This window comes from Biomphalaria glabrata, chromosome 7 (genome assembly GCF_947242115.1).
Source record: "Biomphalaria glabrata chromosome 7, xgBioGlab47.1, whole genome shotgun sequence".
Taxonomy (NCBI): Eukaryota; Metazoa; Mollusca; class Gastropoda; family Planorbidae; genus Biomphalaria; species Biomphalaria glabrata.
The window spans coordinates 22,257,016-22,380,200 of NC_074717.1; the positions used below are offsets into that span (position 1 = coordinate 22,257,016).

Sequence of the window (123,185 nt, forward strand, 5' to 3'; positions counted from 1 at the left end):
AAGTTCACCACCATAGTTTGCTTAAAAAATTTAAATATTTCGGCATTAATTGTCCTATTCATCAGTGGATTTAAGATTTTCTGATAGGGAGAGAACAAACTGTAATAATAAATGGCTCTAAATCAACACAGATAACAGTAAACTCAGGTGTACCTCAAGAAACAGTCTTGGGTCCACTACTATTTTTAATTTACATAAATGATTTACCAAATTGCATTAGTTCAGGAACAAAAGTCAGATTATTTGCAGACGATTGCATAATAGAACAATAAAAACAACACAAGACACAGATATTTTACAAAGAGAATTAAATGAATTACAGAAATGGGAATCAAATTGGAGCATGTCTTTCCACCCAGAAAAATGTCAGTTGTTAAGAGTAACAAAAAAACTAAAACAAATTAATGTCACTTATCTTATTCATGGCAAACCAGTAACACAGACTAAAAAAGGCAAAATACCTAGGTGTTATAATAAATGAAAAACTGTCATGGAATCCACATATTGATGAAACTAAAAAAAAAAAATCCAACAAAGCATTAGGGTTTATTAAAAGAAATTTCTATAAATCAAATAAGAACATAAAACTAAAATGTTATTTAACCTTGGTTAGGCCAATAATAGAATATGCATCCTCCGTATGGGACCCCTCAACTCAAGAAAACATTAAGAAACTGGAACAAACACAAAATAGAGCAGTGAAATTCATAACAAACGAATATTCACATTTGACTAGTGTAACACCATTAGCAAAATCACTAAATTTAGAAAGCCTTCAGGACAGAAGACTCAAAAGTATAGTAGCAACTATACATAAAACACTGAACCATAATCTTCAAATACAAAATTTAATAAAAATACTCTGAAAGACACAAAGATAAAGGCACTTTCCTCGTCCCATATGCTAGGACAAATTTGTACAAATACTCCTTCTTCCCTAGTGCTATTAGAGCATGGAATGGGTTATGCCTGAGCTAGCCAGGAAAACCAGTGACTTGGCAGAATGTAAGTCATTGGTTAATATGCATGACTAAATGTATGACGCGTAGGACGTAATCATCTTCTTTTTTGAAGTAACGTCTGTATTATATAAGATCAGATATATATATATGAGAGAGAGAGGTGGGATAGAAGGAATGCTTAAAATGCTATTTGAAAGTGATTTAGACAACATTTAATCACGATATTTCAAGATGGTGGTGATCTTTAAAGGAAAAAAAAAGCTACAACAAATTGGATGTAATCTCCCGTACACTCGCTGACACAGCAACACTGATGTTCAATGGTCGACAGATAAATGAAAAGCATACATGGGACGCTGTCTTTTTAAAATTGATAGAAAAACCCACGCACTCAAACTGTCACAACTGTTGATCTTCAAGTACTGTCTATTCATAGATATAAACGTATGTCTATGTGTGTGTTGTACTATTGTACCGGAAGAGCGTTTAATATCGTAGAACTCTGCTCTTGATGAATGAGTTGCTCGACTCGTCCCACTTCAAACTCACTTCAACGTTTTCATAACGAAGAGATGTGCGTGGAGAAGAGAGATACACAATGATAGTCAGTCAAGTAAGCATGGGCGGAGCCAGGATTTTTTTCGGGGGGATGGATTGGGGGGGGGGAGGGATTTTGTTCTCTCCCCCCCCCACACATACAAAATAGATATGCGTATGTACATAATTAATCTTTATTACATTCTGAACCTTCATTCTTTCGGAAGACGTTTATTGTACCCTAGAATAGGTTCTCCCTAGAGATAGTGGAAAAATTGTATACTCATCGCCATTGCTAGCAAAGGGGTCTGGGGGAGCGCTGTGAGCTTAACTTAAAGTTAATGTCTGTAGACTGTAACGATATCATTTTAAATCAAATTCCGCTCTGAGAAAGTGTCGTCCGTTCCTTTGTCTCAAAAAGTTCTTCATTTTAATTTCAAAAATCATTTTTCACATGAGACGCCATAGATAAGCAGATGGTAAGAAACGGTTTGTTAAGTGATTTAGAGATATTTTTCAAGGTCCTAATGGCATATGAATCATACAATGTCAACTTTTATTTTCTTCAAGAATAACTTTTGTTGCCTTTAGATCCTTTCTTAGCCATGGTATTTCTGTTCGAATGTCGTCTTTTGAAAACCATATAGGCCTACGCCAATATTTTGAAACTGACATCTACAATACTTTGTTGGTTGTTGAATTAAAGAATTTTACGGTTGGATTACTTGATATTTATCTGCTACATTAATGATTGCTTCAAGTAGGAGTTGAAGCTCAGAGTAAAAAACCATCAATGCACATAAGAATGAACCTCTTTTTCTCTTCTTCTCTGCTTTTTTTTTTTTTTTTTTTTTAAGAGCCTTTAAAACCCTAACACTTTGCGCTAAAATGTTATGCCTTTGTTAAATAAAAGGTTTAATTAGTCACCATATTGTCTATAGTTTAAAGATAGGCCTCAACTCTTGTGTATCTTCTGCCTTCTTGTACATCTCCCCCCCCCCCCCACCCCCCAAATAAATAAAGTAAAGATAGGTAAAATAAAAGATCTTAAACTGCGCCTCTAGCGGCAATAATTTCAGAACGAAAAAAGTATTACATTTGTATCAAAAAATGCTAGGCAAAAAGTTAATTTCTGAAGAAGACTGTTGATTAAGATCTAGGTTCTCAGTCAGCAATAAGCAAACAACTATCATTAGTGTCATGGCGGAAACAATACTTTATTATATTGAACGCGTGCACCTTTGCGCACCATATCAACAACATCCCCTTTTCTTTTAAAAATAATAAATTAAATAAATTAAAACATTTCGGGGAGTATCATAAAAAAAAGACAAAACCACAACAACATAAACAACAAAACATAACATAGGCCTACATATATACGCTTCAATGAATATGAAAAATATCACATTTAAAAATCTTTTGCCATAACGAACAAAACATTTTGCAATATAGTTAAATAATCTCTAACAAATTATATAATCTCTAAGAAATAAAATAATTTCTAACTAATTAATTAATCTCTAACAAATTAGCTTTTTTTTTCAATGCAATAATTTGATGCAATTTCAACTGAACTTTTGTTTGGCAGTAACAATTTTGTTTGTTTAATAGCAAAAAGGTTGAGGGAACAGTTCAACTATAGGTCAGTATATATCAATGATAAATCTATTAAAAGTTCATAGACCTCAGCGAAACTAGGTTTCAAATCCAAAGAACAATCAGATAAAGTTCGGACATCCGTTCCAACCAATTACAGATTGTGACTACTTGTGAGTTCTGCTAGAGGCGTATGCGTAGGTTTTTCTTTTTTTACGAATGCTCATCATCGCCTCACAGTTGCATTGTCCTATTCCATATAATCTATAATGTGTAATCATTCTTGTAAGTCTGTCTTGGCCCACGCCAAGCACTTGTCCTTCCTTCCCTAGGGGAAACAAGTTCAGCTTCGATACTTTCTACAAGTTCATCGCCCACTGCAGACTGAATGTACTTAGTTCAAAATGAAAAGGATGGTAGATTAGATCTTATGACTGTTGTAGCGTCCCCTCCTACGCAATGAAAAACATAAAAAAAATGTTGGACCAAAACACACTATTTAGATACTGTTTTTACACAAAGCAATCTTCCCACTCTTCTCGTCAGTGTTTCACTTTTGAAGGCGTTTAACATAATGGGAAGTTGGCACCTCTATACACACACACACACCAGCACGCACGCACGCGCACACACACACACAAACACACAAACACAAACACAAACACACAAACACACACACACACACACACACACTGGCCCAGAGGAGAGACGACGTCTGTTCAGGACACAGCTCATTGACACAAGTGTTCATTTTAATCTGAAATTAGCCTCTGGGCTCTGCCATTTTTCACTTTGAAACCAGAGCTTCGGTTCGCGATACATTTGTTGCGATGTAACCTTCTTAGGCCCATTCCACGAAAGTTATTGTACGGGAGATCCCACGCCGGCATCTACTTAGTCCCACTAATTATTACAGTAAGTAGCTATCCCTTCAAAATAACGGATCACTTGATAAATATAATAAGGTTTGTCTTCGAGTCCGAATATTAGTGAAGGAATGCAGTATTTCCCGTGGCTGCGAAGCCCCAGCTGTGACCTACATATTTTACCACGGCCAGGGCAAGCACAACCATTGTCCGCAGGTGGTCGATTTAGAATTTCTTTTCGCCGTCTGCGTTTGGGAAGGATGAATATCACAATCAGTGGCGTAGCAAGGTACCCGAGGGGCCGGTTTCAAGAATATGATAATGGGCTCCTACCCCTCTTATGACAAATTTTGTTTGTGAAAAAAAAAATTAATGGATAAGTTCGTATGTGTCGGTACATTAACTAAAAAACATTCTAATGAATTTCACGAACACAGGTGACAGAATCATTAAAGACCATGATTAAGCACTGTTTAGCAAAGTGAACATAATGCACAAGTGGAGGCACCATCCTAACCTTTGCCTCGCTAGGAATTTAAAGGAAGATTGTGATTGTTTATTTCTTGAAATATTAGAATTTAAAGAAAGATTGTGATTGTTTATTTCTTGAAATATTAGAATTTAAAGAAAGATTGTGATTGTTTATTTCTTGAAATATTAGTTCAGCCGATTCTGCAGACTTCTGGTAGCCTACTCACAAATATAAAAACCTACAAATGACTCTCTGATTGCGATTTCTTTGGGTATTTTGTCAACGGAGCTCACAAAGCAATTTTAGAAACTAATGCTAATTGAATCAACTTTGAATACTTCTTGAGTGCTGTCAAGTATAATAGAGAAACATGGCGTAGATTGGATCTCCTTTAGTATTTTGCTATAGAACAATGAAAACAACACAAGAAACTGAAATTTTTACAAAGAGAATTAGATGAATTACAGAAATGGGAATCAAATTGGAGCAAGTCTTTCCGCCCATAAAAATGTCAGTTATCAAGAGTAACAAAAAAAAACTAAAAAAAATTAATTTCACTTATCTTATTCATGGCAAAACCAGTAACAATGCAAAATACCTAGGTGTTATAATAAATGAAAAACTGTCATGGGATCCCCATATTGATGAAACTATAAAAAAATCAAACAAAGCTTTAGGGTTTATTAAAAGAAATTTCTATAAATAAAATAAGAACATAAAACTAAAATGTTATTTAACCTTGGTTAGGCCAATAATAGAATATGCATCCTCTGTTTGGGACCCCTCAACTCAAGTAAACATTAAGAAACTGGAACAGACACAATGAGATTCAAAACTAACGAATATTTACACCTATAGAAAAATCACTAAATTTAGAAAGCCTTCAGGACAGAAGACTCAAAAGTAAAGTAGCAATTATACATAAAACACTGAACCATAATCTTCAAATACAAAAACAAAATCTAATAAAATACTCAGAAAGATAAAGGCATATTCCTCGTTCCATATGATGATATGCTATGTCAAAATTGTACAAATACTCCTTCTTCCTAGTGCTATTAGAGCATGGAATGGGTTGCCTGAGCCAGCCAGGAAAACCAGTGACTTGGCAGAATTTAAGTCATTGGTTAATATGCATGACTAGTAGCATGAGGCGTAGGACGTAATCATCTTCTTTTTTGAAGTAACGTCGGTATTATATAAGATAAGATAAGAAAACAGCATAGCCCAAAAGGTCTGTTATCTCGTTTTGAATCTGTGGGTCAAGGTAAATGTTCGCTATAATCTTAGTGATGACCATTTAATTAGCCTAAACTAGATCTATAATTTTAGCGATGACCATTTAATGAGCCTAAACTAGATCTATAATTTCAGCGATGACCATTGAATGAGCCTAAACTAGATCTATAATCTTAGAGATGACCATTTAATGAGCCTAAACTAGTTCTATAATTTTAGCGATGACCATTTAATGAGCCTAAACTAGATCTATAATTTTAGCGATGACCATTGAATGAGACTAAACTAGATCTATAATCTTAGCGATGACCATTTATTGAGCCTAAACTAGATCTATAATTTTAGCGATGACCATTTAATGAGCCTAAACTAGATCTATAATTTTAGCGATGACCATTGAATGAGCCTAAACTAGATCTATAATTTTAGCGATGACCTTTGAATGAGCCTAAACTAGATTTATAATTTTAGCGATGACCATTTAATGAAAGGTTGTTGCATGCTTAAGTTAAAACAAAAATTCATTATGCGATGACTTACTTTCAGTCACTAATTATCAACTTCTTCAATGTGCTCTGTGTTTACACCGTTCACCGTTCTCAGTCTTTCATGTTGTCTGTATGTTTGGCAAGTTGTTGATGAAGTGAAGTCATTAGTTGGCTTTTTTGTTTCTTTTTTGATTCGGTTGGAAAACAAACAACATTGATTCTGTCTTAGGGTATAAACACGAGACCATCCGAACGACAGTCCAGCGCACATAAATTACGACCAGGCAGCCATTCAAGTGAAAGACACTAAATTAAACATCTTGAAAAAATTGTATAAACCTCCTCCCCAATTCGTTCCCGGTGTAATTTAAGTAGTTCAAAAATTCCCCATCCCTATGAAACAGAATAGGATGTTACTTTGGCCATGGAGGCTACGCCACTGGTCAAGTAGTAGGCCTACATTATTGTTTAGTCTAAATTTATGGTAATAGAAAAATTAAATTTAAAAAGCAGAAAAATAAAATGATGCTATCAACGGTTTTATTAAAATAGAGGGAAAAAAACAAATGAATAATGGGTCCCACATGTCACCACCAACGATTCTTCACCACCATTACAATAAACCTGATGAAAGCCTAGCAGTTCCTTACATGACAACCGTCCATGCCGCTGAAAACATGGATTAATGTTTTGAATATATAAAGTTTGAATTGACTTTTAGGATATTTTTAGGAAACTTGATATAGTTTTAAAACTCTTTTAAGAAACAGAATAGTTAAACATGGGAACAGAGTCTATGTAATTACGCATAAATTTTAAATAATTATTGAAAGAATATGCTTTGGTAAATTTAGAATTCATAAAAGAAAATTAAGTATAAGAGTAACAATTGAGATGAGTTCTGAAACCAAATATTTTTTTCCTAGTCGCCCTATCCCAAACTTTACTCAATCTGAAATGTTTCTATTGCATAAATAACTTTGGGACTATAACTCACATTTTTATACTTGAATCCTAAAATTAAAAAAAAAAAAAGATTAGAATCTGATTGGTCTACCTGATTTCTTCTTCGTCTTCCATATTTTTTGTTTGTTTGCTCATAGCTTTGTATTCTAGTTCTTTAACAAAACGAAGTTACAAACTGGCGTATTGAACAAAATAAATAACTTATATATGATTTTTTTTTAAATAGGCTATATTATTTTTCAATGAATTTTTTTTTTTTTTTTTTTGCGGCGACCCTCAAAGCCTTAATCTAAATCTGTGGAGTATCTTTTTTTTTATTTTTTTCAAGGAACACATCTGTTTTATTTGCCTTTGGGCGCTCAGTAAACACAACTCTGCTCGAGTCGGGTGTCGAACCTCGAAGCCTCTCGACCACGCATCCCAATTTCATGCTTTTAGCTTTCTGAATACGCTCTGGCCCTATCACTTGTCAGGACCATTTGGGAAAAGGGGAGGGGGAGAGGAGATAGAATGGAGTATCTGTGCCACGTGATCGCTTTTTTTTAAAGGCATTTTATAAACAACCGTTGTACGACTTGACTTGTGTCTCATTGATTTGGTCAGGGGAGAACTAGAGCGTGTACAAACGTTGTACCAGACAGACCGACAGTGTAAGTTAATATTTGCTTTGTAATATTAGTAATAATACATATTTGTGCGTCCTCCAATATCAGAATGTTTAAGTAGCATCAAGTTTAAGCATTCTAAATTCATTTGTTATAGAGAGAGGGCGGGGGGGGGGGGGAAATTGTAGAAGACAAAAAAAAAAAAAAAAGATTAATGGGAGAATTGGGGAGAGGGTGTGTCATATTATACTGGACTTAAAGTTCCTTTGTGGTGTCCTAATTTATGGGTTCAACTAACTAGTTTTAGTCAGGTAAGGTGAAGGTGAAATTAGCTGCAACTAAAACAACAAGTCTGAATTGGGTCACTTGGTCATAAAGTTTGAAAGCCTCGGGATAGATTTAGATATAAATACTAAAGGACAAAGTATATTGATGATTTTAACCTTTAAATAAGGTCAACACTGAAATGTCAGGCAAACGTTTGTGACACAATGCCTAGTGCCTACTATAGTACACGTGTGCGACGCAGGGGAAAAAATCGATTCTGTTCTGAATTAGGTCACCACACTCACTTGCACACGAAACTAAACTGGCAAGACACACAGAACGAGGACGACAGACCATGTATCTGTTGAGTGGTCAGAAACACGATTAAATGTCTCACGCAGAATGCTTGGTTGAGTGAAAGATGTCACCATAGGTCAGCTTGGTTGAGTAAAAGATGTCACCAGAGGAGTGTGAAATTTTTTTCTCTCCTTCCCTCCCCCTCCCCCTCCCCCCCCCCCCCTTGTTTATGTCTAATCAATTTTATAGACCTATCAAATATTAAATTGTCTGTGGAAGTGTATTCCTGCGGTCCTAGGGGTGGCGAGTGGGGCAACTGCCCCAGTCCTAGCGCCTAAGGGGGGCCTCGCGATAAAGAGAATCTTTTGTTATCGTCAGCACATGGTAGGTCAGCTCATCCATCTTAGTACAGACGCCTGCACGACTCAACACATATTCATTCATTTTTTAAGCATCGCTATACAATAAGTTTTTTTTAATTTTATTTTACCACCACTCAAATATGTAATTAAGACTACAATGCAAATTTAACGAATGTTTTAGTCCTTGACAAAAAATGGCTGCCTTCGCTCCCCCCCCCCTTTTTTATATTCTTGTTACTACATTGTCCAGACCCCTCCCCCCTCAAGGTGCGCTCATAATAACACTGACCTATTTTCACCCACGGCGCTTTGTGAGTGCTTAATTTTTAAAATATCAACTTTACTTAGAAGTACCGTAGGCGAAGTATCAAATCCATTCGGATTAGCCTACACTGATCGGTCGGTGTCTTTATTTTATTTTTTTTTTACACTTGCAGACAGCTATAAACGTCTGCTTAGTCAATATAGTAACTATTATTTTAAAAAAATAATAAAAGGGAGGCATGAATTAATCATTTTTCCGAAAAGAAACTGAGGTAGGCCTACTTTTAAAAGAAGTGTTTATTCTTATGCAACTGCTGAAGAAAAATCAGAAATCCTTATACGTAATCTATATAAATAAAAAGCCCATAAAAGTTTCGGTTCATTATTTATATTTCTGACGTAAACCTACAAAAAAAATGTATTTTTAGAACTGTTCGCCACCGCCACCCTTTCCACGGCGAGATCATTTATCTTCTTTTCCCCTAACCCTTGTGTAGCACGCGGCTTTGTTGATGTTCTCAATCGGGGTTAACTTGGTCAGCCCCGCCTACTTGCCTTCTGATTGGTCCAGTGCACGAACAAAAAAAAAAAAAACCTGACCGAAATAAGTTGCAGCTGACGGGCGCTAGAATAGCAAATGTGTTTCTCTTTGTTGACTGGTCTAGTTCTTGAGTTGCTTCTGTTCGTAGTGGACTAATTTTTGCTTGAACTACTCTTAGAGCTTATTTTAAGTGGATTAATTTTGGCAGAGCACGAGATGCAAAATGTTGTGTTACATTTCTCAACCGAATCGACAGTGGGTTGAAATATATATAGACCCAAAACAATCCGCTAAGGTTGTCTTGGACAAGGTAAGCAAACCAAGCAAAGTCGGCAAAGACTTGGCCAGGCCAGAGGGTTAACTCAAATCTGTGTTTGTTTACGAAAAATGGAACTTGATGGAACACGCTTTGTTATCTGTCAAAAACTTTTCCCCATAGAATAGATCTAGACTCTCTATATTCCATGCATTTTAACGTATATTTATAATTTAGTGCAGTCATTTAACCCATGTAGTAATTTAGATATAGTGTCTAGTTACATTAACTATTAACTGTTTGTATATATTATAATATATTATATATAGTCTAGATTAGTTTTTATATATAATCTAGATTATTTATAGTTTTAGTGAAATCTTGACTATTACCGGGTATAAACTATAATATAGATTCTATACTATCTAAATTCTAAGTATCTATTGAGTATAGAGATCTAATCTAGAAATTCAAATTGAAGTGTCCTATATTTAAATTTATGTTCTTACTTAAACTGCTTAATAATATTGCACTATAATTATTTAATCTACATTTCGTATTGAAAATATTAGTCAATAGCTGAATGGGCCATTTCAATAAGTTGCACTGCTTATGACGTCATGTATCAGCTGGAAAAGTAATGGCTTAGGAAGGTTCAAAGTCCAACTTGGCAAGCGCATGTACTGCAGTTGTTAGCTTCTCAGTACCGCTTTGTTGATTTTTTGGTTTGATTTCAGATCTAGAGTCTAGTAATAGTCTACACTAGTCTACTATTTAGATCTATAGATCTCTCTTTAGACTTTACATTCTTTATTTATCTAGAATTTTATATTTTATCTAGTTTCTTGATTGATATCTATTATTCTATACTAGAATAGATCTAGTTACTACTACACTGTCTACACTATAGATTTTATAGTATAGATCTAGTTAAATCTAGCTAGTTACTTCAATCTAGTATTAATAGTCTATAAGTTATACTATAAGACTATACTATATCTAGATCATATTAATATATTTCTGAGTGAAAAGATCTACTCTAGTCTAGATTTATCATTTAGATCTCTAGATTAGTAGTAGATACTAGTTTTTTTTTTTTTTTGCACTAGCCTATTAGTTATTAGATCAAGGTTAAGTAAATCTTCATAACTGATTTCTGCAGTTAGACAGCTATAGGCTTAGCTAGCTTTGTAATAACTATACAGGTTATCTAGGGTAGGGTCTAGAACTATATAGTGGAAGGGGTGGGGTAGATGTAAAGTTCCCCAGACCTTGTGTTCGTGGTCTATAGTCTATAGGGCCAATGATGTAAAGGTCATATGTTTCTGTGGCCTATCGTTAACGAGGGGTGTCATATCGTGACCAGCGCAATGACCAACCACCTTTACTTTCCTCAACTAATGTCATCTACCTATTAGAGCTGGGTGGACTCAGAGGTGCCCTAAAGATCCTGAAATAAATAATTCCAGTCTTCACTAGGATTTAAACTAAGGCCCCTGGGACAGATATAGGCCCATGGGATCTATTATCATCCTATTAAAAAAATATGTATAAACTATAAAGTAAATGTGCCTACTTTATGTTATTATTGGCTATAGATCTAAACAGTATTATAAATATTAAAATAGTATTTAGATCTATATCATACCAAAAAGTTAATAGGCCTAATATTTTTAAACACAACTTTTTTTTTTTTTTTGCACATCACAGTGTATTATAGAAATCCTTAAGTTTTCTAGCTATGCTCCAAGGAACTTTTCCATTGGTTGATATAGCACTTTACTTTGACAGGTTCTAAACCAGTTAAACATCTTGGAAAGTGATTATTTTGGATTGCAATACACTGGTCTGAAAAATGAAGCACTATGGTTGAATCTTCGCAACAGAGTCTGTGATCACGAAATCCTGAAAGCTTCAAATGTCTACCGCTTCAACCTGAGAGTAAAGTTTCTGGTGCCCCCAGAACTTATTCAACAGGAATGTACAAAGTATGTACATAATATAAATGTTATTTGTTTAGATTCAGTCAATTTTACTTTAGTAATTGAAGATGTTTCTTGAATGCAGACAGTTTTAGTGGTTGACTAATCTGGGGAAGGAGATGTCATTCTTTGTAAACAAACTCCATACTTAACATATTCTGTATAAAGTTGTTATTATATCCTTGAAAGGAAGCTATGTTTATATTAACTTGGCTCTATGAAGACTTTTTATTTATTTTGAAAAGTATCCTATGAATATGGCTAAAAAATGTAGTGTTATTATTTAGTTATTGACAGACATTGGCGTATTATTTAATATCAGAAAAGACAACTCAGCTAGTTTTGCACTTGCGCCCCTTTGATAGTTTGCCAAGGGGTTTATTCCTCTAAGCCAAACATCCCACTTGTCCCTAAAAAAAACAAAGTAAGTTACTATTCCAAGCCTTTCAGTTGTTGTAACATTTGTATGGACAATAATTACTGTGGTCCAGTGAAAATCCTGAAAATTCTTACCATGTGAAATTATGATTAAAAAGATAAGATAATTGTTAATATTTTTCTTCTTTTTTTTAATTTTTTAACTCAGGGAGCTGTTCTACACGCAGGTAAAAGATGAAATGTCAAAAGGGCTCATCACCCTGACAGAGCCTGAATGTGATAAAGAGACTTTAGCTAAAATTGTGGCCTGTATATCTCAGGCAGATTTTGGAGACCAGACATGCAATGAATATCAAAGTACAATTTATCATAATGTAAGTACATTTAGTCGAATCACTACTTACTATATATATTGTAACAAATTATGAGTTCTCCTTTCAAACCTTGTGATCTATTGGGTTGATGATGTAAAGGTCATCTGTTTCTTTGGCCAATGGTCAGCACAACACCACCTCCTTTACTTCCCCAACTAATGTCAGGTACCAATTAGAGTTGGGTGGACTCAAGGGCATCTTAAAAATCTTGAAATTCAAAATCCCTGTCTTCAGAGATTCAAATCTAGGACCACCTCTTCCCCCCCCCCCCCTCCCAATCGGGGAGCCAAGCGCTTTACCTATTAGCCACCACTCCCCCTTAACAAATTATACAACAAATTATTTCATAACATTTATTGAAAAGTAAGCTAGAAATATGCAGGGTATTGTGGAATTTATTAATTTATATCAACAATATTCTTTTTCTAGGTTGTCAAAGAGATCTGTCCACACTATGGCGAGCTAGACAAAGATATCCTTGACAAAATTTTCTTAGAACACTCTAAGCTTCACGGTTCTCCTCGAGCAAGTGCCAAATACTGGATGCTGCGTTACGCATCAGCTCTTCCAGGATATGGGGTGGAACTTCATAGAGCAGTAACTAACTCTGGAGAAGACGTGCTCTTCAAGGTTGGGCCCGAAGGAATCATTGTGCAAGACTGTGCGACAAATGCTGTCAAAAAGTAAGATCCTATAAATTAATGATCTGTACTATGCATTAAAAATGATTGTCATTAGTTATAGTACCTCGGAAACCCTTAGAAGATATAGCAGTAGAAAAATTAAGGGATTAGCTGCTTAGCTGTTTAGTTATCGTATTAAGTTTAGATCATTGTGGATGCAGGGCTGTACTTGGCACATAGCGAATAATAAATAAACTTTTAGTTATGTTTGCAACATGTCATCCTCAATATACATTGGCAACACTAACAGGTGAAGTTTGTCCCATGAACTTTAACTGAATTTAATTTGTATTGTTATTATTATTTTATTTTATTTTGGCTAGTAGGTTCCCTTACCCACAGATTCGTCTAGCCACCCACAATGAGAAAACAGTTCACATTGAACTGATGAATGATGCTGGTGAAACAGAAAAGGAAGAAAGCTATAAGCTGATCAGTCGGCGGGCAGCTGTAGCACTCTACAGATGCATTACAGAAATGCATTCTTTTTTCCGCTGTGCAACTGTTTGTGATGATGTGCAGTCTCAGTATTCCAGAGATTTTAAAGGAACAGTCGTCTCAATATTTAATGAAAACTCTGACTTAGGTAGAATGTTTTGTTTTTGTTTTTTTTTGCTTATATTTTCTTTAGTTTAATTTTATTGCTTAGAGAAAATTAAAAATTTAAATGAAAACATGGAATAAGTAATGTTGTGATATTAACATTTATACCCATGCATAACTAATTGTTTTTATTTTCTTCTTTGACCAGGAAAAAGATATGTATTTGACATTGAGCGGACTAGTAAACAGGCATATGATTTTGTAAAAAGAAAGTTATTTCATTCTCAATCTAGTCCTGCCAGTAGCCCAATTCATTGCTCAATGACATTAGATTGTGATAACCGATTGGAGAGATCTGAAAATTTGAGTGACCATGAGGGCCAAGATAATGATGTTAAGGTGAGTTTGATATTGCCTGAACACAAGATAAGTTTAAACCAAAATCATTATTTTCTGAAAGAATTTATTGCAGCTGCAGTCATCATAAAGAACTTTTCACAGTCATGTTAAAGACAAAAATATGTGAAATAATTAAAAACTTAGAAAAAAAAAGAGTGAATCAAAGGAATTAAGGAATGTATTATGAGTGCCTTTAGACAGAACATTTTATTGTTCTGAGTTATGTAGAATAATATGTTAGCTTACCTTATCTTCAAGTTTTTTTTTTCTTTTTAATTCTCTTACTTGGTCGACATGATCTCCTTGCTGTTAATGCATTTTTAAAATTCAAATTAGTTTCATATTTTTTATTCCTTTGTATTTGCTTCTTTTCAGATTCTAAAACGCAAGTTGGAGTCTGTGAAAGACTCACTTTTGTGTTGCATTTGTATGGACAATATGGTTTGTATGGTTCTATGCCCTTGTGGTCACATGACCTGTGATTCCTGCTCAGAATGTATAGAAAAGTGTCCACAGTGCAGATCTGATGTGGAACGCTTCCAGAAAGTCTTTCAGAATTTTGGATTGGATTTGAGGAAAGAAGGAATAACAAATTGTGTTTGAGTTTAATTCTATGGATACAAAGGATTTTCCACCCTCATTCTGAGAATGTTATGTGACATATCACTTTCATCTGTGTTGAAAATGTGCAGTGCTCTCATCCTACAACACAAACATAGATGTTGTTTGTTCATTAAACTGTATACATTGCCATTCAATGCAAATGAATGCTCGACCAATACACTGCCAATCATAATGTTCAGGCTGTGGCTATAAGGACCACCATTTACGTTTTAAACCCAAACCCAAAAGATTTTACTTCAACTGAAGCTGAGTGTCTAATAACTGACAGGCACTAATGTATGTGAAACTGCTTGCTAATTTTTTTTTCTTCTATCATTTGGTTTTTCTCTATTGGGTTTGTTATCATTCAGCGAGAAATTAAAACCATTATGAATAATCTTTGACATTATAAATAAACCATCAAGTCTTTCATATACTGATCTGTCTGTTTAGAATGCTCCTTATCTGAAGAGGTTATTTAGATTGTGTTTTTGTTTTAAAAATACAACTTTTTAATAAGATACTTAAATTATTTTTTTTTTAACCTAAATCTTAAGGAGTTAAGTTTTTCTAGGTTTTTATTATTTGATAATTTTTTCTGAAAATAAAAGGCCTTTCTCTGTGATATTTTTTGTCCGGGTAGTACAAAAGTAATGGTTTCTTTCTGGACAACTCATTAGCCCATTAAGAATTTATTTGAAATGATCTTTCATGTAGATGTTTAGATAAACTTTTCATGTTGAGTTCAATGTGTACAGATGATTGTTAAATAAGAAAAAAAAACCTTGCTGCTAGACTTATCTCAGGGTGAATATTGTGTTGGTGAATCCAAGCTTGTTCATATTGTTGAGTTTAGGGTTAAACACAAATAATATCATTATTTCACTGTATTTGTTAATAAAACACATTGTTATTCATATCTGATGCTGGCATCAATACTATCATGCAGACATTTACCTAAATATTTGGTTTACTTGAATTCATTAAGATTTGTTTGATTTGAAACTTATTTTTTTTTAAAGATGACATTGATTTTTTAATTTTTAATTAGTAAAAAAAAAATGTTGACTTATGAATGGCTGAATTGTTGAATGAACATGTACAAATATTCCATGGGGAAAAAAATGTACTTCTATTACTTATTGTTAAGATGTGACTTATGAACAAAGCACTTTTACCTTACCACTCTTTTTTTTACAGCATTGGATCTTCAAATCTTGCTAATAATTGTTGGTGAGAGCCAGAAGCACTGGCCTTTTTGTTTGTGATAACATATCTGCTAGTGCATTGGCAATCTAATAATGAATCTTGGATATCATTAAATGCATTGATTATTTTTCTAGAGCATGTGTACATGATATGTAATATTGTTTACCTTGGGCTTTCAAATGTTACATTTAAAAGATGGATCATTGACTTCTAAAAACACAATTTATATTAAGGATTTTTTAAATAATTTTTTTTAATAGACTTTTTTTTAGAAGAAAATGAATGTTTGTCTTGTAGGAAATAGTTTTAGTTTTTTCTTTCAACTCTTCTTGAACAAAATTGCCTCTAGGTACCTTCTGAAAACACAATTTTAACGAGGAATTGCTGTGTGTGTGATTTCTTTCTTTCCTAAGCTTTATATTCCTTTTTTTTAATTAGAATTGTTTATATGATAGATTTCTTAGAATGGTGGTCTGTGGTTTTAGAACTCTGTATTTTCTTGATAATATTTGTTTCCTTATTGATGTTTTTTTCAAATAGAAGATAATTTTTATCTGGACATAGAAACACACTTTTGTTGTTATATATATTTCATATCATTTTTACAATAAACATTTGTGTTTCATTTCCCCTTTTTCTTCTATTTGTGTTTTTTCTGTGTTAATTTTTTTTCTTTCCTTAAAGCATGTTTTAAAACACATCATTAGTTGAACACATTGTATAGGTTTTAGAGTTTCTTTATTACTTCATGCATTCATTAATTGCTTTTATCTGGTACATGAAGGTTTTTTTTTTTTAAGTTTTGTTTTAGATTTAGATCTAAAAATTCCCCTGATGAATAATTTTTTTTAAATGCTTAAAGTTTTGACAAATAGGAAGTGAAACTAAAGACTTGAGTCTGATGATTTCCCTATTAGTCCTACAACTCTTGTCTGCCAGACTGACTTTGACCTAAAGCAACTTTTGGTGTCCCTGGTGTAAGGTGTTTGATGATGTCACAGCTACTGAACATGTATAATAATTGTTTGACATAGAAAAAGTTATTTTACTCCTATTTAACTGTATCAGAAGATAACATTTTTATACCCTAATTCACTTTTATTTTTAAACTGAATGAACTGTTTCTAGTGTAATATATCGTTTTTAAACTTCCAAACTTTTTTTTTTAAAGAATAATACAAACTTTTCATGTTAAAACACTGCACTTTAAGAAATTTCAACTTTAAAATTCAAACTGTCTGAATCAAAAACAAAAAGTAGACTTTCTTAACAATAACAGAATCTAGTACATTAATTGTCTTCCTTGGTGGCTTAGATTATTTCTTACTGAATGACTTGAAAGTGGAATAATAAAAGTGTCACCTACATTTCATTGTACCAGGTCACTAACGTACATAAATTTCAGTGTGTCAGGTTTCACTTCTTGGCTCAGGGTGACAGGTACGGTACTGAAACATTTTATCAGCACTTGACTACTGTAGCTCTACTTGACAGAAAGTTATTTCCTCCCTATATATTCTATTATAAACCTACTATATAGTTTGTATATGTTTAACATGCTTCTTATGTATATAATTATAAATGTAAATGCAGCCTTTGAAAAATGTAATATTGCCACTGGACATAGCATTGTTTTACTATTGGATTTATTGTTTGATGAGTGAATTTGTGTTTGTGTTCTTCTGTGTTTGCTTGTAGTTATAGTCACTACTCTGTTTGGGGAGGGGGTGTAGTCACTACTCTGTTTGGGGAGGGGGGGGCATAGTCACTACTCTGTTTGGGGAGGAGGGGGGCGTAGTCACTACCTTGGGGATAAGGATCCAAAATAGGAAAAGGAACATCAAGTTGATATGACTTGCCTATGCAATAAGTTGATCTGGTTGTTTATAGTGTTCTTGTTGGGTCAAGGTCAGAAAAAGTAATCAGGAATGTTCACAAAGATATCCAGAAACTGGGGTAATAGTTTTATCTTGTTTCAAAGATCACAAAAGATTATAGGGGTAGTTGGACAGTGTTTCTCAATAGTGTATTCTCTTAGATACCCATTGAAAATATTGTAGAACCTTTCCTCCTCATGTTCTAATCACAAAGCATTTTTACAATGTACCCTATTTAATTGTTGCACATCATGAAACTATTCATTTTGTGGAACCTCCGTTCCCCCCACCAGGACATCCTCTAAGTTGTATAGAGATTGAGAACCCCCGAACTAAGGGCTTCAGTACTGCTGCTTGTTTGATCTGTCCTTATCTGTGTCTTACCGACCTTTGACCCGAGTGTTCATGTTAACTCAAAATACCTGCCTTTTGTTTCTCATTAATACTACAAGATCTCTTTTGGTAAAAAGATCCAGAAAGAGGGTGGGCTACTTTTTATTACAGAGACTTGGAAGTGTGTGTGTGTGCAGCATATACAAACTAACACAGATCTGTATATGCAGTGGATGTAAGCCTGTATAGTTGTCTTCTGTGTTAAAGTGAACCATTGGGTCACTTTGATCAGTTTACTTAAACAATATAAATACTAGCAGATGTTTTTATTTCCCAAACCTTGCACCCACCCCCCACTTTTTACTTGAAACCTCCATCATCAGCACACGCCTTCTGTGGCCTTGAACTTTGAACCTTCTGAGGCTAACTTTTTGGGGTCCAAGCCAAAAGAAAAAAAAAGTGTCTCGACTTACAACTGTTCAGGCTACACCAGATCAAGGTCATGACAGACTTAGGCATTCTGTCGTGTGTTGTTGTTTCCCCTCTTGCTGGCCTCTGTGGGGAACATCTTGAAAACGTCTTATGGTGACATTAGAGCTAGATCTATAGTGAGATTTCTTTGTGAGTCATTCTCTGCCCTTCCTCCTTCATTTGTCCTAATTGAGAAACGTTTTAAGCGTATGGTGCAGTCTTCTTACGCGTTAACGTAGAACTTAGGGCCCTGGTATTGAAAGCATTGACTGTTTAGAGCAAGTCTAAAAGCAACATAAACTTTTGATTAGATTTGAAATCCTTCAAGTTCATTTGTATTTTATTTTAATGTGTACTGTACATTATTTTCTTGCCCTCGTCAGTTTTTGTCCAAATAGATGGCTAGCAGTGGCCAGCTTGTAATCGAACTTATAATTTTCATGGGCATTTTGTTTTCCCAACCTTGTGTCAAGGGGCCGTCTCGTGCTGTTCAGTTTCAGAAGAACACGAACTAGTCGTAATGTCAAACTATTTTCTTTGTTTTCTTGTGAAGTGAAAAACAAATGCGTAGGTTCTCGTGCTTCGGGTCCAAAGTCCGTCTGACATTATTATTAGCGGTATTGTCACAGTGGCACCTTATTCACTGACCCGTGGTAAAATATCGACACTGTGTTCTCTCCCTTGCCTGTGTGCGCGGGCAATACCGCAACCTGGACCTTTTTCCAACTAGATACTTCACACATGCTTGACTTGTAGTTATTTAGGAGACAGAACTAGGGGAGGTGTTCAGCTTGAAGACTTGTGTAATCCATGAATTGTGTTGACACTACTTTGCAGGGGACGTAACGTTTGGTTGTGTGGAATGGGAAGCTCAGTCTAGAATTGTGTCAATAAGACTGTAATGGAAATCTAGACTCAAGATCCATCGTTTTGGCATGGTGTTTCTCTTTCTGTTGAAGTATGTCCAAACTTAGTGATAAATGGCAATTCTATGTTTTATCAAGAGGCATTGTTTTCAAACTGATACATTGTGAATCATATAGAAAACTACAAAACAAAAGTCTTTGATTTACTTTATTGTGTCTAGTATTTGTATTTGTGGAACTTGTTTTCCGTTTGCTTTATTTGTTATGTACTTTTTTCAGACTAGCTTCTGAGCCATGGGGAAAAAAAGACAACATAAAAACCTTTAACATAATTGCCACTACAACTCATTCATCTACTACTCATTCATGTTAAACCAGTTAGACAGACTATAAAAACGTAAAATACTTATTAAGTGTATGCCTAATCATGGAACTATACTAATGGCCTAATCATGGAACTATACTAATGGCCTAATCATTTATTGATTAAATAATACAGAAATAAACCAAAAACATTGTGGAACTTTTTTACAAATCAAATAAAATGAGATACTCTTCAAACCTGAATCATGCCTGAATTTAGTAGTTCCATGGTTAGACCTATATAAGAATGTGTCCTCTGAGATCACTCAACTTGATAAAACAAAGAAACTACAACAGACTCAAAATAGAGCAGTTGAGGTCTATAAGAAACGAATATTCACATCCAAGTTACACCATTAGTAGAATACAATTACAAAAGCAACCAAATAAAATACTTATGACTCAAAGAGAAAGACACATTTCAATTACAATTCTTCTCTTAAAAAATGCGGTGGCTGACGGGTAAATTTAAGCGCTTGGCTTCCGAACCGAAAACCTATGGTCATACATTAAGTCTAAGAAAATGGAAACAACAGGCGTAGCGCCATTAAAAGATGAACATAACATAATACATAATGATAATGAAACTAAAGCAAACATTCTAAACAAATACTTTGCATCAGCATTCTCAGCCCCAGGAGACAAAGACATATTACTGAATTTGAACCAAGTAGACAACATAGAAGATATAGTAGTACAAGAAAATGGAATTAAAAAACTATTAGCCAACACCAAACCAAATAAAGCTTCTGGACCTGATGGTATTCCAGCTAGATTACTCAAAGAACTAAGTAATGAGCTAGCCCCAGTGTTCAAAATACTCTTTCAGGCTTCACTTAACCAGGGCAGAGTACCAAAGGACTGGAAAGAAGCTAATGTCACCCCCCTATTTAAAAAAGGAGAAAAATCTGACCCAGGAAACTACAGACCAGTATCACTTACCAGCATTACATGTAAAATCCTAGAACACATAATATGTAGCAACATCATAAACCACTTAGACAAACATAATGTCCTCACACCATACCAACATGGCTTTAGGAAATATAGATCATGTGAAACACAACTAATAGGACTAATTGATGATTTTTCAAAAGGTTTAGATAATAGTGAACAAATAGATGCTATCTTACTAGATTTTTCTAAGACTTTTGACAAAGTTCACCACCATAGTTTGCTTAAAAAATTAAAATATTTCGGCATTAATGGTCCACTGCATCAGTGGATTAAAGACTTTCTGATAGGGAGAGAACAAACTGTAATAATAAATGGCTCTAAATCAACACCGATAACAGTAAACTCAGACACAAAGATAAAGGCACATTCCTCGTCCCATATGCTAGGACAAATTTGTACAAGTGCTCCTTCTTCCCTAGTGCTATTAGAGTATGGAATGGGTTGCCTGAGCTAGCCAGGAAAACCAGTGACTTGGCAGAATTTAAGTCATTGGTTAATATGCATGACTAAATGCATGACGCGTAGGACGTAATCATCTTCTTTTTTGAAGTAACGTCTGTATTATATAAGATAAGATAAGATAAGAGGAGGGGGGGGGGGTGCCGGGTTCAAATCCTTTCGTGATCTTTAGGGCGCCTCTGAGTCCACCCAGCTTTAATGGTTACCTAACATAAGTTGGGAAAAAGTAAAGGTCGTTGTGTTGTCCACATGACACCCTCGTTTACCGTGGGCCATTGATGCAGATGACCTTTACATCACCTACCCCATAGATCATAGGGTCTGAAAAGGGAACTTTACTTACTTATAAAATACAGACGTTGCTTCACCTTCTATATTAGCTTGCAAATTCTTCAAGGGTTCAAAAAGTTGAACACTTGGTGGGATCTGGGCACTTTGACATTTCGAAAACGGCTCTAACTATTTCGTAGAGATTTCAGAATACCCGCTAAAAGCGTGTTCAAAATAGCCAAATTAATTTTTTTTGAAAATTTATAGCGTCGAACCAGAACTTACACTATATGGCCTATTAAGTTAGTTTTTTTCCCTCAAATATATAAATAAACTGTCAAATTTCTAAGAAAATCAGAGCCGTTTTTGAAATCCGTATCTACCCTAAACCCATGAAGAATTTGTAAGCTAATTATTGTAAAAAGACGAAAGCTTAAAACCTATGGCCACATTACAAGATCTACGAGGCTCGCAAAGACCTTCCTTCAGGGAACAGTGCCAGGGGAAGGAGAAGAGGCAGACAGAAAAAGCGATGGGAGGACAACATTAAAGAATGGACGGGCCTGGCATTGGTAGATATTCTAAACAAGGTTAAAAAAAAAAAAAAAAGAGGAATGGAGAAAGACGGTCGACAAGTCTTGCCTGGTGCCCCAACGATCCAACAGACTAAGGGATAGGTAAAGGTAAAAAAAAAAAAAAAAGACTAATTAGAAGAAGAGGAAAAAAAAAACAACCACCATTTTTGGCACGATTTTAACTTTTTACCATCTCAGAGAAGATACAAGTGTTAGACACCTTATTTATATAGGTTAGTTATTTAGCGACGCACCATAGATGACGCATATTGAACGGGACTAGTGACGTTTGGGATATGTTGGGTTAGAGACCGGAAAATCAGTTAGCAATAGAATACTCCAGGGTAACGACGTGTTTAGTGACAGAGACTTCTACTGTGGCCTTTTATCAGAATAAATCCATGTGAAATTGTTCATCAGAGTCGACTACATCTCTTCACTCGTTAAAAACAGATGTGCCAGTTCTTGTTTGTATTGTTGTTCAACTACACGTAATACACCCGAACAATTACACCCAAACGATTGCAGAGTAATTGGTTGACTTCAAGACAGCCTGAACTAGCAACATCACACAAGGCACCGAGTTACAAGAAAAAAAAAAGTAAACTAAGAACTCTTTTGTTCCCTGATCACAAAATAGAGCAGTGAGATATTCATAACAAACGAATATTCACATTTGACCAGAGTAACACCTTCAGTAAAATCCCTAAATTTAGAAAGCCTTCAGGATAGAAGACTTAAAAGTAAAGTAGCAATCATACATAAAACACTGAACCATAATCTTCAAAAACAAAATCTAATGAAATACTCAGAAAGACACAAAGATAAAGGCACATTTGTCATTCCATATGCTAGGACAAATTTGTACAAGTGCTCCTTCTTCCCTAGTGCTATTAGCTCATGGAATGGGTTGCCTGAGCTAGCCAGGAAATCCAGTGACTTGGCAGAATTTAAGTCATTGGTTAACATGCATGACTAGATGCATGACATGTAGAACGTAATCATCTTTTTTTGAAATAACGTCTGTATTTTATAAGATAAGATAATTATGCAATATAAAGGCATTCTCTAATGTGATGTTTGAATGAAACTGTAGTGTGAACGTACATTCACTTGGCGAGCGTTACATTTTGTTAGTATTCTTTTTAGTATTAATTATTGTGTCTATTTGTAATAGTTGTTTTGTTTTTTGAAACAATAACAACACATTTTTAGCACAACCAGAGGATCACACCTACTCTGTAGGAGATATACGCTATGGCGCATGCTTATTGCAAGCCTTTGACGAATAAATAGAACAAGTCTACATGTGTTAAAAACAGGTGTAAGAGTGTTTGTTTATCGCCCCACGTTGACACAAAATTGTGTGATGACGTAAGGGTATTTCCCTTGAAAAATAACAAGGAAATGGGGAAACTACTTTTTTTTTTCCTCTTATATACTCGTTAGTAGTTTGAAGATGGCGTCACCTAAGGTTAAGTGTTAAATCAGTATCTCTAGTCGAAAACCTCGTCAGTCCTTCAAGCATACATATTTACCTCCCTTCTTTCCAATTATATATAGACATGTCTTATTGTTAAACTAGTTTGTCAAAGAGCTTTTGAAATACACTTGACCAGTGATGCCCAACCTAATTTGACCTGCGGGCCAATTTTAATTTCCGACACTCGTGTCGCGGGCCACATGAACGAAAAAGTACAAAAATGAAATTTACCTGAAACTATTTGTAATAGAAGCCTGTGAATCTAGTACTTAATTAATGGGATATTTGAAGTTAATCTTTAAATAAGCTTCAGAGAAAGGCTTCATTTCTCTACTTAAAATGTGAGCAATATTGTATCTAGTTTCACCACTGACTCATTTTCTTGTCTCTTTTTGGTGAATATTCCAATCTCTAGGCGTAGTTGAACGAATCAAGAATACCGTCATATTTTTATTTTAATAATAATAATATAATAATAATAATAATCTTTATTATCCGTAAGGAAATTTGTCTTACATTTTGTGCATTACACCAAACAAAAAACATTATAACTATAAGAAACCAAAGTGTACATTCACACCAGACTCACTCATAATTTACATGTGACAAAGTTTATACCAGATTGTTCTTATTTAATGATTTGATTGCCAGGGGAACAAAAGAGTGTTTGTGTCTGTTTGTCTTTGCTATCGGTGTCTTGTATCTCTTTTGTGATGGTAAAATCACAAAATCCTGACACAAAGGGTGATTCTTTATTTCGAGGATCTTGTTAGCTTTTTTATAGATGTTTGTCTCAAACAACTGCCCAAATGGGGTTTGTTTTTTGCCATTGATTTTGCCAGCAGCATTTAGGATTCTATTAAGTTTATTTTTATTTTTAATGCTCAGATTGCCATACCAGGCAGTGATATTGAAACTTAAAATATTCCAGATGTGAGCGTGATAAAACATAGCCAAGGCCTTTTCGCTAACATTAAACGAGGACAGTTTTCTTAGTAGTCGTAATCTTTGCTGCCCTTTTTTGCTGATATAATCAGTATTTGCAGTAAAATTTAGTTTATTGTCTAGGATAGTACCAAGGTATTTAAAGGTTTGCACAATTTCAATAGTCTCTCCAGCTACAGAAACAATATCATTTTCCTTCTTGTCCCTACGAAAATCGATTATCATTTCTTTGTTTTTTTTACATTTAATAATAAAAAATTATCTTTCTAATTCTTTGAAATACTCATTTACGTCTGAGTTCTCTGAGAGCAGGGCAAGAAGAGCCGCATCATCAGCGAATTTTATGAACCACAATGGCGATGTCACAGCCCCCTGGGGCGCCCCTGTGTTAACTATGCGTTCATTAGATATAACATTGTTTACCCTTACCCTCTGAGCTCTCTGGGTCAAAAATTCATTAGCCCATAGTATTATGTATGGACTAATCTGCAACGCTTTCATCTTTTCAATGAGTAAATGAAGTTGTATAGTGTTAAAAGCTGATGAGAAATCCATAAAGAGCAATCTTACATAAGTGTTCGGTAAGTCCAGATGTTTATATATTGTTTGTATTTAAAACAGCCACATTTTCTTTTCAAATCAAATATGTTGGTTTATTATCACTTCTGGTAGATTCCACATTCAGGGTCCCATTTTATAAATGCACAAATGTTAAAGGTCATGGTACCAATCCATTAGAGAAAGATTGAAGCCCTAACGAAGGTAAATATACATTTTTCAACCTTTTTTTTCTTTTTGTAGGGTGATTTTCTACAATTTGTGCCGACATATCGGCGGGCCGGATGGAACCACCTCGCGGGCCGGATGTGGCCCGCGGGTCGTATTTTGGGCATCACTGCACTTGACTATATACGAATGAAGTTTAGTAGTTAAGATAAGAGATAAGATAAGATAATTTTTATTGATCCAATCTAATGGAAATTCAGTTTGACTACAGTTGACAAGCTCAGCGAAACTACTGTACAAAAACAATATTGATTAAAATTTCGAATAACATTCACACACGAAACACATACACATTCACAACCAGCGCTTTATGAATTTGACTTCTATGTACTTCTCGATGACTACAGCTGATCTTATAACACTCTGACCGAAAGTGGGATAAAGGAGTTTTTAAATCTTTCAGTTTTAGTCCTAATGGAAAGGAGACGACCACTTCTTTCAGATCTTATGTAACAGTGGTTTAATGGGTGCAGGTTGTCTTTAAGAATCGTGTGTGTTTTGGAAATGCCTCTTTCTTGGCATCTTGAAGAGATGGTAGCTGAACTTGAGTGATATACGATGCTTTTTTATTAGTCTATTTAGTCTAGTCTTTGTGACAGTGAAGTATTACCATACCAGGAGGTGATGGAAAAGTTGTTCCCCTTCCCTTCCCTTCCATTGTTTTGTTTCAATATATATATATATTTCTATAGTTTCATTCAAGAGCTAGATGACATCATGACAGTGGCGTACCTAGGGGGTGTGCGGGCCGCACAGCCAAGGGGAAGGGTGATACCTAGGTGGGAAAAGTTGCAATTCGGTAAAAGCACACAACCTTCAAAAATATGCGTGACTCTAGCTATATAACTCAAAATGTTTATGCACTTTTAATATATGGATCTAGTTGACTATACTTGAGTCTATTCTGTTCTATATTTTTATTTGTTATAACTGACCAGAAAGTTAGTGCTGAACAATGGGGACGCGATGGCGGTCTTTCTTTTTGAGTCGAAAAATGGGCTTTATTTGCATTGCAGTTATTGCGTATTTGAATATTGAACAAGTAAAAGCGATATTATTACCAAAGCTAAATTGTATCTTCGAATAAGAATATTTCTTACATTATTAGCCACAAGATCGATTAAATAGTTTCTTTTGTAGAGACGTTTCAATACGTCTTCACCAACGCGATTTTAAAGTATGATATCCTCTTAGGTCTGAACGGACTAATATCTCCCAACAAAGTACCATCTTACTATGGACGTCTTTTGAAGAGAACAGAAAGCTACAAGACGTCTTGGTCATTCAACACGACAGTGAACTTACGATGGTTAAAAACTGAATGCTCTCTAATGTTGATCACATTGCAGTATCCGCCATACAGGGCCGGCCTTAGGCTACTGCAACATATGCAGCCGCAGTGGGCCCCGCACTTTCATAACCCCGCTCTAACTCTAGGTTTAAATATTAAATTCAAGTATAATAACTTAAACAGGATTCCCGCGGCATATTGATTTTTCACGAGCTCTTCGAAATCTCAAGAAATTATTAAAATCTTCTGAAAATTCATAACAATCCTGAAAAATAGACAATTGTTAGGGCCAACCCTGCAGCCATTCCAGCCCTTCTTAATTTAATTTTAGTTGACCCGCAATCTTCTTTCTAAGCCAGGAGAATGTGTTTCTGAAGCTCAGAAAATAATGAAAAAAAAAATTGGCGCCCGAACCCTGCTATTGGAACGCCGCAAGCTCACCCTGACACCCCCCCCACACACACATACGTGACTAAGGGCGGGAGGATCATATTTTTGGTCTCGGTGGCTTAATGTGACGCCATTTTTGTAAAGTCTAAAAAAAAAAGTAAGTCTAATAAAGAAAAATTTGATTTTTGATCCATGTAATAACTAGTGATGAAATGACATGCCAATACAAGTAACATTGGCATAGATAAGACATGATTCAATTAAAAAAAAGAGTTACCAATTAGACAATTAATTGCTGGTAATTAATTATTTTGTTTAATACCGATAAGGTAAATCAACCTTTCGATATTTACAGTGACGGCTAAATATGTATGGTTTCGTCCCCTTCGATAATTAACCACGTTATTTCTGTCACACAAATTCTCGGATGAAGTAGAAACTTTAAACAAATGATTTATTGTAACTATAATAAAATCAAGATCAATTAAAAAAAAAACAATTAGTTATATTGGTTTGATATCGAATATGGGAAATAACTTCTACATTATTGAGATATATACTTATGAGTGCAGTGTGGTGCGGTGTTCTTTTCTTTTAAAACAACTCGGCTCGTTCAATTTAAAAAAACAACAACATTTTTTAAATATAATTGCTTGTTTATGATATACTTCGTGTGGTTTGGTACTTTCCTAGTTTATGCTATACTTCGGGTGGTTTGGTACTTTCCTAGTTTATGCTATACTTCGGGTGGTTTGGTACTTTCCTAGTTTATGCTATACTTCGGGTGGTTTGGTACTTTCCTAGTTTATGAAATACTTCGTGTGGTTTGGTCCTTTCCTAGTTTATGCTATACTTCGGGTGGTTTGGTACTTTCCTAGTTTATGAAATACTACGTGTGGTTTGGTACTTTCCTAGTTTATGCTATACTTCGGGTGGTTTGGTACTTTCCTAGTTTATGCTATACTTCGGGTGGTTTGGTACTTTCCTAGTTTATGCTATACTTCGGGTGGTTTGGTACTTTCCTAGTTTATGCTATACTTCGGGTGATTTGGTACTTTCCTAGTTTATGCTATACTTCGGGTGGTTTGGTACTTTCCTAGTTTATGCTATACTTCGGGTGGTTTGGTACTTTCCTAGTTTATGCTATACTTCGTGTGGTTTGGTACTTTCCTAGTTTATGCTATACTTCGGGTGGTTTGGTACTTTCCTAGTTTATGAAATACTTCGTGTGGTTTGGTACTTTCCTAGTTTATGCTATACTTCGGGTGGTTTGGTACTTTCCTAGTTTATGAAATACTTCGGGTGGTTTGGTACTTTCCTAGTTTATGCTATACTTCGGGTGGTTTGGTACTTTCCTAGTTTATGAAATACTTCGTGTGGTTTGGTACTTTCCTAGTTTATGCTATACTTCGGGTGGTTTGGTACTTTCCTAGTTTATGCTATACTTCGGGTGGTTTGTTTCCTAGTTTATGCTATACTTCGGGTGGTTTGGTACTTTCCTAGTTTATGAAATACTTCGTGTGGTTTGGTCCTTTCCTAGTTTATGCTATACTTCGGGTGGTTTGGTACTTTCCTAGTTTATGAAATACTACGTGTGGTTTGGTACTTTCCTAGTTTATGCTATACTTCGGGTGGTTTGGTACTTTCCTAGTTTATGCTATACTTCGGGTGGTTTGGTACTTTCCTAGTTTATGCTATACTTCGGGTGGTTTGGTACTTTCCTAGTTTATGCTATACTTCGGGTGATTTGGTACTTTCCTAGTTTATGCTATACTTCGGGTGGTTTGGTACTTTCCTAGTTTATGCTATACTTCGGGTGGTTTGGTACTTTCCTAGTTTATGCTATACTTCGTGTGGTTTGGTACTTTCCTAGTTTATGCTATACTTCGGGTGGTTTGGTACTTTCCTAGTTTATGAAATACTTCGTGTGGTTTGGTACTTTCCTAGTTTATGCTATACTTCGGGTGGTTTGGTACTTTCCTAGTTTATGAAATACTTCGTGTGGTTTGGTACTTTCCTAGTTTATGCTATACTTCGGGTGGTTTGGTACTTTCCTAGTTTATGCTATACTTCGGGTGGTTTGGTACTTTCCTAGTTTATGAAATACTTCGTGTGGTTTGGTACTTTCCTAGTTTATGCTATACTTCGGGTGGTTTGGTACTTTCCTAGTTTATGCTATACTTCGGGTGGTTTGTTTCCTAGTTTATGCTATACTTCGGGTGGTTTGTTTCCTAGTTTATGCTATACTTCGGGTGGTTTGTTTCCTAGTTTATGCTATACTTCGGGTGGTTTGTTTCCTAGTTTATGCTATACTTCGGGTGGTTTGTTTCCTAGTTTATGAAATACTTCGGGTGGTTTGGTACTTTCCTAGTTTATGAAATACTTCGGGTGGTTTGGTACTTTCCTAGTTTATGTTATACTTCGGGTGGTTTGGTACTTTTCTAATTTATGAAATACTTCGGGTGGTTTGGTACTTTCCTAGTTTATGCTATACTTCGGGTGGTTTGTTTCCTAGTTTATGCTATACTTCGGGTGGTTTGTTTCCTAGTTTTTGCTATACTTCGGGTGGTTTGTTTCCTAGTTTTTGCTATACTTCGGGTGGTTTGTTTCCTAGTTTTTGCTATACTTCGGGTGGTTTGTTTCCTAGTTTTTGCTATACTTCGGGTGGTTTGGTACTTTCCTAGTTTATGCTATACTTCGGGTGGTTTGGTACTTTCCTAGTTTATGCTATACTTCGGGTGGTTTGGTACTTTCCTAGTTTATGCTATACTTCGGGTGGTTTGGTACTTTCCTAGTTTATGCTATACTTCGGGTGGTTTGGTACTTTCCTAGTTTATGCTATACTTCGGGTGGTTTGGTACTTTCCTAGTTTATGCTATACTTCGGGTGGTTTGTTTCCTAGTTTATGCTATACTTCGGGTGGTTTGTTTCCTAGTTTAGGTTTAAACGCTCGTTTTTTTTTTGTTGTTTTCTTTTCATAGGTTGCCAGATTAGCTCTTGGTATCGAACCCAAGAACCCATCGGTTCGGAAGCCAAGCGCTTCACCATCCAGCCACCACTACATATTGCCCCCCCCCCCACACACACACCATCACCTTGGCGCCTTTTTATATTAATCGCTTCCTTGAATTAATTTGTCTGCATTGCAACTCTCCAGTGTTGTGTATTTGGCCGCCCTATATCCTAGTTTTCATTGCCTCAGTTAATTGTTGTACAACGTGTAAATAGGTCACCTACATTCCAACCAACAAGTAGAGAGATTCTCGACTCTTTAGCAACTTGCTTAGTGAGTTTGATTGACTCTACGGAATAGTACAGGATCTAAAAGGTTTGATTGACTCTACGGAATAGTACAGGATCTAAAAGGTTTGATTGACTCTACGGAATAGTACAGGATCTAAAAGGTTTGATTGACTCTACGGAATAGTACAGGATCTAAAAGGTTTGATTGACTCTACGGAATAGTACAGGATCTAAAAGGTTTGATTGACTCTACGGAATAGTACAGGATCTAAAAGGTTTGATTGACTCTACGGAATAGTACAGGATCTAAAAGGTTTGATTGACTCTACGGAATAGTACAGGATCTAAAAGGTTTGATTGACTCTACGGAATAGTACAGGATCTAAAAGGTTTGATTGACTCTACGGAATAGTACAGGATCTTAAAGGTTTGATTGACTCTACGGAATAGTACAGGATCTAAAAGGTTTGATTGACTCTACGGAATAGTACAGGATCTAAAAGGTGAACTCTTTGCAAAAGACGTGATGAATATTTGCAGCAGAATGGAATCGGATCGTTATCTCAGCAACTGCACAATACTGGGGGTTCAACTTGAAACAGGACACAACATAGACTGTGGGGCAGTTGAACTTTGAGCTTTCAATTGACCTACTATTGGTGACCCAAATTTAAATAACACGACTCTCTCTCTCTCTCTCTCTCTCTCTCTCTCTCTCTCGGCATATTTCCTATCCTTTTTCTTTATCTATATTTTTCTTTTTTTTAAAAATTTCGATAACGCTTGCAACGGAAACAGTGCGGTGTGAATGAAGGTAAAGATAAGGTTAGGGAAGAAAGTGGGTCATCGCAATATAATAATAATAAAAATAATGCCGAGGATCTGTCTTAACATCTGAGATGAACTCCAATTGAAAGCAAAGCCTTAACATCAGACTATTCTACAAAGAGCACAGTTCATTGGACTAGAGTGAATTTTGTTTTCTTCTCACGATTATTAATATTAATATCATCTTCAATGAAGTCCGTAGGGAATTGGAGTCGAAAGGGCCTCTATCGAAATTAATCATCGGAAAGGATTTCTTCCGACAGACAGGTGTGGTCTGAGGTTTCTTACCCCCCCCCCCCCCAGGTCTATTAGATGGATCCTCCACACCATCGACCATAATAATGTTGCTCCTGTCGAATATTTACATAGCGCACAGCCAACGGAAAACGCCAACACTCTCCATATATGTGGCCGAGGACTGAGCTCGCAAAGATGTACCCCATATTCGGATACTGTAACCGTGTGTTATAGCAACAACCAGTTCAGACAACATAGTAAGCATTTTGCTGTTTTTTTTTTAAATGTGGAAGCTGCTTTAAAAACAACAATCCTACTCGCTGCACTCTGTTTCTAGATCCTCTTACTACGTAGTGGCGACTTTGTTGTTTTTATTCATCCGAGAATGTTTCATTCTGTTTACATGACATGACCCAGTTCTGGAAGAAGAGAACTAGGTCAGAGGCAGCAGGTGCCAAGCCAGCCGCAAGTCCGTAAACAACGATACCGCCTGCCACTAAAGTGTAAGATTCTCTCCCCTGCATACTTTTTTTTTTTTGCAATTTCTGTTAGATTTGTGTGTGTGTGTGTGGGGGGCTATATAAAGAAAGTGTGTGTGCGTGTATCTTCATGCACTTTGTACCGTTGGTAACGTGCACACGGGCGCTCAACGAGGCTTTTGATTTTTATCACGTACACACTTAAAACTTTTAAACACATACATAAGAAACACACACATAAGAAACACACACATACTTAACCAAAAAGTGGCCGTAAAGTAACACACACACTGACATTGCCGGTTAATTTAAGTCTTCCCCTAGGTAAACACGCACAATCCACATAGAGAGTTATAAACTCCCAGATCAATATTATCACTGAGATTACCACAGATAATAACCGATTTAGACTGAGAAAACTGCAGCTAGATGTAGTTCTAGCGACCAGTGGCGTCACTAGGGGGTGCGGGAGGTGCTGGCCGCACCGGGTGACACCCACCAAGGGGTAACATCCAAATCGGAAAAATGTCCTTTTCCAAAAAAAATGACTTCCTCGAATGTCTCTCCCAGTTTATTATCAAAGTGTCCCATACCTTCGTTATTTAATTTATTTATCTTTATTTATCTTCCTATTATGAGAAAAATAACATGTTGTAGACACTAGGAGAAAGAGTTTCTGAAGCTCAGAAATGTAGAAAAACGCTGGGCGCTCGTCGCTTCGCCCGGGACAACTCTGAGTGAGCTTAGGGCGCTCCCCCAAACATCTTATCTGATCAGTAGAGTGGCGAACGTAACATTTTTTATTGTAAAATGTTTAGAAACACATAGACATAAGTCCCTCGCGCGCCATCCGCTGTAAGCTCTCTCCACAGACTTTCACAGCCACTTCCCAGCTGGTGCCCATGAAATTTAAAACTTCCAAAAAGATGTGACGCTATGTTAGACTGGGCTCTCCTCTTCTCGGCTTCAATGTAAGGTTGACTTTGGTAAACGTGTTTCGTCTTGTCTAATGCTATGTCTCACAAATCTCAATCGACCTTCAGTTACTTCTTCCTTTAGACAGCGAATGTCTATGCGGGAAAATATTTCTCTATTGGTAACATCATCTTGGTATGTTATTCGTAGGATCCTTCTCAGCCATCACTGCTCAGCCTCTTTTCAACCTTTCACGTCTCGTAGCGTAAGTTGTCTTTGGGACAATGATTGTATTGAGTAGATGGATTTTTAGCTCTAGGCTAATTGATTTGTTTGTTCAGATAGGCCGTACTTTTTGAAAGACAGCTCCTATGATATGCATCTCCATTGCATGAGACAACGCTGCCTAAATAGGTGAACTTTTCTATTTGTTCAAGATCTGTAGGACCAATGGTGATGGGGGTACTGGGTAACCTGCACCCAATATGCGTAACTTTGAAGGCGTCTTTATCCATTATATCGCGTATACATTTAATTGTATTTCAAAGTAATGCTATGTCGTCTGCAAAATCCAACTCGGTTTGGTTTACACCATAGGAACCTGAATGCAGCCTGTTTAATGTATTTCTTTGATATCGTCGATGGTTGCAAGAAAGAGAAATGTAGATAAAATACACCTTAATCTCATATCTGTCTCGATGTTGAAGAATTTCACCGTCTGTTGTGAACAGCTTGATTAGCATTGGACATGTCGCTGAATCTGGACAAATTGTTTCTTGATGTCTTATTCTCTTACTATTTTCTAGAGTGATCGCGATGGACGCCAACAAACTTTTTTTTTTTAAATCTACAAAACTGCTTCACATCCTTTGTTGGCAGTCCAGGCTCGACGACGTCTCGCAGGATATTAAACTGTTCAGTGCTTGATTTGACTTTTCGGAAGCATCTGAGAAACACCAGTAGGCCTATAATTTAAAACCTTTTCCGTAAGGAGCTCTTAAAAAATCTTTAATACAATGTCCAACTCAAGGTGTCTCAATTCAATAATTGTACATTTTTAATTGACGTAATAACTTTGGATCAAATGATCAAAGAACGAGTTTTTTAAAAATAAAATCTAAAACCGTTTTCGTGTGTAACCAATCAATGAATTAGCTTACAGTTTTAGTGTTCAACATAAAGAAACAAAATAATCAAGAGTTATTTGTTTCTTTAGGGGGAGATTATTTTTCCGGGGTGGGGGTGGGGGGGGGGCTGATATCCCGCCGCCAAGCACTATTTCTGATATTGAAAACCAACAAAATGCATATTCTGAGGTATCTACACTGCATTTTCCTGCTATTAAAAAGTTCTATTTCAAAAACCTAATGTGCTATTCTTACTGACTTAGACCCTCCCTCATCGTTCGGCGCATTTGCCATCAAGCCGTTTTCATAAATTGTAGACTCCCCGCCAACACTAGCAAAGGGGTCTGGGGGAGCGCTAGGAGCTCCCCCAGCGCGGGGCGAAGCCCCGCCGCCAAGCACTATTTCTGATATTGAAAACCAACAAAATGCATATTCTGAGGTATCTACACTGCATTTTCCTGCTATTAAAAAGTTTTATTTCAAAAACCAAATGTGCTATTCTTACTGACTTAGACCCTCCCACGACGTTCAGAACATTTGACGTCAAGCTGTTTCCATAAAAATCTGTCACTAGTAATGTCTGAAGCCTCTTCCCACCTACCATGAAAACCTCCATGAATGAGTGGCATCAAGTTGTACTCGGATATCATCGCAACTCTTCTTATGCGTAATTCATTATGTCGGAGAACATTTCCCGCAAACCTTATGCGTCGTTCTCTCACAATCTTACTAAGGGGTCGACTCCCAGCACTAGCGGATCCGGAACTTTGGAGTGGGGGGGGGCGATTTTTTTCCAAACCCTAACGCCCAGTAAACCCTAACCTTATGCATAAACGTGTGTACAGAACAAACACACACATACACACACACACATATATATATATGAGAATTTTAAAAAGCAGCATTTCTCAACCTTCGGAGAAAAAGTGGGGCAACGCTATGAGGTTCCCCAGTGGGGTTAGGGGCAAAGCCCCGACGACAAAAGCGTTTTCTTACATTCTTCACTGCAGAAACGCATTCTCCTGACATCTACAGCTCATCATTCATCAATGAAGTTCGGGGCGAAGCCCCGACGACAAAAGCATTTTCTTGTATTCTACACTGCAGAAACGCATTCTCCTGACATCTAAAGCTTAATATTCATCAATGGAGTTCGGGGCGAAGCCCCGACGCCAAAAGCGTTTTCTTGCATTCTTCACTGCAGAAACGCATTCTTCTGATATCTACAGCTTATTATTCATTAATGAAGTTCGGGGCGAAGCCCCTACGCTAAAAGCATTTTCTTGTATTCTTTACTGCAGAAACGCATTCTCCTGACATCTACGCTTATTATTCATCAATGGAGTTCGGGGCGAAGCCCCGACGACAAAAGCGTTTTCTTGCATTCTTCACTGCAGAAACGCATTTTCCTGACATCTACAGCTCATTATTCATTAATGAAGTTCGGGGCGAAGCCCCGACGCTAAAAGCATTTTCTTGTATTCTTCACTACAGAAACGCATTCTCCTGACATCTACGCTTATTATTTATCAATGGAGTTCGGGGCGAAGCCCCGACGCCAAAAGCGTTTTCTGGCATTTTTCACTGCAGAAACGCATTCTCCTGACCTTTTGAATAATATTGTACTTGAAAGATATTCTAATATGAATTTATAGGCCCTTAATACATTGCAAATAAAACCGATTTGTTCCTTGAAAAGATAAGATACCCCACATATTTGGATTTTGGCTTTGAGGATCGCCGCCGAAAAAAAATTATTCGATAAATAATATTCAATAACATTGTAGTATAAATTGTGAGTTATAGTCCCAAATTTATTTAACTAGAAAAATATCCGATTGAGTAAAGGTTGGGAAAAGGCGACTATAAATGTATTTTTGTTCGGTTTAGAACTCATCTCAATCATGATTCTTATACTGAAAAATTTCGTTTGAATTCTAACTTTTCCAATGCAAAGTCTTTCTTAAAATAATTATGATAAATTCATGTGAAATTACATAAACTCTGGAAATGGGAGGGGCGGTAGAATTAAAACGATTAATCATCGCTCCTTTAACAATTTCTGCTAAAGATTGCATTTGGCATTAAAGAATAATAAAAAAAAAAAGTAGGGCGACTAGATATAAGAATTTAATTTATAGTATATATAAATTATATTAGTGGCAGATTTTTTACATTTTGTAATTTCTAAACTATAATACTAAAAGAAAAAGTATTGGTTTGTCCGATGGGGGAAATGCAATTGCATATATCGCCCTTCCCACCTGGTGCAACCTTTTTTCATTTAAATTTACTAATGATAAAATTTGAGATTAGAGTATGGTACGACACAATATACAATGGGTTCACATATCAATACGTAGTTTATATTATATAGATATTCAACTAATATTGTTCACAAACTATGATTCTCCATAAAAATAGGACCGCCCCCCCCACTCAGAGGGCTAGAGTGGGAAGGGCAGTACATGCAATCGCCCTCCTCCCAACCCCACCGAATCGACCAAGATACCAGAAAGGGAGCGACATAATATAAAATGTATAGATTAATTCAACTAATTTTGTTCACAAACTATGATTTCTCCATAAAAGTAGGACCGCCCCCCCCTACTCGAAAGTGTATGGGGGGGGGGGGCGGGATTGATACCATTGCCCCCTCCCGACCCCACCAAATCGGTCAACATACTAGAGGAGGGGGCGAAATAATAAAAAAATAGGTTGAAATATAAATAATTAGTATATATTATTAACATAAGTAATAAATTTGTATACAAATTGTGTGAATTCTATACTAAAATTCGTCCGCCCCCCCCCGGGGGGGGGTCGGCAGAGTGTGGGGGGGGGGGGCGATCGCCCCTACCGCCCCCCCCCCCCTGGATCCGCCAGTGACTCCCAGTTCGGCATAGGATTTCCTTGATTTAGACCCGATCTCTATAACTGACTCATAAAATCTGTCTTAGCCATCTTTGTTGAGCTACATTTAGTGTTTTTCGATTTCGGTAGATGACTATTCACTGCAGTTTATTAATGGAGCCCTGCCACTGGTATAAATGTGTAACCTCTCTTGAATACGCTCTTGGAATTAAGTGACTGTCGTTTGCTTTAGATTTTATATCGAAAAGAGAAGTTTTATCGTCAAAATCTTCTGTTGGGGCATTTCTACCTCAAAATGCTCTGTAGGGGGATCTTAAACTCAAAACCATCTGGAGGGGTTTTAAACTTTTTGAAAAAGCCATCTGTAGAAGAAGGGTTTAAACTCAAAACCCCCGATTGGCTTGGCTACGCTCAAATAATTTTAGTGTGTAATTTGCTTTTTTTTTATATTGAAGATGTATTTTTATCCTCAAACCCCCCTGGCGGGGGGTTTAAACTCAAAACCCCTTTGACTACGCTCATAGATTTTAGAGTGAGTAATTTTCTTTTATTTATATTGAAGAGGTACATTTTAGCTTCAAACTCCACTGGAGGGGAGTTTAAACTCAAAACCCCTTAGACTACACTCATAACATTTTGAGTGTATAATTTGCTTTGTTTTTATTATTAAAGAGGTATTTTTTACCTTCAAACCCCGCTGAAGTGGGGTTTAAACTCAAAACTGAGTCAAAACCCATTTAGCTACGCTCATAAAATTTTGAGTGCGTAATTAGCTTTTTTTAATATTAAAAAGGAGGGTTATCGTAAATTTTAGACGGGGTTTTAAAATCAAAATCTTCCTTAACTTTGCTCTTGGAATTAGGGGATTTTCGTTTGCATTTTTCTTGTTTTGTTTTATAGAAGAGGGGGAGTTAACTGCAAAAACGCAGGTAGGGGGTTTTAAACTCAAAACCCCCTGGTAGGGGGTTTTAAACTCAAAACCCCTTTGGTTGTGCTGGGGCAAGTGATGGTTTAGTATTAAAATCTCACCTAAAATAAACAAAATCAAAACAAAAAATCATTCACTAAATTCCGATCCCCCACCCCAAGGGGGGGGGGTTCATTTCGGCTACACCCATGTGCACCACAACACACAAGTTTAGATTTAGTCTTCTACTTGTTATGGATAAAAGAAAACTTTTTTTTTTTATAATGCGTATTTCAACTCACTCTGTACATTTCTGGTATGTTTGAACATTTCTGGTATGTTTATATTTTACTTGTATATTTATATTTTTCTTGTATGTTTGAATCTTTATTGCATGTTTGGATGTTTGCAATCGATTTTTCGACCACTTCTACTCATCTAATCGTCATCAAATTTTGCATACGAGCTCTTGCTCGATGACAACACATAAATTTTAACAAATCAAATAATTTGTTTTTATATAGAAAATGGACTAAGCTAAGGGGAGAGAATCCATGGGTGGAGTATTAAGTCGTTCGCTAAGATTTTCAAATGAATAAACAATAAGACATTCTATTTATATAACTCAGTGGCTAACAAGTCTGCCTTCCATCCGGGAGGCTCGACTTCGAACCTGAGCCACAGTTTCTTGTATCAATGTTTTTGAAAAGGAAACACGGAAACCTTCTCTCAGATAGTTTCCTCCCCCCCCCTTTTTTTTTCAACCTAGTTCTCAAAAGTGATTGGACAGTTGAGCATGGAGCTAATGAAAAGACTACGATCGTTTCAGCAGAATTGAAAGATAGAGTCAAATAAACAAAATTCAATGTTACTATAAAGATTTTACCTAAGACTATATGCATATTCATCAATTATAAAGAAAATTGTGTAATTGATTTGGTAATAAGATTAATATTGTGTTAATTACAATTTTCACAAATGAATTTTCAATTTAACAAAAAGACTATTAATTTTAGTCAAGGTCATTTAAATACGTCAGTTTTCGAAAATGATTGTTAGGGTTGTAGCCCTGCATACAGATTGAGTGGGGAGTGAGTGGATATAAGCTTTGTAAAAGGGGAGGGACGATAATATAGTGACTCGAGATGATAGAATTGCCAAACTTAAGATTAAACATACACTGGAGTTATATGACTTGTATGAACAAAGATTACGTCTGTTAAACTGCGTCTCCTCAAAGTATTTTTTCCCAACCCAAAGTGCTCATTTAGGGAATCTGTTATGGGATAAGCAGAGTCATTTAGGGAATCTGTTATGGGCTAGGCAGAGTCATTTAGGGAATCTGTTATGGGCTAAGCAGAGTCATTTAGGAAATCTGTTATGGGCTAGGCAGAGTCATTTAGGGAATCTGTTACTTCCACACAACAACACACACTAACACCCTACTTCCACACAACAACACACACTAACACCCTACTTCCAGACAACAACACACAATTAACTCACTGCTTCCACACAACAACACACACTAACACCCTACTTCCACACAACAACACACACTAACACCCTACTTCCACACAACAACACACACTAACACCCTACTTCCACACAACACACACTAACACCCTACTTCCACATAACAAACACTAACACCCTACTTCCACACAACAACACACACTAACACCCTACTTCCAGACAACAACACACACTAACACCCTACTTCCACACAACAACACACACTAACACCCTACTTCAATACAACAACACACACTAACACCCTACTTCAATACAACAACACACATTAACACCCTACTTCCACACAACAACACACACTAACACCCTACTTCCACACAACAACACACACTAACACCCTACTTCCACACAACAACACACACTAACACCCTACTTCCAGACAACAACACACAATTAACTCACTGCTTCCACACAACAACACACACTAACACCCTATTTCCACACAACAACACACAATTAACTCACTGCTTCCACACAACAACACACACTAACACCCTACTTCCACACAACACACACTAACACCCTACTTCCACACAACAACACACAATTAACTCACTGCTTCCACACAACAACACACACTAACACCCTACTTCCACACAACAACACACACTAACACCCTACTTCCACACAACAACACACAATTAACTCACTGCTTCCACACAACAACACACACTAACACCCTACTTCCACACAAAAACACACAATTAACTCACTGCTTCCACACAACAACACACACTAACACCCTACTTCCACACAACAACAACACAATTAACTCACTGCTTTCACACAACAACACACACTAACACCCTACTTCCACACAACAACACACAATTAACTCACTGCTTCCACACAACAACACACACTAACACCCTACTTCCACACAACAACACACAATTAACTCACTGCTTCCACACAACAACACACACTAACACCCTACTTCCACACAACAACACACACTAACACCCTACTTCCACACAACACACACTAACACCCTACTTCCACATAACACACACTAACACCCTACTTCCACACAACAACACACACTAACACCCTACTTCCAGACAACAACACACAATTATTTCACTGCTTCCACACAACAACACACACTAACACCCTACTTCCACACAACAACACACACTAACACCCTACTTCCACACAACAACACACACTAACACCCTACTTCCACACAACAACACACAAGTAACTTAATGCTTCCACACAACACACACTAACACCCTATTTCCACACAACAACACGCACTAACACCCTACTTCCACACAACACGCACTAACACCCTACTTCCACACAACAACACACACTAACACCCTACTTCCAGACAACAACACACAATTAACTCACTGCTTCCACACAACAACACACACTAACACCCTACTTCCACACAACAACACACACTAACACCCTACTTCCACACAACAACACACACTAACACCCTACTTCCACACAACACACACTAACACCCTACTTCCACATAACACACACTAACACCCTACTTCCACACAACAACACACACTAACACCCTACTTCCAGACAACAACACACACTAACACCCTACTTCCACACAACAACACACACTAACACCCTACTTCAATACAACAACACACACTAACACCCTACTTCAATACAACAACACACATTAACACCCTACTTCCACACAACAACACACACTAACACCCTACTTCCACACAACAACACACACTAACACCCTACTTCCACACAACAACACACACTAACACCCTACTTCCAGACAACAACACACAACTAACTCACTGCTTCCACACGACAACACACACTAACACCCTATTTCCACACAACAACACACAATTAACTCACTGCTTCCACACAACAACACACACTAACACCCTACTTCCACACAACACACACTAACACCCTACTTCCACACAACAACACACAATTAACTCACTGCTTCCACACAACAACACACACTAACACCCTACTTCCACACAACAACACACACTAACACCCTACTTCCACACAACAACACACAATTAACTCACTGCTTCCACACAACAACACACACTAACACCCTACTTCCACACAAAAACACACAATTAACTCACTGCTTCCACACAACAACACACACTAACACCCTACTTCCACACAACAACAACACAATTAACTCACTGCTTTCACACAACAACACACACTAACACCCTACTTCCACACAACAACACACAATTAACTCACTGCTTCCACACAACAACACACACTAACACCCTACTTCCACACAACAACACACAATTAACTCACTGCTTCCACACAACAACACACACTAACACCCTACTTCCACACAACACACACTAACACCCTACTTCCACATAACACACACTAACACCCTACTTCCACACAACAACACACACTAACACCCTACTTCCAGACAACAACACACAATTAACTCACTGCTTCCACACAACAACACACACTAACACCCTACTTCCACACAACAACACACACTAACACCCTACTTCCACACAACAACACACACTAACACCCTACTTCCACACAACAACACACAAGTAACTTACTGCTTCCACACAACACACACTAACACCCTATTTCCACACAACAACACGCACTAACACCCTACTTCCACACAACACACACTAACACCCTACTTCCACACAACAACACACACTAACATCCTACTTCCACACAACAACACACACTAACACCCTACTTTCACACAACAACACACACTAACACCCTACTTCCACACAACAACACACACTAACACCCTACTTCCACACAACAACACACACTAACACCCTACTTCCACACAACAACACACACTAACACCCTACTTTCACACAACAACACACACTAACACCCTACTTCCACACAACAACACACACTAACACCCTACTTCCACACAACAACACACACTAACACCCTACTTCCACACAACAACACACACTAACACCCTACTTCCACACAACAACACACACTAACACCCTACTTCCACACAACAACACACACTAACACCCTACTTCCACACAACAACACACACTAACACCCTACTTCCACACAACAACACACACTAACACCCTACTTCCCCAAAACTTAAAAAAAAGCAAGTAGTACTATTAATGTAGACACCTTGAATGTAGTGCATACAATTTATTACACAATGTCATATCTCTGATATTAGTGTAACAGGTGGTCGTATACCACACTCTCTTAGTCTATACCCAACCTTTCATCCCGCCACTTTCTTCTCCGCCCTCACTCATTAGCCAAATGTGTATGTCCTTGTTTCTACTTCATCGAGACTGTTCAGCTGCTTCTTTTGAAATGAACTAGAAGGCTGAATAATAAGTGCTTGTTGGTTTGATTTTATTTCTGTTTTGTGCTGTTTGTCTGTAAGGAAGCACGGTGGCTGAGTGGTTCTAAAAAGGGGGTCCAGGGTTCGAATCCTGGTGAAGACTGGGATTTTTAATTTCAGGATCTTCGGGCGTCTCTTAGTTCACCCAGCACTAATGGGTACCTGACTGTGACCTGACACCAGTTGGGGGAAATCTAAAGGCATTTGGTCGTTGTGCTAGCCACATGACAACCTCGTTAAACGTGGGCCACAGGAACAGATGACTTTTACATTCTCTGCTCCATAGATCACTAGGTCTGAAAGGGGAACTTTACTATATCTGTACAAAGCTAAGGTCAGATAAGCCTTGCAATATTCCCATTTGAGTAACACCTTTAGTAAAATCACTAAATTTAGAAAGCCTTCAGTATAGAAGACTCAAAAGTAAAGTAGCAATCATACATAAAACACTGAACCATAATCTTCAAACACAAAAACACAAAACCTAATAAAATACTCAGAAAGACACAAAGATAAAGGCACATTCCTCGTTCCGTATGCTAGGACACATTTATGCAAATGTTTCTCCTCTAGTGCTATAGAGCATGGAATGGGTTGCCTGAGCCAGCCAGGAAAACCACTGGATTGGCAGAATTTAAGTCATGCCTGAGTAGATGCATGACGCGCACGACGTAATCATCTTTTTGAAGTAACGTTTTTGTATTTTATAAGATAAGATAAAAAAAAGCCATTCTCTGATGTAATCTTTGAATGAAACAGTAGTGTGAACTGTGAACGTACATTCACTTGGCAAGCGTTACGTTTTGTTAGTATCCCTTTTAGTATTAATTATTAATTAAATGATTGGACCATAGCGCACTGAACATGAAAGTTGCGCTAAACAAAAACAATTAATAGAATAACCACCTAACGTATACATATGTTCTTGAGTACACTATAAATCTCTACAAAAATAATTTCACGATTGATTCGAAATAATTGAATAAATTTCACTCATTATAAGTGTGAGCAGGTCAGAAGGCGCTAGAAGACCTTTTCTCTGCTCAACATTAATTTTTTTTAACAGAAGGCAGATGTTAGCGCTACTGGGTGGGTTTCATCTGTGACACCTCAGTCTACGACCAAGGGGCTAGAGTCGCCTAAGCAACCAAACAACTAGACTATACTAACTTTTAACTAAATAAGACAAAATGAAACTTTATTTACATAAAAATAAATCAATAATAAAATATAATATATATACACACTAACCACTACAACTGAACCCAGCAACTAACTAAAATCCTTAAAATCTACACCACTACAAACACCAATAAACTAACCAAACCAACTATCTAACACAAACTGATAAAATCAACTATCTAACTAAATCACTACAACTACTACACTAGACCTAGATCTACACAAACACACACTACAATAAACAAGTCTAGATCTACACAAACACACTACAATAAACTAGTCTAGATCTACACAAACACACTACAATAAACTAGTCTAGATCTACACAAACACACTACAATAAACTAGACCTAGATCTACACAAACACACTACAATAAACTAGACCTAGATCTACACAAACACACTACAATAAACTAGTCTAGATCTACACAAACACACTACAATAAACTAGACCTAGATCTACACAAACACACTACAATAAACTAGTCTAGATCTACACAAACACACTACAATAAACTAGACCTAGATCTACACAAACACACTACAATAAACTAGTCTAGATCTACACAAACACACTACAATAAACTAGTCTAGATCTACACAAACACACTACAATAAACAAGTCTAGATCTACACAAACACACTACAATAAACTAGACCTAGATCTACACAAACACACTACAATAAACTAGTCTAGATCTACACAAACACACTACAATAAACTAGACCTAGATCTACACAAACACACTACAATAAACTAGACCTAGATCTACACAAACACACTACAATAAACTAGTCTAGATCTACAATATTCTACTATTTACTACAACCAACCCATAACACTAACACAAGAACACCTTACTGTCCCTAGTTAGTACCTTACTATTACTCAGACTAAGCCACTAAGCCGACTAATAAGGCAACACTACAGAAACAAAATAACACTAGATTCCCTAGGCCCTAGATCTACAGCAGCAATAACAATAGCAGTTATATTCAGCAGAGTAATAGCAGCAGTATTAGATACAGCAGCATGTATTTCAGCAGTTAAAACAGCAGTAATAATAGCAGGCCGTCCCAGGTACAGAATAATAAAATAATTACACGACAGACCACAAAGATCTTCAGCTGCCACACAGACAGACATACTGTACTGACCACTGGTCAACTGTACACTCAACTGCTTTAAGACAGCATGTACATCACTTTTTATACTATCCCGCACTAACCTATATAAAAATATGCGGAAGTACAATTATAAAATCTGACACTAACCAATAAAAAGAAAGAATATACAAAAATAGCTCTAACCTATACAACAAAAATACATATAAAAATAGCTCTGGGAGCGCAAGCTCACATAAGCTTTTTGTTTTTCATAAATATATTTTTTTAAATTTTATTTCACTGTCGTTGTACCGCGCTGATATAATTCTATGTTTTTCTTTTTGTCATTTGAAAACGAGCCCTTTGTTATGCTATTTATGTTCTTCCGAAAATATGAAGTCTTGTTCTTAAAAGTAAAGTCTGCCTGTTGAACGCACATACATGCACACATTTTAAAAACATAATTTAATGGACAGTTTATGGACACTTCGTCAGAGGCTTATTTGGTATGATTTCAACAGTAAAGCGGGTAGACTAAATAAAGGTATTTAAAATCTATCTTCTTTTGGGATAGTCCCAATCACGATATCTGAAACGCTTGTATGTTTGGGATCTGAACACTTCTGTAGCTGACTAACTGATTTCTGAAATTAGTGCGAGCTTCAGCAAAACAAAATAAAAACAAAACAAAACAAAATGCTCAATAAAATCTCATTAAAGTTGTAGTTGGAATAAAAAAGAACATAACATTCAAATATTAAAAACTCCGCATATTTCCCCATAGCTAAATATGTTTTCTATATCTAAAAAAGAATTTTTATTAATTACGACTAAGTGATTAATTAATTGGTTGATTTTTCAATTGATTCAAGTGTCGTCATCAAACCATGAGCTTGTGTGCACACACTTTGATGACGATTGGGTCAGTAGAAAGAGACGAACGTCCGATTGCAAAAATCCAAACCTCCAAGAAAGATACAGAGTTAGTTGATATAAGCGTTGGACAGACTCAAGTTGTCGTCTTATACATCATATAATGGATATGGCCTCCCAATAGGACGTCATCTTGCACGTATTAGATGATAATTGATATTTATTGACAAAAAAATCTTGATTAATCTGTTGTTACTTTTGAATAGAATGAAGCCAAACATTAAAGTTGAAATTACTAAGACTCAACTCCCTTTATCGTTTATTGAATATTTGCATTCAGAGTAATCAAAACCTTAAAACGCATGGTACTCGCCTTCAACAAAATGCAATGATCCTTTAATAATGGCGACCTATTTCAAACAAACAAACAAAAACACCACTTAAGAGCTGGCTTATAAACAGGGCCGAATTTAAGTTATGTCGAGACCCCGGGAAATGTTTTTTGTGGCGGACCCTACACTTTTTTTTTAAAGCTTTAATAAAGATTCACTTATGAATGAAAATGCTGACATCTAAAAGCATGCTATATTTTAAAAGAAAGAAATAGATTACTTATAAATTTAATCTCACTTTCCTCAATAAGCATATTCTAGTTTAAAAAAGTAAAGCGACAATTATACATAAAACATTATCTCTTAATCTTCAAATATAAAAACAAAACCTAATAAAGTACTCAGAAAACACAAAGATAAAGGCACATTCCTTGTTCCGTATGCTAGGACAAATCCGCTCTTTCTTTCCTAGTGCTATTAGAGCATGGAATGTGTTGCCTGAGTCAGCCATGAAAACCAATAACCTGGCAGAATTTAAGTAATTGATTAACATGCATGACTAGATTGACTTAGAAACACGCATAGGGCGTAATCATCTTCTTTTTTTGAAGCAACGTCTATATTTCTTAAATCTGACCATGCCCGTAAACACCACTTAAGACCTGTCTTGTAAACACAAGTTTAGACTAGGCCTTCTAAACACCACTTAAAACCAGGCTTGTATACACAACATACGACCTAACACCAGGCCTTCCAAACACCACTTAAGACCAGGCTTGTAAACAACACTTAAGACCAGACTTGTAAACACAGCATAAGACAAGACCTTCTAAACACGACTTAAGACCAGGTTTGTAAACAACATAATACCAGGTCTTCCAAACACCATTTAAGACTAGGCTTGTAAACAACACTTAACACCAGGCTTGTAAACACAACTTGAAGCCAGACATTCCAAACGCCACTTAAGACCTGCTTTGTGAACAAGTATTTTAGCGCGACATTTAACATGCCAGTGTGCCCCCAAGACAACAGCATATCGAGATCAGTTACCCAAAACAACTGAATATCGAGATCAGTTCCCCAAGACAACTGAATATAGATATCAGTTCCCCAAGATAACAGAATATTGAGATCAGTTCCCCAAGACAATAGAATATCGAGATCAGTTCCCCAAGAAAACAGAATATCGAGATCAGTTCTCAAAGACAACAGAATATCGAGATCAGTTCCCCAAGACAACAGAATATTGAGATCAGTTCCCCAAGACATCAGAATATCGAGATCAGTTCCCCAAGACAACAGAATATCGAGATCAGTTCCCCAAGACAACAGAATATCGAGATCAGTTCCCCAAGACAACAGAATATCGAGATCAGTTCCCCAAGACATCAGAATATTGAGATCAGTTCCCTAAGACAACAGAATATCGAGATCAGTTCCCCAAGACATCAGAATATTGAGATCAGTTCCCTAAGACAACAGAATATCGAGATCAGTTCCCCAAGACATCAGAATATTGAGATCAGTTCCCTAAGACAACAGAATATCGAGATCAGTTCCCCAAGACATCAGAATATTGAGATCAGTTCCCTAAGACAACAGAATATCGAGATCAGTTCCACAAGACATCAGAATATCGAAATCAGTTCCTAAGAAATGATAACATTTGAGCCCAACGTCAATGTATTAAAACGAGCTGGTGGAGGGAAGAACTCATGTGATCAAACCCAAACCTTGTCTGTAGTACTGTACCTGCGGTTCACAAACTAGTAACCTCGTTTAAGTGTCAGTTAAAAACAAAAGTGAATTCACAGAGTAGTCTAATTTATTTCCTTTGTGTGTGTGCGTGTGTGTGTGCGTGTGTGTGTGTCCAACTTGAGGGGAAAAAACAGAATCATGTGATAATATCTATTTATAGAACTACCTTAATACTACATGACATGTACAAGTATGCATTGCATGTCAAGGACAACACTAATGTTGAATTCTTCTCTTAAAAACTAGGTAGGGTGAAAAATGAAGTCTCAGAAAGTTAGAGTTTCAGTACTGTGATTCCCATTCAAACGAGTGACAAGACGTATCAGTTTCGACGGTTTGGATTTTCTGACTTTTTTTGTGTGCTTTTTTTAGCCCGAGATCTAGCAAAGAATAGAGATCTACAGACGTGAGGCCTACATAAATCGTACGCTCATTGGATGGTTTAACAGCAGAACACGTTGCCTACAGTAAAAACAAAAACATCATTAATTAATCGTTTAGCATTCTTATTAATTTGTATTTCAAATTGTTTTTTATATTGAAATTTGAAAACAGAGACAGATATTAGTGGCTATTGTGTGTCACCGTGTACAGTTAAAAAAATAGCCTAACACATACATGGATACACTATACAGTATAGGCAGGGGTGGACTGGCTATATGGGCATTCGGGCAAATGCCCGGTGGGACGGTACCCAAATGGACCGGTAGAGCCACCGAAAGGGCCGCATGGATGCCACTATGGACATTGTTAAAGCTTTTATAATTTTATAAAAGGACCCTCTGAGCGTCATGTGTAAGAAGAATATCTCCTAACAAATTTTTCAAAATAATGTAATATTCTACATCCGTAGACAGAGCTACTACTACTACTACTAGTAGGAGTCATCCCTTTAGGACCTACACACTTGGCGATTAAAAAGCAACATAAGGATTATATTTCTTATATAAATATAGAGCTCATTTTATGCATGTGTACAGTTATCGATACTCAAACTTAAAATAATGATTTTGTGGGCAAGTTGGCCAACAATAGGATCGCCATCATATAATATGCAATTTATGGGCCTGATTATATTGAAATGCCCGGACCGATTTTGACCCCCAGTCCGCCCCTGAGTATAGGGCATTTTAAGCCACTGTTTCTCTTCTTTACATAACAAGCACACATAGCAGGAAGAACGCAACATTAGGACCCTATGTTGGGAAATCCATAACCTTGACAATAAAATAAGATATCGGATTTTCCCAAAGGGCCCACGTGATGTTTTCTTTGGCCTAATGATTCACTGATTACATCAAAATGGGAAAGAACTACATGATATGTCCTGTACATGCTATTTGTATTATTCGGCCCTGTCTAGTTTATTAATCATGTGTTGTCACTTCTGGAGATAAAATGTCGGGAAGGTGAAATGTAAAAAAAAACAACATTTTTCTCTTGTATCAATTAGACTCACCCAATATATTGCTAATTACATCAATGAATGTCTTCCTGTGTCTATACTTAAGGTTGTTTGTGAATGTTCACGCACAAATGCCACCCCCAAACCAGGGGCGTAGCTAGGGATTTGGGAGCCCGGGAGGGATTGACCTCTTTGGGGGCCCCTTGCATTTTGACATTCGACATTATGACAGGAGATAATGTACGCAAAAATATATAAGCCCAAAATCAAATTGGTTCAGTATATCAGAAAAATAAAAAAAAAATCATTAAGATGAATAATAGGCCTACCGTTGTTTATAGGCAAAATAATGCACAAGTGACAAATCTCAATTCATATCGCTTCACTTCGTGCTTTCTGTGAATGGGGGAAGTTCCCATTGAAAGAAAAACATTCTTTTAATTTCACAAATAACAAATATGCCATGATTGTGAAATTTCCTCTGACGAAGAGATATACATTAAGTTTTTTTATTCACTTTCCCACCTTTGCAATTCCTTCTTTTATCACTCCATAAGTAGTTTTTTTTTTTTTTTTAAATTTAGAAAAGCGTGTTTCCATTGGATTGAGGAAAGATAAATAGAGGGGTAAGAACTCGAGTGTGAAGTTTAATTCTGAAATTATAGAAGCCAAACCCGACAATTCTAGCATTATTAAGAATAATTATTGGATCTTTTATACCCGATTCTGTACATTTTGCTTCAAGGTTAATTAGCGTAGCCTTAAAATACTCGCTATTTAAATCAAGTATTAGTAAAAGCAACAGGTTACCTGGAATTCGCTGTATTTATCATACTGTTTTATTCTGGCAGCAAAGAGAGAAATATTTTTAGTTCTTGCTGCAAGCACATGTTTGATCTCTTTTGAACGGAAAATAAATCGGCAACAAATCTATTAAAGATATGCATTTTAAAATGTAAAACTAACTATTAAAAAAAAAAGATCTCTGTGGGAAAAAAATATTTAAAATGTCAACAAAGTCAACTTACTGATAGACGTAGATCTAAGTTTAGTCTTTGTTATAAATTTAAACCATAAATTAAAAAAAAAAAAAGACACCTGTTGACACTGTTGGTCAATCAAATATATTAATTCCTCCACCCTATCTACGCCACTATATTACAGACGTTACATCAAAAAAGAAGATAATTACATCCTACGCATTTAAGGTGTCAATGTTAATCAATGCCCTAAGCTCTGCTAAGTCGTTGGTTTTCCTGGCGGATTCAGGCAACCCATTCCATTCTCTAATGGCACTAGGGAAGAAGGAATTTGTTCTAGCGTATGGAATAACAAATGTACCTCTATCCTTGTGTCTTTCTGAGTATTTTATTAGGTTTTGTTTTTCTGTAAGTTATGGTTTAGTCTTTTATGCATTGTTTTTTTTGAGTCCATCCCTAGAGGAGGATTTTCACCCAGAGGATATGACAACTTCAATGCAAGCGTCTTTAAGTTCTCAATAAAAATTCCAGTATTTGAACACAGGAATTTTCCTTTTAATTAGAATCTACAACTGTGTATGCACTCTATTGTAGAGTTATTTATTGCTTTTATTTAAGAAATCTTAATGTTGCGATTGCAATCCTATTTTAGTTTCGGAAATTTGAATATTAAAGCTTAAGATTTTCTTCTTAGAACAAGAATGGAAACCTGGCATAAGAAAATGAAGTCAGCCAGACGAAATGGCTTGAAAAAAAAAATCAAGTGTTAAAGACCTTTATCCGATTGGGATTTCCCATAACTCAGTCGAAACTGGTAACCTTGAATGAAAACTGGCTTTTGAAACAGGAATTTCCAAACAATGCTATAATTGATCGAACCCACTTCCTCTCCTGCCCTACAACAGGTAATAGAATGGACTCTTAGAACCATCATGTGATTCATTGCATAGTTCTTTTAGTGTTATGTTTTGGCATTATCGAAACTCTGAGAAGGCTTAATTATAATCTATTGGGTTTAGTCATACACCATCAGTGACGTAATGAGGGGAAAATGTTTAGGAAATAGTTGGGTTTTTTTTTAAGGTGTCAGCAGGTGTATCTCATGAAGTGTTCCCTTAACTGCGCATGTCACACATATAGATAGATAGATAGATAGATAGATAGATAGATAGATAGATAGATAGATAGATAGATAGATAGATAGATAGATAGATAGATAGATAGATAGCATGGGCGTAGCCGGGGGGGGTTGTGCTTTGACTTTGTTTATTTTAGGTGATATTTTAATACTAAACCATCACATGCACCAGCGCAGCCAAGGGGGTTTTAAGTTTACCTCTTCTATAAAAACAAAAAAAAATGCAAACGACAATCCCCAAATTCCAAGAGCATAGCTAAGGAAGATATTGCCGCAATAAAAATTTATTCACGAAAGTGACACTTTTCATTTTACTATTCCTTTTAACTTAGGTCTAACTTATAATGCATACTAATTAGCTTTTTTTCTTTAAAAAACTGCTTGCATAACTGATTTTAAAAATTAGATTTTTTAGCTTTCAGAAAAAAAAAGTAGCCGTTGCATCAGAACTTTGAATGGTCTAAAATATTGTGATGTTGGATTTTCAATATCTTTTCTAGTTTACGAGATCTAAACGGGACGGACGGACAGACGGACAGACATTTCGCTCAAAACTAATAGCGTCTTTTCCCCTTTCGGGGGCCGCTAAAAAGCAAAGTACACAATAAAAATTCTATGAGAGTAGCCAAAGGGGTTTTGAGTTGAAACCCCCTTCAGCGGGGCTTGAAGGTAAAAAATACCTCTTCAATATAAAAATAAAGTAAATTACACACTAAAATTCTTTGAGGGAGCTAAGCCAATGGCGGTTTTGAGTTTAAACCCCTCCTCCAGATGGCTTTTTTTTTTAAAGCTTAAACCGCACAGGATGGTTTTGAGTTTAAGATCCCCCTACAGAGAGTTTTGAGGTTGAAAACCCATCTTCAATATTATTCTAAATCAAACTACTCTCACCAAATTCTATGAGCTTATTTAAATGGGGTTTTGAATTTGTTAAAAAAATACTCAAGAGATTTTAAAGTTTAAAACCCCTCAACAGATGATTTTGACGATAAAACCTCCCTTTTCGATATAAAATCAAAAGCAAACTACAGTCACCTAATTCCAAGAGCGTAGTCAAGAGAAGTTACACATTTCTACCAGTGGGTGGGCTCCACTAATAAAGTGCAGTGAATAGTCTGCCAAACTTGAAAAACACTAAATGTAGCTCAACAAAGATGGCTAAGACGGATTTTAGGAGTCAGTTATAGAGATCGGGTCTAAATCAAGGAAATCCTATGCCGAACAGGAGTCGACCCCTTAGTAAGGTTGTGACAGAGCATAGAAATGAGGTTAGCGGGACATGCTCTGCAACAAAATGAATTAAGCAGACAAAGAGGCTTCAGACATTGCCAGTGACAGATTTTTGTGGAACGGCGCTGGAGGATCTAAGTCAGTAAGAATAGCACATTAGGTTTTTGAAATAAACTTTTTATTTTATTAGCAGAATAATGCATGTAGATACCTCAGAATATGTATTTTGTTGGCTTTCTATACTGGAAATGGGTTAGGCTTTGCCCCGCGCTCAGGGAGCTCCCAGTGCCCCCCCCCCCAGACGCCATTGCTGGCAAGGGAATGGGCTACAACTATTCCACTAACTCTAGGAAGAACCTATTCTCAGGTGCAGTAAACGTCTTCCGAGAGAATGAAGGGTCAGAATGTAATAAATATTAATCATATATACACACACAAACATATATTTAACATATATATAATTTATCTTTAGCGGGGGGGGGGGAGGGAATCCTGGCTACGCCCATGATAGATAGATAGATAGATAGATAGATAGATAGATAGATAGATAGATAGATAGATAGATAGATAGATAGGTTAGATTAGATTAGATTAGATAGATAGATAGATAGATAGATAGATAGATAGATAGATAGATAGATAGATAGATAGATAGATAGATAGATAGATAGATAGATAGATAGGTTAGATTAGATAGATAGATAGATAGGTAAGTTTAGATAGATAGATAGATAGATAGATAGGTTAGATTAGATAGATAGATAGATAGATAGGTTAGATTAGATTAGATAGATAGATAGATAGGTTAGATTAGATAGATAGATAGATAGATAGATAGATAGGTTAGATTAGATAGATAGATAGGTTAGATTAGATAGATAGATAGATAGATAGATAGATAGATAGATAGATAGATAGATAGATAGATAGATAGATAGATAGATAGATAGATAGATAGATAGATAGATAGATAGATATGTTAGATTAGATAGATAGATAGATAGATAGATAGATAGATAGATAGATAGATAGATAGATAGATAGATAGATAGATAGATAGATAGGATAGATAGATAGATAGATAGATAGGTTGCGCCGTAGCAGATCAGTATTGAGACCTACTATGACGACTGGTCGCGAGGCTCTCGCCTGCACTTGCCCTCAAGAAACTTTCCCATTAAACTCATCGTGTGCAATGACCTCTTAAGATAGTTGATTTCTATCCACACAAAAATGTTTCCCCAAGCTATCGCTAAGAGGAGGTCGTGAAAATATCCCCAATCACATTGTCGTCTCCCACAAGCCTTACATAGCAGGTAATAAACCAGGAAAGAAGGCGTGCCAGCGTTTATTTATTTGTTTTTGCTTGTCTATCTAAAAGAAGATACAGGGTCAATCTCGAGCCTGTTTGTCTCAATTTGTATGCAATAGCAATACAACAAAACAAAAGTATCGGGCTTGTTCTCGACATGCACCAAACAGACCCAGGTATTAAAGGTTAAGAAAGGTTAGGGTGACATGAATTGTATCTTGGAGTCTCCACCATAATGTAAGATATTATCTCTGTAATGCAAATGATAAACTAACAATGTTGGTCTACTTCTTGTATTTTGATTTTAGTCTTTTGTAAATAAAATAAATCTTCTAGCAACGAATATTATATACACTACAATAGTCTAGTTAAGATGACTGCATGGTCTGTATTAGTTTGCATGGTTGCATGGTCTGTATTATTTAGAATGACGCATGGTCTGTATTAGTTAGGATGGCTGCATGGTCTGTATTCTCAATGGTCTAGAGTACTCTAGAGTCTAGGATTAGAACGCTGCCCACCTCCATCTTCCAATAGTCATGCGGGAGGTTTGAAAGTCCTGCGGAACGTTTGGACTACAAATACAAATTTTACTCATAATTTTAAAATTCAAGCTTTAAATACTAGTTGAAGCTTAAGATGAATATTAACTTTAATTTGTATGATTCAATACTTAATGCGTCTGCTGATTTGAAATTCTCACAACTGCAGTAAATAAACTTTTAGCGAACGTCAAACACGTGATTCTCGGTGTTTATTTAATGTAAATCTGTCCTAAATATAAAACCAGTCCCCAATGTAATAATGTTTTTGAGCAGATAAAGTTGTCAACATCTCGTTATGGAGACAGCTTGCGAATTAAAGCTGCATTTTTGTGCTTTTCGTCTGTCAGTCTGTCCGTCCGTCATGTTAATATTAAAAAAAAAACATTTAAAAGCTATTGAAAATTTGATTAACCTTTAATTTTCCTTCCAAAACATCGCAATAGGTTTAAGTATGTATAATAGATTGTTCCGGATGTTTGTATTTATAGTAAGAGAAAAAGAGAATTCCAGATAAATCTAATACCGTTAATTATTTTTTGGGATGGTTTCTTATGAAAATTAGATGTACCACAGCCTTGTAAAAAGATTCTCATACCATACTTTGGTGTTAGGAAGTTGTTTTCCTTAAAAATCGGAACATAATTTTAACGATAATTAGATTTTGTAACGTTTTAGCTAGACAATTAAATGTGTAAGAAAGAAGTGAGATTTTACATAAATAGAGTTAAAATATTTTTCATAATAAATCCAGAACAACCTATTTTCGTAAAAGAGAAGAAGATTCTTTGTTTTATTTATTTGAAGAGGGATTTCAAAAAGTTATTTGGCGTTAGAAGATTTTTCATGTAAAATTTGGAAAGTTTTGGCGACGATTTGAAAATTAAAGTAATGTAGGTCGATTTCTTTCTTTTTTAAAACAAAATTCGGAACATTCTTTACCGCTTAAAAAACTTTTGTTATGTTTCAGCTAGAAAATGTAAAATACGTCTAAAAAGTGATTTTCAATAATTGTTCCTATTAAGTTACTTTCTTATTTTAAAATCCTGAACAACCTATTGTCGATTTAAAAAACATAAATTTGTTTTTAGATGTAAATACCGAAGAATTTGATATCGAAAATTAAACTATGGTGACATATTGTCAAAGAATACACGTGTAATATTATGCGATTTCAAACATTCATTTGACATAATTTATTTTTTATACAACAATATCCGGAACAAATGTATAGTTAATGAAATACAAGTCAGTATATAGATTTTCATTTAGCATTTATATGCTATTTACATTTTAAAAAATCGGAACAATCATATTATTGATCATGTGATTTTGCAACGTTTAAGCATCGAAATTAAATGTAATATAAGTTAGAAGAGCAAACAAATATTCGTTGGCGTTGCTTTATTTTTCACAAAAACACCCGAAACAATCTATTATAGATACTTAAAACTATTGAGATGTTTCGGAAGGAACATTAAAGGTTCAATCAGATTTTCAAGAGCTCTTATAGTTTTTTTTATCTAAACGTGACGGACAGACCAGCCGACAGAAAAACGCACAAAAAATAAGCGTCTTTTATTCTGATGGGGGCACTAAACAAAAAATAAATAAAATATGATTATTTAAAAAATTTTGAGAGAACTGATTAGTACTATGTCATGCAGCTGCTTGTCATGCTACTGCACGAAATCGCTGAATAAAAAGTCCATTTTAAAAAATGTGCGTAATATTTACATACAAAGTGCATTCTTAGCCTTTATAAGCAAACATAAATGTTTTCTTTTAATGTTAGCAGCTAGTTGACCAGAAAAAAAAGACCTTAACTAATATTTATATTTGTTGTGAACATTTCTTGTACATTTTATAAATATATATTCGACTTAGTGATACTGAAAATACACAAAACATAGTTATTCTTTGTTAACATATTAGAACATTGCCTTCCTTACATTTACGTAATTGTTTTAGAATTGGTGTATTTTTATGAAAAAATCGCTCGCATAATTAATTTTATAAATTAAACGGTTTGCTTTTAGAAAACCAAAAGTAGCCGTTGCACCTTAACTTTTCAAGACGCATCGCATGGTGAAATAATATTTTTCATTTCTCCTCTAGTTTTTGAGATCTGAGTGTGACAGGTGGACATTTCGCACAAACATAATAGTGGCTTTTTCCCCTTACGGGGGCCGCTTAAAAAAAATGAAACTGTAAAATTTCAAGATCAGTTTTTCTCTACCCGACGAAACATTTCTGTTTCTGTCTGAATGTCTTCAGGACAAAATGGAAATAAATTATACGAGATATTGCAGTCACATGGTTATGAAAGTGTTAAGCAGACAACACAATTGCACCCCCTCCCTTTTTTATCGGCCTTTTGGAGGTCATCAAGGAAGTTGTTCTATAGGCGATTGTGTAGTGTTTTAAATTGTATGCCGTTATTAGATAATATTATTAAACTTCATGATATTGTGTAATAGTATGGGCGTAACTATTCTTGGACATAATCCAGGATGACTCAACTATGACTGACTGAAATAGTACGATCACATGAAAGTTGCTGGACGTCTGACACGATTAATTTTTATATTAACTAAATAAGAAGTCCATTGCATTAGATTCTATAAATAGAATACTTCAATGAATAGAAGATTTTTATAGGCTCCTATTGTGAGTCAGTATGGTGGCAAGGTATTCCTGCGCCCGTGTTAAAAAAATGACACCCTTCAATACAATACTGTACTTCTTGCATTCAGTTTTTCTAGTTCTTCTTCACTAATAAACGGCTACTAAAATGTCTTTTCTCATTACTCAAAATTGTATTTCGTAAACAGTGACATATTACAATTATTGAATATTGTTCACAAAATAGTTCCATGACGAGTGGTTAAGCGCTTGGCTTCTGAAATGAGGTGTCTTGAGTTCGAATCCCAAGGAGGACTGGAATTTTGAGTCGGGGTTTTTGGAACCACCTGTGGCCCCCTCTCCTTCAACTCTAATGGTAACTGACACACGTTAGGAAATGAAAGGTGAATAGTTGTTGTGCTTGCCACACCCTAGTTAACCATTGGCTAGAGATAGTCATAGATGTGTTATAACGTATCACTTTTATGTTTTACCAACGGATTTGATATTTATGTAGGCCTACTAAAATCGCGTTTTTTTTTCTCGAGAAGAAAAGTAAAAAAAAAACAAGTGAATCGTTTTACTAAACTTATGGTTGTATCTCGCTCAAAGATGAGAACAACTTTATGTACACATGGTATATGCTCAACTAAATTGAGTTTAACTTTTTAACATTTAACTTTTTTTTTGTTTTGTTTTTTCTAACAATAGCCCCATCACTCAGGTCGCGATAAGCCCCCTTTGCCCTTTGGTTGTACGCCATTGAATTGTGAATACTTCTATTCTGTAGATACATTGTACGAATTATTAATTTTTTGTCGTATTAAGAAAACGAATAATTATGCTAACGTTTTTTGCGTGATCATAGACATTTATCTAATATATAAATCAGAAAGTAAGGCGTATGTATGTCCCGAATTAAAACCAAAACCGTTTGACCAATCTTGATAAAACTTGGTATAAGTGTTCCTTAGATTAAGTCAGAGACCGTAGTGTATGTTTAATGTTCCTCCCACAACCGGAAAGCCCTACAATAGACAAAAGCTACCTAATTGTATCTCTGTTATAGGACGAAACTTCATTTTTAACAAATCGGGTAAAAGTGTTTTCACTTAATTTAATATTTGATATGAATATGTCTGCTCAACGGGTAAACCCATTATTTTCATGGCAAAATAAAAAAAGAAGTGTGAAGGAACATTCTCCATGTTTGTCTACATCTAAATTTAACCCAGTAGATCCAAACTAAGGCCCGTAGGCCGCGGGTAATATCCGGCTAGCAAATAATGAAGCAGACACAGAGAGGGGGTTCCCTTTTCGAAAGAATGTTTAACTTGAAACAAGAAATTCAGAAGGGAAAAAGAAAAGCCTTTAAAACCTTCACGTTCTCGGGTCTACGTCTCTCTGTAAATAAGATAAACGGGACACACTAACTCTGTATAAATTATTAGATCTATAATTAGAGTGTATTCAAAATAAATAAGAAAGTAAGCTGGGTCAACAGATAGAAGGTGTTATATTCAGGGAGACGGAACACGAGAGCACATTCACTTCATGGGGACAGCCACCAGCAGTCTTTCAGTTCTAACTTAACGCCGCTGTATCTAGTACATCGGGACATATGTGACATTGGTCAGCGATTCTAATCCTGTTGAGCCATTCTGTAGTTTAATCCCTAGAGGTCCCTTTTTCGTTTTCTTTCCAAGACAACTAAGGGTAGTATGGTTGGTAGTAACAATAGAGAGAAATAAAAGGGGTGTGTGTGTCTTATTTGCACAAAGTGTGTTAGTTTAATATGTGTGTTCGTTTAATAAGTAGAAATCAATAATTTGTTGTTTTTAAAACATTAAATAGTCTGAAGACAACCTGTAAAAAAAAATCTATAGGGTTACCAGATATTCGACAAAAGGTGGGACATACCCTTCTTTTTAAGATCGTGTCCTCCATCCGGCAGGCATCGGCCTAAATTGTGAAAAAGTCCGTTTTGCACTCTGTTGGTAAAGCTAAGTCCACCTTTCTTTGCTGGATAAAGACATCAACGAAATAACCAAAACAATGGGCATTATGTCACGGCTGCAGAAAAGAGTGGGACAATACTTTGCTGACTACCAATATCAAAGCCCTAATCTACCGGAACTCTGAGATGAGTCTGCTAAATGGTAGTGAAACATGGTCAACCTACCTCCGATGTCTAAGGATGATTATTAGCAGCAGATGCCTTATCAGCAGCAGATGCCTTCGCTGGTATGGTCACGCTCATAGAATGCCACAAGGTCGACTCCCTCAAGACATTCTGTATGTTGATCCAATAGAAGGTCAGAGAGCAGCTGGTTGCCCACTTTTAAGGTATCCTGTTGTAAGCAAACACATGAAACTCTTCAAAATGGACACTAACAACTGGGAAAAAGAGGCACTGGATAGATCCACATGAAGAGCAAGCACAAAGGAAGGGAATTGGGTTGCAGATGGCGTACACACCAGAAGTAGAAAGAAGGCTGAAAGTGCAACGGCGCCTGGGGATGCTCGACCTGTGACTGCAGCTGTGTATCAATGATATAATATGCAGACACTTTTTAGATTTCACCAGTTTGAAGCGCATCGGTATGAATATACCCCCCTCCCAGACCTTTTCAGACCACAATATCGTTGTTCTAGCCACACACACCTCTCGTACCTTTAATCCTATTGTTCTCAGATACCTGATCAGCTTATTGGGGTATTCCAAGTACTTTGACAAGTGTTTGTCTGAGTAAACAGACAAGACACAGTTTAAAAATAGAAATGCCAGTGTTTACTTTCTATTTTTAGTAACGTTTCTTTATTTCTTTCGAATGTCCCCCCTTCATATCCCCACCCTCCTCTCGATTCACCGCCTAGCTGTAGGATATGTCTGATTCACCGCCTAGCTGCTGGATATGTCTGATTCACCGCCTAGCTGCAGGATATGTCTGATTAACCGCCTAGCTGTAGGATATGTCTGATTCACAGCCAAGCTGCTGGATATGTCTGATTCACCGCCTAGCTGCAGGATATGTCTGATTCACCGCCAAGCTGCAGGGTATTTCTGATTCACCGCCGAAGTGCAGGGTATGTCTGATTCACCGCCAAGCTGCAGGGTATGTCTGATTCACCGCCTAGCTGCAGAATATGTCTGATTCACCGCCAAGCTGCAGGATATGTCTGATTCACCACCTAGCTGCAGGGTATGTCTGATTCATTGCCTAGCTGCAGGTTATGTCTGATTCACCGCCTAGTTGCTGGTTATGTCTGATTCACCGCCTAGTTGCAGGATATGTCCATGTTCCATCAGATTGAGATACGCTGACATTAATACACTCTTCTGGAGGTCAACGCACAGCAGATGTACTAGTCAACAAAGACAGTCATAAATAGGTCAAGGAAACATTTGTGTGTGTGTGTGTGCATTTGTTGTCAGCTAAGTGGCTCGAGATAAGGGTCTGTAAGGAAACGGGGTTAAAATATTAAACTATTACATTTGGACTTTGGACTTTGTTTTATTCTTTCCGGAATGCAACGTAAAATAAATGATTCCTGCTTCTAAAGCAAATTTTTAACTGATAAGAAAGTTCAACAAACTTAGATATAGAATCTAGTCAATTTGGTGGTGGTGGGGGGGGGGTATTTTTAAAGAAGAGCATTTTATCAGAGGATTAGAGCCAACAATAAGGTGCAAAGTGCTATTTGTTACCAAACGTCTCTAGTTTAAATCCAGATTTTAGTGCGTCCAATGTCCCCCCATTTCAATTGGAAATAAGAGGCGGTTGTTTCCTGGTACTATGAAATCATCTATAACTGCCGACAGACAAAAACAATTTAGGAGTTAAAAGAAGCAGGATGTATTGGCGCAGTCGTTTTGGCGCAGGACATTTTGGCGCTAAATGTTTTAGACACATTATATATTTTCATTTTATTATGTCTTTATAAAGAATAATACATATCTAGAATATCTTTTTGTTTGTATTCAAACGTATATTTTACATGAAGAAAATAGTCATTTTTGTCCACTAGCTCTGAGATTTAAGTTTGTTGCATAAGCACTGTTCTGTCACTTAACATCATAATGTTGTATGGGTTTTGATATTCTCCAAAACAACGACGTGAAACAATGATATGAATGTACGTAACATGTAGGCATCTCATGTGAGGACTTGTCTCAACCTAGCAATATTTAGTCACGAAATAGTCAAAACCTTTATTACAACTTTTTTTGGATGGGGGAGGGAAAGGCAAAATGTATACTATATGTAGGTGTATGCCTACTGTACTATATCTAGGTGTAGACCTGCTGTACTATATGTAGGTGTAGGCCTACTGTACTATATGTAGGTGTAGACCTGCTGTACTATATGTAGGTGTAGACCTGTTGTACTATATGTAGGTGTAGACCTGTTGTACTATATGTAGGTGTATGCCTACTGTACTACATGTAGGTGTTGGCCTACTGTTCTATATGTAGGTGTAGACCCGCTGTACTATATGTAGGTGTAGACCTGCTGTACTATATGTAGGTGTAGACCCGCTGTACTATATGTAGATGTAGGCCTACTGTACTGTATGTAGGTGTAGGCCTACTGTACTATATGTAGGTGTAGGCCCACTGTAGTATATGTAGGTGTAGGTCTACTGTACTATATGTAGATGTAGGCCTACTGTACTGTATGTAGGTGTAGGCCTACTATACTATGCTGAAAAATTAATGTTTAATATACAAACGTCAAAACGTCGGGTAATGGTCGGACCTATGCCAGTTACTGGTCACTGGTGACACTTTCTAATTTGATTTTTCAATACAAACTTACGAGGTAAACTAGGAAAATAATATATTGAAAAAAAAAAGATCTTCTATGATTTATGAATATATCCTATTTATACCAACGTTTTTCAAACTGTGAGGCGCGCTCCCGAAAGAGGGGGGGGGGTGCGAAATACTTTCAAGGTGGGCGTAACTTCTTGACCAAAAAGAAGGAGGGAGAGTACAAAGCCGGTCAATTTCTCTTACAAGGGGAAAAACAAAAAAATTGTAAACGTATTTTCATTGTACTTATCAATTCGTATTTGACTATTCCAGTTAAAATAACATTGTTAATATGTACTCTTAGTGTCCAACTAGTCGTTCGTGTTAGTTTGAAATTTTAACATTGAATGTTTTAAACTATTGGTTTCTCTGCATTGATAATTTAATGTCATAACTGAATGGCATTAAAAAGGAAATAATCCGTCAACGTGAGTGAACAATGTTATGTTATATTTATGTTGTGGCCTAAGCCCCATGCCAATCTCAGTTACTTTAAATAGCATGTCCTTCATATTGAATACTTTTTTTCTCCCCAAGCACTATTTCTGGTATTGAAAGCATATTCTGAGGTATCTACAGTGCATTTTTCTGCTATTAAAAAGCTTTATTTCAAAAACCTAATGTGCTATTCTTACTGACCCTACCGCGCCGTCGGAGCATTTGACGTCAAGCTGTTTCCATAAAAATCTGTCACTGGTAATGTCTGAAGCCTCCTCCCACCTGCCATGAGGACATCAATGAATGAGTGGCGTCAAGTTGTACTAGGATATCATTTCAACTCTTCTTATGCGTAAAATTCATTTTGTCGGAGAACATGTCCCGCAAACCTCATGCGTCGCTCTCTCACAATCTTACTAAAGGGTCGACTCCCAGTTCGGCATAGGATTTCCTTGATTTAAACCCGATCTCTATAACGGACTTCTAAAATCTGTCTTAGCCATCTTTATTGAGCCACTGTACATTTAGTATTATTCAATTTCGGCAGATGACTATTCACTGTAGTTTATTAAGGGAGCCCTGCCACTGGTAAAAATGTGTAACCACTTGTACGCTCTTGGAATTAAGTGACTGTAGTTTGCTTTAGATTTTATATCGAAAAGAGAAGTTTTATAGTCAAAATCATCTGTTGGGGGTTTTCCACCTCAAAATGCTCTGTAGGGGGATCTTAAACTCAAAACCATCTGAAGGGGTTTTAAACTTTAAACAAACGCCATCTGTAGAAGAGGGGTTTAAACTCAAAACCCCCGATTGGATTGGCTACGCTCAAATAATTTTAGTGTGTAATTTGCTTTTTATTTTTATATTGAAGAGGTATTTTAAGCATTAAACCCCTCTGAATGGGGGTTGAAACTCAAAACCCCTTTTGGCAACGCTCATAGCATTTTGAGTGCGTAATTTGCTTTTTTTTCTTACACTGAAGATGTATTTTTTAGCCTGACGGGGGGTTTAAACTCAAAACCCCTTTGGCTGCGTTCATAGATTTTAGTGTGAGTAATTTGCTTTTATTTATATTGAAGAGGTACTTTTTAGCTTCAAACTCCACTGGAGGGGAGTTTAATCTCAAAACCCCTTTGACTACACACAAAACATTTTGAGTGTATAATTTGCTTTGTTTTTATTATTAAAGAGGTATTTTTTACCTTCAAACCCCGCTGAAGTGGGGTTTAAACTAAAAACTAAGTCAAAACCCATTTAGCTACGCTCATAACATTTTGAGTGCGTAATTAACTTTTTTTTATATTGAAGAGGGGGTTTATCGTAAATTTTGGAGGGGGTTTTAAAATCAAAATCTCCCTTAACTGTGCTCTTGGAATTAGGGGATTTTCGCTTACATTTTTGTTTTGTTTTGTTTTATAGAAGAGGGGGGGGGTTAACTGCAAAAACCCAAGTAGGGGGTTTAAAACTCAAAACCCCTAGTAGGGGGTTTTAAACTCAAAACCCCTGGTAGGGGTTTTTAAACTCCAACCCCCCTGGTAGGGGGTTTTAAACTCAAAACCCCCTAGTAAGGGGTTTTAAACTCAAAACCCCATTGGTTGTGTTGGGGCAATTGATGGTTTAGTATTAAAATCTCATCTAAAATAAACAAAATCAAAGCAAAAAATCATTCACTAAATTCCGATCCCCCCCAAGGGGGGGGGGATTTCATTTCGGGGGGGGGGGGGGTTTGAACCCCAAACCCCCCCCCCTGGCTACGCCCATGACAGAGATGTTACAGTTGTGGTCATGGTGGTTAGATCTAGATGGGACGGTAAACTAAGCTATGCTGACGCTATCCGAGTGTGACGCTTGCACTTTATAGCGCAGTATGCAGTGTGGTATTCTGCGGTCTTCAAAGAATGTTTACTTGGACGATGGGTTGTTAAACCAGAGATCTGGAAAACTAGACTGTAATCTCTGGCTAAACTAGACTGTAATCTCTGTCTAAACACAGACTCGTTCTTACATGCTCGGTGCTGATGCGCTCAAACTAATCTCTAGACCAGTGTTTCCCAAACTGTGTTCCGCGGAACCCTAATGTTCCGCGAGGCCTGAATATGTGTTCTACAAACTGCTGGAATAATTAACTAGTAGGCCACAACGTGAATAAATCTCTCTAAAAAATAAGTAAATTGTTCCGCCAAATGTGCGAAGTGTTCCGTTAAGGAAAAAGTTTGGGAAACACTGGTCTAGACCAGGGGTCGGCAACCTTTTGAGTCGAAAGAGCCAAAAATTACAATATACAAAATTTCAACGTTTTTAAAGAGCCACAAGATTTTTTTCTTCCAATATATACAGTGCTTTTTTTTTTTTGTAAACAAAAAAATAGGTGCCGGTTCTCAGTGATTAGGTGCCGTTATTCAGTGATGGATTGCCTTACTTTCAACTACTTATAAATTAATAATAAACGTTAAAATACAAGAAAAGTAATAATTTTCCTCCACATTGAAAAAGTTGCCGGTACGCCTTACCGGTGCGTGCCGTCACAAAAGAAAGCCCTATATATATACAGGGCTTTTTTGTGTGACGGTACGCACAACTCTAATTTTCATTTGTTAGTTGGACTGGTACTCTAATTTTCATTTGTTAGTTGGCCTCGTACTCTAATTTTCATTTGTTAGTTGGCCTCGTACTCTAATTTTCATTTGTTAGTTGGCCTCGTACTCTAATTTTCATTTGTTAGTTGGCCTCGTACTCTAATTTTCATTTGTTAGTTGGACTGGTACTCTAATTTTCATTTGTTAGTTGGCCTCGTACTCTAATTTTCATTTGTTAGTTGGCCTCGTACTCTAATTTTCATTTGTTAGTTGGCCTCGTACTCTAATTTTCATTTGTTAGTTGGCCTCGTACTCTAATTTTCATTTGTTAGTTGGCCTCGTACTCTAATTTTCATTTGTTAGTTGGCCTCGTACTCTAATTTTCATTTGTTAGTTGGCCTCGTACTCTAATTTTCATTTGTTAGTTGGCCTCGTACTCTAATTTTCATTTGTTAGTTGGCCTCGTACTCTAATTTTCATTTGTTAGTTGGCCTCGTACTCTAATTTTCATTTGTTAGTTGGCCTCGTACTCTAATTTTCATTTGTTAGTTGGCCTCGAACTCTAATTTTCATTTGTTAGTTGGCCTCGTACTCTAATTTTCATTTGTTAGTTGGCCTCGTACTCTAATTTTCATTTGTTAGTTGGCCTCGTACTCTAATTTTCATTTGTTAGTTGGCCTCGTACTCTAATTTTCATTTGTTAGTTGGCCTCGTACTCTAATTTTCATTTGTTAGTTGGCCTCGAACTCTAATTTTCATTTGTTAGTTGGCCTCGTACTCTAATTTTCATTTGTTAGTTGGACTGGTACTCTAATTTTCATTTGTTAGTTGGCCTCGTACTCTAATTTTCATTTGTTAGTTGGCCTCGTACTCTAATTTTCATTTGTTAGTTGGCCTCTTACTCTAATTTTTAATTGGTTAGTTGGCCTCGTACTCTAATTTTCATTTGTTAGTTGGCCTCGTACTCTAATTTTCATTTGTTAGTTAGCCTCGTACTCAATTTTCATTTGTTAGTTGGCCTCGTACTCTAATTTTCATTTGTTAGTTGGCCTCGTACTCTAATTTTCATTTGTTAGTTGGCCTCGTACTCTAATTTTCATTTGTTAGTTGGCCTCGTACTCTAATTTTCATTTGTTAGTTGGACTGGTACTCTAATTTTCATTTGTTAGTTGGCCTCGTACTCTAATTTTCATTTGTTAGTTAGCCTCGTACTCTAATTTTCATTTGTTAGTTGGCCTCGTACTCTAATTTTCATTTGTTAGTTGGCCTCGTACTCTAATTTTCATTTGTTAGTTGGCCTCGTACTCTAATTTTCATTTGTTAGTTGGCCTCGAACTCTAATTTTCATTTGTTAGTTGGCCTCGTACTCTAATTTTCATTTGTTAGTTGGCCTCGTACTCTAATTTTCATTTGTTAGTTAGCCTCGTACTCTAATTTTCATTTGTTAGTTGGCCTCGTACTCTAATTTTCATTTGTTAGTTGGCCTCGTACTCTAATTTTCATTTGTTAGTTAGCCTCGTACTCTAATTTTCATTTGTTAGTTGGCCTCGTACTCTAATTTTCATTTGTTAGTTGGCCTCGTACTCTAATTTTCATTTGTTAGTTGGCCTCGTACTCTAATTTTCATTTGTTAGTTGGCCTCGTACTCTAATTTTCATTTGTTAGTTGGCCTCGTACTCTAATTTTCATTTGTTAGTTGGCCTCGTACTCTAATTTTCATTTGTTAGTTGGCCTCGTACTCTAATTTTCATTTGTTAGTTGGCCTCGTACTCTAATTTTCATTTGTTAGTTGGCCTCGTACTCTAATTTTCATTTGTTAGTTGGCCTCGTACTCTAATTTTCATTTGTTAGTTGGCCTCGTACTCCTGTTAATTATATTCAAGCAATAGAACGCTTGCTCTTACGACTATGCCGATCCGACGATAGTCGGCCTTCCAAATGTCAACTTTTCACCTGACTGTAGCAATCTAGAAAACTATTCCAGGCGTCGAATATAAGTGTCTAATCTCGCTCATTTCCTTTAAAGCTGTGTACTTTTGTTGTGTTACATTTCTGGACCTTCAACTCTTCCAACTTTGTCAATTTTCCACTCCACAAAGCTTTATTTTTTAAATCGATCAAATGCATGTCCACAGATCCAGCATCAATTCCAAATGGCTCGATGTGGAATTCGGTACTAGTAGCGTTGAGAAGATTTTTTAAATAAATGCTACAATCGTTTTGTGTGTTTTGAATTGCTCAAATCTGTCGACAATTCATCTTTAATTTTATTTTATAGCTGTGCTGAAGTAACTCATGTCAACAGTCGCAATATTGCTTTACAAATTGAAAATGAAGTAATTGACCGCTCTGAATAATTTCTGCAAAAAGAATATTTTTTTTTATCTTCAAAACAAACGACTTCTTCAATCAAAACATAGATTGTGTATCTCTTTCCTTGTAGTTTTAGATTCAGCTCATTCAATTTTGCAGTTATATACACCATAAAGTAGAATTTTTGTAACCATTTGTCGTTCTCTAATTCAGGGTGATTAATGTCTTTAGCATTTAGAAATGTATTTAGTTCATTCAAGCACAAAGCCATCGCACTTTATTGTAAAGAAGGAGCTCGGAATCCATTTCGTTCAACAATTCTTTAAACTGGCGATGATAGAGTGCTTTTGACAAGTGCTGCTAACAATCTTGATTACCAAATTCACGACCTCAACTATTTCGGCCGGAAATGTTTGGCCACAAAGCGCTTCTTGTTGTATTTTGCAGTGAAACGTAAGAATTTCGCGGTTTATATTGCTCTGAAAAATCGATGTTTCTTTTTTATTTTTTCAGTCATAAGTCTGGCTCCATCAGTGACTATTGAAACGACTATATTTAAATCGATCTTAATGTCTTCAAGGTATGTTTGCATGGCATACGCTCTTTCCTTCTAGTTTGTCCAGAGAACGCAAGCAATCCTAGAAGTTCTTCTTTTGGACCTTGGGAAGACATATACCTGACAAAATGGGCAACTTGTACAGTGCATTTTATGTCGCAAGACTCATCTATAGCAAATGATAAGGCAGAAGAAAGTTGAATATCTTCCACCTTCAAATATGTTACATTTGAATCATTTGAAGACATTTTAGCTATTCTTTCTTGTGCTGTATTAACGGATAGTGGCAAATATGTTTTTTCCAAGATTTCTGGTTTGTTTTTGAAATCACGAAATAGTTCTTCGGATGCTCGTAGGAAGCAATATTTGACATACTCACCATCTGTGAGTGGTTTGCATTTTTGAGCAATTTCTAGTAGTATTACAAAGCTTACCAGATTAGCATTACTTGTACATTGCTTCTAACTTTTAGAAGATTATTTGTATTTAAGTTATTTACTTCAAATAACAAACTATACGTCAAAGCCAAATCACAGGTGAAAACGCCAATTTGCCCAGCTTCGAAAGCGACCTACATAGAAATATCCGACGACGGCGCTATTCGAAAGCTTCCGACGGACTGACGGCATGTGGGAGGGCTGTGGTGAAAAGCGATTACAAGTGGCTGAGAGATTTAATCGATGCCTAATCATCGTTAAACGAGTCAGAACTATTTGAAAATTTTTTTTTCGATAAAATGCATAATATTTGACTATGGAACTAAAGAGCCGCAGCTTCCCACCCAAAGAGCCGCATGTGGCTCGCGAGCCGCAGGTTGCCGACCACGGGTCTAGACAAACATATGCACATAGCGTCCTCTTTCCCTTCCATCCTTTTTTTTTTCCTCGAGAAACTGGAAGAGTTCGCTTTGACATACAAGTCTGTTTTTGTTTTCACTTTGACATACAAGTCTTTGATGTAGGTCTAGTGGTTCGTAGGTTTAGCATCGCTTTACTTGACAATGTCAATGAAACATCATCATTGTGACATCGAAAGCTCTTGTCCTGTATCATGTAATACTTTATATCACAATCCTTATCAAGGAATTGGATAGGCGACTGATAGAATTGCAGTATCTCCATGGGCGTAACCAGGATTTGTTTTCGGTTGGGGGGGGGAGGTCTCTTCCCCCCCCCCCCCCGCGAAAAAAAAATATTTTTATGTATGTATGTGTGTGTATATAATCTTTATTACATTTAGACCTATTATTCTTTCGGAAGACACTTATTATGCCCTAGACTGCTAGGTTCTTCCTGAAGTTCGTGTAAACATAGTAGACTCCCCGCCATTTCTAGGAGGTCTGGGGGAGCGCTACGAGTTTAAACTCAAAACTGAGTCAAAACCCATTTAGCTACGCTCATAACATTTTGAGTGCGTATTTTGCGTTTTTTTTTTATACCGGGTATTGAAGAGGTATTTTTTAGCTTCAAACCCTACTGAAGAGGGGATGGGGGGTAACTCAAAACCCCTTTGGCTACGCTCATAGAATTCTAAGTGTGTAATTTTCTTTTTTTTTTATTTTGAAGAGGCGGTTTATCGTAAATTTCGGAGTGGGTTTAATAATCAAAATCTTCCTTAACTGTGCTCGTGAAATTTGGGGGATTGTCGTTTGAATTTTTGTTTGTTTTGTGTTAGTTTAGTATTAAAATCTCACCTAAAATAAACAAAATCAAATAAAAAAATCAGTCACTAAATTCCGATCCCCCCCCCCTTGCAGTGTAATTTTCTTTTTTTATATTGAAGAAGTTTTTTTAGCTGCAAACCCCGCTGGAGGGGGGGGGGGTTTAAAGACAAAACCCATTTTGGCTACTCTCATAGAATCTGGTGGCTGATGTATGCATAGTCTTATATTGAAGAGGGGGTTTTATCGAAAATGTCGGAGGGTGTTTTAAAATCAAAATCTTCCTTAGCTCTTGGACTTTGGATGTTGTTGTTTGCATTCTTTGTTTGTTTGTTTTGTTTTATAGAAGAGGGGGGGGGGGTTTAACTGCAAAAAAAAACCTAGTAGGGGGTTTGAAACTTAAAACCCCCTTGGCTGCGCTGGGGCAAGTGATTGTTTAGTATTCAAATTTCACCTAAAATAAACAAAATCAAGCAAAAAATCAGTCACTAAATTCCGATCCCTCTCCCCATGGGGGGGGGGGATAACATTTCTGGGGGCTACGCCAATATATATATATATATATATAATGCTTTGTTTTGTAAAAAAAAAATAGGTACCGGTACTCAGTAGTTGATTGCCTAACTTTTAACTTCTAAAAATTAATAATATACGTTAAAATACAAGAAAAGTAATAATTTTTTTTCAAAAAGGTGCCCGGTATGCCGTACTTTTGAGTACTGTCACCAAAAAAAAGTCCTGTATATATATTATTTATTTATTTATTAGGCCTATTTATTTATATAGTTAGAAAAGTAAACAATTTAAACATGCGAACAGAATATTGACAAAATGTTGCTATGAGAACTAATTGTCGGTGTACCCATTTCCAGAGAGACAAATGTTAGTGAACCATTGAACTTCTGAACCATTTGTCGCGAGCTAGTTGTCGGTGCATTTGTCGAGAGTAGGCCTACTCGAGAGATTAATTTGTAGTGCGGACTGCGGAGCCTTGATGCGTGACTTAAATTATTACAACGGCTCCCGCAATGGCTGAAGAATAAATTTAAAAAAAAAAACGCACAATATATTTTTGCTAATTATTTCAAACCCCATGCCACTTCATAAACTTCCTAAATTTGTTGTTTTTTCATATCAAGAAACAAATAAATAATATTATTGCATAACAGGGGAAACAATACCATATAATCTGTTTGTTGCTATTCATAGTTTGAGTTATTTCCCTGAAAAGTAGCTACCAACTCTCAGAAAAATTAGCCTATTTTTTTTTATGTGTATGCATGCCTGTGTGTTTGTCAGAGCTCCTCAGATTGTGAAAAACGCTGCAATCCACCCCTTCCCAAAAGGCTGGTAAAGTCACTGGAAAGTAAAGTTGATGCGTATATTTTTAATTGTTTGTAATAAAAGCTGCATCCTTGTAGCTATAAAAGAGTCAACAAACAAACTAGCTGATAATTAGATCTAGGCCTATAACTAAAATCATGGTTATGCGTAGGCCTATTTAGTTTTTCAAAATAACTAGATCTAGATATAGGCCTATTTAGTAAAGTTACCTCAGGCCAATTAGGCCGAAACGTTGGTTGCTATCACTGGCGGATCCAGAACTTTGGAGGGGGGGGGCGATTTTTTTCCAAACCCTAACCCTAACGCCCAGTAAACCCTAACCCTATGCATAAACGTGATTACAGCATATATATATATATATATATATATATATATATATATATATATATATATATATATATATATTCGATATATGAGAATAAAATAAGACTGTTTCTCAATCTTCGGCAAAAAAAAAAAACAGAAAAAAAAACAACAGTCTTTCTCTTGCAAGCTTGGGGGTCTGGGAGCGCGCTGTAAGCTTCTTCAGTGGGGTTCTTGCGTTTTCTTGCATTTTTCTTTGCAGAAACGCATTCTTCTGACATCTACAGCTCATTATTTATCAGTGGGGTTCGGGGCGAAGCGTTTTCTTGCATTTTTCACGGCTGAAACGCCTTTATCCTGACATCTACAGCTCATTACTTATTAGTGGTGTTCGGGGCGAAGCCCCGACGCCAAAAGCGTTTTCTTGCATTTCTCACTGCAGAAACGCATTCTCCTGACATCTACAGCTTATTATTCATCAGTGAGGTTCGGGGCGAAGCCTCGACGCAAAAAGCGTTTTCTGGCATTCTTCACTGCAATAACGCATTCTCGTGCCCTACAGCTCATTATTCATTCTATTATAAAGTGCCTTTTGAATAAAGAGAAAAATATTCTAATATGAATTTATAGTCCCTTAATACATTGCAAATAAAACCGATTTGTTCTTTGAAAAGATTAGATACCCCACATATTTAGATTAAGATTTTGAGGATCGCCGCCGAAAAAAAAAATTCGATTAATAATATTCAATAAAATGTAAGAATAAATTGTGAGTTATAGTCCTAAATTTATTTAACTAGAAAAATATGAGATAGAGTAAAGGTTGGAAAAAGTCGACTAGGAATAGATTATCTGGCTTTTGAACTCATCTCAACCGTGACTGTTATATTGAAAAATTTCGTTTGAATTATAACTTTTCAAAGCAAAGTCTTTCTTAAAATAGTTATGATAAATTCATGTCAAATTACACAAACTCTGTCTGGAAAGGGCAAGGGCGGTAAAATGAAAACTATTAATTCTCGCTCCTTTTTCTAATTTCTGCTATTGATTGCATTTTGCATTAAAGAATAGGGGTTGGGCGACTCGATATAAGAATTTACTTTATAGCATATATAAATTATATTAGTGACAGATTTTTTTAATTTTGTAATTTCTTACTATAATACAAAAAGAAAAAGTATTGATTTGTCCGATGGGGGGAAGGGGATTGCATGTATCGCACTTCCACCTGTTTATATTATATAGATATTCGACTAATTTTGTTCACATACTATGATTTCTCCATAACAGTGGGACCGCCCCCCCCACTCAAAGGGTTTAGATGGGAAGGGCGGTGGAGGTATTTTCTCTTCCCCTTCCAATCGGCCAACTGGTGAACGAAATTATATAAAGACCGGTTAAAATACCAATAACAAGTTTTAATCATATAGATATTTAATTGATTCTGTTAGCAAACTGTGATTTCTACAAATAAATAGAACCGCCCCCCCCCCACTCGAAAGTTTAATTTATGGTGGGGGGGGGGGCGGATTGATGCCATCGCCCCCTCCCGACCCTACCAAATCGGCCAAAATACTAGAAGGGGGGGGGCGAAATAATCTAAAAATAGGTTGAAATATAACTAATTAGTATATATTATTAACATAAGTAATAAATTCGCATACAAATTGTGTGAATTCTATACTATAATTCGTCCGCCCCCTCCCCCCTCCGGCCGAGTATATATAGTTTAGATTGTCTCTGACGCAGGTGTACGTTGGATAGGAATATTAAGGGATAGGATAGGCCCTATATATCTGAATTCTTTGAGTAATAGCTGTGAACATTATACCAGGTGAATTTAGGCGGCTACAGCTGTAGCAGGGGTCAGTAAGGCAAGGCGTCTACTAGTAGTAGAAATGAAGAATATATTATGAGTCTAATTTATTTATGCCTTTACAGCATAGGCTACATGCATCTCTATTATATTTCTAAATTACCACTCACTGACTGATTGATCAAGTGATCTCTCAAACTGTCGTAGGCTACGGATTCGGATGAAATTTAGTACACAGGCACCTTTTACCTCACTCTCAATAAGAACACACACACGAATACACGGGCTAAAAAAGTATGTTAGGGATATCGTTAAAATGTGTTATAAGCTTTTTATAATGAACCCCCGTTGCACTGTGGCGATGGAAGAAAGCACCAACAAACATTCTACTATCCACACACCGTTCCTCATAGGGTAGTTTTTTTTATGGCAGACACCGGCACGGTTGATGTGGAACAGAGAAGGAATATGGGGGAGTGTCCCCATTGTGATCAGTCTTTGGCCTCGCTTCTAACCCGAGCGTCCTGTGATATACGAACCATCGGCAATAGGGATATAATAATCTACACTATTTGTATCTTTGCCAGACAACAGACAGGCTGATGGAGGCAAAAGGTGAAGCATTTATAGCATGGGCGTAGCCAGGATTTTTTTCGGGGAGGGTTTTGGGGGGGGGGATTTTTTCTCCCCCCCCCCCGCGAATTTTTTTTTTATATGTATTTATATGTGTGTGTGTGTGCATAATCTTTATTACATTCTGACCCTTCATTCTTTCGGAACACGTTTATTGTGCCCTAGAATAGGTTTTTCCTGGAGTTAGTAGAAAAAGTGTAGTTTCCCCGCCATTACTAGCAAGGGGGTCTGGGGGAGCGCCAGGAGCTCCCCCAGCACGGGGCGAAGCCCCGCCGCCAAGCACTATTTCTGGTATTGAAAGCCAACAAAATGCTTATTCTGACGTACCTGCAGTGCATTTTCCTGCTATTAAGAAGTTTTATTTCAAAAACCTAATGTGCTTTTCTTACTGACCCTCCCGCGCCGTTCGGTGCATTTGCCGTCAAGCTGTTTCCATAAAAATCTGTCACTGGTAATGTCTGAAGCCTCTTCCCACCTGCTCTGAGGACCTCCATGAATGAGTGGCGTCAAATTGTACTAGGATGTCATCGCAACTCTTCTTATGCTTAATTCATTTTGTCGGAGAACATGTCCCGCAAACCTCATGCGTCGCTCTCTCACAATCTTACTAAAGGGTCGACTCCCAGTTCGGCAAAGGATTTCCTTGATTTAAACCCGATCTCTATAACTGACTCCTAAAATCTGTCTTAGCCATCTTTTTGAGCCACATTTAGTGTTTTTCAATTTCGGCAGATGACTATTCACTGCACTTTATTAATGGAGCCCCGCCACTGGTAGAAATGTGTAACCTCTCTTGAATACGCTCTTGGAATTAAGTGACTGTAGTTTGCTTTAGATTTTATATCGAAAAGATAACTTTTATCGTCAAAATCATCTGTTGGGGGTTTTAAACTAAAAAATCTCTGGAGTTGTTTTTTTTTTTTTTTCAATTCAAAACCCCATTTAGCTACGATAGAATTTAGTAACTGTAGTTTGCTTTAGAATAGTATTGAAGATAGAGGTTTTCCACCTCAAAATGCTCTGTAGGGGGATCTTAATCTCAGAACCATCTGGAGGGATTTTAAACTTTAAAAAAAAAAACATCTGTAGGAGAGGGGTTTAAACTCAAAACCCCCAATTAGATTGGCTACGCTCAAATAATTTTAGTATGTAATTTGCTTTTTTTATATTGAAGAGGTATTTTTTAGCATCAAACCCCTCTGAAAGGGGGTTTAAACTCAAAACCCCTTTTGGCAACGTCATCGCATTTTGAGTGCGTAATTTGCTTTTTTTTCTTACCCTGAAGATATATTTTTTAGCTTCAAACCCCGCTGGCGGGGGATTAAACTCAAAACCCCTTTCGCTACGCTCATAGATTTTAGAGTGAGTAATTTGCTTTTTTTTATATAATAAAGAGGTATTTTTTTAGCTTCAATCTTCACTGGAGGGGAGTTTAAACTTAAAACCCCTTTGACTACGCTCATAACATTTTGAGTGCGTAATTTGCTTTTTTTATATTGAAGAGGTAATTTTTAGCTTCAAACCCTACTGAAGAGGGGGAGGGGAGGGTAAACTCAAAACCCCTTTGGCTACGATCATAGAATTTTGAGTGAGTAATTTGTTTTTAAGGGTTTATCGTAAATTTTGGAGGGGTTTTAAAATCAAAATATTCCTTAACTGTGCTCTTGGAATGTGGGGATAGTCGTTTGCATTTTTTTGTTTTGTTTTATAGAAGAGGGGGGTTTTACTGTAAAAAACCCTTTGTAGGGGGGTTTAAATTCAAACCACCTGGTAGGGGTTTTAAGCTCGAACCCCCCAGTAGGGGGTTTTAAACTCAAAACCCCCTGGTAGGCCTTATAGTTGTGCTGGGGCAAGTGATGGTTTAGTATTAAAAAAAACAAAATCAAAGCTAAAAATCAGTCACTAAATTCCGATCCCTCCCCCTGCGGGGGGGGGAGGATTTCATTTCGGGGGGGGGGTTTGAACCCCAAGAACCCCCCCTGGCTACGCCCATGATTTATAGTCCTATCAACCTTTTTCTTTTCATTGGTCAGGATTCTATGACACCATTTGCGCCATGGTTCATGGTTGCTACGGCCACTGGCCATTAGTCCATGCTAAAGGTTCCTCGGCGTGTGAGACGATTGTGTCACAACGTTATACGTAGTCCGGATCCGCAATTTAACGCGAATGGAAGCTGATCGATAATATTCTGTGAGTTCCATGCACCCTGGAAAGACCGTCACTCCTGCTCATGTGTACTGATACGACGGCCCCTTCGCGGAACGATGTGGCGCCGCGACTTCTTTTGTACTGGGCAGTTGGGCTACTAGGTTTCCGTTGAATCATTTCCCCGCGACTCGGATCCCGTGCTGAATTTACCCATAGGGCCTCCACTTGCTTGCCCCCCTCCCTTAATAAGAAAGAGATATTTTCAATCATTTTGAAGAAAAGCATCTACTAATAGATAAAATTGCCTTATGTTGATTACACGACGTCCGATATCTCATCAAATAGCTTAAGGCCTTAGCAAGTCTAAATCCGGTCCTACTCGGATACATTTGCATTGAATGCGTCAGCTTCCAGGTTCTCAAGGTAATTCGCAATGGGAACATGTCTAGCTTTCCGTTATTAGACTACCTATCCAAACGAATCTCCACTTTGAGGCAGAGACAGAGAGTAGGCCTATATGAGACAAATCGAGCATACATATGATACATAGCGACTACTACGAGGGCCGTAAAAAATACAAAAAGTATATACAAATATGGCTTATAAAAGAGGTAGACCTATAAAAAGGCCAACAGGTATATATAGAACATAGATCTATATCTACTGTTGGCGTATTTATGGGCTATGTTCACGCATGTCAAAATCCTCAGAGCTGGTAGAAAATCCCAAGCTTTGGCAGTCCAGATGTCACTCATATTGCATTTGACAATGACTTCCTACTTCTATTATACTCTATAGATGTCGAAGTAACTGTTTGTATAGATCTATTTTTTAGTCTAGATACTTGTGAATAGTGTGGCAACGATTGCATAGACTAGTCACTAGTGAGACTGTCACTTATGTTCGCTCAAATAGATCTAGATATAAATCTTGACTGTCACTAGGCATGATTCATGTCATTCATGATCCGCATTGTACTGTAGACTTAACTGTAGACTATCTGGATCAATCAATCAATCAATGTCCATGATAATCATGATAATGATTTAAATAATTTCTAGAATTTAGATCTACTACTAGACTGAGACTCTAGATCTACTCTATGTGACACTGACAGTACTGACAGTCAGTAATCACCATGTATTTTAGTCTCTAACTCTAGACTAGACTGACCAGACTATATAATATAGTATATTAAGTTAACTATCTAGAGATCTAGATCTAGATCTATATATTATATGATGATGATTATGATATTTCCAGGTACCGGTAAGTAGCTAGGGATCTATTATTAACTATTATATAAATAATAGAGTATAGAGAGTCTAGATCTAGATTAGATCTAACCACTTGAATTCTAAGAAGACTGAGCCTAAGTACAGTTCACAAACTGTGACAAACTTCAAATTAGAATCAGAGTTACTCAGTCACTCAGTGAGAAAGATCTAGAATTCTAGATTCTAATGAATAATTAGCTCTATGAAGTCTAGATCTAGTATGTATGTAATGTATGACTTAAACACTTCTTAAATACAAAAGTAGGCCTAGATCTATAGTCTATATTGACGCAATGACGTTAAAATCAGTTTGATACAATCATAATCATGGTCATGGCCATATTTTGTATACTTGCGAATCTTGGATGCTAACTTCAGAACTATTGAGAAGGATCCTAGCAATGGAATTGAGATGCTATAGAACAGTGTTTCCTAAACTGTGTTCCACGGAACCCTAGTTTCCTATGAAGCCTGAATAGGTCTTCCACAAACTAATGGGGTAATTAACTAATAGGCCATCACTTGAATTAACCTCTCTAACAAAAAAGAAAAAAAAAGCAAAGTATTCGCTAATTACTCAAAATGTGCGAAGTGTTGCGTTTAGGAAAAAGTTTTGGAAACACTGCTATAGAAGGATCTTATAGCCTCACCTACAAAGACCGCATCACAAATGAAGAGGTTTGAAACAGGATCACAATGACAATTGGGCTCCATGATGACCTGCTGACCACCGTAAAAATACGTAAAAACAATATGGCCTTGTTATAAGGTCATCATGCATTCAAAGATCTTCCTTCAAGGAACAGTAGCAGGAAAAGAAGCAGAGACAGACAGCGATGGGAAGACAACATAAAAGAATGGATAGGCTTATTGAAAAAGATTCTTTCCTAGGCAAAAGACAAAGAAATCAACCATCTAATATATATATATATTATATTATATATATATATATGAGTTTAGTTTTCACTCTTGCTTTGTGTAGGTAGTCCACGATTCACTGCCGTACAGTAGCATGCTAAGAATGCATGCCTTGTGGACCTCCATTTTGGTCGATGTGGTGAGCTTCGGGTTTTCCCAAACTCTTGGTCGGAGTCTAGCGAAGGTTGTTGCGGCTTTCCCTATGCATTTTTTTATCTCTTCTTCTAGAGACAGGTCATCTTGAACTAAATTCATTCCACTTGCGCTGCCTTCAAAGGATCTTTAAAATAATATGGAAAGAAAGTGTGTAATACTGAGATTCTCGTGAGAACGGGCCTTCCCAGCATCTTTACAGTCCTCAGGATAAAAAGGGATTTAAAATCAGTGAACATTGATACTGACCATTGGGAAGACAGCCTTAGATTGTGCTAGTTGGAGGGAGACGGTGACCAAGAAAGCTATGGACAGCCAAAAATCATGGGCCTCAGCTCTTGAAAAGCGTGCCACACAGGAAATGGCCAGTTCCTCTACCACCAAAGCGAAAGCCACCTTGACCTGCAATATAAGTGGACAGGAATGTCTCTCCAAAATAGGGCTCTTTAGCCATATGAAAAAGTCCTCGAGATGAACCATCTAGTCGTTCTACGACTGAAGGAGGCCAATATTCTTTCTACTCTGTAGCATTCACAAACATGCACTTACCACCTAGAGGTCAACTCTCACATGCCTCATCCAACTCCACCCCCAACTTCACCATGCATGCTCATATATATATTAGATAAACAGTGACTGATATGTATGCATGTTTATGATTGACAAATTTGTTTCAAGTTACAACCTGACTATGACTACTCTCAAAACAATAAACAAAAATATTGTACAGGGTCAGTTAATGACCACTGGCTTTGAAAACTGGAGCAATTTAATTTACTAACCTTGTGCTCTGTAGGTTTGAAAGGGTCTTTGAAAATACAATCCCTTTGAACCAGAACTGAATTTTCATTGAAACCTGAATTTTTTCCCAGTAATTTTCATAATTTTTTTTTTTTTTTGAACAAATGGCATATATATATCACAAACTGAAAATTATATTGTTAAAAAATTGTATTTTAGTTTTATGATATTTAATTGATGAAAGAATTAAATTCCTTTTCCTGCCATAGATTGTTTAAACACTGTTATAACATATGAAACTCGTATTTAAACCTTTGCTGTCATGTGGCTTTACATGGTGTTGTCTGTTAAGCAGCTTGCAGCACGCAGCTGTGTGCCTTTAGGCAGCATGGAAACTTTACCCCTTCCCCCCTCTGGTCCACAAGAGATTGGAATGTAGCGCACTGAGCTGTAAGCATGAAAGATGTGCTATAAAAAAATTTTTTTTTAATTTATCTATATTTTATATGACATATATTTCTAGCATTTTACCTTATTAAATATTGTTTCAGGCAATTACTTTTTTGGAGCATAAAATGTTTCCAGTTTATCTCACAAGCCTCTTACAGCTTGACATTGCTGAGATTTGCTAATAAGCTGTGAACTTTTTTTTAGAAAATGAAAAGTGTGACAAACAGATGATATTTGCTGAGCCAGTGTAGGAGACTTTCTCATCTGCTGATTGCTTACAGACAGCACTGTTATGGCTTATCAAAATCAAAAGAATGTTGATTTACATATCCCTCAGATTTATTCTGAAAACTGCTTACCTTCATTCAAGTTAGATTCTAATAAAGACAACTCCTCAGTATCTGATGTGAGAGTATCACATTTCAATACAGTTCAAATGAATGAAGTTGAAGCTGTTGGAAGTTTGATTCACAAGAATCCTAGGAAAGAAACATGTCCTAATAATATTAAACATGGAGAAGGTTTCATACCATTGTCAGAGAAAAATCTTTTGAAGAAAGATAATTTTCATGTTCTTTGTGACATTTCGTGTTTTAACAAAGATTTTCGATTATCAAAACATAAATTTTCTGAAAAAACATTTTTTTATAATCAATCAAAAATAAGCAGAGCTTGCCAAAAAAGTTGGATGCTGTTGAACAATAAAAATGACACGCCACTTCTTGGATATGATGACAAAATTTTCAATATCTGTTCCAATTGTTCATCCTCTGGAAATATGTTCTCTGCACATTCTAAGGTTCTATCCAGTGGTAGGCATAAGATAAATGTGATCACACTTGGTCTAGTTATGTCCTTGTTCTTTGTTGCTGCAGATGTATTGCGAAGAGTACAAGCCAGTTTGATTAGTGAAAATATTTTTGGTGTTACGTCTTATACTGCTGGCATCGCTGGTTTTTTCCTAGGGAATGTTATTAGTATCTTTTTTGTGCAAAACGACCAGCATCATTGGTTGATACTTGCCAGTGTATCTGTCAATTTATTTAGCTTCTTTAGCTTTCTATTCCCAGTCACTTTGCTCTTAGCATTAGTGTCATTTATTCAAGGTATAACACAGGCGCTTATCTGGAGCTCAGTGAACTCCTACATCACTTTGATGTCTAGGGCTGAAGCGTGCAAGGAAAGAAAGCCTTTCTACAATGTATCTAGCTATTTCTTTGGCTTGTTCTTTTTCATTTTCCAAAGTTATCATATCATCAGTAATGTTATGATTAAAATCATAGTGAACTACCTCCCTTATCTGACTGACTATTTAGTAATGTCCACCTCGAAAAATGATTCAGCACTAATAACTTTAGGCACTTTTGAGCCAGAAGGGAAAGCAGTCAACCGATTCTCAAATATCTGTGGGCTTGACTTTAATGAGAGCAACAAACTGGAAGGTCTTAGTGAGTCATTTAGAAATGGTCCAAACTACTTGCTATGCATATTTTATATCACAATCATAGTCACAGCCATTTTCATTGTGCTGGGTCATCTGGAACCTGTCCAGCAGGGTTTCTATGGCAACATCATCAGAAGAGAAAAGAGAAAGCTTCAGATTTTGTCCTATTTCAAATTTTTGTTGAACAGACACTTCCTGCTCCTGTTTCCTCTAATGATGTATTCAATGCTGCAGTTTGGATTTGTGATGAGGGATGTCACTCTGGTAAGTCTAGTCATAGGGAATCAAAAATAGTAGGAAAACATGCACTGAGATATATATATATATATATATATATATATATATATATATATATATATATATATATATATATATATATATTCTGTGATGCTTTTTTTGTTATCTTAAAACAGGCTTATGTCACCTGCCCTCTTAGTGTTGCCATGTTGAGTTACACTGTTGTATGTTATGGTGTTTGTGCAAGTGTCAGCAGTTTAATCTGTGGATTGGTCAGCAAGTATGTTGGACGAGTTTCTCTGCTAGCTTTTGGTGAGTATTTTGAGCTAAAATTATTCACTTCTTGATGTTAGAGAACTTTATTTGGGTAATTTTGTAAATGCCCCACTCATTATATATATATATTGAGTGAGGTATTTACTAATTAACCAAATATTAAAGCTATTAATATTTTTAAATTTAAGTGTTACTTTTTTTTTTTTTTTTTTTTGCAGACACACAGGCTGATTTTTTATCAATACATAAAATAAGGCCATGTCAAAAAAAATGTTTTGGTTTTTCATAGAAAAAATTTTTTATTTGTTTGTTTCACTATTGGCCAAATATTAAACTCTATATTTTAAACAAAAGTCAACACTTTCTGGCTTGCTGTTTTGTTTTTTTAATAAAAATGAACACTGGCCTGTGTGAGTCTACAAATTCTGCATCAAATTTTGTAACATAAATTTTAATGTGAAAGTGTAATTATTTTTGAGGTTAAATTGAATAGTATTTTCATTAAAGTAAAAAAAAAAGGAATAATAAAGATAGATGAATTAACTTTTTAACAGCCTTGATTAGAAACAGTTAAGAAAATTCTATGGAAAATATTTCTGTACATATTGGTCATTCTACAGCCTATGAACTATGTTGACCACCTTCTTCACATGAGGTTTCTATTTCTAAACTATCTACTTCTTGTCCTAGAGCTGTCTCATCATCTTCTTATACCATAGACGATAGTAACCCTTCTGTGCTTTGGCATTTTTTTAGAATATCAAGTTATTTTTTAGTCTTTCTATCATCAATAGATTTTCTGTGTTTAAAGCTGTCTGTAAAGGTTTCCTGCCATACATTATCACATTTTTGAAGTTACAATTTCTAATTAAAAATGTGTAGTATACATCCTTTTTGTTCTGTTTGTCCAACACAAAACTTGATGTAGATCTCAATCAGCAGTTTTTTCCTACTACACTGTAGATTTTTTTTTTGTATTCAAATGTTTCTTTTATACTCTCAATTGAGGTGGCACTAATTAATAGATGTACGGTAGCTTTAAACAATTATTGGTTCCTTCATTTATGTTTGTTTTCATCTTGTCTCTTAGAGAAAAAAAAAGCATTCTGTAGAGCAGACGTAAGGGAAAAAATTGTCAGATCATTAAGAGAAGACACAAGGGGGAACTTTGTGATAGGACGGAGGGAATGTATTTTAGACTTTTGAAAAGATTTTAACTACAGTTCAAATTATATATTTTTTAATATACTTTTAAATAAAAAATAAAATGAATGTCACATGGAGGATGAGGCGGATAACTACATTAACATGTGTCGTATACTAAACATCAATGATAGTCTAATGATCTCCTTGTTGAGAAAATAAGTTTTGGCAGGCCATGCCCTGCTGTTATAGTCATTTATCATTCTACTTTCAGCCAATCTCTATAATTTCACTTGAAAGTCTGCTGTCTAATCCATGACTCAGTTTAAAGGGTTTCAAAGAGCAGCTCTTCCCCATGCTGTGCACATAAAATCAGTGTTCTCATTGTCATATCATCCATCACAACTGAAAATAATACACAAAAATACCCTCTTCTACTGCCCAGGGGGCTTACCAATAGTATGCCAACTGGCAGAGAAAAATCAAGGGTGTCTTCTTTGCCACCTCACCAGATGCTAGGATGGGGCACTAGTAATTAAAAGCACATCTTGAAAAGTGAAAGTTTAATATGGTATGTATGTGGCCCACAATTAGATATTGTGGGCCCTAAGGTAAGGTCAGCAGACAATATCAGACTTTGTTGTTTTTATACTTTTTTTTTTTTCACTTCTAATTTAAATGTAACAAAAGCTAGCCTTTGTAAGAAGCTTTTAGTGATAGTATTGCAAACTATTAGAATTTCTAGAGCGCTGTATTCTCCATTGAAGCACCATCTAACTAACATTTTTAAGGCAATAAGATTGTTGATAACTTTATAAATAAATAAACTGATACTTTTAGTTCAGAGAACTTTATGCTATTGAATTATCACTTTAACATTTCAAAAGTAAAAGATGGTTTACATCATTCTTGTATTACATTTATGTTTAACAAAGCCAATTCAGACACTAAAGTGGACGTATTATGAATCCTTCTGTTATACAATTTTTTCTTGTCAAAGATTAAGTTCAGAAGATTTGTATGATTTTTGACATGCAATAAGTTATCTATAAACAAAGAAAATTATAGTTAAATTTCAGTGATACAATAGTTTCAATAATTAAATTAAAATGTCATTGTTGGCCATCAACAGTCTAATGTGCCCATAACAAATGGCTTTATTGGGACTATATTTAGAAAGTAGGCTTATTAAACTTTATGTCAGGCTTCATTGGCGATGTGTACTGGGATACATTCAATGAGCATTCAGTGAAAACAAATTTGGAAACTACTGGTTTAGAATATCTCCTGAGCTAATTTTTTGATTCAAATTATTCCATTATCTTATTTATAATCTAGTATAGTGTAATGCATTTATGACATTGGAATATTTCAATGTAACATTTTCTTTTCTATCTGACTAGCAACTAATTTTTATTTATTTTTGTGTGATTTCAGCTGCAGTACTGAATATTCTTGAGCTGTTGTTTATCAGTGAATGGACTCCTTTATCCAACAGTTTATTCCCTTATTTGGCTATGATTTCACTTTGGGGTGTTGCCCATGGAATATGGATTACACAAGTCTATTGTAAGTTTGATTAAATTAAAGCATGACTTATATTTTGAAATCTTTTCTGAATTTCATACATTAAAATTGAGAGCTTACATTACAATTATGTAAGTTCTGTGATTCTAGTAATACATCTCTTTTTTGTTTCTATCTTTGCTCCATAAATCTCTTAGATATCTAGTGAAGAGATTTTCTACCTAACAATTGTTTTCCAATTTAAAAAAAACAACATTGTCAGGGTTCAATTTATATGCTTGTCTTGTCTTGGCTCCTTAGGGGTTTACTTGATTACTCTATTACAATTAATTCTTATTAATAAACTTTAACTCCACGAATAACAATAATACTTTCCATGAATTAACAATGATACTTTAATAATATCTAATAGAGCACAAACAATGAATCAACTTCAATAAATATTTAATACACAAAACACCAGTGTAGGAAGCGACTATCCAACCTTCCTGGACCGGGAACAAGATTAAACATAATGATAGATACACATCTCTAGGCGTTGTCTATGTTGACGTAAACGATGTTAAAGTACAAAGTTTTATTGAGATTCTTTCTTGAATATATTACTGATTTGATAGCTGTCACCACCTCAAAGTTGGTGCCATAGAGTAGAAACCCTAATTCTGTATTGTGTATGTTAATTCCATATTGTGAATCTTATTCACAACCCATGTGGCACTAAGGTGAACACTTTTGACCTTAGGTGAACCAGAGAGTTAAAGGCAGTGAGTCCACATAGAGATCTTGTAGCAAGCACTTGTATTGAGTCACTTAAGATATAAGCAGTAGAGTTAGATGTTTAAAGTAGTTGGTTATAGAATAAGTACTAAGTTGTGATATTCGTATATTACTGTTGGATTAATACTGACCATTCCTGGGTCGAATTGTATGGTGTATTCACTATGTGGTGTTATATTAAACTTATTGTATCTGCTACACCCAGCGTCATTTCATTATTCAGTGATTTGTAACAAGAACCCAATGTCACCACCACGCCTACATTGATAACCACAGCCACATCCATAACATTATAAAATAACCCGGTGACATTCTTGGTGTCAGAAGTGTCCAAAGTGCAAATCATTTATTGACATTTTTTGATGTCAGAAGTGTCAGAAAATGACTATTAATACTGTCAGAAGTGTCAGCAAACAACATTTATAGTGTCAGAAGTACCAGCAAACATTTATGATGTCAGAAGTCAGAACTGCTAACTTAAAGGATTTATGAGCACCAGAGGAACAAGTCAAGAATTTTTTTCTATTGCTGTCAGAAGTATTTTAATACTACAGTTACTTACAGTAACATTTATACGGATATTTTTGAAGTTGGCAAGTGAACTATTTAGTAAACACAGGAAAAAGTAACTCTAAAAATTTTTCTTACACAAATCAGGGCGCCACTCAACGAGCAAGAAAGCTAAGACCTGATTATTATAGACTCTACTATTTTTCTCATTTGGTCGTTCAGCGACACATTCAACATTATAGAGATGACCTAGATCTACATTTATTGAGACCAGCACACAATTTTTCAAGTGAGATTCACGTGATCCAAGAGTGACATTATTCATTATTATTATCTTCAGCTAGTCTAACACTACTAACAGAAAACAGAGCTGAAATTGAAAGTTAACTGTGCCTACTATTTTAACTTGTACTTCAAGATTGAACTCTACATGAATTACAACGAATCCAGAATTTATTAAAATTTTTTGACTACACACTTGGTATCTAGATCTACTACTACATGTCATGTTGACCTGCCATGACACAGTTACCGCTAGCGAGCTATTTTTTTTCATCTGTGATGAACTGAACAATTTGAACTGTTCCTGTCTGAGCTGTATTTTCAACTTTTCCAGTTGACTACCGTCCTAAGTGTCATTTATCTGGAAGCCTGATTTATGTGGTTGTACTTTTACACCAGTTGAGATAGCTTTAGGAGCACAGCATTGTTCAAAGTTACTTTAACATCCTATGCGAAAGAGATCAAACATGATATGCTGAGACAACCTGGATACTACAGCCTGTGTGGGTGAAACTAGACAACCGTGATACTACAACCAGTGTGGGTGAAAATCTAGTACTACAAGTCATTCAAGTCATCGTTTGAAGACAGCTGATATATGGTCAGTCGAAGTAGCTGACATATTCAAGAATCATCTACATCGAGTGCTCGTCATAATTCTAATGACACACTCATATTGTCGCTGTCTAACAGCACAGTTAATAAGAGAGCGCTCTCACTCTTAGACCTCTCTTGTCGTCACTACCTAAGGTCATTTTTAGTTATTTATATTTGTTTCAGCAACTGTACGAAACAGTGGATTACCTATCAAGCACATGAATTATTTATTGGATTACTTGTCAACTATATGAATTGTTTAATGGATTATCTGTCAAACATATGAAGTATTTATTGGATTACTATTGTTCAAGAACTTGAGTACCGTATCATTTAACATTGTACTGTGAATTTAACAAGTGGATTACTTATGAACTGTACCATTGTGCTGTGGATTTAGCAAGTGAATTACTTATGAACTGTACCGTTGTGCTGCGAATTTAGCAAGTGGATTACTTATGAACTGTACTTTGGACATATTTTATGTGGAGCATCACCGGAACTTTATGTACAAGTCAAGCATCAAGTGAATATTTAAGGGAAGTAACTTTAATTACCCTTAGTAGTATCAATATTGATTAGTTCTTTTTGAACTACACCACAATTTTTTTCATTGTTTACATTTGTATTTATATATACATTTGACTTTAGGGACTAAATTTAATTATCTATTGAGTCTGAGCATTTATATTTTTTTTCAAGTAAGCATCCAGGTATTGGTAGGGACTCTTTAGATAAAGTAAATACTTGATCGTATAGCTGTATTAGTCAAGTTTGTATTTCGTCAAGTATCTATCATATTGTTAAACTCTTGTATTGATATTGTCTTGTTTACATCTGTTGAATTTCCTTTTGCGTCATTGTTATTACTCATTGTAATTCTTTTGTCTAATATTTCTACTATCTTGTAATGTCTCTTTAAAGCAGACTGTTTAGTATCTATAGTGTATTTATGTTTGTCTAATTACTTATTAATATATATATTTATTTTACTTCTTATTTCAACCTATTTTTTATTATTATCAACACTACACTACACACTTGATAAACTATGGGATATATTTTGATTTGAGATGGTGACAAGATTGATTGTATATAATATATACTTTGAGCACATTGAACTATTTTGATACTATTGATACATTGATCACTATTTATCAGACTAATAAGGCTCACATAATTGTGAATTATTTGTTGCAATAAATTTTTACATTGCAAGTGGAGATACTAAAAATACATAATCACATAATTGATCAGTAAAGTATTACATTACGAACTAGACAAAGTACCAAGAATAACTTAAGATACCTCATAACCTCAATTGTTTCGCACAAAATATATATCTACTATTACCTGTAATTACTATTTGAGCAATAATAAGTATTTATTGTACAATATTTCATTTACAAATATCTAGTACACATATCTATTACTAAACTATATTACTAATTTGAATCTTTGAAAATGGCTGAGTATGAAAAACTAATAGAGATAGTGGATAAACTAAAGTTAAAAGAAGATGATAGAGCTGCATTCATAAAAATTGAAATAGATAGAATTAGAGTAGAAAAAGACAAGCAACGGGAAGAAAGGCTACATGAAAGAAGACTGAGAGAGAAAGAACAAGAAAACTTAGAGAAAGAAAAAGAACGCCAGCATGAAATAAAATTAAAAGAACATGAAGAAAAAATGGCCAAGCTAGCAAAAGAAAATAAAGACAATTCAGCAAGTCAAACTTCATCTTATCATCAGTATCATAGCAAATTTAGGAACTTTGACCCAAAAGAAGACACATTAGAAAATTTCATTATTCAATTTGAATACATCTGTCAAACAGCAAATATGAATAGTGCACAAATGGCTCAACAACTTCTAGCTAACCTAAGAGGTGAACCACTAAACATCATCGACACACTAACTATGGAGCAAAGAAAAGACTACAACACAGTAAAACAAAGACTAATTGAACATTTTGGCAAAACGGAGGAGCACTATCGAAAACTTTTTAGGGAAATAAAACTAGCCAAGAATGCAGATTTAAAAAGAACAATACATGACATGCGCCAGAACATGACAAAGTGGCTACAACTCGCAAACTGCAACTTAGATGACCCCAAACAGATATTAGATTTCTTTCTCATTGAGAATGTGTTAATAAATGTTACAGATGCAGCATTCTCATTCCTGAAGGAGAGAAAAATAAAAAATGAAGCTGAATTGATATCAAACTTAACAACATACAAAGACTCCCACCCAAACATCACCATAGACAAAAGGGAATTGTACAATGTAGCTGCAACAGTGACAGAAAACCATCCAAGAACTACAAATAAATTTAAATATGCCAAGAGCATATAATGTTTTTTCTGTGGCATATTGGGTCACACCAAAGCAGAGTGCAGAAAGAGAATGGCATCAGAAAAACAGCAATATGTAAATAGAAACCATAAATATGGAAGAGATAACAGAACTTTCCAGAGCTTCAGTCCTAACTATAATAGATCCTATCAACAACAATATAACAGAAGAACATGGCAAAGCTACAGTCCAACTAACAGTAGATCACATCAAACAAACAGAAGATGGCAAAACAACAGAATGTCTAGAAGAGATAAATTTCAAGATAGACAACATACTTACCACAATAACAATCATACCAGACAAAACATGGCAGCTGTAGCAACTGAAACACCAATAGAATATGAAACAGCAGCATATATACAGATAAAGGTAGCCAAATTAAAAGTGTATCCTGCCTATGTGGATGGCATTAAGGTATATGCATTACGTGACAGCGGCTGCACCTCAATCATTGTAAAGAAATCACTAGTAAAACCTGAACAGATACTTGAAGACAAGGTCACACTGACTTATGCGAATAAAGACTTATGGGAAGTATGTGAAACAGCATTAGTTTTCATTGAATCACCATGGTTCACTGGTCAATACAAAGCCATAGTAATGAACAACCCAGCTGAAGAACTAATTATAGGGAACATAGAGAACATAGTTGAACTATCAGAAGAAGCCTTAGTAAAATGGGCTAATAGTGTGAATCAAGAAAACATTGAGTTAGCATCAACTACTAATTCACATGATTACAACAATGTCAGTATACATGAAGCAACTAAACAGTCAATTACAAAAAATACAAATAAAATAGATGTAGAATATCAAACTCATTTGCTAACAGAAGCATCTAAACTAAATAAAGATTGCCAAACAATTAACACACAAACAAATGATAGTGAAATACAAACAGATGAAATACAAATAGATGATAAAGATAAAGCTAAAAAACAAGAAATACAAAATGACATTAACACTAGCTCACCTAAAGTAATAATAACAGAAGAAATATTAGCCTTTACATTTAAAAACAGCAAACAGATAGAAGTATATGATCTAGAAGTCAATTATCAGGATGTTGTATGCATAGTTGATGAAGAATCCACAATCACTTTTGTAGAGCCCAATTTAGTAGAAAAAGAAGATTATTTGAATGATATAGCCATTGTAACCTTACCAAACTCTAGAAAGATAGAATGTAAAACTGCCATTGCTGAAATCAAATCACCATTTATAAAAGGGAAAATAAAAGTTGTAGTACTTGAAAATACTATCAGTCCAGTAATTATTGGATCTTATCCAAAAGTTAAAGTGCATCAAAAGCCAGTAATACATAAAACAATATGGTTTTATGACCTGTCTGATTCTGATTTTCAGAAAGAAATTTTTCAAATAGTACAAGATATAACTTGTGATTTTGGATATAAAAAAGTTTGGAAACATCCAGAACTTGGAGAGTCAATGTGGGTACAAATAAAAAACTTTGGCCATTACAAAGAGTTATTACATAAAATATACGGAACACCAATTAAGGGACTCACAATTAATATCAGTGTTGTTGACTTAATACATCGCATCTGGTAAACATTGAGCATTATTTTGTGAACACTGAGCATTATTTTGAAAACATTGTACTCTATATTTGTAAACATTGAACTAGAACTAAGACTTCATTTAAAAAAAAAAAAACTCTATTTGTAAACAAACTTTGGAATTTGATTACTACATTGTAACCAACAATTTTTTCACATTCTTTTGTCAACAAGAATAACATTTTAGTGCTCAACAATGTAAACAAACATTGATTTTTTTCCCAACTTATTCAGTACCTAGCTTAATTTTTTCCATGCAATGTAAACATTTTTTCTCATTGTATTGAGAACAACTGTGACAAATTTTTTTTCTACAGCTATTGTAAACAAGATTGGAATTTTTTTTACTATGTCATTTATCACAATTATATAACTTAGTCACATTTTTCAATACTATTGAAAAAGGAGATTGATTCATAATGTAACTTATTTATTCAATGTCAATTAGTGTAATGAAATATTGACATACACTTGTATTTTTTGAAAACATTTTTGTCAAACTATTCGTATGGACTATATTTTTTGTAACAATCATTGATGTCAACAAGAAGACTGTTGTACAAACTTTTTGATATTTCAAGTGCTGAAAGAGACACTTGATAGTATTCTTTTAAATTGGACTTACATTTTTTTTCACAACAGATTAAAATAAATACAACTAAACCATTATGATGTTATGCTTGTATATATATGCTTGAACAAATTAATGTAACCTCAAAGATTGTATCACAACTGACACATTTTCTCAGTTGAATCTTTTTTGGACAAAAGATTTTTTTGAACTTTGTACACAATAATTATTTGATAAACAATGTAACATTAAACTTTTGCCATTACTAGCTACAAATTATTTGAACTGTCATATGGAGAAATACTTAATTGAAACATAATGTGCATGCAACAAGCACTATGAAAGATATTTATTTTGATTTGATGTTCATACTTTTGAGCAAATATTTTGATACTTGAATTATACATATTTACTTGTGTAATATTAATGCACAACAATTTTTTATGGAGATATCAAACCTCATATTGAAGTAAACAGATACATTGATTTTGTAACAATGATCATTAATCAATTTGATGTTGAATTTTGACACATATTTTGAATTTTTCTATACTTATCACTTACATATTGAGACTTACTTGTAACATTTTCTACATGATTTATACATATTGTACTATTGGTGTTAAAAAAAAAAAAACAGACTTCTAACATTTCTATAGTGTCAAAGATTTTTTTTTTATAAATAGATATTGTGAATAAAAAACTTGTATTAATTTTTCACATTGTGACATAGGAGATTGTCATTGAAATTTTTGTCACACTTTGCACATATTATTATGAAAAAGACTTGTAAATATTGAACACATTTGAACATTGATGTATATATTAGAACTACATGTAAAGAATTATTTGGGATGTTAAGTATTTGACTCAGAGAATTATTTGAATTGCCTTACAAGAATATGATGAATTAGAGAATTTTGCCCTTGTATAAATTTTTTTGATTCAGCAAATATTTTGTGTAACACTGTCATATTATATATTTTATTTCAAGTTTGTAGTTCTATTTGAACTCTGCAATTGTATGTCGTCAAGCTAAAAAAAAAATTTCTTCAAAATTTTTTTTCAAAAGGGGGGTGATGGGTAATGTCACCACCTCAAAGTTGGTGCCATAGAGTAGAAACCCTAATTCTGTATTGTGTATGTTAATTCCATATTGTGAATCTTATTCACAACCCATGTGGCACTAAGGTGAACACTTTTGACCTTAGGTGAACCAGAGAGTTAAAGGCAGTGAGTCCACATAGAGATCTTGTAGCAAGCACTTGTATTGAGTCACTTAAGAAATAAGCAGTAGAGTTAGATGTTTAAAGTAGTTGGTTATAGAATAAGTACTAAGTTGTGATATTCGTATATTACTGTTGGATTAATACTGACCATTCCTGGGTCGAATTGTATGGTGTATTCACTATGTGGTGTTATATTAAACTTATTGTATCTGCTACACCCAGCGTCATTTCATTATTCAGTGATTTGTAACAAGAACCCAATGTCACCACCACGCCTACATTGATAACCACAGCCACATCCATAACATTATAAAATAACCCGGTGACAATAGCAAAACAACTTCTGTGTGTAACAGTCACAATCATGTGTAGAGGTCAACCAGTGAAAAAAAATGCAGGCTCTGGCTAGTTAAATGATGATGACCTTCAGTTGGATACTTGTAAACTGGTTTCACTTGAATAATAACGTGTTGCCTAACTGGTTACAATTTAAAATAGCAGGCTTAAGTTGAAATGTTATTATAGTCAGGCTTAAGTTGAAATGTTATTATAGTCACCTTTATTAACTTGTAGAGAAAAAAAAAAGCTTGACAGTTCCTCCATGTTCTCAGTGTGCTGCAAATTATAAACACTTATTATGTGACACACATAAAATATAGATTGCTTTGCATCCAACTTTAGTTTTCAAATGACAGATACAATAGTTACTGTCCTTTACCGGACGAAGCCTGCAGAATTGTGGGTATCCTTTTCTTTGTTAGTGTTGCTTATACTTTATTTTCTTATAGACTTCTTCAAGGTGACGAAAAAATAGGTACAACAGGCACGGTACCTGCCCGGACGAAGCCCTCAGATCTCAGGGTTCAAATTATATGCTTGTGTTGACTTTGTCTTGGCTCTCTAGGGGGTTCTTCAATACTCAATTACAATTACTTAATGCTTGCTTAGTTACTCAAATAAGAACAGTTACCACTAGATACACTCAACTCCAACTATAGATATACATTGAAATACGAATAATACTTTAATATTCAATAAGCACATAATGACATTGACTCTGAAATATTATTAATTCACAATCACTAGTCCATCAACCTTATGAAATATATAAATACATAAAACACCAGTCCAGGAAGTAAACGTCCAACTGGGAACAAGACCTCACTAACTAACACACTCTCTTGCACATTCAAAGAAGACTGAATCACTCAGTTCACAACACGTGCAACACTATTCACATTAACAACAAGGGGATATAACAATCATACCAAAATATCAAACTAACATTCATTCTTGCCATACGTCCCTCTGACAATCATATGAATATTTTTTGTAGTTTCAACAGAACAGGCCATACAAGTGAAGTTCAGTAATGTTGATTTCTAGACCTTTTAATTTTTATTATTATGGGAAAGAGGTTTTTGATTCTTTTTAGAATCTTTTGTTAATGAAGAGACTTAAACTCTGAGTAAAAAGTCCGTCAAAAAAAATCTAATTGAATAAAATAAATCTTTCAGCATAATTAGCATTATTTCTTCCCCAATTTCAAAGATTAAATTTGGACATATCTATGTTGATTAAGATTATCACATTTGATAAAATCTCCATTAACATTCAATTGTTTAGTTTTATAAGCTTTTTTTGTTTTTTTAAATTGCAGATATTGTGGGGGTAATTTTCCCTGAGAGATATGAAGAGGCTTATTCTGGACTGCAACTTGCTCAAGGCTTTGGTGTTGTTGTTGTTTTCTGTTTGTTCTATGTGTCAATGTTGACAAAAATTTATGTCATGTTATTTTCCTGCATCATAGCTTTGGCTTTCTACGTCGCCTTAGAGATTTGGTTGCTGAAGAGAAAAAAAAGTTGTCGCCTAGTGATTACTGTTGACTCAACCTGAACAGTAGCCACAGAGTTTTGTTGCCTAGGTAATCAAAAGGACATTTTACTAAAATGTTTTGTTGTTTTTGGAGTGTCTGATGGGATTAGTTTTCATGGTCTATATTATTGCTCTGTTGTTTATAGTGTCTACTATACTGTTACTAAATATGTACATATGTTTAATTGACAATCAAGTTGTTTAAAAATCTGATGTTATGTTAAGCACTTTCAATTGTTGACAGTGTTCTCCATTTTTAAGCTATCATTTCTTGCTGCTACATTGATGTGTAAAAAAAAAATGAGGCTACAAATCTTTTATTTTCTTGTTACATTAATAAGACATATGTTAAATTAATTCTGTTAAGGTTTGCTGTAGAGCACTTGGCTGTTGAATTGAAGGTCCATGGTTACAATTTTTTTTACTCATTTGGATTTGATGTTCTTGAGCTTCAACAGTTCTTGCTGTTTCATGTTGTAAGAAAAAATGCTAAAAACTATTGTGCTGACCAGTTACTTATAGAAACTTGAGAACTGGCAAACTATCTTGCATTTGTTCTATTGTGACACACACACACACAAAATGTACTTGCTCAACGATTTTTTAAAAATGTTTTCATTGTTTTCCTATAATAATTTAAAATCTTTAATTTTTTGTTACATTTTTTATTTTATACTAAAGACTAATTATATTGCTATGACTAAAATCATTAAATACATTTTACATTCATATTGATTGAATTTCTGTACTTCTTGAGACTAATGCAATGTTAGTCTTTATCCCTTGACTATTATATGTTCAAACCATGCCATAAGATGTCATTGCTATAAGTGAAGTGTTTCCAAAAATAATTAGACTGTGGTGTTGTACAAAGTACTTCAACTTCACAGGATTGCCACTATTGTATACATGATATTTTCAGTGAGTATCTTGTACAAAGTTTCATGTTCATACTTTGGTTGTGTCAATTTCAAGTCTGGCTTGGCCACTAGTACAATCAGGACCTAGTAGTTTGTTTGAATAATATGGCTTGTGTAGTTTACCCACAACTGGGGCATACAGTTTTAGTGTTTTTATGTTTTGTTTTCTTCATGTGCTACAAATATTTGATACAAACCCTTTCTTTGGTGCCTAATTAGAAGGTTGTCAATGTTTAGACTGGAGCCCATACATACACCAATACATGTTACACCTATACCCATGCTACACACACATGCTACATACATGTTACACCTATACACATGCTACATACATGTTACACCTATACACATGCTACACACACATGTTACACCTATATTCATGCTGCACATATGTTACACCTATACACATGCTACACACACGTTACACCTATACACATGCTACCCACACACGCTACACCTATACACATGATACACACACGTTACACCTATACTTATACTACACACACACACATGTAACACCTATACCCTTGCTACACACACACGTTACACCTATACATGTAACACCTTTACACATGCTACACACACGTTAAACCTCTACACATTACACCCAACTTTGATGGGTCTGACATGTAGTCCGCATGCTAGGCAATCATCTTCCCAAACGACTTCTGTACGGGGAGCTGTGGGCAGAAAAGCGCTATAAAGACGCTCTTAAGAGCTGCTTCATGGAATGCGAAATCGACTTTCACGGCTGGAAGCACTACCTCTTGATTGCTCCTCATGGCGTGAGTCTCGAAGTCTTGAGATTTGAAGCAATAAGATTGGCCAGGGTGAAAGAGCGCCGAACCAACAAAAAGCTGAGAGAAGAAGCAGGTCTATCTGCAACTTACCAAATCTACCCATGTGGCCAGCTTTTTAAAGCAAGGATTGGACTTTACAGTCATCTTCGAGTCCATAGGAAATGAGAAATGTGCTCATCTTCGATCACGAAGGAGGAGCTATATATACACATGCTACACACGTTATACCTATACACATGTTACACCTACACCTGTTATATACTCATGTTTTCTTGAGTACTTAAATATTGTTTTTTAGAATATTTAGTATGATGTACCAACGTGTTTTTTCTGTGCCATCTTGTAGTATATGGCCTCTGAGACAAGTCATACTTCATGTTTGTTCTTCCAGCAAGTCTTACAAAGTAAAAGTAGCTGCTGTAGTGTACTGATTGGTTTTGGCATTGTAAAATATACAAATGCATTTACATATATACATGACTTTGTTTTACTTGAATACATAATGGACAATGTATTTATAATTACTATTGGGCACGACATGGCCTAAATTGTGTGGATGTGCCAAAAGCCCAAAATATCCTATATAATTACTATTGAATATATCTACTTTTACTTCAACCTCAGATGAATGCTCCCTTAACTGAAGTATTGATTAAATGGTGTTGGGAATTATACTTGTAAATATTAAGTCAAGTGACTTTCAATATACTAAAACTTCTTGTGACAATGGACACTCCCTGGCTATTAAGAGATAATTATTTTTCACTTTGGCTACAATTCAGAGCAGCCATTATGGGTCTTGTTATAAGAAGTTTTCCTCAAATTCATGATTTTTCTCTCCTTCATTAAGGACGTTTAATTATACTATCATGACATTGATATTAATTAAGCTTTGTGAGAAAATCCCAAGCTGGGGATAGAAATGCTTTCTGTGTTGACTTTTTGATTACACATGAATATTTGTCTACAGAAGCTCACAAGGCAGCTAGGCTTTAAAGGATAGGCCCTTAGTATACATGGCAGCCTTCCCATGCTAATTTAACACCAGCTGTTGCTGCATTGTTTCATTGGAGAGAGAGTTATACATACCGGGTATTGAGATTATGCAAAATGTATACTCCCAATTTATGCAAATTGTTTTATTTAGATCTAATAATAGAATAGGTTTTGATGTTACTAATTCATTTTTTTCTCATGTTTGCGTTTTGAGTTTACACACAATTTTTTGCTGAACATGAAACTTGTACATATCTATACTATAGGTGTGAAATAATTGCTTTCTGTAATAATATATTGACAATAAAAAGTGATCTAAAAAATGTTATAATAATTTGTTCCTCTTCTCTTCAAATACTTTGTTATTGAGACACTGGAGTAAGTTATATGCAGAGCTAACCAGACTTTCTGTTTAGTTTTCTAGGTGAATATAATATTAAAGGGAGATAATGTAACATGACCAGAGTTGCTGTTCATACAGAGAAGACACTAATGGTTTTTCAAGTCGTTGTGTTGTCTCATTCTGACAAGTACTTGTATCAGTTCTAAAAGTTGAGTTCAACACTCTGTTGGAACTCTAGGCTTAGGGAAGCTCACCTCCATCCTCCTGTCTGAATAAGATCCAAGCAGATGCAAAGTTGTACATCCCTGTTACTGAGGCCAAGCACACTGGCTGGGAAACTCGCCCATATTCCATGTATCGCATCAGCTGTGCAGGATTCCGCCATAAATACAGTCCCTCGAGGAACGGTGTTTGCATAGTGACTTCCATCCCGGCCAGAGCAACGGGGTTCTGTTTTTCACCTTATTAGCCCAATAGTTCTGACACAGGCACCACGTTGAGACTGGGAAGCATTGTCCCATTCTGACAAATATAACAACTTTCTAGATGTACGAATAGCTTACCATAAACAGAGGGAAGAGCAGGGTGTTCAAGATAAAGGCATCCAACAATACAGCCATTACAGTCCAAGGTGAGGCGCTGGAAGAGGTGGAAAGCTTCACCTATCTCGCGGTATCCTAGACCACCATAGAGGAACAGATGTCACAACCCGCATTGGTAAAGTTCGAGCAGCCAGACAAGATCTCGAATGAGGAACTGTGGCAAAGAACAAAATAGCAGCCCGTTGAAGTAGATTTCCTTCAGAGACGCTGGAGATGGATAGGTCTCACTCTTCGCAAACCTGCTTTCAACATAACAAGGCAAGCCCTAACCTGGAACCCCCAAGGAAAGAGGAAGAGGGGACGGCCCAGGAATACATGGCGCCGCGATCTGGAAGCAGATGGGCAAGAAGTGGGGACCGTTGGAGGGACTCGCCCAGAACCGGGTTTCCATGAGGAAGCTGGTTGGTGGCCTATGTCCCAGAAGGGGCCACAGGGGATTTCCATTCCATGGACTGTTCCAAAAGAAAAACATCAGCAGCAACTCAATTCAAACGGTCCTTTTAAAGAAGACGTAGGCCTATTTCAAAAGACCGAATTGCTTCTGAGTAAAAGAAACGTTGTTCTATTGACTTTCATTGAGCTGAACAGGCCCACTATAACAATGCTTTTCAAGCTATATTTTTAAACAAGTATCACTTATAAACTATGTACCACAACGAATGAACCCTAATTTATGCTCATGTTCTTTTTGAACAACAAAGAAACAACAACAACAAAAAACAAACCAGTCTAATCACTATGACGAAGGCGTTAAAGTTAAATTGAACCAATCAAATTTGAAATTATTAAAAAAAAATGTTTTTCAATAACGAATTTAAGATGTTGAAATGCTAAACAAATGTTCTTTATGCTTTGTCCGCACTTGACTGCAGAAGGACGTCACTGATTTGTCTTGGAACATTTCTTGGAAATGCTTTCTTACATCGCTTCCCGAGATTAAGCTGAAAATATAATACAAATTTGGAACGGAGATTCTTCAGATGGTCTTTCCTCCTGACAAAACGGCTGTCTGTTACGATCAGTGTGCCTGGTTGTAAAATGTCGTTGAAGTAAGATTGATGACTTTATACATGGTTAGACAGATTCTCATTGCAGACAACTTACACAAGCTTCTGGAGAGTCGCTTTCAATGAAATAAAAAACATTTAAACAGTTTTTGTCTTCATTGTACTTGCGTTTTGGTCCAGCAGTATATAATTTTTTCTTTCATGTAATAACTGTATCACCATGTCCGAGTGTGTCCATCTTCAAGGGACTGCACACGGTAAAAAAAAAAGGGTAAAACTGAACACGGATGAGACACGCACCCCCTTTCCGGAGATAAACCACTAATTTGACCTGAAAAAAAAATCACTAACTAAATGACAAACTTGAAATCATCCGGGCTCAATTATGCTTTCGTTTTTATATTGTTCACATTCTACAGAGTTCAATTTTGAAAAATGATAAAAGGAGCAAAAGGAAAGATCGAAGTACAACCATGTTATGGAACGTGTTCTACTGATTGAAAAATCATCGCGCTACAAAATGTGCTACTAAAAACGAGGATGAACTTAAGACGATCAAGCCCACTCAAAACTGGCATGTCCTAAGTGCCTCCAATGTCTTTCACATTTCGGTATCGACCCGTTCTGTCATTTCTTAAATTAATTGTATTCCTCCTGCAATCTTTTTTTAATTACCGGTACTAGAAGAAATAGTGCCTTGTAGTTTCTGAAGCTGAAAAAAAAAAGCAGGGGCAAATGTTGTAGGCCTACCCAAAGCTCCGCCTCGGACTTCATTGGGTGAGAATGAGAGGCTGTCGCGGACCTAAGGGGTGGCGAATGTAACATTTTAGGTATAATTGGGCGTCATTAATAAAAGAATGAGAAACACTGAAGTAATATAAAACCGTCTCCTTAACGCCTACAATTCTTAAAAGCAAAAGAAAACTTATCCAGTCTGTTTATAATGTTAATAATCTTACATTTTAATATTTGTAATAATTCCTGATTAAATGTCATAAACAGCGAAATGTTTAAATAGCATCAATGCTCAGTTTACATATGTGTAATAATCAATACAGTTTGGGGTCAGCGGCGTCGCAGGTTCTGCCAGGGTGTAGCACTGGATGCTGCAAACTGCCTTAGGGTCGCCAGATCATGATTTTTCCTCAGGGTTGACTCCTGAAGCCTTTCCCATGATTGGGTATAGTTACAAGGCAGCAGAGGTTTGAATTCAGAGTTTTCTTTCTCCTAGGTGGGTAGCCAGCCATGGTTCACGAGCCCCTCCTGCCCGAAACTTACTGGTTAAGGCTCCAGTTACTCGCATTTGCCACTTCTCCTGTTAGTGAGAACAGTTCCGCAGGACTCAAATATGAGCCATACCTGAAGGCCAGGAGTTGAACCCCCAAACTGTATCGGCACTGCCGTTCCTTTGGATACATCAGCTGCGTGAAGAAAAAAAGGGGGGGGGGGTAACTGATGTGTGGGCGACATCGTTCCGACCACAGCTAATACCCAGGCATTCATCTCATTTCCATGCCATGAGATGATCCATAGTCTCTTCGCGACTGAAGGAGGCCATAGAATAATCAAGGTTTCAAGGTTCAATAGTAAAAAAATGGGAGGGGGGTAATTGGGAGGGGAGTATGACACCCTATGCCCTAATCTTTGAGCTACCGCATTGGTTGACACCGGCTCTAGTGACGCCACCGATTATAATTGTGACTTGAGTTCTAGAAAAAGAAAAGCGTTTTCATTGTGTGTGTGTATTTTTGTGTTGTTTTATGGGAATACACTCCCTTGATTACAAAATGGCCACCTCCAAGTTGGCATACTGATATAAACAAAACAACGAAATCACTAGATCTAATTGAAGTTATTAAGATCTTGTTCTTCAAGAACATGTGAAATCCCATTTATTAATTCATTCAATGTAAGTTAGACAGATCTAATCTAGATATAGATAACAGGTCTAGTCTAGATTTAGATTTATCATTTAGAGTTAGACAGTTACTTGAGTTACTTAGACTCTTACTAGATCTACTTACTCTTAACTCTTACTAAGACTAAGAGTCTTAGTGACTTAGTCTTACTACTAGAGTCTAACTACTAAACTAGATCTAGTCTAGACTCTAGATCTAAAGTGACTAAAGTAATCTAAAGTTACTACTAGTCTTACTCTAGACTAATACTACTAGACTAGATCTAGTTAGGCCTACTTACTACTACTGGCTTATAGATCTAGATCTAGTAGTACTAGTGTAGAGGGTAGACTCAAGACTGTGTAGAGGTAGAGTCTTTTTTTGCTTTTTTTTTAAGTAGATCTAGACTAGATCTAACTAGAGTACTAGAAGAGGCAGTAGAGCTCTTAGTAGTCTTACTCTTAGACTCTAGATCTAGTAACTCTTACTCTTACTCAAGTTACTGCCAGTACCAGGATTAGAAAATAATTAGATTTTAGATTACTAATATTTAATAAATATTATTAATCATTAATAAGATTAATGACATTATTGATTAGAATTTAGATCATTCTAGAAAATATTCTAGATTCTAGTAATTTCTAGATCTAATCTAGATCTAAATCTAACTAATCTAAGAATTCTAAGTCTAAGTCTAAGATCTAAATATCTAGAAAATAGATAAAAAAAATGTATGTTCTTATAATCTAGATCTAGATTTATAGATCTAAAGATCTAAAAAGTAAATGGGAGTTATATTATACTAAGTTATAGTTATATAATTATAATACTAAATTTTAGTATTTGTACCCTGTGTTTGGGACCTCTCAACTCAAGAAAACATTAAGTTGATTAAGAAATTAGAACAGACACAAAATAAAGCCAAAGTAGTGAGATTCATAACAAATGCATATTCACACATTAGAGTACCACTTTTAATAAAATCATTAAATTCAGAAACCCTTCAGTATAGAAGACTTAAAAGTAAAGTAGCAATAATACATAGAAACACTGAAGCATAATCTTCAAATTAATCAAATACTAATAATACAAAAACAAAAGCTAATAATATATATAAATAAAATTATACTCAAAAAGACACAAAGACACTTATAATTCCATAAATGCTAGGACAAACTTGTACAAATACTCCTTCTTCCCTGCTAGGTAGGGATATTAGAGCATGGAATGGGTTGCTTGAATCAGTCAGGAAAACAGAAGACTTGGCAGAGTTTAAGTCATTGATTAACACTCCTCCACTGACTGACTGCATAGCTCTATAAGTAGTCCTGCAGGCTACCTGTTCATGTGGTATGAATACTGTGCTAGGTTTGGGCTAGGATGTTAAAAACTTCAATACTGAACGAACACCCAAACCGTCAAACAAAACCAACAATTGATCTCTAAAAAATGTAATTTACTGACTGAAGTACTTTTTTTGGCTTTAAAGCTGCTTCTATATTGGCCATTGGCCACCAAAGCGTTAAGAATGGACCTCATTCACCAATCGTAAACAAACAACATCTAGCCATGTGATTCTATATATCTTCTATACAAATTATGTAATCCATAAAGGCTGTCACGTGATTTACATATTTTTCATTGTTTTATCAATATTATGACGTGGCTAAATATGTTTATTTACGATTGGTGAATGAGGTCCATTGCCCTATTTAAAAAAAAAATATATATATGAAAGCATGCTAATGACCTAAAAAGTTTTACCTTTGTTTCTTATCAAAAGTTTATAAAAAGCATCTGCTATACTTGAGTTCAATGATATGCAACACCTGATGAGGCTACCTTGGACTAATATGGCAGGCCAGGTAATTTTTCAGTGTTATAATCATTTATTCTTTCTACTATTTTAGCCTGACTTGAACTAAATATGATTGTAAAATATATTTCTATGTATTTTGTTTTTAAATGAACGAAGTAGCTATTTTTAAATCTCTTAAAAAATGCAATCTGATTTTATGTTTTTGATTTAGTTTCGCAGTTTTCAATGGGACCCAATACTTATTATTGCTCAAATAATTGCTATGATTTGCTTCTGGTATTTCTCACTTGGAATGTGGATATTTGTCCTTGACGTTATTGGGAAATTTGATCTCTCCATTGAACAAATATTTACACAAAGTGTAAGTATCATTTCTGTACTGGGTTTAAACAAAATTCAGGCTAATCTTCAATACCTTTTATACCTGATCAGATGAATACATTGTTATGAAAATTTACACTTTTGGTTTGAAAATCTTTAAAAACAGATTAAACCATCATACCACTACCCATTTTTCCCCTTTCTTTTTAAAATAAAATTCACTAAATTTTTAAAACATGTAAAAGATTTTTTTTTTGTTTGCTTTTGAATACATTTGTGGGCAACCACAGACAAGATATTTAGTGAACATAACTCAATTATCTCAGAAAAAGTATGAAAAAAAAATGATATGACCATTAATTTATTTTTTAAAAGAAGAAATGAAAAAATAAAACATTCCTAATTATTGCAACATCTTTCAGTGTTGTATACATTGTATCAAAACATCTGGAATAGTTAAGCAATTAAAATATTGGATGCATTTCATGTTTATTCAGCTACTTTTCCAAACATAAAAAAAAACCTGGAATAGATCAAGTTTACTATGAAAATGATATTTTTTAAGGTTTATTTATGAGCTGTGCTCAACCATGGAAAAACAAACTCCTATTTGCACATATTGCTTTATCAGCTTTAATCATTCAAGAGAAATGAAGAAATGCACATTTGTGGGTGACTTAAGTGGCTATAGAAAGGAGGAGACTTAATTGAATACGGTACAGACAATTAGAGAAATACAAAAATGCCATTAGATATGTGAAATAGTAGAATATCTCTTTAAACTAGAGTTACTGACAACTCGAGAAAAAACAACATTCTCGTTTGTTGTTTTCTTGAAGTTTTTGAGATAAATTGAGCTTCAGAAAGTAATGTGTGATCCATTTAGAAGTATAATACATACATTAACACTAAATATGGATCTCCCCCATCTATTTTTTTTTAAGTAAAAAAAAAAAATGCAAAATTTACTTGGAACATATAAAACAATAATTTAGCAGCATGATTATTTTGAAAGCTAGTATTATTACATGAATATGCAGATATTTAGATACTTATCTATAATTTTACTGTTGATGGCAGCAGATACCACTTGAGCCTTAGAAATATTTTTAAATTTGTAAAAAAATATTATTTCTTATTTTATTTTTGTTTTTTTTCAGGATCTAGGTCTTTATGAAGATTCAGGCAGAACAAATATAATTGGTTTTGCTTTAAATAGTTTGACAGTGTAAGTTTGCTTCATTTCTTTCATTTTGATTTTAAATGTTTTACTTACTTCGTTTTTATTTTAATCTCAGTCTAATCCTTTTTTTTCTCTTTGATATTCTGGAAATAAAGTTACATGTACCATAAGCTCTTGTTATCCATTATATTTAAACTTAGCACATTCCTAAAAATGCCTCATACACCACTGTTGTTAGAAGATAAATTTATAATTTATTTTTTATAAATAATAATCATTATGTCAAACACATTATGCTTTAATTATTGAAAAAAAAATGTAGCAAGTTTTGACATTCATTTGATACAATATTAAAAGCTTTTATTAGCTTTTCCAATATTATTAATGCTTATTGATTTCCTAATGTATATTACAATTATGAAAGTGTTATTCTGATATACCAATATTTATTGGATGCTATTTTTTAAACATTTCTATTTTTCTTGTAGATCTTTTATAATGTGGTGTGTTGTTGGAAGAACTAAGCAATGTCTAGACTTCACTGCCACCATTCATCTCTTCCATTTCTTTGCCTGCTGGATTTACTTTGGCTATGTCCCAGTCACTTTCTGGTGGTGGGTGACCAATATAGTTTGTGTGGCATTGACAACGGTCACTGCAGAGTTTCTGTGCATGAGATCAGAGATGAAAGCCATTCCTGTTGGTATGGGATCCAAAGTAGATTTATAAAACTGTGGGTGATATTTAAAGTATTTTGTTTTTAGTTCACAATAAATGTTGTTGTATATAAATATTTGTGTACATTTAATTATCCATTCAGTCTGTCATTGTGGGGGAACATTTTATTGGGGAAAACAATAGCAAAGTAAAACATATTTATTTATAGTTATGATAGTTTTCACATCTCATTAAATTGATAAGCTCCTTAAAACTCTTTGCTGATACAAAGACTTTGTCCATTACAAATTTATTACTACTATATATATATATATATATATATATATAAATTTATTAAAAACTCAATCAAGTTCTTGGTGATGTTAGCCAGAGTTTCTTGCAAACATTGTTTTTAATTAGCTTGAATGACAGTTTAATTTGATGCTCGTCTCATTTTAATTTCCACATTTGAAAAAGTTTACTATCTTTGTAATTGCACATTTCAGCTCATCAATTAAACATTGATTTTCAAACTAAACAGCAGGCGTCTGTTTGATATGTATTATGTTGAATGGATTTAGGTTTCGGTTCTATCAAGAGCATTAGTGAATTCAGTGAAATAGTGATTATTATAAAAATAACAATTACTTATAATAAAGTGAATGTTACATTATTAAGATTGTCAATGCTTCTTACATAACTAAGATTTTTGATGCTTCACAGTGAGAAAATTATTCTTGCTTAAGATGAAAATCATTTTGAATTGAATTATTTGAGGTGAATGCCTCTCACTGAGTCAATAAAGAGCTTATTCTGTCTACTGACCAGCAAAGACTAACACTTTTGCATGAGAAAAATGCACAGATCATGAGAAGCTCAGAGTAAGAACAACTTGAAATATATGAGCTTGTTCAGCAAGGAGGATCATCTTTCTATCCTGCAAATGATTTCATGCTGCATTAGACTATTCCATTCCTTTCCTTACTTTATCTTGACAACACCTTATTTTTAAGTGATCTTTACAATTAGAAGGTATCTGTATGAAGGATTGAATTCAGTTGTTGGATAAAATCCATTGCAGTAAATAAGAGTAAGAGACAAGACATTTTAAGCCAAACCTGATTGACTGTTGATTTAATGTGTGTTAAAGAATGTGTAAAGAACACAACAGGGTGAAGAAATAGTAGGAATGCTGGTCACTGTATGGTCAATGGGTATTGAATATGTGTTGTTGAATAAAAGGAGGACTCCACATGGTGATGGATGTCCAGTTTTCATCTCTCCCCCTTAATTTATTTATATTTATAAAGTGACAAGCCTGCTTCAGTACTTAGTAAACGTTTGATTAAATAGACATGTTGACTTGGAATCATAAAAAAAAAAAAAATGGAGACATAGTTAATTAAAATGAAGTCCTCTGATATGTTCAAAGCTCAGTTGATCAATAGAGACAGCATCAGCTAGTATAAAATATTTATCAAATAAAAAGATAAAAAATGAAACAGCCCTGGCATCCACATTTTACTGAAATGTTAGTAAAAAGATTTCTAAAACATGCAGCACAAAGAAAGATTTAATCATTATTCTTCTTAATCACACTATTCAACTAAAAATTTTTTTTTTCTTCAGATTGTGCACTTACTGCTTGAAATTAATTGAAGCATAGCTGTGAAACATTTTACTTGACCTAGTTTGAGCAAGAAAACTTTCCGCACATTTAAAATATGTACCGGTAGCTGTAATAGTATTTCAGTTTTCTTCAGTGTCTTAATGTAAAGGAAATAAAATCTGGAGACTAAAACAAATAAGAAAAAGTGAATGATATACAATTAGCTAATTAAAATACATTTCAATACACATGTGCTGCTACTGTAGGAAATCAGTAAGAAAACACTCTAGTCCCATCAACAAGTTTTATTCAGTTTAAACAATAGTGTAAATAACAGCTCTGATAATTGGTATTCTAATTCATTAGCTCAAATTTGCCCTTGGCCAAGTTAAAAAAATTAGTTGGTTATTAGTAATATGATTTTTACTTTGGAAGCAACTTCTTTAATAAATAAATATCCTGATGTACAATATGATTTGTTTGGATCAGGAGAAATTTTAAATAATACAAATTATATATGAAAATAATTCACAAAGTTATCAATATCAACAGTTTCTGAGATGCTGTTATGTTACCGTAACACTGATATAGTTTAAAAACAATCTTGGCATTGTTACTAAATGTTATTTATGTCTATAAATTTCTGTACATAACTTAATGAAATTTTAAAAAGAATTGAAACTAAAATGTAAACAAAGTTGACTCTCTTCTGTTTTAAAAAGGTAATATTTTTTTCTTACTAAAAAAAAATAAATTCTATGTTTTGTTTACTAAACAATAAAACTAAACTAAATATTCTGTCATCATAATAAATGCTGGTCTAAAAATATGACCCAATAATAAATTTTACAGTAATGTAACTATCTATGCAAAATCTAAGTACTGATAGTTTTACGCACATTAAAGAAAGCTTTATATGAAGAAATGGTTAGATTTTTCATACAACCAAAATAAAAAAAAGCCTATATAGCATAACAAAATCTGATTATGAATCAATATTTATTAAACTTGGGATAGAAGAAATTATTTTTGGCCAATTCAAATACATTTTCACACGATTCTATCTGATTGGCTAAACTGAATAATGATGAAATTATACTGTAACAAGTATTATCAATATCAATACATCAGCATGAAATCTCTGGGCACATAAAATCAATTCAGCAGTTATACCTTACTAGTTCACTATCTCAATTCACAAAAAAAATGCAACCAACCTACTGCTATTCATTAAACTTCTCACAACCAAGACAAGCATTCTCTAATAATGCACTAATGGAACATACGTTTTTACATCCCTGCTAAATGCCATTTGCCAATAAAAAATAACCAATTGACAGACAAATAAGAGACTTGACATGTTAAACCTAGATATATACAATAATACTGCAAAAACAAAACATTGTGGAGTATTTGTACAAGATTCTACTTTGAATCGTACAAGTATTTCATGTAATCCTTCAAAATGATGTTTCCCGCCAATTCCTTTGAAAAGATCAAAACCCTGTAGAACATTAGTAATATTGTTACAACAAAATTCAGTGGAAGTGACTTCTAGTGGACAATTGTTTCCAAGAATGCCTTGTAAGCCTCCTCGTTCATCAGTTCTTTTGTGTTAGTTCCTGGTGCCACATCTAGTTTATATAGCCAGCCTGATTGATACAACAATAGTAAGGCTTTTGATGTTATCATTGAAAAGGTTAAAAGAAAATTGATGCTTAAACCATGGGAATTTAAGTCCCTCCAATCTTTGATCACATGACATCACAGAAAATGGTAAGTTTATCATCAGAAATTTGTTACAGAAAATATAAGGGCCTATTAAAAATGTGATTGTGTGTTTTGTCTTTTTTTTTTTGGGGGGGGGGAGGGGGGGGGTTACTACTGTTTGTTGAGATAGGTTATTCTAAATAAGTTGTGTCTCTAGGTCTATGACTGACTAAATGAAATATGTTTAAAGAGAAGGGGAGGAGTGATGGCTGAGTGGTAAAAGGGCTTGGCTTCTGAACCAGGGGTTACGGGTTCAAATCCTGGTGAAGACTTGGGAATTTAATTTCAGGATCTTTACGGCATCTTGAGTTCAGCCAGCTCTGTCATTAGCTGGTGGTTGGTCATTGGTCACATTACACCCTCATTAACCATGGGCCACAGAAACAGGTGAGCTTTACATTATCTGCCCTACAGATCACAAGGTCTGAAAGGGGAACTTTTTTTTTTACTTTTAAAACTTTTTAATTGCAAATATTAATGTTCCTTCTTTCAAACTATGCTACTTTAATTAGTTATTTCTCTGTACTTCTATAATTTATGGATTAAAAAAATTGTATTCTATGTTAGGATGAATAAAAAAAGTGTATGCTTTTAAAAAAAAATATTCACTTTCATTTTAGGGAAGAAAAAAAAAAAAATACCCAGATATGTTAATTCACAGGCAAAAAGTATATGTTTGGGAGGGGTATCTTTGATGTTACTGACTGTTCCATCTTTATACAAGGACCAAAAAGTGTGTTGTAAGGGGAGAGGGTAAAAGTAGTGTGTGTGTGTGTGTGTGTGTATGGATGGGGGTTATAATGCAGGCAGACAAAAAAACTAAATCTACAACTAATGGACTTAAGTAGTGTTTGTCCATTCTGTATATTAGAGGGTTCCAACCATAGTGTAGCACAGATATTTTCAGTATTTCTCTAAGATGTAAAATGATGACATTGCATTGTATTTAATAGATGCTCTTTTCTAACCTTCCAAAAGAGGTGATGAGTTGACCAAAGCTGGCTCAGAGGCAAGTTTAGAATTGACTTCAGTCACTGTGCCACCAACTGGGCTGTACACCTCACTGGCTGCCTTGACACTTTCCAAACACCCAGACACATCTTTAAAAGAAATATTCACAAGTGAAGACATTATATACAAATGGTTAGTTCTATAAAACAAAACATAGTTATGACATGGCTGAACAATAAATCCCCTGGTTGATGAGACAAAGCTCAAAGGTATTGATGCATGAGAAAGAATCTGATAAGCGTTAGGGGATAACAGACCTGGTAAACCACTGAGGATAACTTCTCCCAGTGATTCTTTGTTCAAGTCTATCTAAAGGTCCTTTGATTTTCAATATCATTGTGGGCTAGGATAGGCCATTTGATCTCTGTCACTTGTATACATGCCATATATCATGCACACTTCAATTCCTTCATATTTCTAATATTTTCACACAAACAATGACAAAAATGACTTAACTTTCTATCACTCAGCTTATTGAGACATAACCCATGTGGAATGATTTGACATCCTTTTTGGATTTTGCTAATGGGTCTCTATTGAATATTCAACCCAAAAATTTGACGCCCAACATTCCAGAACATTAATGTGGCTTAAGGGGAGCTTATTTTGCTGTTTGTTCTAAGTAAATCAAAGCTCCACCTGACAGATGTGTCCAGGACCAGGAGAGAGTAAAAGTTCTTCAATGTGCTGGCCATATGACACTACCAATGGAGTTACTGGAGTGACTTTGTTTTTCTCTTATCTTTTGTCCTAACTAACCATTGTTCTACTATGTCATATTACAACTTAACTTTAAAAAAAGGCCTCTTAGTGTATCATGCATCTATTTTTTTTATTTCTAAGATGATATTGTACACAATTATTCAAATAGTGATATAAACACGCTGGCTCTCTTAATGTATAATAAGCTCTAGAGATTTGCAGTATCTTACATTCAACTAAGCAAAGCAAAGTCTGCAAAACAGGACAAGTAAATGATTTCTTTAAATGAAAGTGATAAAAAGACATACATTTATTTGATCATTAAATTGTCCACTTGCACAAGTTTCACCCTTAATTTCTTGTTGGTGTTCCATTTTCTAGGTGCCTTTAAAAAAAAAAAGTTTCCTTTTCCATTTTGATTGCATTTAGCTAATTTGATTTTTGCTGTTTATTTTTTCATAAAAATCAGTTCATTTGGAAAGTCCAGTCAATGTTCAGTTTATTGTTTAATGAACATTTAAATGTTAATACTGCTGTTTGAACAGTCTGTAAAGATGCAAAGTTAGACTTTGGGCATCTTGGGGAAATTGTAAAATGAAAACTTTCATTTGCATTTATGTACATCTCTCTAGCTGCTGAGGATCAATATGTCAATATTATTGGATAAATACATTCTCCAACTTCATTAGTAAAAGTCAACAGAGTGAAGTTTCTTGGCTATCGTTTCAATGCCATTAGTCTTTTATAACGATACCAGGAGATTTCTCCATTTGGACAGTATTTATTTACTGGCTTGTCATTTGTACTCATCATATGGAAAAAATCTCCCAAAACAATTAACTTCATATTTTGGACATCAGGAGCATTAAGCTTTTAAATTTTTGGAATAAGTGTTTCTATTTGTAGTTTAGCTCCTTTTAGTGTTGTTTTTTTAATGAGTCCATGGGTTTGGATATAATGTTTATACAGTATTCTTTCGGAACTAGAACATCATATCCTGAATGCTTGTTTCCTAATTTATGTGACTCTCAAGTCACCATCACAAATCACTGTCCAATAAACAAGCTGATGTTTGACAGATAGATGAAAATCCTGCCAGCAGCCTCTACCTCCATAGTATATTAGAAAAATACTGAGTATTCAAAATTTTTGTGGTTATTTTTCCATCGATTATAGTATGATGATGTATGAGGTGAGATATCCACACCCATTGCAATAATAAGAAATATTTCTACATCAAACACAAGACCTTTGTCAAACTAAATGCCCACTCCTACAGGCCAGTTACCATCAAAAGAGACAGCCTGTTGAACTCCCTCTGTTCTTGTGAGAAGGTTTAGTTAAATTAGTTAAATTAATATGTCGTCTATTCCTCATGTTGAAAGGTGTGCTGGTGCGCATCATCAGTGTTGACAGGGAAGACGGGCTATAACAATATATTTAAAAATGTTTTCTGGTCTACAGGCTGGTGTATTGTTATATGTCCACAAAAGGAGGACAATTCAGCCAAGTTAATACTGCTCAGATGCTCTCCTTATAGGCAAGAACAGATATTAAGTTGAGTTGATGTCAAATAATTTTGCTTTTGCTACTTTTTGTGACATACAATCCTGCCAAACAACTTTGTTGCAATTATCTTCTTTCTTTTTTTGATGTTAACTATCAGTTTATTCAGCATAAAGATGAAATAAAAGAGGATAAAAACTTTGAATTGATAAAGAAATAAAGAAGGTTATCTGTTGGTGCTGGCAAAACATTTTGTTTGTAGCCTAAATTTCAATTTATGGACGATTCATGATCAAAAGACTAGAAATAACATTTCAACATGTCACGAAAAGAAAGAAACAATAATCTTCTAACATATATGTAGTCAAACGAGTAGATCTAAACATTTGCTAATAGACCTGGAATCATAGTAGAGACTTAGATCTAGGCTAGTAGACATAGAGCCATAGAATTCTGATATTTGACATTTGATCCATGTTTCACAATTTGGTTCTCTAAAACATGCATCCCTTACTTTAGTGGCTTGAAATAATTCTTATGTTTGCAACAAAACAAAATTTAAAGGCAAAGTTTCCACTTTTATTTCTTTTTAATGTAAGTGTGATACTCTAGATTTTCAAAAAACTATCATTGAAAAATGCATACCTTGAGGATTTAATGTGGTTCCTAAAGCTGGAGTTTCAACATAGACTATTTCACCTAGTTGTTCCTGAATTAAAGAAACAAAGTGATGTTAATTGTAACTTGTTGAAACATTTTTTTTTTTGCACATCACTAAACATCTGGGTAATTCACCAGCACAAGTTGTAAACCAACATAGATCTCTCAGTCTAGTTACATAACAAAATATCTTTTTTTTATGCAAATGTACATAAAACTATTGAAACTATAGAAAAAACAATTTATTCAGATATACTGTATAGTGCTGTTAGTTTAGATCCTAACAAACAAACAAAATTAATAAAAAAAAACTAACAGTAACAGCTTGTAACAAGTCATAAAAAAATATTACAAATATTATTTAACTTCAGTTACTCAGAGCTAAACACTCAACATGCCTTAAACATTGTACTTTATTCATCCTTACTGCTATTAAATAAACAGATTAAGTGCTAACCTGTGCATAGTTTGAAATTCCAACAGTGCCTTTTCCATTTACAATTACTATCCATTCATGCTTGTCAGTGTAAAGACGATCTTTAAAAAAAAGATTTAAAATTTACTTATATTGATTAGATAACTGAGTGTTGTTTTTTTTTTTATTTTTAAAAATAAAAAGCTGCTATCAGTGATAATTCTTTAAAAAATCTTAACTGTCTAGATTTAAGTAAAATTATCATATGACTTTAACTCAGTGTTACATATGATTTAATAAAAAATCTCTTTACTAGAAAAGACTTACTGTGACATATCAATTTAAATATTATGTCAAGTATCAATTTAAAATAAACCAAAGTCTAATTGAGGTCTACCTCGGAATATCCCATGACGTAATACGGCACCTGCCATTCATTTTTTGACACTTGATAGAAAATAAATTGTTTGGTTGTAGGAATTGATTACATTGGTTAAGCTAAGTGTCAAAATTGGAAGAGGATAACGAGGGAAGAGAAAGTTAGTCTAGATGTAAATCTTGTAGAGATAAAACGTATATTACTTTGGAGTTAGAACTAGTAGAGATCAGTCTTGTATTTGTTTTAAATCTAGTAGTAAATTTGAATATTTTATTTTGATACAGTTTAATATTGTAAATACTGTACATTGCAGTGATTCCTAGTTTTTGAATTAAAGTTCTGTATTTGATTTAAAAGGATCTTCACCTATTCAATCTCTAAGATAGTATTTAGATCTAGAGATATACATCTATAGAATCCTTGGCATCACAGTTACAAGATACCAGCATCGCTGATGATTCAGCAAAGATCAACTAACAAAAGAGAAACTCACAAGCAGTGACAAGCTCTTTAATTATGAGGATCTTTGACTGATACTAACAAATTTATTACAAGATTAGACACTCACAGAAAGTTGACTTATTTTAAACTTTCAATGTTATATGTACACATTTCAGATTCTATTCTAGGCCTAGCTTGCCCCAGATATACCTCTAATGATCTATCTAATCTAGTTCAGTAGATATATAGAGACCAAGATATAGATCTATAATCTAAATCTACTTCTATAGAGTTGTTTTGAACATTTTTTTTTAATTAGACATTTACTTTAGACTTATCTTCTTATCTTATATAATACAGACGTTACTTCAAAAAAGAAGATGATTATGTCCTACGCGTCATGCATTTAGTCATGCATATTAACCAATGACTTTAGAGTTAGTGTGTTAAGACCATTAGTTGGTGTAGATTAAGTAGATAGAGTACAGATCTAGATTTAGACACTATATTTCTTTTTTCGCCATCAAACAAGGTTAGTGTATCCAATTTTAAAATTCAACTGTTGTGGTTTAAATTTTAATTAGATTTTGATTTTAAGCACATCGGCACAATTTAGGCCATGTCGTGCCCGCAGTCCCTCAAGGACCACGCTCTCTCTAAACAACAAGGGCCAAATTCTTTACAGTCCTATCATTAAAATCAAGGTCTATTCACAGTTAAAATAGTAAAGGTAGTAAAAATTTAATTATTTGGTAAAAATCTAATGTAAATAGTACATGTTCACAAATTTATAAATCAGATCTTCGTAGATAACCCCACTTCCCGGATAAAGCCCAGTACCTTCCCAGGGTCGACATTATCAAATAGTGTTTTTAAGCTAGTGGCTCCAAAATATTTCTCCCTGACATCCTGGTATCTGGGGCAATCAACGAGGATATGTTCCACGGTGAGGCGAGAGTCACAGTACTCACAAAGTGGGGGCTCGTCTCTCTTCAGCACAAAAGAGTGCGTGATGTAGGTGTGGCCAATCCTAAGTCTGGACATGGTCGTGCTACCACGCCTTGTCAGACCCTTAGATGTGGACCGCCACCTGACATCCGCCACAATCTGCCTGAGTTTACAGTGAGTCTCAGCCTCCCATCGGTTCTGCCACTCACGATAGGTGGCAGAGGCAATACTTTGTCTCAGGTCCGAGCAGGGAACCTGGGTTCCTGACACAGCATGATTTAGGGCTCTCTTTGCTTCTCTGTCTACGCCTTCGTTTCCCTCAATGCCAACATGGGAGGGGACCCAGATGAAGGTGACATCCCTACGGTCGGCTGTTATTTGGTCCAACAGCTTCAGGCTCTTATGTACCAATTGGATGTCAGTCTTCATCCGCCCCAAAGCTTGCAATGCAGATTTGGAGTCGGAGCAGATTATAAATTTCCTCCTTTCTAATGCTTTAATAACCATAAATGCAAGCGATATTGCATGCAATTCGGCCGTAAAAATGGAGCAGCCATCGGGGAGTCTACGGGAGATTGTTTTGTTCCGAAAGGAGAAGGCACACGCGACCTTTCCATCCATTTTGGATCCGTCTGTGTAGATGGTGCCACAATCTCCATAGCTCTCCTGCAGTTCCCTAAAGTGGACTTGTAGTATGCTTGGGTCTGTATTTTCTTTTTTGAAATTAAGGAGGGATAAATTTAATTTGGGTTTATTCATTAGCCAAGGAGGATTCTGAGGGGTTTCTATTTTAGAGATTTGGTCAATGGGTGGGGTTAAATTTTGGATGGGTTCTCTCATTCGAAGGCCCAACGGCTGTATGACGTTAGGCCTTCGATTGTATAATTCTACCTCTGTGGGGTTAAATATGGAGTCGAAAGCAGGGTTCGTGGGGTTGGATTTTAGCTTGACTATATACTGCATTGCAAGCTTTTTCATTCTTATATTCATGGGGAGTTCTCCAGCCTCCACATGGAGACTTGGGATAGGTGATGTACGAAACGCACAGAGACAGAGACGCAGGGCAGCATTTTGTATTGGTTGCAGTATTTTTAGATAAGACTTCCTTGCTGCTCCATATATTATGGATCCGTAGTCTAGCTTGGATCGAATTAGACTCCGATATAGCAGCAGCAAGGTAAATTTTAATTAGATCTAGATTCTATATATATATAGAGAGAGTATTATAGAGTCAATAAATCATATAAGTTATAGATCTAGAGTTAAGCTGCCTTATCAAACAATTTAAGCAGAATCGCTGTGATTTTTCACATTTGAATTGTTGTAGTTTCGTGTTAGCTAGACCTAGAAAATAAAAAAGAATCTATAGACTCATCATCCATTAGTCTATAAAATTAGATCTGTTGCCAAGTTTCAACAAGCATCTATAGTTAAATAAAAAGAGGGGGTGGGGAAGTTTTAGCAAAGTGTAAACTGTATCAGACCTATTTTTCTCAGACCACGATATTGAACGCCTTGTAGACCATATCAGACAAAATGCATTTAAAAAATGTTTTAAAAATCATCTAATTCTTTCATTTCGGGTATTTTCTAATCAAGTAATAGACCAGTAAGAGATGCATGTGCAAAAGAAGAGACTAATTGCCATATACATATCACAGTAATAGTTCAAAATTTAGGCAAAGTCACTGCTATAAAAATATTTAGCAATGGCAGGGGAGAGCATTCTTAATATAAATTCTTTTTTGAGGAAAGAGAAGTAGTTTCTGAAAAAAAAATATTTATACCAAAAAAAAAAAAATTCCTTTTTTTTTCAAAATAATGTTGATTAACATTGACCTTAGAGGAGTGGCTCAACCAATTGGCAACAGGAAACACAGGCAGAGCCATGTACAAAGAAATGAACATGCCTAACAAACTGGACAGTATTAACTTCCTCCCCCGCAAAGAGCAATCTACAATCTTCTAAGTAAGGACAGGACACACGCCTCTGTTAAATTACCATCCCAAAAAAATAAATTCCACACAACTCTCCCTTTGTAGACACTGCGCCTACCCTTATGAAACCGTAAACCATACCCTTTTTGAATGCCCCTTCCTAATCCACCTTAGGCAGACCCTACTACCACTCCAGCCCAACATAACCAACACCCTGTATGGCAGTGCTGAGCAACTGAAGAAAACAGCACACTATTTTTCTTTGGCACAGTCTGCAAAAACTAATGCACTATGGGGTGTACTTCTATAAAATTCAATTCCAACTTTTTAACATTTTTATCTGGAGGTGTGTCTCTTCTGGCTTAGCCAGCGAGACGCTCTCATCTTACTTGCTCCATGTCAACCAATGTTAGGTCAAAACGCCACAAAGAAACAACAACACACACATTTCTAACTGTTAAACATACAGTCATAATGTATACACCATTGGAAAGTTCTTTTAAAGTATTTTAATGATGTACTAACGAAAAATTGTTTTTTCATAGATACATTTTTCTTTTTCCATCAACCCATTCGAGCTTACTAACTGGGGAAAAGTCAGCTCGAGGTAAAGTACGCTTGGCGATACCTACCCTACACCTCTTTGAACTCATATTTAATTTTAACTAAGCCTAGTGATACATTAAATTCGATCTATTTTTATAAAAAAAAGGACGAGGAATTCAGAGATACCATCAGTTTTTTCATAGGTCAGACCGTTACGGTGCTATAAAAATCCAAACGTGAAAATTGCTGCCTGCGGGCTTAATAATTTCGAACAACGCACTTTACTATAGTTCCCGAAAGTCGGTGTTCAGTTATAAGAATCTACCATACTCTAGAATCATGGTGAGAGCATGCGAATCACGCGTGAATCATCATAATCATTGCCGGCAATGGCATCCTCGCATTGCTGTTACTGTTTGCATGTGCCAATGTGAATGTGGATGTGTTGACAGTGTTGTGAGTCGGACCGTCACCATGTTGTCACATCCGACATCGTGTCTTAAATCTTTCATTGAAATAGATCTAGAACAACTTGATAATTATAGATCTAAAATTAATAAATTAGTCTACCTGCTAAGCATTTTGAAAAGCTAAATGCTCTTTTTTGACACTGAAATGATGCAATTACTTTAGAAGAAAATGGTACTTTTGAAGTAAACAAAGTCAAAGAAAACTTTCGAATTGCGGAGGCTGCCATCTTCGTGTCGCACAGGCCTTCACCTTATTTTTTTAATCAATCAGCTGTGCCCTACTTCCGTTAGGTCATGGTCCACTTTTTTATCATCCACACATCATTTTTACACAATGTGTAAGACCCTTCTAGAGTCTAGATCTAGTAACTTTGCTAGGTTCGTTTTTAAAAATAAGTTAATTTATTCACAAACATCTCCAGCCAATTTTCAAATGGCCTATTTATCTAGCTGTATGGCTACCTAAAAAGAAAATAAAGTGCAGGAGAACGAATTTCAGTGCATGATGACGAGAAATTCGCCAACGAACTAAATAATTTTTATTCTCGTTTTGACAAATAAGATTTTGTTGATCTACACAAAGAACTTTTCAACACCCTGTCCAAAGGAAAACAAGAGCCCTAGCCTACGTCAATTTTGTAACTGAAGATGAAGTGACCTTGTTATTTAAAAAAGTAGACGTAACAAAAGCTTGTGGACCAGACAAAATTAGTGGCAAGCTGATCAAGCTATGTGCCGAGAAAATCTCATTTATCTTATGTCACATCTTTAACCACTCGTTGCAAACGTGTTGTAATTCCACACATCTGGAAAACTTCAGAGATCATACCAGTGCCAAAGAAACCAAAAAATAGATTGCTTAAATGATTTCCACCCAGTAGCACTAACACCTATTGTTATGAAATGTTTTGAAAAATAGGCTATATGCTTTAAAAACTTGCAAAAGTCAATAACAGCCTAGACCCTCACCAATTTGCATATAAAGCAGCTAGAGGAACTGAGGATGCCATTCTATTGCTTTTGGACCAGCTTTATAAGCATCTCAATATACCCAAAACATATGCACGAGTCCTCTTCGTAGATGTCTCCTCGGCTTTCAATACCATACAGCCACATCTAATGATAAACAAACTGAGTAACTTAAATGTAAGCCCTTACGTACAAGCATGGGTTCTAAACTTTTTAACTCAACGCCCCCAGTATGTTAAAGTCAACAACACTAAATCGTCAACTCGAGTACTATGTACGGGAGCTCCACAAGGTTGTGTACTTTCTCCTGTACTGTACACTCTTTACACTGATGACATAAGAAGCATCTATGACTCAGTTAAACTCATTAAATTCGCTGATGATACTGCCATAGTCGGTCTTATTTCAGGAGACGAAACTCAGTATCGAAGCTCGATAGAAGAGTTTACAAACTGGAGCACCGACAACTTTCTAGAACTGAATGTAACAAAAACTAAAGAACTTATAATAGATTTTAGAAAGAAAAAACAAACTACACGTGAACTGCAAATAAACACTGCATCTATAGAACAAGAGAAGGCATATAAATATCTAGGCGTTATCATCAACAACAAGCTTTCATGGGAAGACCACATTGGAACTCTGACAAAGAAAACAGCCCAGTGACTCATTTTTATATACAAACTCAATAAGATCCTTTAGACTTTTTCCGGCGCGACTATACTAAATCTGCTAACATACGGAATAAATTGTTGGCAAGGCAACTCCTCATCTAAACTGTTGCGACGTCTAGAAAACATCATAAAAAAGCATAAAAAATTACACTCACAACATTACCACATTTAAATGAACTTTTTGAACAAAAGTGCCTAAGAAAAATCGAAAAAATCTTGGAAGACAACGGCCACCCGCTCCCTCAGAACTACGTCAGGTCGTCGCGAAGAGGGCGACTGCTGTCAATCAAAACTGAACGGAGCGGTACAAAAACTCGTTCGTACCTCACTCGGTCAGACTCTATCACCGCCACTCATTGACCAGGGAACATGAAAAGCACCAAGAAGAATGAGATCAGCTTTTACTGTTCATTCCAAAGAACCAAGTTCACAGATTTCTGAATGCACGTACATCTGACATTGTTCCTACTGCATGGTACATCTGACATTGTTCCTACTGCATGATACATCTGACATTGTTCCTACTGCATGGTACATCTGACATTGTTCCTACTGCATGGTACATCTGACATTGTTCCTACTGCATGGTACATCTGACATTGTTCCTACTGCATGGTACATCTGACATTGTTCCTACTGCATGGTACATCTGACATTGTTCCTACTGCATGGTACATCTGACATTGTTCCTACTGCATGGTACATCTGACATTGTTCCTACTGCATGGTACATCTGACATTGTTCCTACTGCATGGTACATCTGACATTGTTCCTACTGCATGGTACATCTGACATTGTTCCTACTGCATGGTACATCTGACATTGTTCCTACTGCATGGTACATCTGACATTGTTCCTACTGCATGGTACATCTGACATTGTTCCTACTGCATGGTACATCTGACATTGTTCCTACGCATGGTACATCTGACATTGTTCCTACTGCATGGTACATCTGACATTGTTCCTACTGCATGGTACATCTGACATTGTTCCTACTGCATGGTACATCTGAAATTGTTCCTACTGCATGGTACATCTGACATTGTTCCTACTGCATGATACATCTGACATTGTTCCTACTGCATGGTACATCTGACATTGTTCCTACTGCATGGTACATCTGACATTGTTCCTAGTGCATGGTACATCTGACATTGTTCCTACTGCATGGTACATCTGACATTGTTCCTAGTGCATGGTACTTAGTTGTACTCGAGGGACACAACGACGGTGCGAATATGAAATATAAAAATGGAATAGTCTGCAAAAAATGGATTTAAATTAAAGGGCACTTTTGGTACAGTGTCCAACTCGGTCTTAATGGATTTTTCTTCTAGAAATAAAAGAGATAAGGGGGGGGGGGTGTAATTTCGCACGCAGACGGCCGGCCACACACCTCGCCGCTCCTCTGTATATAATAAAAACTTATCTGGGCCCATCCATTGTCTTCCGAGACAGAAGGAGTCCTATATAAATATATCAGGCATGTCAAACTCATTAAGGTGTATGGGTCACATAAAAAACTTACTATGGCGCAGCCAAAAATCTGTTGGAAGACATAGCCTACTAGTTTTATTGAAATTAGAAACAATACAACAGAATGCAATAATTAATGGGATACCTGTCCCTTAGTTTTCTGGGATACAAGTTTGTTTACCACTGACACTATCATCATGATGACACATTTTGATCAGATAATCTCGAACGGTGAGATGTTTTTGTGGCTTTCATTATAGAAAAGAACTGCTCACAGAGATCAGTGCTTGCAAACATAGCAAGAATTCTGGCTGCACATTTCCGCAATTCAACGTAACGTTCAGGTAAATAACTGTAAAACTTTGGTACAGCCACTTCTATAGACTTCACTTTCAACAAAGAATCTGACTGCAATTTTATCAGCTTTAGTTGCACATTAGGCTTATCAACAGCATTTTCAAGAGAAAATGAAAATGGAGATAAAAACAAGGAAAATTCTTGTTCGTATGAAACGAAGTCACGGAAACGTTAATTAAAATCATCTAATAACGATTCCAGGTGTAAGACATATTCACCAAATGTGGCAGCCGTATTTGATCTTTTTAGTTCCTTGCACGTTGAGAAGTGAACAAGGTTTTCTCTTGATATTTGGTTTATTCACAGTCATAACTGTGCAAAAACGATCTATTTTTGTCCTTAATTTTTCTTTTAATAGCAGTTGCTGTTATAGTTACCGATTCTTCATCAGTATTTAAATCCATTATTCTGTGAATTTAAATTGTCAGTAAACTAGTGTAAGTTGTCTTGTGACCGCAAACTGAATATAGAGGGGCCTAGTACTCACTAAAATAAAATAGAATTAGAATAGCAATCACTCACAATTCTTCTGTAAGTCTAACTCTATTCTATTGGCTTATTTATCTTGTGATCATTAACAATTAATAATAATTTAAAAAAAACAAACAACTAAACTTAAAACTTGAAAGATAATTGTAAGTTAATAAATAAACGAAATTACCACATTTCAATTTTAAAATAAATGATTGAAAAATTGTTTGAAAAAATCTGATCATTAAAGAATTCTTCATAAGTTCAACGAAGTTGATTGTTATGTTTTTATTTATTATGCGGCCCGCAAACACGGTGTTTGAAATGCCTGATATATATATATATTGTTACGTATTTCTGAATCTTCTGGCTAGATGTATTAGTTGGCACACAAATAAAAACACAGCAAAGAACTTGACGACTAAACTTTCACTTTCATATAACTTTAATGACTATTAACTCTAACAATTCGTTACTGTAACATGTAGCGTAGAAGACTGTACAATATCTGTCAGTTTACAGTTAGCTATACTTCGTTGCAATTCATCTCTTCACTTCGTTGCAATTCATCTCTTCTCAACTTTCCTCGAGCCGTATTCCACAGAACAGACCAACGACACACTTCCCAGTGTCGCTCCAGGTCTCCCAAAGCTGAACCAAGTCGTACTCAAGTCTACCGAATCAGAGCCGCACACGTCTTAAATCGACTGTATCGACTGTAACGGCTCAAGTCCACTGTAGTTCGCTGTATAGACTTTAACTTTAACGACAGTAGTCCACTCCAGTTAACTCTACCCTAGTTAACTTGCATTGAGTCGTACACATTTCTCTTCCACAGAGCCGCACACATCTTACACCGTCTGTATCGACTGTAACGGCTCACTCACGACTCCATACGACTGACTTTCACATTAACTCTCTGGCTTATATAGAGTCCCTAATCGCTTGTCCAAAGTTGCACAAACACGGCTAGTATCCTCTGAAATAACACGTGAGGAAACGTCACATCCTGTCTTTGTTTATACATGAAGATTCCAGAAAACATCGGCTGCAGTGTCATCTTGCCGGGGTCACAAGTTGTGACCTCTATCTGTCACTATTCATTAGTAACTGTCCCCCTACTTAGATCTGTTCGTCCCCTGGAACAACACGTGAGGACACGTCACATCCTGTCTTTGTTTGTACATGTAGATTCCAGGGAACACTAGCTACTGTGTCATCTCGCCGGGGTCATACGTTGACCTCTACCTATCACTGTTCATTTGTAACACTATATTGACTGTAAAACGTCTTAGATTTACTACAATACTTTGTGTTGGTGGGTCGCAGGCAGCACATTAGATTTGTCCTCTGCACCTCATCTCTTAACTCCTATTTTTCGTTCACTTTATAATATTTTTTTGTTTGTTATGGAAGAAAAGGAAGGGGGGGGGGCGCTAGCGTGTAAAAATTAAAACTATTTCTATATCTAATTGGGTCATTTTGGAATTAAAATTCAGCTCAGCCGAGACCCACTGCAAACGACGCCCCTGACCTCAATCTACTGGTGTAAGACCGTTCCTTTTTTATTTAGTTTGTTTACTCCACCTACCTTCAGACCTATCAACACGATGTTTAACTCTAGCCAATCAATAATGTTTTGTTTTTGTTTGCGGTCTAGTAATTTTCTTCTGAATTAGTTCTGTGTTTACGGCTTGTTCTGGAGGTTCAGCTAATCACAATGACAGTTCACTCGACCATAGTCTAGCAATGCATAGAATAGGGAAGGGGGGGGGCAGTCCGACAGGAAGCGAACCCATGTACAAGGGAGTTAGGCAGGCCTGGAATCTCGCGATATTTTAGTTTGTGACGTTTTTTAATTGAGCGTTGTTGTGGGACACGTTGGTCGTAAACAATAACATCCTCAGGCCTAATGACGTCAGGGTTGGGTGTAATTAGATTATATAGCTAAGCAGCTAAACTATAGAACTGATGTCTCTTGAATTGATGGACGCTGGAAGCCACACTCGAAATAATTTCGAATCACGCACTGAACACACACACAAGCACACACAAATACACACACAAAGTTGTAGGCCTATAACTTTGATTTCTAATTATATTTTGCACATCCATGTTTTGTATTTGTTTCAAATATTAGTTCTTAGACTTCATTCACGTTTTTAAACATTGACGGGATGAACCAACAGCAAACCTTGAAAATACAAATCTTCCCGCGACATCCTTTTTCACTAAATGAAATCAAGAATTGTCTATGGACATTTCATACTTACTTCCGCTCAAATAAATAGCGACAATGATGATGGTTCTGAATATTTCCAACTGCCAGTTTATAGTTCAAGGTCAAATTGTCGGCCATCTTGATGTCTCAATTTTTTGTCTATAGCCAGGTCTGTCTAACTCACGCACTGACGCGACACATATAGGCCTACACATACGCTCATAGTTGTAAGGTTATAGGTTAAAATTTGCCATGCCTTCTTTAGGCTACTGAGATCTAAATAAAACCCTGGCTGGCTCGAAGAGCATATAATAAATACATGTTTGTGCTAAAAGGTTATAAAACTGAATGGTTTTGATTAGATGGGGGACAAAGGCCGGTGTATGTTTGTCTGTGGAGATAGAATAGTTTAAACACACACAGAAACTCCAAACCTATTGCTCACTTAATAAAATCTCAAAACTTTTCCCACTGTAGCGTGTTTAAGATCATCTTACCACAAAACAATTTAAAAAAAAAATTAAGAACATATTTAATTTAAAATATTTAACACGGGCAATAGCGATTG

At 35.6% G+C, this 123,185-nt stretch overlaps 4 protein-coding genes across 8 annotated transcripts; 3 read left to right on the forward strand and 1 right to left on the reverse strand.

Annotated features, from left to right (window-relative positions):
• Positions 1-9,537: 9,537 nt before the first annotated feature.
• LOC106053843 (E3 ubiquitin-protein ligase MYLIP-like) lies at positions 9,538-19,614 on the forward strand. 2 transcript variants are annotated; one of them, XM_013209482.2, is made up of 7 exons: positions 9,538-9,775; positions 11,513-11,709; positions 12,290-12,455; positions 12,885-13,138; positions 13,465-13,724; positions 13,890-14,080; positions 14,456-19,614. In XM_013209482.2, the coding sequence occupies exons 1-7, from the start codon at positions 9,689-9,691 to the stop codon at positions 14,681-14,683; spliced, it is 1,383 nt and encodes a 460-aa protein (XP_013064936.2). In that variant the 5' UTR covers positions 9,538-9,688; the 3' UTR covers positions 14,684-19,614. The 2 variants fall into 2 exon arrangements, with proteins under 2 accessions (XP_013064936.2, XP_013064935.2); XM_013209481.2 differs by having other exon boundaries at positions 9,539-9,775; positions 13,462-13,724.
• A 56,606-nt stretch (positions 19,615-76,220) lies between these two features.
• Positions 76,221-96,551, forward strand: LOC106070654 (protein unc-93 homolog A-like). 4 transcript variants are annotated; one of them, XM_013230608.2, is made up of 5 exons: positions 76,221-76,362; positions 79,197-80,803; positions 80,953-81,088; positions 83,633-83,764; positions 93,290-96,551. In XM_013230608.2, exons 2-5 carry the CDS (start codon positions 79,388-79,390, stop codon positions 93,523-93,525), a joined length of 1,920 nt encoding a protein of 639 aa, XP_013086062.2. In that variant the 5' UTR covers positions 76,221-76,362; positions 79,197-79,387; the 3' UTR covers positions 93,526-96,551. The 4 variants fall into 4 exon arrangements, 2 of the variants coding, with proteins under 2 accessions (XP_013086062.2, XP_013086054.2); XR_008779101.1 differs by having other exon boundaries at positions 76,230-76,825; positions 82,470-83,764; positions 93,290-93,303; XR_001218284.2 differs by lacking the exon at positions 93,290-96,551 and adding an exon at positions 82,470-82,766 and having other exon boundaries at positions 76,230-76,825.
• Positions 96,552-99,923: 3,372 nt separating this feature from the next.
• On the forward strand, positions 99,924-104,588 carry LOC106070645 (protein SYS1 homolog). Its single transcript, XM_013230588.2, has 5 exons — positions 99,924-100,081; positions 101,854-101,935; positions 102,101-102,250; positions 103,371-103,438; positions 103,882-104,588. The coding sequence occupies exons 2-5, from the start codon at positions 101,891-101,893 to the stop codon at positions 104,120-104,122; spliced, it is 504 nt and encodes a 167-aa protein (XP_013086042.1). The 5' UTR covers positions 99,924-100,081; positions 101,854-101,890; the 3' UTR covers positions 104,123-104,588.
• Positions 104,589-105,949: 1,361 nt separating this feature from the next.
• On the reverse strand, positions 105,950-116,742 carry LOC106070635 (glycine cleavage system H protein-like). The gene is made up of 5 exons (XM_056037006.1): positions 116,546-116,742; positions 111,766-111,845; positions 111,294-111,357; positions 108,398-108,529; positions 105,950-107,311 (listed from the first exon to the last, which is right to left on the reverse strand). The coding sequence occupies exons 1-5, from the start codon at positions 116,670-116,672 to the stop codon at positions 107,214-107,216; spliced, it is 501 nt and encodes a 166-aa protein (XP_055892981.1). The 5' UTR covers positions 116,673-116,742; the 3' UTR covers positions 105,950-107,213.
• Between the last annotated feature and the right edge of the window lie 6,443 nt (positions 116,743-123,185).

Coding starts and splice junctions, on each gene's coding strand:
- LOC106053843 (XM_013209481.2), top strand. CDS start 9,689: ATGTTGTGTTACATTTCTCAACCGAATCGACAGTGGGTTGAAATATAT. Junction 12,456..12,884: donor AAAGTACAATTTATCATAAT/GTAAGTACATTT, acceptor TTCTTTTTCTAG/GTTGTCAAAGAGATCTGTCC. Junction 13,725..13,889: donor TAATGAAAACTCTGACTTAG/GTAGAATGTTTT, acceptor TTCTTTGACCAG/GAAAAAGATATGTATTTGAC.
- LOC106070654 (XM_013230608.2), top strand. CDS start 79,388: ATGGCTTATCAAAATCAAAAGAATGTTGATTTACATATCCCTCAGATT. Junction 81,089..83,632: donor AGTTTCTCTGCTAGCTTTTG/GTGAGTATTTTG, acceptor GTGTGATTTCAG/CTGCAGTACTGAATATTCTT. Junction 83,765..93,289: donor ATGGATTACACAAGTCTATT/GTAAGTTTGATT, acceptor TTTAAATTGCAG/ATATTGTGGGGGTAATTTTC.
- LOC106070645 (XM_013230588.2), top strand. CDS start 101,891: ATGCAACACCTGATGAGGCTACCTTGGACTAATATGGCAGGCCAG. Junction 101,936..102,100: donor GGACTAATATGGCAGGCCAG/GTAATTTTTCAG, acceptor TTTTTGATTTAG/TTTCGCAGTTTTCAATGGGA. Junction 103,439..103,881: donor GCTTTAAATAGTTTGACAGT/GTAAGTTTGCTT, acceptor TTTTTCTTGTAG/ATCTTTTATAATGTGGTGTG.
- LOC106070635 (XM_056037006.1), bottom strand. CDS start 116,672: ATGGCAGCCTCCGCAATTCGAAAGTTTTCTTTGACTTTGTTTACTTCA. Junction 111,846..116,545: donor CTTTTCAAAATGCTTAGCAG/GTAGACTAATTT, acceptor TTTTTTTTAAAG/ATCGTCTTTACACTGACAAG. Junction 111,358..111,765: donor GAATTTCAAACTATGCACAG/GTTAGCACTTAA, acceptor TCTTTAATTCAG/GAACAACTAGGTGAAATAGT.